The sequence below is a fragment of the Puccinia triticina genome, chromosome 4A (assembly GCF_026914185.1).
Source record: "Puccinia triticina chromosome 4A, complete sequence".
Taxonomy (NCBI): domain Eukaryota; kingdom Fungi; phylum Basidiomycota; class Pucciniomycetes; order Pucciniales; family Pucciniaceae; genus Puccinia; species Puccinia triticina.
Window position 1 is genome coordinate 7,938,574 of NC_070561.1, and position 141,612 is coordinate 8,080,185.

Sequence of the window (141,612 nt, forward strand, 5' to 3'; positions counted from 1 at the left end):
GGGGACAGTCACCCGCAGAGCGGGGTGTACTATGAAGGAAAGGGGGGCCGGAGGGGCAAGCGTAAGAAGAACATGAAGCAGGCAGTAGAAATGGGGCAGTGGGGCTCACAACACTGCCAGTATATTTGGCTGGGATGAAGTCATCCCAGTTTAACTGGGATGCACTCAACTGATTTAAAATGGGTTGATCTCATCCAATAAAATATAAACCCAAGGGGGGTACCTTGGATTTATATTTCATCAGTTGAGATCAACCAAGTTTAAATTGGTTGATTTCATCCCAGTCTAACTGGGATAAGCTCAACCCAGCCAATTACACTGGCAGTGCAAGTACATGCACGGTACTCAGGGATCAGCATTGAGGTGGCACATGGGTAGGTTGAGAGCTCTGAAGGACTTACGTGGGGGTTGCATTGCCGCCAGCAGGAGCCAACGAAGGGTTTTGTTGGCGGGGAAATGCACACTTTGGGGGTGGGAGTCGTGCGGAATCAATTGAGTTGCAGCAGCCAACTCACCAATTAGTAACAGGTCAACAGGTGCTTGCTGACAGGCTCTAAGCCAAGATCAGCGTACAGCCGCTGGGTCGGGGTGAAGACGACTGGATCATCATCAAGCCTCAACGCGTTGTTGTTGGGCGGGGCAATCAAGGCCAACTGGGTGGCAGGAGTGTTAGGTATGTATACCGGAGGGTAGCATACAAAGGGAATCTGAGGACTTACAATTTCCCTCTGGGGTCCCGGGCTGGCTGGTCCGGCAATGAGCTGGCCGCTGAAGGGGTGGTGAAGGTTGAACTTGAGTGCTGTCACCAGCGGGGGAGCGTGGGAGAGATGCTGGATGAAGTTGGGTCCTGGGGAGCATTGCCCTAATTGTATGGATGATCAAGCCGCGTAGTTAGCCCTAATGCTGTGGTGGGATTAGGGCTAACTCCTTGTCTCCTCGCGCAGCCCGGACATCCCGCTGGGGATCCTGCAGGCCAAGAGGGCCCGTGAAGACGCCTGGCCTGCCCTCTGGCGGGGAGTGCACTCCTGCTCTTCGCCAAGTTGCCAAGTCACCCCAATAGGGATAATGTTCCTTATGTACATTCATACCCATCAGTTTTTTTTTGTCTTGTGGTATCTGTTCAATGTCCAATTCAATTAATGTGTCCACATTAAATAGATGAATGCAGAGAGAGCAACAAAAACTTATCAGGTTGATAATTTTAATGTTGTTGGACCTGTGTGAACTGAAAAATTTAGAGCAACTAAAATAGATTTCTTTGTCTTAATAACTCTTCTGTATATACATGTATTTTCTGGATAAGAAAAGTAAGGTTATTGAGAGAGGAAGTTTACCTAAAAGCAGCACTAGGTTATGCTGGATTCTGGATAAAGCTTCCTGGATGCTTGCGCTGATGCTTCGCTTGTGTGTGACGAGTATAACGGGTCTGGAGCAATAGGATGCGCATCTGTCAGAGACATCTCCAGACTGTTTTTGTAGCGCTTTTTATGTTTCTTTTAACTCACCAATGCAGGGACTAGTTATATGAATAACTTAGTCTTTTCCTGTCTGTACGGGTGGTCTTGGTCTGAGTCTGTAGCAACAAGCGTGATTGGCTTTGCTTTAGTTCTAGTGCTTTGTTTGCTGAATCTCCAGAATGGGATCTGCTCACCTTGGTCGGTGCTGGCCGTGATCCTGGCTAGGAGTGAGTTCTGCGCCTTGTTCCGAATACGCCGCGCAAGAGTTCTGTCGAGTATAAAGTTGGTCAGCTTGGTCTGCATATCAACTTTATCTCTTCTCGGCTACGTACACGGAGGCGTGTTCTATTTTACCTTTTTCCTCTGCGGTTGCCGTTGCGAGTGCCGTGTCTGCAAAGGACCGTGCGACTCGCGTCAGCTAAAGCTTTGGTTTAGGGTTTGGCTTGACTGCTAGAGGGGCTTACCTCTTTGCGCAGCTGGGTTGTGGTTTGGGTCTGTCCGCGCGAGCTCTCTGAAAGATTGCTGCGGGTGGTCTGGGTTCTGGTCTAACCGCGCCAACTTCCGCGGGGGTTGTTGCTGGTCTGGGGCTATAATCTCACATGAACAACCATCTTCTCCTTCGTGATCGTGAGGGGCGCAGTCAATCTTTTCAATCCCATAGTGGTACTGGAAGTATTTGCAGAGAGGGACGTGTTATCAGTGTTCCTTCTGTCAATCGCAGGCAGATGAGCGGGGTGTTGCTCAGTCTCCATCACATTGGAAAAAATTTGCTTGTTCTGCTTGCCTCCCGAGTTTGATAGCAGGTTGTGGTCATTCTTCTCAGCGGTGTCGCAAGTCTGAGCTGTTCGGGGACGAGGGCTTAGCTACGTTTGGGTGGCAGAGGCATCTGAGGTGAGCACCCCTGTCAGGCGCGGTGATGCCAAGAGTACAAGTACTCTTCTAGCTACACCGGTGACTGTGCACGGTGCGATGGAGCGCGCAGCAAAAGCGCGGTGAAAGTGCGAAGTAACTGCGGACAGTTACTTCTTATGAACCCAAAAAGGGGGTTAAACGGAGGGGCCAGGGGCGCCTGGGGTGGTTTAGTGCCCTCCGCGGTTCTTACAGGGCCTGCGCACGAAATGCGCAGGGGTTTTTGTGGCCTGTGACTTCTGGGGCCCTGTGAAAGGGGGTAGTTGTACGCAGAAACGCGCCCAGGATGGGGTTTGGGATAAAATCCCGGTAGAAAAGGAAAAAAACGCAGACTTACTCTCAGCGAGGGTCTGCGGTAAAAAAGACTACCGATTCAAGAAAACCGAGGTCGAGGCAAGGTCAGGCTAGCGCACAGGTCGATTAGACAAGGGCTAGACTGACAAGGCTTCGAGGTGGTTATAAATGTATCTGGGGGACCTTGAATGGCCCAAAGGCCCCCATTTATATATTCGAGCTACAACCGGTAGGGTTGTAGCTCTGTTTAGTTATTCTTCCTTTGGCTCTTCGGCCGGAGGAGTAGAGCGTGGACAGGAGCGTTCGAGAATTCTAGTATCCACATCGCTCCTGTCATTCATCTTTTGGAGATGACGGGTTCTCTCTCTCGATCCGAGGGAGGGTATTTGATTTTCTAGTCATTCTCGGACTGTTCATCTGCGGCCAAGGAGATTCAGTAGTTCATTTTACTGCTACACTCCTCTGGCCGTTTCACATCGGTCCTTCTGTTGTTGTTTCTCCTAGTTCTATCGAACTGGAGAATTTCTCGCAACCCGTTCTCTTGCCTTGAGAGCGGGTTTCAACCAATTCATAACTGGTTCTCCAGCCGTTTTCGGCTGGAGTTCTACTATTCACCCCTCAACTTGGTTTAAGGTTTGAGGGGATATGTATTGCATAGTTTCTGGTGCACTGCAATTAATATTCATTAATGAATACCCTTTCTATCCTTGTGCGCAGCGCTCTGCGCCGCTACTATTAGTGAAAGAATGTATTTTCTATCTTATCTTTAGCGGCCCTTTGCGCCGCTACTACATATGCTAGAATTGTTAGCCGGGCTCTAACTTATTATAGTAGCCCGGCTGACAACCCCGATGCCTCTTCATGTCGCGCCTTGGCCGGCCAGATGGCGCAAACAGTGGAGCACACCGGCCTCACGCCACTGTGAGTCACAGAATTGGCGACCTAGTCAGGCGAGCACCCAGGGGACGCCCACGTGATGTGGACCTCAGCGGGCGGCTGCATGACCGGTGCGATCCGGTGCCGCCAACCGCTGGCGGCACGGGAGGACGCCGCCCTAACCTTAACGTCACAGTGGCAATCCGCTGAGGCGTCCGGCTGATGCCATGCCCGGGACCCGCCACCGTGGTGCACATGCTGACACCTCCTAGGCTCGGGCGGACAGCCGTGTATCACGGGGGCGCCAGTGTGACTCCTGGTCACGCTGGCGTCCTGTAACGCCCACCTGGCGCATGTATGACTCCTGCGTCAGACGGGCGCAGGGGCTTGTCCCGATTCGCCCGGGTGGGTAGACTATGCTAGGCCAACCAGCCACAAGGTAGTGGTCGGGTTTCCAAGATAGCCCGACGGCTACACAGGGCGGCCGACCGGACGCCAGCAGGGCTCTGCAGTGGCCGTACGCCCCGCTGGCGCGGTTCTGCCACACCCCGCCAGGACGCCATGTAGCCACGCCCTGCGCCCGTATCTGGTGGCGCCCCTAGGTCGGCCCAGGGTGGCGCCAACCTGACCGCGAACTTAGTCAGTCCTCCCTTCTGAGTTGGCAGGCTGGGGCCCCTCGCGCGAAGCACGAGCCTCCGAAGGAGGGACTTGGGAGTAAGCGGGGAAATTTGGCGTGAGCGCTGAGGACCACCTCCAACCATTTGGCTGGTGTCAAACTTCAACACCACACTAAATTTGCCTCCTGCGGGCCAATCAGGCCGCCCTGGTGCCAGATTGAAGGCCTGCATCTCGCCTTCAATCCTACATAGATCACATGTCATTAACTCAAACGGTCTTGAAGTTACAAAGCTTGTAACTTCATCTTACCAAGATTCTTGGATTGTCCGTACCTTTGTACATGCAAGGCAAGTACATAAGAGCTAAATATACATGCCAAAGTGTACAGCTATGGTGGCTTCTGTACTATGTTTTTGTCACAGTACAGGTAGGATACAGCAAGTTTATTGGATAGTGGAGTGTACAGGAGTAAAAAAAAACAAGAGTTTGACTTTTGGAAAACAGCTCATTGTGTTTTTTGAAAGGATGTCTAGCACTGCTCTGGGGAGATGGATAGATGATGGATGGATGGCTGGCTGCGCAAGCAGCCACGCTACAAGGCCGTGCTACTCATGACCCCGTATGTTGCGTAAAAAATGTGCAGGCATTGATTTAGTGGAATTTGGGTGCTGGCCAGGACTACGGTCTGTCAGCTCTCACGCCAGAATTCACCGCTTGGGGGCAAGCCTCTCTGTGAGACAGAGACCCTGCGGGGCTCTCCTCCAGAAAGGCTTGGTTAAGCTCGACCTGACCGGGGTGCAGGGATGGCAAGCTCATGACACCCGGGCTGGATCTCCCGCGGCCGTCCATACTGACCTCCTCTGGAGATTGTTCTGGAGGGTAGCATCTTGGCGCCTACTGCGACGCGAGGGAGACGGGCTCGAAGAAGGCAGGCTCCCGCCTCTGGAGTCACCGGTATGACATGCCTTGAGAGGCCTCGGGGGCCGCTGTGAGCTAACAATTGGTCGCACACGTGAGGTGTCTATTGATGCCAGGAAGAGCGGCCAGGGGGCGAGGTGGGGGTGGGGGTGGGACCGCCACTGGCTGACGCTAGGTCATCAGGTAGTATGCAAGGCACAGCTCTCTAACTTAACACAAGACCCCCCTGGTGGGAGCGCTGTGGCTGGCCGCGAAGCCGCCCCTCCCGCAGGGAGGGACTTGCGCATTATCCCAAATTTTATGCCGGAGCAGAAATTTCATTTGGCTGAGAGGTTTTTAAAAATTTTATAGCTCCTCCCCCAGCCTCTCCACCAATATGCCCTACCCATACCCTATGCTACTTTTCTTTCTCTACAATTTGGTCTACTCAGATTTTTTCTATCACAATCTGTTGACCTTTTCAAAAGATCAAAAATGCACAAGTCTTCCAAATGAGGCTCCACCTGCTTGGGACTCCAGGAGTTGTTTTTCTGGCTACAAGATAGATGAGTGGCTCAAATTCCTTGCAAGAACAGAACCTACAACTCTGTGTATTCAGTTTTTCTATATTGGTTGGGATTTTTAGTGTAGCAGATCTTTTCTGCTCCTGCTTAAATCAAGACATAACTCATAAGCCTCTCCTGCGGAGAGCCCTCCGGGCGGGGTCCCCCGGACCCTCCGCCTGAGAGGCTTTGTTAAGCTAGCGCAGCTCTGGTGGCAGGGTGGGCCCCGGGGTGTTGTCTTGGGATGATCCCAACAGCGCTCATAGCAACGGTGGGCCAATACACTAACGTTATTTGTTAGTGTAGATGACGCGTCTGCAGTATGCTGCTTCCCCTGAGTCTAATTTCTGTCCAAACTTAGAGGATGGGGCGGCATAGGACTTTTCCTGATCCAAAAAGCCAGCCTATGAAATTTCATTGATCATCAGTTTAGATTCCAAGTCATTCCCAATATCCAGAGTCCAACAGTTGAGAAATTTAACTCAAAGCTTCCAGATTCCCGCTTCTTCCAACAATCACTAGGCCACTTGCCAACTTAGTTCATTGAATTCCTGAGCTTGGAACTTCCGCCCTCTTCCAAATCTCTCACTTCCCTTCCCTCATTCCCTTCCTCCAATGGTGGGCTGATACACTAACTGTATTGTTAGTTTCTTCCACTGCACTATGCAAATAATACTTTTATGCATGATTTTCTGTCAGTAACAATACATCTTTTTGATGTTATTGTATTTTGAGTGTAGCTGAAATATGTCAGGTTAACAATAACCAAGTGCTATTTTTATGATTGTTATCTGTTTTTATTCCTGATAACACATACAATAACTGTCAGTTTATCTCTGCAATTAATGATAAAATTACTTTCAGTGTATTATTATTTCTGGTAGTAAAGTTGGTTTTGAGTTGCAAAAAAATAAATCTAGGACATTATAATGTTTTGAGAATCATTTTCTGGAGGCCAAAAACCATGAAATAACAGATACTGTAGTGCAGAAAATTGTTATCCTAACTCTCATACACTAAATTTCAGTGAAATCTTGGTTATCCAAAAGAAATACACTACCTGTTAGTGTATCTTGAGTCTATCCTGGATAACACAACCCAAGATATTCAATGGGAAACTTTGGATACACTAACTGTTAGTTTATTGGGCTATAATGGGGATAACAATAACCCATTTGTCTTTCCAAATAACCATGGATACACTAACAGATATTGGCCCGTAGTGTAGCGTAGCGTAGTGGCCCATTGTTTCCAACACCTATAAAAGGCCTATATGTTTTATTTCTTTGGTTAAAAGCAATTCTTATCTTCCCTTGCACGTGACCCCCAGTGAATCTTCATCCTCCATGTGAATGGTAATCACTGGGTTTTGATTAGCTTCAACAATAGCAATGGATTCAAACCAATCCCGCCTCCGATTTTGGCGACCAAGTTTACTTCAAATGATTCTAACGGTGTAAAGCTCAAAAGTGTTCCTGAGAACCTTTTGCTGAGTGCGGAAAGGGATGTATGAGGAAACCTCTGCCTTTCCTGGCTCACAAGACACTAAAACAAGCCCACCAATCTCAGATTGGCAGTTTTAATGTAGTGATAGCGGAGTGTTATCAAAAGATAACTGTTGTTATGAAGTGGGTGCGATGAAGTTGCTAAAATGTGTTAAGAATGAGGAGTCTGGACTTCAACCAGGTAATATTTGGCCAAAGAGGACCCCTCAGAGAGTTGTGTTATGTAATGTAAGTGTTGTGTAGAGTTGTTATTTCGTGTGTAAGTGTTTGTAAGGTGTGTAAAATCAAAATATAGAGTGACTGATATATTTTTGAGTGAGCAGTTGTGTACTTTGTTATAGGGGAAACTGAGTGCAGGTAGTCTGCTGGGGGAAAGTTACAACAGGGGAGGAGAGCCTCCTTTTATAGACAACAGTGAGGGATTTTAGCTCCAGAGGAGCTCCAAATGAGAGATTTTAGCTAGATACATGAGGGTTTTTGGCTAGTACATATGCTGAATGGGTGAATGTGATTGGTCAGGACTGTACATATGATTATAATGGGTTATGATCTGCAGGCTGAATCAGGGGGTGTGATTGGTCAGGACAGGATGTTAGTGTAGTCATGCTGTAACCAGGTCACCTGCTGCCGTCATGCAACAAAAATGCGCTAGTGCATGCAGCTATCACATGCAGCTAGCACCTGCAGGAGTGCCTGCATGTGTGTACTATATGTATGTAAGTGATGATGTAGCTATATGTAGTGTGCTGTGTGTGTAACTATGTATGTAGCTATGTATTTAAATGTGGTTTGTGTAACTAATTGAGGTTGTAAGGGGTGTTGTGAGTGTGTAAGAGTATGTAACTTCTGAAATGAGTGCCCTTATGAGTGTTCTGTAAGGCAAGACTAGGGGCAAATTCGTCCCTAGAATCTGGATCTTGGTGATTTATAAGAGGAAAAGGGACATTAAGAGTGAAACTAATACAAATAAGAAAGAAAAGCAGAAAATTTTGATTTTGGTATATGGGATACCATAAAGCATACCACAACGGTTGGATAGTTCAAATATAGAAGGGCCTGGCAATATATACCCAAGGGTTGGTGGCTCAAATGAACCAAGCCATGAATAAATGGTTTTTTCTTTCTTTCTTTCTATCCTTCTTTCCGAGTAATACATGATCAAACTCATTGATTTCTCATTTTGTACTAAGCAATAGTATACACAGAGCTCTTCTTGGAGTATAATGAAGTGCACTCCAAAAAATATTGGATTGAACCAGCATGCACTCCAATTCCTCTTGAGAAATGTAGTGCATAGAAATATTTTGGAGTGCACCACTCAACGGTGAAACCACTGCGCTGCAAAAAGCGCAGCAAAGCGGTCAGCGCAGCTATTTTTGGGAGCGCTGCGCTGCGCTGAAAATCAGCGGGACAAGCGCTGCGCTAACCGCTGATTATTTTCACCACAAAAACCTGCAGATTTCAGCGCCGCTGAATCAGCGGTCAATCAGCAGTCAACCGCTGCGCTGATGCTGTTTTCAGCGGAAAACCGCTGAAAATCAGCGCAGCACAGCGGAATGACTGCTGAATGACTGCTGACAACCGCTGACCGCTTTTTCAGCGTCAGCGCACTAATTTTGTGGTGCCCCAACATGGTCATAAGGACCAGGTGAGGCCCAATGGGGGGTAAACAGGTGGTGGGGAGGTTGATTGAGTGAATGAAACTATGTAGGTAACACACTGGCAGCGCCGCTGTCACTGCTGCCATGTTCAGCGCCTAGTTGGTCGCAGCAAAATCAGCGCGCTGACGCTGAAAACGCAGTCAGCGGTCATTCAGCGGCCATTCAGCGGTCATTCCGCTGCGCTGCGCTGATTTTCAGTGTTAGCGCCCTACAGCGGCGCTGCGCTAACGCTGATCAACAGCAGGCGTCCGCGGAATTCAGCGTTATGCAGCTCTAACCGCTGCGCTAACGCTGATTGGGCTGGAGGATCAGCGGTAGACCGCTGCGCTGCGCTAAAAGTGCCGCTGATGTCAGCGCAGCGCAGCGGTTTCACCATTGCATCACTGTGCACTTGAAGATTTATCTCAACTTATCTTTTCTTGGTTTGTATCAATTTGCACTCCAAAGTTCTTGGAGTGCACATCAATGCACACCAAAAAAGGTGTGCATGTGGAAATCCTTTGGCGTGCATATAGGCTGACCCTAATTACGCTAAGCAGAGTTAAGCTAGCGCTAACTGCCAGCAAACAAAAACTAAGCCCGCTACACTATGTTATTTTGCTTTTTAGCAGGGTTTTCCACTAAAAACGGCATAATGTAGCGTAGTGTTAGCGTAGTGCCGCTAACGCTATGGCTGCAGCGGCCAAATCTAAAAGGTGCTACGCTATCACATGGGGGCCCCACAGGTGATGAGAATCTCTCTTGGAGATTGGATTTTGTAGGCATCCCATAACCAGTGGTTTCCCTTCTACTATGGGTTGTGCAGATTGACCTTGTTCAGTTTGTACAGTTTATGTATGTGTTGGGACTGGAAAGCTTGGTTTTTCATTGATCCCCCCGACCTCCTCTTAACTACCACACACTCCAAATGTGGAGTTTGTCCACCCCACACTACAACAGTATGAAATAAGTAGTAAAGGGCAGTATGTGTATGTCTTTAGCTAGATGGTTGACACCTATACATGATTTATATTGGAATAAGGCATAGAGGGGAAAGGTTGTAGAAGAAGTAAGAAGAACACCAGGGTCCTCTCTTGGAAAAATAGAAATTTCAACAATTTATGGACAGTGAAGTACCCAACCACCTGGGAGCAGGGGACATGATGTGGTCCGGGCAGAGTGGTTGTGGAACGATGAAGAGAAGATCCTTCCACATCTGCTGATCCCAGGTGTACAAGATGGAGTGTGACAGGTATGTGAAACATAAGAAAAGATGAAGTGAAGTGTATGTAGCACACAGAGCAAAAAGAAAAACAAAGTGACTAGCTCAACAGCCAGCTGTTTAGTGCAGAAAGATGGAGAAAAATAAGGCCTTTTGGCCGGTTCATTTGGCTGAAAGAATGTCCTCCAGGAAGGTGGGACAATCTTGAGGGCAAGTTTTTCCCTGCCAAAGCGCCTCAAGCTCTCAGGCCAAATTTTTTGAAACAGTCACAATTCCCTCCTTTGGAGACTCGTACTTTGTGCAAGGGGTGCTTCGCCCCAGCCCAGGCTGTACCAGGTCCCTCCCAATTGTGGGAATTGTGTTAAGTTAGAGCCTTATGTCTGTTCCGCGGCCTGGCTAATTGCATCCATTCACTGTGGCTTCTTGGAATTTCTCACCTCTCACTGTGTTCCTGGTAAGCAATGTGGTGATTTATATTGGCAAGTGTCACCAAATGTCCACACAGCAACAGTGGGGAGAAATGATGGTGCGGAGTGCAGACAATGTGGATTGATGTGGAGTGGAACAGAGCGCACAACTGAAAGCAGTGAGGCAGCGGCGCGCTGTGGTGATCAAACTGGTGGAGGCCGTGAAAAGGCGCAAAATCAAGAAATCACCCCCTCTCAGGATCATGATACACGGTTTCATCAAGCCCCGGCGTTTCAGGATCAAGACTCAGTCTGTCTCTCTTGGTTCCCCCTTCTATCCCCTTGTCTTTGTTGTTTCTCTCCTATTCTTTTTTTTCCAGTTTTCAGTTTCCTTGTTTTTGTTTCCTGTTTTTTTTTTTTTTCTTTTCTTTTTTTTCTTTTTCTTCTTTGTTTTCTTTCTCTCTTTTGTTTCTCATTGGCGCGCGTTGGATGGGAGTGTAGGTGGTGGGTTGGATGTGTTTTGTTTCTTTCCTTTTGTGTTGTGGTTTCTGCTCTTCTCCGTCTTTCCCGGTTGTAGCGCGCGCGCGGTGGGCACGAGGGCCTGTCGCAAGGTCTTTCACCGACCCTAAGCTTAAGTTCAGCAGAACTTGGAGGAGGGGTCGGCATGGTACCTCTTTTGGATCCAAGAAAAGTATCATCACGATTTTGGAGCTTATTTTTCTGTCTGAGTTTTTGAGATCCCAATACCCCTGAGTTTATCAATCCTGTCCGAGTTTCTTTTCCCGACGCACTTCGCGCATACTTCCAAACCTTTTCCCGCATATTTTCACAAAAGAACTCCCTAACCCCTTTCCTTCTCTTAAAACCTCAAACCGCCAAGGGGTATTCCATTCCCCTCGTCCTCTCAAAATCCCTACCTCCTAGCGCTATCTTTCTGATTCTACGACGCACATCCGGATCAACCACGAGGGCAGCTTTTTTTTTCTGCACCATCCCCTCAGCCCGCTGTCTACCGCGCACAGGTAGAAGCGCCATATTTGGTCCCCCGAGCCGGGATCGAACCAGCGACCTCAAGATTTACAGTCTCGCCTCAGGATTTTGAGACGACTGGTTCTTGGGGCTCTCTCCTTTAGCTTCGTTTCAGGAACAAGAACTCAAATTTCCTTTGTTTTTTTTTCTGTTTTATTGTGTTACCAGCGGGGCACAGGAGTATTCAAGTAAGTCCCCTCCAGAGTAGCACCTCTGGGCTTTTCTACACTAGTCGTTAGCATTACCCGCCACGCTGTGAGCCGCAAATCCGTCGTCTGCCTTTCTCTTATCTTAGGACGTTACACTATGGTCAAGATCAAGGCTCCAAACAAAAGGCTCTGTTTCGACGGTACCAAAGTCGAGAGGTTCATTGAGACCTACGAAATGGTAGCAAGTCTGGATGAAGCGACTGAGCTCGATATGGCGAAGCAAATTCGTCTCTTTCTAGCGAACGATGATCTTCTGGACGTTCTAGAGACTTTGGACGGCTTCAATCCTCCGGACTGGCCTAAGCTGAAGGCGGCAATGGTCGCCTACTGGGGAAAAGTGGATACCGCGAGGTTCACGACGCGTGATTTAAGCTCTCTCGTCCAGAATTGGTCGGCGAAAGGCGGAGTTGCCTCGGCGGCCGACTATCAGGTCTTCCGGCAGAGCTGGGAACCCATTCAGTCCTATCTGTTGTCTAAAGCGCATATTGATTCAGTCGAGGAGATTCGTAACTCGTATTATCAATCATTTGCCACTTCGGTTCAAGACGAGATTCGAAGAAAGTTGATCAGGGACGGGACCAACGGTGGGCCGCTACGCTACACTACGCTACAGGGCCACTTAGCGTTAGCGTAGCGGCAAAAAGCGCCCGCTCATTTTGAGTAGCGTTAGCGCGCTGTTAGCGCCGCTACGCTGCGCTACGTTTCAGCGGCGCTAACAGCGCGCCAATTGTATGTTAGTGTTAGCGCGCCGCTACAGTCACTACGCTACGCTACGCTACAGCGCTTTTAGCGGAAAAAAGGCCTTTTTTCAGCTAAAAGCACTGTGGCGCACCGTAGCGCGCGCTCTTTTGCGCCCTGCGTGTGTAGCGTTAGCGCAATTGCGCGCATCTGCGCCAACGCTACGCTAACAGCTAAATTAGCTGCGCACCCTTTGCGCGTAGCGTTAGCGCAGAAAGGCGCAATTCCGCTAACGCTACGCTAAAAGTTAGCGGAATTCCGCTACGCTACGCCACGCTAACGCTACGGTTAGCGTAGCTGGCCCACCGTTGACGGGACGATGGTTACCACTCTTGACAATCGGTTTAAGTTACCCACTTTCAAAATTCTCAAGGAGGCAGCGGATGCTGTGATGAAGGAACAGACCGCGCTCACCTTCGAGGAGTCTAAGACCAGTCAACCGGTCATTTCGTCTCCGTTTCAAGAAGGGAACTCCGTGATGAAAAAGATGGGAGAAGCTCAGCGTCCCCAGGAAGTTGTTTCTGCGAACAAGCTCGCCCCAAGCATGGACGAGTTGTCCAGGTTGTTTGAGGCCTTCGAGCAAAAGATAGATCAGAAGCTCGCCGCGGTTCCGGGAAAAACGTCACAGAATCCGGGAGGACGCCCACCAATGGTCTGTTTCTACTGTCACCGTGAAGGACACGGCACCGCCAGATGTTTCGAGCTTCAAAAAGATAAGGACGACCATCTGGTCGAGCAGAAAGGTACAAATTTCTTTCTCCCGAATGGGGCGCTTATTCCCTGGGATTCTAGTCGACCGATTCGCCATGTAGTGGCGTCTTTTCAACCCGCTCGGACCCAACAGGCGACAGTGGAACCTGCAGCTGATTTTAAAGTCGGGTGCGGATCCCTTCATCCGTGGTATCCGCCCGCCGTCTCGTCTCAGTCCTTTTCAGGAGCTTATCAAGCAGATCCGGCGGGAAGAAAAAGGCACGAGGACCCTAAGCTCTATAAGGCCCCTTCGGTTCCCAGTAGCGCCGCAAAAAGGCCTATTCGTCGTGCCCCGTCCCCTAAGCCGCAAGAGGCACAGTCCATGGAGGAGGAACCGGAGCTCTTTGAACGAGGTGTTGGTGCGGAGGGCACTGCCGAACCGTCGGTGGGACGCCCAGAAGTTTCGCCTCAAGCGGCCAATAAGCCGCCAGGTCCTAAGGTGCGCTTTGAACGCGACGTGGCGCGTGATTACCCGAATGCGGTCGATGGCGCTCTCAAGAAGATCTTCGACTTACCTGTACCTCACATGACGGTAGCCGAATTGCTTGCTCTCGCTCCTACTGTTGCTGAAGGCGTCAAGAAATGGGTGTCGCGCCGGCGCGTGGAGGTCGGGTCTGAAGAAATCAAAGTCAATTCAGGCATATTGGCGGAAGGAGACGAGAGACGAGAGTTGGCAGGGGACCCTAACCTGTACTCCTGTCCTTTGGGGTACTTGTCTTGTCTCGTGGGCGAGGACGAAACGCCTGCGACTCCTCTCATAGATTCGGGATCTCAGCTTAATTTGATTTCGGACTCGATGGCGAACAAGTTCAACCTGAGCCCACGAGTTAACTTTCTATCAGCAGTCTACGGCATCAACAATCAAGCGTGTGAACTGATAGGTGTGGCGGAGGATGTCCCAATCCGCGTAGGGAAGACTGTTGATTGTGAGAATACTGGATCCGACCCCGACCCGCAGCAACCGCACAGGAAGCTCGCGCGGCAAAACAAAACCCAAACCCCAGCTGCTAAGAAAGGTAAGCTTCAAGCCCCTTTCGCAGTCCCAGACCTAACCCAGAACCCAGACCAAAAAGCTAACTGTATCGCTCCGCCGATAGCAGAACCCAAACCATCAGCACCAGCCGCCCCGGCACAAGCCAAGACAAAGCCATCAACAAGCCTTAGAACCCTGTTCGTCCCCGAGCTTAGATTACAGCAGACTTATAGCAAGGCTGACTGAATCTTGTTCTTCTAACAGAACGCTCGCGGAACGACTCGGCAGAAAAGCGAAAGCAACCCTCCTAGACAGGATCACGAACGGTCTGACGACAAGTAAGTGATCCTATGTCCCCAGACCTAAGACAGAAAACAGAAAAGAACCCCAGCTGACTCGAACAAACATTGTTTGTCGAGCAGAAGACCAAAGCGGCACGGCAAAGCTCTACCGCAAGGATAAAACGAAAGTCTTCAGTTGACGTTGTTGAATATCCGTGAGTTAGACACCAGACAGAGAGAGACGAGACGCTTGATCACCTGATCCAAACGCTGACCTATACGGTCGGCAGGACACTTGACAGCCCTAAACCAAAAACCCCAGCGAACCCGCACGGAGCTCGCCCAGTCATATTCCCTTCTTCTCTCTAGCCCATCCCAGACAATACCTCGAGTGTGCATTGAGTTGCTTTCAGGTACAGATAGCGCTTAGACTAGCCTTATATTCATTTGCTGTTTGCTGTTATGTACTAGCTTCTGATAAGCAATAAACCTTTCAGTTGCTCCTATTTTTTCAGATTTACAGTCTCAACCTGCTCGTCACGACTACCCCAACAAGCAGCTGAAAGCAACTCTGAATGGCAAACACAAGGAATCAAGGTCCTAGCGCCGCCAGCGACAAGAATCCCGGAGCTCCAAAGAATGACGCCTATAGTCCTGACAAGGACCACGTCAACGTCCCCAAATTTGACGGGTCAAATTTTCCTCTCTGGGAGCGCAAAATCAAGATGCGCCTCGAGACTTACATAGAGGAGCCAATGTCGAAGGAACCAGACGAAGATGAGCTCCAGGGCGCTCTCCGCACCTGTAGCATTCTGAGCGAAGCAATCTCAAATGCTATCTTCACGAGTGTCATCAACGATTCTAACGAGAAAGATCCCTTCGCGATTTGGACCAACATCAAAACCATCTACGCCTCGGATTCCTTGCTCTCAGTATTCCAGGTCTGGAATAAATGGCTTGATATTCAGTATAACAAGGACCTCAACACTTACGTCATCGAGATGGAAGAGAGCTTGGCCGAATTCAGCTCTCTAGGCCTTAAGGTTCCGGACGAGCTCATCGGATGCGGCATTGTTGGAAAAATTACCAAGAAGCGGCCCATGCTAATGCAAGCGCTCTTCGCTGATCTCAAAGCCCTGGCAAAGCCGAAAGAAATCATCGCTAAGTTAAGAGACATCGGCCGCCACGAGACAGCAACGAAGAGAAAATTTGTGGAAGATCCTGAACCCTCAGCCACCGCTCTTGCCACAGGTCCACATCGTAAACCAAAGAAACCTGGCCAACCAATTATTCGCTGTAGCGGCGGCAAACACAATCCAAAAGCCACGTCGCACACCGAAGAAAATTGCTGGACCATTCACCCCTCCACCAGACCGCCTGAGCGACCGCTTGTAGATCAGGGCCGCCCGGAGAAGAAGCAGCGCACGGCCTACCATACTGCCCCTGACGAGGAAGAAGAAGAGGCGCATCACGCCATAGTGAGACCGTCCTTCACATATAACGCCACCACTCCCTCCAAACCCCTGTCGACCATCCTCAACTCGGGTGCGAGCAATCATATGCTCAATTCCCTACGATACTTTGAAGAAACGACGGCAGTCAACATCAGTATTATGACGGGGAGCGGCAAGTCAGAGCTTGTGGCAGTGGCTCGAGGAACGGCAAGGCTTCGCCTCCCAACTGGCGATACCCTCACCCTGCATGACGCTCTATTCGTACCTTATCTTACGCGCAATTTAGTTTCAATGATGCAACTCCTGAATCAACAAGCGACTATACGCGAGCGAGACGGAGCCTTTGAGGTGAAAATCGACGACGACACACCTTTTTGTGTTGATGTCTCCAATGATTTGTTGGAGATTGTAGACGCCACACCTCCCCAAACGTCAGCAATCAGCCTTTCAACCACGGCTGCGCCAGAGCTGTCCACCTTTCAGAAATGGCACAATTGCCTTGGACACGCTAGCTCAGGGCGCATAGCACACGCAGTGGACGGGGCACTAGGCCTACAGAAAACTCATGCATGCACGGCTTGCATGCAAGGGAAGCTTACTTGCGTCCCATGCAACGGGACATTCAAGGCAGCCGACGCTCCACTCAGCGTTGTACACGCTGATTTGGTCGGACCAATCTCTCCTCCGACGAACGGCGGAGCAAGATACTTCATCACACTTGTTGATCAATTCACAGGACTCATTCATACGGCCATTCTGAAAGAAAAAAATCAGGCCGCGCGAGCCATCCTCGAGTTCAAGACGTTCTTCGAGAAGCAGACGGGCCACCAGATGAAGAAGCTGATCTCAGATGGCGGCGGGGAATTCGTCAACGGCACGCTTGGTGATCACCTTAAATCTGAGGGAATCCAACATAATGTAGCACCAGCATACACACCTCAGAACAACGGACTGGTGGAAAGGGCTAATCACACTGTCATCGACATGACGCGCTGTCTGATGATGCAGGCTAACCTAGCTCCGGAGTGGTGGGCAGAGGCAGTCCAAATGGCGACGTCCACCACAAATTGTCTTCCCTCACTCGGAAAAAGCAAGACCTGCCCGCTGGAGCTAATGTTCAAAGTAAAACCAAACGTACATTTCTTGCGACCGTTTGGCTGCCGGGTATGGATTCTCAAGCCCAAGCAAAAACAGGACACAAAATTCTCGGCGATCTCCTGGGAAGGGATCCTTCTTGGGTATGATAATGACTACTCATCGTACAAGGTCCTCAGGCTTGAAGACAAGGCGATCGTAACATTGAAGCATGTACATTTTGATGAGGGATCCTTCCCTGAATGCCCGCCTCTCGCCAAAAGCTATACGCCACTTGGGACAAACAAGCTCCCATCATTCAAATCCGATGATCCAATGCCTTTCGCAGAGGAAGACTGCGTCCCCGGTGAGCACCAAGGGGAGACCGGCACGGAAATAGAAGACGAGGAGCAAGAGTTCACCAGAATTACCCAAGACCTCCGCGCACGCAGCCCCGCAAGCTCGCCAGATAACACCAACAGTTGCACCCCAGCGCAACCATCAGACCAAGAACCAGACCGAGCTCAATCAGCTGGGCGGCGATACGCGTGGACTTCAGCACCTCCCTCAAAAGAAATCTCCAGTAACATCGACTCCAACAACATCCTTTCCAGCAAACGCTCTCGCCAGATGTACCTGATCGAAATCGAAGTTGACCCGAAGAACCACCGGCAAGCCATGAGTGGAAAGGACCGGGACAACTGGACTAAGGCTGAGCAAAAGGAAATTGCGAACATGATCAAGCATGAAGTGTGGGTGGTTCGAGCACGTCTCGATGCTGACAAGCCAATCCCAGCAACGTGGGCTTACAGAAGGAAGCTCGGGCCGGCCAATGAAGTCATCGAGTTCAAGGCTCGAATTTGCGCGCAAGGTTTCCGGCAAGTACACGGACGAAATTTTAATATCATCTAAGCCCCGACGGGCAAAGCAGCGTCGCTTCGACTGCTCATCTCCTTTGCGGTAAACCACGGTCTAAAAATCCATCAGCTGGACGTCAGGAGCGCGTTTCTGACTTGTCCATTGGAAGACACTGTGACGCTACTCCCGCTGCAGGGGTACAAATGCCCACCAAACTCTGTCTTACACCTCAAGAAGGCCATCTATGGCCTGCGGCAAGCGCCTCTCGTGTGGTATAAAAGACTCACAGCATACCTGACAACTCTTGGTTTTCAGATCTCTATCTCAGACCCGTGCGTGTTTTGGAGGCGCAAAGAGGGCAGTAGGCCAGCTACTTGGTTATTTGCTCACGTAGACGATATTGTAATCATCAGCCACGCCCCAGAAGTATTCAAAGCCGAGATGGAGAAGGAATTTGAGATTAAATACCCAGGGGAAGCGGAGTTCCTACTTGGGATGAACATCGATCGGTTCGAAGATGGTCTGCAAATCAATCAAACTCAGTACATAGAACGGAAGCTGGCCGAGTTCAACCTTGACAAGGAGTATCCGGCCTCATGCCCGCTTAACCCGAGGGACCGTCTCTCCAAGGCCACCAAGCATGAAATTGACTCATTCAACAAGCTCAACGTCAACTACCGCGCATTGATTGGCTCTCTGAATTACCTAAGCATTCTAACAAGGCCCGACATCTCATTCGCCGTAAGTCAGCTATCCCAATACCTGGAGAACCCAGGCATTCGCCAGTACCAAGCCGCTGTGCAAGTCTTTTGGTACCTATCCGGGACTCGGCATGTCGACCTAACCTTCAATCGCTCCGACAATCTCCTTTTAAAAGCCTTCTTGGACGCTGACTGGGGCAACTGCCCCGACACCAGGCGCTCAACCACCGGGTTTGTCGTGACCAGCGGCAATCACCTCCTCAATTGGAAATCGTCCAAGCAACCCACGGTCTCGCTATCAACCGCAGAGGCGGAATACAAGGCCCTGTCTGAGCTCTGCAGGGACTTGGCTTGGTTTGCGAGCCTTATCCAGGAGGTTGAGCTACAAGCAAAAGTCGAAGACATTGAAGTTGCCGTCAACAACAAAGGCGCAATCGACTTAGCAAACAGTGAAACGTCTCAGAATAGCTTCAGGACGAAACACATGAATATCAGACTTCATTTTGTTCGCGAACTCATCCTATTCCGGCTAATAAAACTCATATACGTCAAGACATCCTCAAATGCCACGGATTTTCTCACCAAACCTCTTGGGCGATCAGTCATTCGCCGATCTCTCGCGCAGATAGGAGTAGCACAAATCTCTGATGTTGCTTCGAATCTCACGACTCGTCGCATGCGAGGCTGTGAGAATACTGGATCAGACCCCGACCCGCAGCAACCGCACAGGAAGCTCGCGCGGCAAAACAAAACCCAAAACCCAGCTGCTAAGAAAGGTAAGCTTCAAGCCCCTTTCGCAGTCCCAGACCTAACCCAGAACCCAGACCAAAAAGCTAACTGTATCGCTCCGCCGATAGCAGAACCCAAACCATCAGCACCAGCCACCCCGGCACAAGCCAAGACAAAGCCATCAACAAGCCTTAGAACCCTGTTCGTCCCCGAGCTTAGATTACAGCAGACTTATAGCAAGGCTGACTGAATCTTGTTCTTCTAACAGAACGCTCGCGGAACGACTCGGCAGAAAAGCGAAAGCAACCCTCCTAGACAGGATCACGAACGGTCTGACGACAAGTAAGTGATCCTATGTCCCCAGACCTAAGACAGAAAACAGAAAAGAACCCCAGCTGACTCGAACAAACATTGTTTGTCGAGCAGAAGACCAAAGCGGCACGGCAAAGCTCTACCGCAAGGATAAAACGAAAGTCTTCAGTTGACGTCGTTGAATATCCGTGAGTTAGACACCAGACAGAGAGAGACGAGACGCTTGATCACCTGATCCAAACGCTGACCTATACGGTCGGCAGGACACTTGACAGCCCTAAACCAAAAACCCCAGCGAACCCGCACGGAGCTCGCCCAGTCATATTCCCTTCTTCTCTCTAGCCCATCCCAGACAATACCTCGAGTGTGCATTGAGTTGCTTTCAGGTACAGATAGCGCTTAGACTAGCCTTATATTCATTTGCTGTTCGCTGTTATGTACTAGCTTCTGATAAGCAATAAAACTTTCAGTTGCTCCTATTTTTTCATTGATAAGACTTGTAATTTTTGGATTACTCGCAATGACGAACCGCTGATTCTGGGGCACCCTTTCTTGATGGATGTCGCCGCTACTCTCTCCTTCAACCCGCAATCCGGCGAGAAGATCATCATTCCCGATGCAAACGGTCGGGATATTGAGCTGTCCCTATGTTCCACTGGATCTGGACGATGGGAGCGAGAATTCCCAGGTCAGGGGCGCAAGGCCGTGCTGACGCATGTGGCGCAACTCCCTGGCGAATCTGAGGACGACCGTCCTTTTTTATGATCTCAGTTGGTTCGGCTTACGGCGGTGTTAATCTAGATCCTCGTGCTCGCGTCGTCGAATCAACTCAAAACCCAGAGGATTACTGGCCCGTTTTTCCTATTCCATTTTATTCTATCAATCAGCAAAACAGAAAACCCAAAAAACATCTCAAGATAATCAAAAGTCTCAAAAATAAGATTTTGGCTCAGTTTCATTTCAGTTTTAAATCTCAAGTGTACAACAGAAGAGGCGCAGTGGAGGAGGAAACTGGAGTTCCGTGGAGGCAGCTAGAACTGAAAGTAAGTCCTCCCAGTTTATGCACCTCCAGGGTATCTACTGCCGTTGTAAAAGCCCTACCTCGCGCCACTCTTGTGAGCCTCCATCCTTCGCCGGTCTTTATCGACAGATACCGGCAACTCTCAGCGACGAATCTTTGTCTCCGTAACGAGAATAAACTTCACGAGCTCCACGATGAGGGTAAACTCGTGCCACTCCGCAATGAGCCTAAACTAGTGTCACTCCGCAATGAGTATAAACTTCCGTTACCCCGTAGGGAGTCCGAATCAAAAGGCCTCCGCAAAGAGGTTAAACTATCTAATGATGAAGGCATGGCGTTCGGCGCGGAGCTCCGCAATGAGCTTGAACTATGTTCCCATCAAGTACGCGGCGAAGGGGGAATGGTATTCTTTGGGCCATCGTGGAGGGCATTTGGGGTAAAAGTAAGTTCCCACCAATATGCACCTCCGAGGCGTGATGCTCCCATCTTGTCAAAAACCCTGCCGTGTGCCACATAGGTGAGCAAAGAACCCTCTTTTGGATTTTCCCTGGCAGACAAGTCGGCGTTTGAGGATCGCGCGGAGCATCGGACGAGCCTTTTGTTGGAAAGCGGACTCGGAACCCGGGCGCAGAATGCACTGTTGGAAGCTTGGCGGTCAGGCGACTTTCTCGCTTTTGCTGCAAAGTATAAGCCGGTTGCCAAGAAGATAAAGCCGGTAAACCAGCCGATGCCTCAAGGATTGAACCCCCCGCTGCGTAGGCCGCCGCTGTCCCGGGACCCGTACCAAGGACTTTCACACAAATTAGCCAGGGTTTTCGTGCCCAAGGGGCGCGTCACTGCTGAGCGTTTGGAAGTGGTGAATTTTGGGCCACCCAACTGGTTACTCCCGGATGAGCTGGATCTGATTAAGAATGTGCTGTCCGAAAGGAATATGGCAATTGCTTTTGATGGGAGCAAGCGTGGGCTTCTGAAGGATTCGTACGGCCTGCCGTACATCATTCCGGTTGTGGAGCACGAACCCTGGCAAAAGAAGAAAATTTCGATCCCCACCGCTAAACTTGATGAGTATACGCGCCTGATTAGAGATCGTGTCCGAGACGGGCTCTATGAGCAATCTACGTCCTCCTATTCAAGCCCTGTTTTCTGCGTTCTTAAAGGGAATGGGAAGCTAAGAGTAGTCCACGATCTCCAGCCACTAAACAAGATCACTATCAGGGATGCGGGAGTTCCGCCAGCCACTGAGGAATTCGTCGAATCCTTTTCTGGACGCGCATGCTACGGACTTGGGGACATCATGGGCGGCTACAATGAGCGCGCTTTGGACCCTATTTCCTGGCCGCTTACTACGTTCAAGACGCCCCTGGGAAGATTTCAATTAACTAGACTTCCTCAAGGAGCCACAAACTCTGTCGCCGTGTACCAGGCGCAGATGATGTGGATCCTTCAGGATGAAATCCCGGATCACGCTGGCATATTCATTGACAACGGTGGAATTAAGGGCCCCAAATCCAATTACGACAACAAGAGGTTGCCCTGGCATTCTGGCATTCGCAGGTTTATTTGGGAGTACGCCGAAACCCTAGAGCGCATTCTTTTCCGGATCGAGGAGTCAGGCCTGACAGTTTCAGCCTCCAAGCTTGCGGCTTGCGTGCCCGCGCTCGAGATCGTCGGCCACGTAGTCTGCAAGGAGGGCCGGAAGATGGCTCCCAGCAAAGTGAACAAAATTGTATCCTGGCCAACTCCAATTAACGCGACGGAGGTGCGAGGTTTCCTGGGCGTTGTGGTTTACGTCCGGATTTTCATTCCGGCTCTCTCTCAGATCTGTTTGCCCCTCCGTCGACTGACTAGAAAGGATTCGGACTGGGAATGGACTGGCGAGTGCGAGAGAGCGTTTCAGGAGCTTAAGCAGATTGTCGGGAAAGATATTGTCTTAGTTAAGATTGACTACGGACCTGACACGGGAAAAATCAAGCTTGCAGTAGACTCCAGCTTTCACGCGGCCGGTGCGGTTCTTACTCAGGTAGATGGTAACGTATTCGATCGACCCGCCCTTTATGAGTCTCTTTTGTTCTCCGACATTGAATCCCGATACTCTCAATCAAAACTCGAGTTATGTGGGGTTGCACGAATTCTAAAAAAGCTTCAGACGGTGTTGTGGGGGCAACATTTCGAGCTGCAGGTGGATGCGCAGTCTTTGATTCAAATGATCAATGTGCCGAGTTTGCCTAACGCGCCCATGACGCGCTGGGTGGCGTTCATTCAGTTATTCTCTTTCGACATTGTGCACCGGCCTGTCAAGTCTTTTACTATGCCCGACGGTTTGTCCCGGCGTCCTCAAGGTGACAATGAGTCAGACCCCCCTTCAGAGTTTGATGAAGAAACGCCCCATATACGTCCCGTGCGAGTTTTTTCGGCGCGTTCAGAGGACTACTCGGGCTATCAGGAAGGTTACTGGCGCGAGGTGGAGCAGTTCCTGGAGACTCTGGAGAGGCCGAAGGACATGAATGCAAAAGACTTCAACGCTTTGAAGCGCCGATTGGTCGAATTCTTTCTGCAAGAAGGAAGGCTGATGAAGCGCGGTAGCCCTTTGCCCCGCATTGTTGTCACCATTCCCGAAAAACAGGATTCGATTCTCCAGCAGCTACATGAAGACCTAGGCTACCTGGGCGTTGCAGAGACTTATAGACGCATTGCAGAGCGATTCTGGTGGCCGTCTTTGAAGCAGGTGGTCACACAATGGTGTCAAAGCTGCGACGTGTGTCAACGACGCGACCTACGGAGACCTCAGGAGTTGCGATACCCTACGGGAGAATCAACAGTGTTTGGACGCGTCGCGATGGATGTGGTACACCTGAAGGCTAGCGGAGCCAAGTATCTCATTGTCGCAAGGGACGACTTTTCTGGTTGGGTGGAAGCAAAAATTCTCAACAATCTCACGTCGGAAGCGGTGGCCGCGTTCTTGCAGGAGAATTGGACGATGCGGTATGGCCTGGCTCAAGCTTACTCCACGGATGGAGGATCCGAGTTTGGTGGCGCTCTAGCCAACATGCTGAGGAAACTTCCCGGACAGCATCGCGTCTCTACTCCCTACTACCCTGAAGGTCAAGGCATGGTTGAACGGGGGCACGGCCCATTGAAGGCAGCTTTAGTTAAGCTGGCAGGGGAGAGTGGCAAGAATTGCCGTAAATTTCTCCCTCTAGTTCTGTTCGCGGATCGGATCTCGACGAAGCAAACCACGGGCTACTCCCCCTATGAGTTAGTGTTTGGTCAACGCGCAGTTTTGCCTTTGGACCTGGAAATAGAGTCCTATTTAGGTGTCAACTGGGACTTGGTCAAGACAAAGACGGATTTGATAGCGGCACGGTCTATTCAGCTAGAGCGCAGCGAGGAGTCTCGTGGGATTGTGTATTGTAAGATGGTGGAATCTCGCGGTGATTCAGTCCGCTACTGGGAAGAAGAGCGCGCAGCACGTCTACGCGACTCACTCGAGCCTGGAGATATGGTTTTGGCGTATAACCGGTCCCTCGAGACCCAGTGGGGCCAACTTTTTGCTCATAAATGGAACGGCCCCTACCGCGTGGTCAAGCAGGTAGAAGGCGGGTCCTACGTGTTGGCCGAGCTGGACGGGACCGAACTCAAGAGGCGTTTCGCGGCCGATCAGGTGAAGAGATATCATTCCCGCGGAGGCATAGGAGAACAGAAGTAAGTCCTCCCATGTGTATGCACCTCCGGGTACTTGCTACCGCGTTTTCGAAAACATTACATTCGCCACATATGTGAGCCACGTGGAGGACCTTCCTTTCTTTCTTTTGCTTTAAACAGAGGATGGTGCGCGGAAATGCGCAGACTAGGGACAGTCTGCAAATGGTGGGCGGATGTGGTGATCAAACTGGTGGAGGCCGTGAAAAGGTGCAAAATCAAGAAATCACCCCCTCTCAGGATCATGATACACGGTTTCATCAAGCCCCGGCGTTTCAGGATCAAGACTCAGTCTGGCTCTCTTGGTTCCCCCTTCTATCCCCTTGTCTTTGTTGTTTCTCTCCTATTCTTTTTTTTCCAGTTTTTAGTTTCCTTGTTTTTGTTTCCTGTTTTTTCTTTTCTTTTCTTTTGTTTCTTTTTCTTCTTTGTTTTCTTTCTCTCTTTTGTTTCTCATTGGTGCGCGTTGGATGGGAGTGTAGGTGGTGGGTTGGATGTGTTTTGTTTCTTTCCTTTTGTTTGTTGTTTGGTGTTTCTGTTGTGTTGTGGTTTCTGCTCTTCTCCGTCTTTCCCGGTTGTAGCGCGCGCGCGGTGGGCACGAGGGCCTGTCGCGCAGCCTGTCGCAAGGTCTGTCACCGACCCTAAGCTTAAGTTCAGCAGAACTTGGAGGAGGGGTCGGCATGGTACCTCTTTCGGATCCAAGAAAAGTATCATCACGATTTTGGAGCTTATTTTTCTGTCTGAGTTTTTGAGATCCCGATACCCCTGAGTTTATCAATCCTGTCCGAGTTTCTTTTCCCGACGCACTTTGCGCATACTTCCAAACCTTTTCCCGCATATTTTCACAAAAGAACTCCCTAACCCCTTTCCTTCTCTTAAAACCTCAAACCGCCAAGGGGTATTCCATTCCCCTCGTCCTCTCAAAATCCCTACCTCCTAGCGCTATCTTTCTGATTCTACGACTCACATCCGGATCAACCACGAGGGCAGCTTTTTTTTTCTGCACCATCCCCTCAGCCCGCTGTCTACCGCGCACAGGTAGAAGCGCCATAGCGCGGAGCTGGACTCAAACTGAGCAGGCCAGAGCAGATTGGCTAGCAGGGGTGGTGATTGGGCAAAGCCATGGCAGCCAAAGCAGGCTACGTCAGTGTAAGTAGCTGGTGCAGAGGCAGCATGTGGGATCCTGAAATCATAGACTAGAAAGGGGTGTGGAAGCTAGGGAGAGAGGATTTCAACGGCGGGAAAAAGCAAGCGGCAGAGACGGCAGGAGTTAGCGTGAGAGCAGAGCTTGGCGGATGATGTGCGTGCGTGTGTATAGTGCTTGGCAGATGGCAAGTGTGCGTGTGTGAACGGAGTTGGTGGATGGCGGGCAGAGGATATCTTTAATTCTCATTTCTCTATAAAACTAGGGTGGGGGAGGGAGAATTCTGCCTCATACTCCCCACAGACTCTCCTTTGCGGTTTTACTTTACTTTGCAGACTTTCTTCCTTTTCTTACTTTGTGTGCGTTGCAGGGCGGAGGTTACTTTGCGGACTTGCTTTACCTGTGTTACGGGTGTGCTTTGCGGAAGCCTTGTGCTTGCTTTATGGCTTTTTTTCTTACGTTTTCACGGAGATTTGTGGCGGAGTTATTTTCTCTTATGCAACGGAGCTTTATTTTATGGTTTATGCTTTACTTGATTTACCTTGCTCTGTGGCCTACAACGCTTGTGGAGCTGTGTAGCGTATTTCTCCGGATCACCCGACTTTCTCCGGGATAACCTTGTGAAGGAGTGGTTGGGTCACTTTTGTGATGGTACCACTTTCTTCCACTACAGCAGCAATAATCTGGTATAGACTATGTACAAGGCTAAGATTCCCGTTGTTTTGGTTGAAGCATACTACACCTTATATATAAGCATACAGCTATCTCAACATGAGGGTAGCTCCATCCAAATCTTTTATACCAATGTTGCCGGGTCAACGACCTCCGTCGCCGCTCTTCTCTGCTAAAACCGCAGCAGTTTTATACACATTGTAGTGGAAACCCGCACTCAATTCAGCTCTTTGGGAAGAGGGAATTTTTTTGTTTGTAGCCTTGAGCGCACAAGATTCAGTAGTGATAAGCGCGCTTCCCGCTCAAAAAAAGTGAGAATTGTAGCTGGAACTTGTGCTTCAAGATATTACGTTGTAACGGGTGCGCGTGCTTTTATCTTTGATATCCAGATGAAAAAGAGGGAAAAAAACAAATCATAGAGTAGAGGGGGGGCTGCTTAGGGAAGGACTCCATTTTTTGGGGGTGGCATGGCAGGAAACTCACGAAGATTAGTGGGGATTGAACAAATGTTTTTGTTTTTTGCAAGAGAAGGAGCATAGGATGGGATGTATATCTCTATCAACAATTCTTTGCCGGACACAATCAACAATTCTTTGCCGGACACATGTTTAGATAAGAGATATCTTGTCTTGATAGAACCGAGGATTTGGATGAGGGCACATTGATCCAGCTCATTGTTTCTTTAAATCTTCGATTTTTTGGGCTCGCTCTGCCCACATGTGCAGTAAAATGTTCATGAGGTCTCGGACTCTCTCGTCTTTAATTTTTTCCATTCCGTGTTTATCCCACCATTTGATAATTAGCTGCTGGATTTCATCGCTAAATGGCTGTTCTTTTGGGGCGACATTTGCGGTCTTTGTAACATCGGCAAGTGCTTTGGCACAGAATGCAACCTTGAGTAGATCGGGTTCGCCTAAGTATGGGTCGTTCTTCGAAGCAATCTGTTCCATCACTTTCCCTATGTGTTTAACAATCTTCGACCGGCTCTGTCCGTAGTTGAACGCTTCACGCAGGGCGAGACTACGATTCACGGATTGAGAATTCTTAATGGATTCGGGCATGGCTATTTCCCCCCCCAAGTCGTCTGTCACTGATTATCGAATTCACGTCAGTCAAAGAGCAAAGCGAGATAGTTTTATCTTCAACAAACGTACCACCCTGTAGGTACGCTTGGGTGGAGACGGTATCAGTATCATCTGAGTTGGCCAAAGTACGTCGTGAGTTTTTTTTTTCAAACATTATGTCAGCTGTGCTCATGATTTCTTTTGACAATAAAATCTATTAGCGATTAATGGAGAGTGAGTGGGTGACTTGCAGACCATGCTCAGGAAACCTTGCACTGGGTCCACTTTGGCTTTCAGTTTCAGGCTTTTCACTCCTGTCGAGCTCGATGCACCTGTAAAACCATTTATCCATGAGATGGAAACCCCTCCAATTCATCGATCATGTTGAGCACTTTTTGGCTCACCTTTGTTGTTCCGTGGATTTCTTCTGGACGGTGAACCCGGTGTGTTGTCTGGGAAGATTGAAAAACGTGAGTCACAGTCAGTGCAGTCCAAGGGCTAATGAAGTGCACGGTTTGGGGGCTTGTTTGCAATTCTTCTTTGCTATGAAGTGGGGAACAGAAACACACCGCTCCGCTTAAAGGACCTCGCTAGAAAACTCTTGCTTGAAGCACAAGATAGATCTTCCGCCGAGCGTAGCTGGTAAGCCCGAACGTGAAAGAGATGGGCAAGTAGAAGGACGCAGGGCAGGAAATAAATCGAGTTCATCGGGTGCTTGATTCACTCGGCTTGGGTTTTGAAAAGAGGGGGTACGTGTCTGGAGGATGGGTTGCGCCCTGGCGGTCGTCAGGTATCTTTTATAGAAAACCCCCAGACCACCTACCCCAGCGCTGTCTGACATCGAGTTCGCCCTTGGACTGTATCCGAAGATGCCTCTGAAACTGTCGAAACATCGCGGTATGTATACGGGTGGACTTGGTGTTCCAGCCTTCGTATCCGTTAAGGTGCCCCAGTTTCACCTGCCAACCTGGAAGGAAGACGGCCCCTCATGAAAGCATTAGCCCAGCTCCGTCGCCGAAAACAGCCGACGAGATCCTTGTCAGCCGCCTCGATTGGACGTGGGCCTCTTCAACTAGTGAGGCCTAAATATGTATGAAGCCGAGACGAAAGATGATTAGATCAAGACCCTAGATTTCCTCTTTGGATTTCCTCTTCTGACATGCCATTCTCCCACTGGACATTGCTTTTCAGCTCTCCAAACCTGGCAGGATTGCAGACTAATGATTTAGGCCTCCTGAAAAAGTGGATACGACTGCCCAACACGTTAGGAAGTCGGGCGGGGCTGGTCGTAGCCTGACGAGGGGCTCTCCCCAGCCCGGCGAGGCCAGCTATAGCCCAGACGACACGTGCACGGCATCATGACACGTGCAGGCGATTATGGAGATGAGGGAAACGAATCTGGGCTTCCTCGGTGGATTGCCTCGAGCCTTGACTCGACTACACGGCGGGCGCGTTTCGCCGTCAAGAGGACAGAGATTTCCCGTACTCGGGACTCTGTTTGACCCACCAGTGGTTGACGACATCATGGCGGGGCGCACGATGTCTGCCAAAGAGCTGGCAGGCACACCGGTCGGATGGCCGGTGTAATAGCAGTGCCAATGCCAGCAAGCAGATTGTCCATCCGACCTGGGCCGTGTTGAAGACGACAACATGTGTGGCATTGCGACCAGCCCACCACGCCATAACTTTGTACACCGAACCAACCAGGTCGGCCCTTGAGGCGGCAGAATGCTGGCTTTCAGACCCGGGTGGGCCGCCGGCCCGATTGGCAATATTATTGATAGACAGCAACAATATTTACATTAGCAGAATGGTTTTGTTTCAAGAATTAAACAAGGAACAAGATATATGTACACCGAGCTGATACAACCACAAACATGTCACACAGACTACTATTACAATGATTTGAGCTGATTATCCGCACAAGGGAGGAGCGATGGAGAGAGGAGCGAGGGAGAGAGGAGCAATGGAGAGAGGAGAGAGGAGCGAGGGAGAGAGGAGCAATGGAGAGAGGAGCGAGGGAGAGAGGGGGAAGGAGCGAGGGAGGGAGGGGGGGAGGAGTAAGGAAGGGAGGATGGAGGAGCGAAGGAAGGAGGAGGAGCAAGGAAGGGAGCTGGATGGAGGAGCGAGGAAGGGAGGCGGATGGGGTAGATGATGAGGGGGGACTTGAGACTGGCTCTCAAAGTCAAGAATTTCTGAAGCAGGTGACGTCACCCCCGCTGTTCAAAGTTGCCCCAAGGACTTGTGCACAGGACCGACCGCCATCTGCCCGGGAAACTGACCGAGTTGAGCAGCTCCCAACAGAGGTCTGGAATCATGTCCGATAATATCTGGTCATGATGCCGGTCCCTAGCGAAGCGGACGTGGTTTTGCCGGGGTCGGGTCCGACCTCACGTCCTGGCCGTCAGAGATGGGGCAGCGCGTCGTCTGCAGGGCCCTGATCAGGCAATTTGCCGTCATCTGGGGACATTTCGGCGTCAATCCGGCCCGCCCGTCGGCTGGACGAGCTGGATCATCCTCGATCGCTCCCGCCGTGTAGGAGAGAGAAATGAGTTCGATTTATTTCCTGTACAGCATCCGGGAAGGTGTGGGGGTTCAGGCGTAAACCCATGAACTCAGGGTTTTCGCAGGAGCCTGAGCCGCGCGTGAACACCCACTACTCCGGAGAAAAAACTGCTGCAGGCGCGAACGCCACAAAAATCGTTACTCACTCTCTGCCCCCTCTTCCGCGACGGTGTGAAGGACTGCCCGTGAGCAGGATAGCTCGCCCCCCGTCTAAATGCCTGATGTACAGTTTCTAGCACCTGGACAACCAAGTGTGCAGATGTCTGGTACCGTCCTTTCCAGGGTGTGGCGCAGTGACACCCCGCCGACCCAAGAGCTATGCCCAAGAATGCGAGGTCGGCCGATGTCCGCGGGGGACGACGACAGCGCTGCCAAAACCGCGCAAGGTGCCCGCCTTCTACCCGCCCAGAATCACCAGGTCGGCCGGGGAAGGAGTGCGCTGGCAAGACCGTTGAGGAAAAACACTGCCATCTAGTCGGCAGTATGGTTTACGGACATGTCGGCAAGACCCGAGGCAACAGAGGGAAAGCAAAAGCGGTCATAGATTGCGCGTGAGATGGATAAACTAGGAGTGGGGTCCGGCAATGTACGGGCGGCGCGGAAAAAGTATGAAAACGGAGACAAAGGACCGTGGCCCCGGGAGCCTGTTCCCGGCCACGTGAGGTTTCTGTATCCCCCTGGATAGCCCGTCCGCGACGTTATCCTTGGAAACGACCCTCTTGGGTGTCACATCTAGTTGTACCTGCACAAGGAGATCTTGTATGATCTTCCATTCCTCGTTGACATTCACGTCCCGCGATTTCCTGGATGTTAGCACGTTTTTGGTGATAGTGTTATCGGTCCAAACTACGTAATTCGTTCCCTTCACAACCCAGCCCATTTCCTGGAGCATGAGGATCCCAACGCGGATGGCGACCGTCTCCGCCCACACGATGTTTTGGCGGGGCTTTGGACCCTCCCAGTCTTCCTTGAAGCGTATAAGTTGGCTCCAGCGGTGACCAACCAGAACCCCAACGCCAAAACTGGTTGAGGCGTTGCCTACCCAGTTAATTTCGATTTCCTCTGGAATAGGGATCAGACGGGTTCGCGAGAAATTGCTCAGGGTGGTCAGCCAGAACCGCAAATCTGTGTCGACGTCCGATGGGAGGGTGCGGGCGGCCCAAAACCGCTTCCATTGGGTCAGCCACCTGTACAGACCTCAAAGGTAGCAGCAAAGTTGGGGGAGTACGTATGACACGTGATTCAGCCTGCCTGCCAAAACCTCAACTTCATTGTACCTGAAGACGGCCTCTGGTGCTAGAAAAGATTTGAGTTGGCTGATCTGTTCGGCTAGCCTCTTCTCTGGTAAACGGACCGTCCCGTTGGCCCCGTTCCAGATGAAGCCGATATACTTCTGCTCGTCTGCGAACTCCGCACACTTGTACTTGTTCGTTGCCACTCCTAGAGCTAAAGACCGACCTACCACCTCCATGATGGTACAGGTCGAGACCGGGCTTTTGACAAATAGATTGTCGTCGACCCACCTGTTGAGTTGTCTGTTAGTCTGCTACCATGATGTATCACCACAGTATGGAGGGCTGTTGGATTGACCCATGAGCACTACCAACCAACCACCCAGCTGCAACGGTGGGCCGCTACGCTAAACTATCCGTAGCGTGCGCTATCCGCTAGTTTAGCGTTGCGTAGTTCCTGACACATTGCCGTTAGTTGTAGCGCCCGCTACGGGCCGCTACGCTACGCTAACGGGCGCTAACAGCGCTATCAGCTTTTTTAGCGGTTGAATAGCACTGCTAGCGCTGATAGCGGCGATAGAGGCCCTGTAGTTTCAAGGGGTGCCTGTTAGCGGTAGCGGGCAATCACTGCCCGCTAACGGAAAACCCTGTCATTTGTAGTTTAGATCCGCTACGCTGCGCTGAACTACGGACTAAATGTAGCGTAGCGGCCCACCGTTGCCAGCTGGCAGCCACAAGCGTCTGTAGCCTACACTACAGGCAGACAGCTGTCGCTCCCGCGCGCAGCGTCACCTAATTTTGGTGGCCGCAGTCACTGCAAAGGTGACGCTGCGTGCGGGAACGTCACCTGTTTGCCTGTAGTGCTAGTTGGTAAAGGCAGCACTCTAGTATGTGTCTCAGCATAGCTGAGGTCGTGAGTTTGACTCTCACCAGACACATCTTCATTTTACAGTCTCTACACCACCGAAAAATCTTGGTGATGTCAAGCTCAAATTCCATCAGCCTCTTCCATGCGTCTGCCGGTTTCCCAAACTAACCACAGCCTGCAACCCCGCCGAACGCTATGCGCGGTCCAAATACAAGTCCCCTTCTAGGTCCTTCACCATCAGGAAAGGCCATTGGTTCGGGTTTGTCGGGATCTGCCGGTACCCTTTTTCCCAGTCAAAAATGGCGAGTTTAAACGGGCCCGGATTCCCTTTAAAAAAGCTGGCGACCACCCTGAAGTTGTCCCATGTTGTTTTGAAATCTAGTTTGTTGACAAAAGAATTCACTGAAGGTGTTCCGTCGACGTCCCTTGGAAAGGAAAGGTCGTTGATAGGTCACATTTTGCCGTCTGCGTTCACAACCGAGCCAAGCGGGCTTGTCCTGAAAAAGGGGAAAATCCTCGCCACCTCTTCATGGCGAAAAGGACCAAACATCCGCCTGGCAGCAACCTCCTCCGCAATCGACTTCTGGATCTTGTCTTTCACCTCCACTGCAGAAGTGTGATTATCTGGGGTGAACCACTTCAGAGAACCCATGGAATGAGGGGGGATCCCTTGATCAAAACCAGATTTAAAACCACTGATGATGTCGCTTAACTCAGGCAAAATTCCGGCCCTGTCTAGAGCGCGCTCCCACTCTGACGCGTCCATCTTGCATGACACCGTCAAAGGCCAGCTTGTGTCTTGCACGATTCCCGTGTTTTTTGGGGCCGTTGACGGCACGCTTGCTTGATTTTCAACGGGATAGCGTGTGTGTTGCTTCTCAACAAAACCGGGAACAAAGTTGGAACCGTTGTATCCCCTGTTGCGCTTCTTCTGCTCAAAGGTGCTGTACGGAGTGAACTGGTTTAATCGTATTTGGTAACTGGTCTGCCTGTTGCCATCACCAAAGAAACCTTTGTTTCTACCCAGAGGGTTCGGACGCCTGAAATCCGGATGCGGCTGAGCGTCGTAATACGGAGTCTGATTGTGATGACCTGTACATTGGAGTATGATGGGGGTAGAATTGATTGTAGTGATTGGAGGTCTGACTATTCACTTGCCGGTTGAAAGAAGGCTGGTACTGATAAATCGGAGTGTTGTTGGGCGCCCCGACACTGGTATCCAGGTCCACACCCGCGAACTCTTGTCCCGGAGCGTACTTATTTTCTTTCCAACCTGACTCACCAAAGCTCCTCACAGTGGTGTAGCATTCTACCACCACCATTGTCTGTCGTACCGTAATATCCTGCACTGCTGATCCTGCGTTGGAGGCAATCCTATGCGTGAATGGTGACATGCAAATGGCCATGTCGTAACGGAAAGCAGTCATGAAACCATAACTGCTATCAGCTATGGCGTCACAGTTCTCCTTATGTGTGAGAAGCTTGGCCGCAAACAAGCCCATGTCGTACACTTCTCGCAGAGTTTGCTAGAAGTTCCTGTGATTGATGTTCCACTCCGTCCTGGTTAGCATCCATTCTGATGTTTATGCCAATCCCTTATATGCTCTTTCCGAATCTCCAGTTTTGACATGCTTCATCGCTATGTGGGCTTGGATAGCTCTCCTCTTCCATTCATTATTAAAAATGGTCAAAGTTAACGGTGACCTCAACGCCTCTATATTCTCATCAAAAAAGGGTGTAAATCTTACATCGTGATGTGACGAGACTGCCTCGACGGCGTAGACTAGTGCTCTGATTCCATCTTCACATCTTTCGCGAACATCCTTGGTTCGACGGTCAATAAAACTGGAGTTGCTGAGACTTTTCTCACAAGAGCTGGCTTCTGCACCGGTTCGCCAGTTGTTCCTAAAGCGTTTGCCAGGAGCTTGGCCATTATGGTGTCGCCTGACGCCTGAGCTTCTTTGAGTTTTGTCCACATATGCATCCTCTTGTCTTCCGAGTCATCAACAATCTCAATCGTGGGTGGAATGTTAGTTGCCTTGAGCACCTCCAACACAACCTTTTGAAGTCGTCCCAGGTCGTTTTGAAAAGGTCCTTGTTGACAAAGGAATTTACCGACGGTGTCTCTTTATTGTTCCGCGGGAAAGACAAATCGTTGATTGGTCTCATTTTCCCATCGGCATTCACGACTGATCCAAGCGGGCTCGTCCTGAAGAAGGGAAAATTTTTTGATATGTCTTTGTGAGAAACTGGACCGAACATTTGTTTCGCTTTTCCTTCTTCTGCAATTGAATTCTGAATTTTCGTCTTGGCGTCAATAGTGGAGCTGTGGTTTTCTGGGGTGAACCATCTTAGATTCCCTATCTTGTGTAATGGAATTCCTTGGTCAAACCCGCCTTCAAAACCGGAGATTATTTCATTTAATTCTGGCAACAGACCTGCAGCATTCAGCGCGCGTCTCCATTCCGGCACATTCATCTCACATGAAACAGCCAATGGCCGATGAATTTCTCCTCTATAACAAACCCGTTCAGGAAGTAAAATTGCAGAGAAAGTACGAACACAAAGATGACAACGTAAGCGTCAATTCACAAAGACGAGTAAAGGATCCACTCAAAGAGTAAAATAGACAAAAGGATACATGAAGATGCATGGGACCAAGCCTGATATTCCTGAAATGGAAAGCATCATGCTACGGTAAAGTACAGAGCAAGAAGCAACCTACTTCTTCTTGTTGCCAGAACCACTTTGATGGTTGTAGTCGGCGACTTGGCCTCTTGTTTGAGGATAGCCACCCGCTTTTGATTGCCGTTTATCAACATATCCGTCTACGAAGTTTGCTCCTTGGTATCCTCTGACCCGTTTCTTTGGCTCGCCTTGATACGGCATTGCTGGGCCGTTTGGATTGTAGTTCGGTCCAAAACGAATGTAGTCAGAAGCAAAACCCCTTTGCCGTCCTTCAGGCCCCAGTTGTTTAAAACCTTGATGTTGAGCGTCCAATGGATAACCTGAGTTATGTTGATAGTGTTGAGGTGCCCCGTATACCGGGGTGTGATAACAATCAAAACGATCAAAATTGTTGAAAACGACGGGTCGTCCTTGATTACGCTCCAAGGTTGCAAACACACCGATTTCGGGATCGGCATGAGCATACTTTTGTCCTGGTGCGTAATAGTTCTCCTTCCAGCCAGCTTCCCCAAAGGTCCTCACAGTAACATAACATTCTTCCACCAGGGTCTGCTGCCTGACCGAGATATCTTGGATGGCGGAACCTTCTTCAGAAGCGATCCGATGCGCGAACACGGTCATGTGAATTGCCATGTCGTAGCGCAACGCGGTCATGAAACCGTGACCACCAGCCACAATCGCATCACAGTGCTCTTTATGCACTAACAACCTGGCAGCAAATAGCTCCATGCCGTAAATGTCTCGCAACGTCAGATAAAAATTTTGATGATTGTTTGTCCAATCGGAGTGTGTTTGCATCCATTCGGAAGGGTAGGCTAAACCCTTATAAGCTTTTTCCAAATCAATCGATCTATTTGACTTCATGTTTATATGAGCATAAATCGCTCTCTTCTTCCATTCTGAAAAACCACAGTGAATAAGTAATATGCCTCCCCTCGGGATTTGACAATAAGGAATCTCACCATTATACAATATAGTTAGGGGCAAAGGTGCCCTTAAAGCTTTTATATTTTCATTGAAAAACGGGGTAAACCCCACATCGTGATGGCCTGAAACTGCGCCTATTGCGTGGACAAGTCCTAACTCTTTCTCGGCTTTGACCGTCTTTGCGAACATCCTTGGTTCCGCTGTTAAGAGCACCGGGGTGGCTGATACAGTTCTAGCAATACCTGGCTTGCCTGAGGCTCCGTCGTGTTGACCGGAGGCATTCATGAGATATTTTACCAAGATGTCGTCCCCAGCGTTCTGAGCCTCTTTTATTTTCGTCCAAATGTGGGCCCTCTCTCAATCAATCTTGTCAGATAACACAATGGCTGGAGGTGGGATGTTCGTCGTATTGATGATTGCTTCAACTCTAGATTTAGGCAATTTTGGGAACGAGGTAACCGCATCTAAATCTACTATATCTCCACCGCCTGGATATTGATAAAATCATGCGTGGCAAATGAGAATCAATATCTATGACTAATGTCCTCTGTAAACAGACTGCTCACTATTTGCCGGATCATCATCTTTGTCTGGAGACCCAGAATCTTCTTCCGCAGTCGCTGGTGCGGCTTGTTGAGTGATCGCTTTGACTACTGGAATACTTGGTGTTAACGACTCGGCTACCACTGCTTCTTCTCGGCGTGACCCCGCATCGACTCTTTTCGCCGCCACTGCTCTAGTCACGTTTTTCTCCACCATGATTATTGAATAAAGGTACCTGTCGACATATCATAAAGATGTTAGAGGTTTGTATATTTAAAACCCCACATCAAACAAGAAGGTATTCTTCCAAAGCTCACGAGTTGAAAAACTAGGTGAAATTGTTCAAGCAGCGATTGATCAAATATCCAAAGAATTGAATGAATGTCGACTTTGTACAACGTGAACACGTGCAGGTAGCAATGACTTAAACGACTTCCTGAATAAATTAATCAAGGAATAATCATAAAGATGGATGATTTTGTTTATCGTAAAGCTCAAAATTCATTTCTTAGACCTTACAAATGTTAACTCTCTTCTGGCCAAAATTAGCTTCTAGAGGATTGATTTTCACTTTATTAAAAAGGATTAAATTATGCGCAGCGCCTATAACGGGAGATAGACCGCTGAAGTTAACACCAGTCGATCTGGAGCTGATGATGATGAAAATCGTCTTTACGACTCGTGCTTACAATATGCAATCCTCAGGGCTGACACGCCTTGTGGAAGCTACTAAACTTTACTCGTTAGATGTCTTGGGGCGAATTGCCTGGAGACCGAGTAAGAAATCGAAACTAACCGATATGCTTGCCTTGGGGCGAATTGCCTGTAGACTAATTCAGAATTGACAGCGGATTGACTGATAACTTAAAGGAGGTTTTGCCGTGTGAATGATGAAAAATACGGGAAATGTTTATGAAAACGTGCAAAAATATTGCGGATATGGGGATGAAAGCCCTTTGACTCGCAAAGATGATTCCGGAATGCAAACCAATTGCAAAATAAAGCTAAATAACCCAAAGTTTGATAATGTTCTAAGTCGAAAGGTACTTGTTGCGTGAGAGATGTTGAGAGGTGTCGAAGAAGGGGATTACGGTGAGGATGGTAAAGGGATGGCAAAAAATAGAGTAAAGGATGTTGAACTTTAATAAGAGATGAACATTCTACCAAGGGTGGGCAGTTACGTTACGGTACGTTACGGAGGGCTAATTGGATACCGTAACTTTTTTTTAGTTATCCAAATTAGCCAATTGGGTAACGTAACATTTTTTTTGAGTAACGTAACGTAAAGTAACTTTTTTTATTTTTGAGTTTTGGAGGTTTTGGATAACGTAACTTTTTTGGGGTGGACCTTTTTTGTTCAATATTCTCAAAAAATGGGTCATTTGAATAATGAATTTAGCATAATGGTTAGTGCTTGCCACTTGTATGTTTTGCAACATGCAGGTTGCGGGTTCAATCCTCACTGTGTACCTTTTTTTTTCACCTGACACCCTGGGCAGAAACTGGCATCAGTGGCTGTTTTACATCAACTTGAGCCCAATACGTACTCATATTGAACAAAAAAACCCACAAATAGTTATTTCTCTTGGAAAGTTGCAGCAAAGTTACCCAAATTTGGGCAAAAACTGTAATGTAACCCATTTTGTTGAAAGCTTCTGGGTAACGTAACTAGAAAATAAACAGCCCTTTTTCTGCGGCAGATATCGTAACTAAAATCAAGGTATCTGTGACTACTGGGTAACGTAACTTTAAAAGTTACGTTACAGTTACGTTCCCAATTACGGGTAACGTAACGGCCCACCCTTGGTTCTACCGGTTGATGATGAAAGCTGTAGTATGATCTAAAATATGAGAAATTGTCAAGAATCTTAATCGGAGATGATAATGAAATGTCTGAAAAGGTGCTTGCAACTCTGCGGCGAGTGGCACTTGTGATCTATGGTGGAGGGGAGGAGACTGTAGCGGAGTGTTCTACGGCTCCTCTCCTCTCGGGGTTCATATATGGACCTCTGCCTCATGCGCATGGTGCAAAAGCTTTGGCCCGATCACACAGGTGCCACACGCTTAGCCGCCTTCATGGACAGGGGGGAACTCGTCGGTTCCCTCCTTGATCCCCTGCAACAAAAGACAGGAAAGGAACAACAATAGCGTGAAACCCTAGCGCAACAAAGTCCCACAGGGACTACTTGTTTAGCTACGTTGGCGTGAAACAAACTTAACATAAGCCCTTGTCCCTGCTGCGGCCGGGGGGGGGGGGGGGGCGCCCCCATTTGGCCTGGGAGAGATGCATAGCATCGAGATCTCTCCCGCAGGGAGAGGACTTACGACTAAAAAGCACATGTTGGCCTGAGAGAATCTGAAACTTTGGGTGGTGGCCAATGTCATCACCACCTACAGACCGGACTTTTTGACCAGTTCTTTTTTGGTCTTCATGATTTGAAGCTTGTATTTCTCTTAACTAAACTGTCTACTCAAATTCTTGGCAATCCATCCCCCTCATGCCCAAAAAAGAATAGACAAACTTTCAGATCCTTGGCCGCTTACTCACAAGGCCATGGCTTTTTCCCGTGTTTCTTTTTTTTCAAAGTCGCCCTCTTTTTTCCAACCCTTCGGACTTTTCTCTCAACCGCTCTTCTTTTTTTTCAACCATCCTCTCGAGGATCACAGCCTTCTTTGATTTGGCAAAGAGGTTGTAGTACATCTCCGAGATGCGAGACTTCCCGCAACCTGTCCCGGCCATCACAAATGTGTGCCGTCCTTCGACTAGATTCACCACTGCATCAATTTGGACCGGCTTTGGTGGCTCGTTTTCAGGGTAGCGGGGTAAGCAGTAGGCAACTGACTGAACTTGGAGATTAGATTTCTTCTATGTACCGGTGATAATGGTCGGGTCGGAGTTCTTGATTTTTACTGTCTACCTCCGGATTTCTTTTTTGCTGGTCGATCTTTTTGTTTCTGTTATCGATCTCTTTTTCTTTTTTTGCCTGCCACCTCTAATACCTCTCTCAGTCGCCTAATTAATTCTTTCACATGCATTCCCTTCAATTAGAGGGGTATGGCATTATTCTCCGATCAGTTAAGGTCAAATTAAAATTTAATTGACCGAAAGAGAAAGTAGTAAAGGACCAACAAGATTCTCAAAGGAGGGTGTTTTCAAAAAAAAGATAGAAAAAAGAAAAAAAAAAAAAAAATGAGAAAAGGCTGCCTATGTAGGATTGTACGCAAGATGCCAGCGCTCAGCTGGGATAGAATAAGAGTGGTGGGACAGTGATTACTGATTTTATAATTGACAATAAAGAAATGCTACGCCAAAATGCAAGATTCTCTCACGCAAGAATCTCGTTGTTAGGCATAAGCCCCGCTTGCACCTTTGGCTTGGCGGTGCCGCGGGCTTTGTTACGCTCGGGCGTGAAACGCCTGGAAGCTCAAGCTGGGACCAATCTATGTTGAGCCGCTTTACAAGTCTGGTTTGGTAATGAATCCAGCTTCCAGCTCCTTCCATCGACCTGAGACGCACGGAGTCGCGAGCGGGCGCCAGGCCCTGCGCCAGGCCGGCGGGGTGAGCATGGACAGAGGCCGGACGGTCGCGCTCTGTGAATCCTTGCTCTCATGAGGCAGAAGCCACGGATCTCGAGGGCACGACAGGTGCGGGTGTCGACGCGTCGGGCACATAGTCGACCACGCGTCGGACACCGCAGATCGACTGACCCCATCTGGCTTACAACATCCACCTCTAGACAAACAAACAAGCAAACCAAACCAAGCCAAAAAAACAAAAACAAGGAGACAAATAAACAAACAAACAAGCACAGAATGCGAGAGCAGCACAAGAGAGGAAGATGCGGGCCCGGCGACGGCCGGGATGAGACACGACCGATACGGATATAAGAGAGAGCGGGCGTCGGGGCGTGATGAGAGCAGCGGCCGCCGGGCCGAGAGGATGCGCAAGAAGGGGCCGTCGGAGGGGCGAGTGCAGCGGAGGGTGGGCGGTATCCGGCAGGACGGCAAGAAGAACGAGCGGAGGAAGAGGGGGGATATAGACAAGGCGAAGACGGGTCACTGGGCGCGAGTTCCTCAGGAGTTTCTGGGGAACAGTTCCTGGTGCTGGTGGCTCCCAGGCAGATGAGGATGGGTGAAGTCGGGCAGCGAGTCGAGGTTGTCGGAGGTCTCGGAGGCGTCGGAGGCGGCGCGGGGGCGACGGTCGTCGGGGCGATGGTGGTAGCCGAGGGAGTCGACGGGCGGGGGCGGGATGGCGTGGCCGTGGTGGCCGTCGTGGGGGGAGTCGACGAAGGGCGAGGTGTAGGGCGAGTCGACGAGGCCGAGCTTGATCTGTCGCCGCCGGTGTCAGTGTGAGAGCCTGTGCAGAGAGGGGAGGATGGACGCTCACGGATTCGTAGGCCGGGTCGGCCGGCGGCTGGGCCTTGGCGTCCCAGACGTCGGTCTCGCCCGACGGGCGCCCGAAGGCCGCCCACGTCTTCCGGCCGGCGTCCGGCGGCGTGGCGGGGCTATGCGTCTGGCCCCACTCGCGGTCGCGGACGCGTGCGTGGCCGGGGTCCAGGCCGAACTACACACACACACACCCTAAGTCTTGTGTCGCGGAAGAGAGAGAGAGAGAGAGGAGACGGGGCGGGCGCTCACCGCGGCTTGGAAGTCGAGCCCGTTGGCGCCCTGCGGGGTCGCGTGGCGCGACTTCGTGTACTCCGCCCCGCGCAGCCGGTCCACGAGGAACTGGATGCCCATCCAGATATCCCGCCCGAAGTCCCGGTAACTGCCGCGGTCCAAACACGGGGTCAGAAGGGGGGGGAGTAGGCGTGTGCAGACAGACAGACACACTCTTGGGAATGCAGGAAGTTCCTGAAGACCGATTTCTGTCTGTCGATTTCTGAGCCTTTGATGAGTGCGCGATACTCGGTATACGGGCTGCGAAGAGAAAAATGAGTATGGGCACACACAAGGGAGAAGAAGGGGGGATTGACAAAGCGTAGAGCTGGAAGAGGCCGACGATGGCCATCTCGATAGTCGTGGCGAGGGCGTTGACGCCGTCGGCGATGTTGGAGCGGGACCAGTATTCGGTGGGGGTGAAGAGGCCGAGATGGTCGAAGAAGGAGAGCAGGAAGCTCTGGTAGAAGACGAGGAAGACGGCGATCTTGATGGACATGAACTTGCAGGTCGGCCGATGGCCCTGCAGATCTTCGGCGGCCAGATGCTTGGTGATCAGCAGCCCGTACAGCGCCAGCGTGGCCGAGATGAAGATGAGGATCGTCAGCCATAGCTACGCGGAACAACAGCAAGCCGTCAGCGTTGGGCGGTCTGCACTCGCAGCAGAGAGGCGGGCCGTACGTTGGCGAAGTGGGGGCTGTATGAGGAGGCGCAGAAGGCCTTTTGGGTGTCGGTGATGAGGGCGGTGGCGGAGATAAGCGGGCGCAGGATGACGTACTACTCGTCCCCGTCCTCCGGATCAGCCTTCTTGTTTTTTTTTTTTTTTTAGACGAGGGGGGAGAGACGGACCTGGAGGACGCTCCATTTGGTGGCGACGAGGAAGTAGGGCTTGGAGGGGCGGTATCGGAAGCAGCAGAAGGGGAAGACGAGCGGGCTCTTCTCCTTCTGCTTCATGACTTCGTGCTGCTCGAGGGGCGAGCGGCCGACGTAGAGCAGACAGAGGATGAGGAAGGAGGCCAGGACGAAGGCCTCGTCTGGGGGAGAGCTCCGTCAGCCGCGGGGTTGCATGGGGGCAGGAGAGGGGAGGTGGGACTGACATGTGTCCCTGGCAGTGGAGAGACAGACGGTGTTAGCAGTTGTTTGCTTGCTTGTTTGTTTCGGGAAAGAAAGAGAGAGAGACGGACCTGATGATGGCAAAGTAGACGTAGTGGCGGTAGTAGCGGTAGGCGAAGAAGGAGCTGATCGAGTAGATGGCGGGCATGAGGAGGATGCGGACGATCTGGCGCTGCTCGAGGGGCTTGTTGTAGTTCCTGCAATGGAGGCTGTCGCGGCTGGTGTGAGTTGCGTGCGACTCCGGAGGGGGGGGGGGGGGCATGGGGGATGGGGACGGACTATATGTTAGCCAGGCTGGCAAGGGATGCGATGGCGGCCATGACGCCCGCAACGGCCTGCAGAAGCGAGTCTCTCAGCGTCAGCGTCAGCGGGTGTGTGTGTGTGAGGCATGAGGGAGATGAGCTTGCCCAGCCGATGTGGTGCATGTCCCATCCGACGTGGAAGCCCTGCCCAGAGAGTGAATGGTCAGCACACGCGCAGATGGTGGAACGGGGGAGGAGAGTGGCGGACCTGGTGGAAGAAGCCGTTCCGGTCGACCTCCTCCTGGTTCTCCTCGGGGCATTCGTAGGCGCGGGCGGTCCCCAGGAGGGCTGCTAGGAGGATGAGGGTGGTGGGCATGGTGTGGTTGTGGCTGGGGTTGTGGTATCCTGGCGTGGCTGGGGCTGCTGGTTATATGGGGGTGGGGTGTCGGGATGGCTGGTCATGTTGACTTCCCTGCGAACACTCGTCGCTGCTCTTCGACGGCCAGCCAAACACACCCACACACCACAACCACACCAACCACACCAAGCAGCCTCGAAACATCTCCACTTGCATGTTTCAGAAACCTCAGACGGGCGGCACTCAGGGACAGACCTTCATCCAGCCATGAACAACCACGACGCGTGGTCAGGAACTGGCGCAAGGATGAAGATTACGGAGGATCAAAAAACAAAGAGCAAATGGTACTGGCACAGGTGCGACGAGGAAAGACTAGGGAGAGCTGATAGGAACCACCAGATTGGAAAGAGAGCTCATCTGCAGAGCGTGAGCCGGGATCTGCTTGTGGCCGGGCTGGCGGGCGGGCCGGCGTGGAGCCGATTCCAGCCCGAGCCGTGGAGGCGCGAGGAGGCGCTGGCGTCGGAGGAGGGCGAGCCGGATAGCGGAGTCCCGGGCGGGGTCCGGCGCTCGAAGGGGTGCGGGATCCGGCGCAGGAAGGCGACGGTGGCGCGGGCCGAGTCCACGCCTCGCTCGTCCTCCCCCTCCTCCTCCTCATCGCTGTCGTCGAGGTACCCGCCGTTGTTCTTGAGGAACACGGAGAGGATCGGGTTGGCGGGGCGGGTGTGCTTGCGTGCGGCGCGGTGGATGCTGGGCGAGCACCAGGAGGGCGAGAGGGTGTACGCCTTGCCGTGCGACAGGCTCGCAGGGCCGGGGGGCTGGGCAGGCGCCGGCCGGCTGAGCCTCTGGAGCAGCTGTTTGCAGCCGCCGGGCTCCCGGGTCGAGAGCGAGCAGCGGATCGTGGAGGGCGCCGAGAGGCAGGGCGAGAGGGCATGGCGGGCGCGGCTGACGGGGAGGAACAGTGTGCGCTGGTGGGGCTCGGAGACGAGGGTGCGCTCGAGCGGGCAGCTGGAGAGCCGGAGCCGCGGACCCTCGGCGCGACGGGCAGCCGCAGGGCTCCGGGGCCGGGCCCGCGCGAGCCCTCCAGAGTGGACCCGGCACGGGATCCGGCTCGGGCGTGCCGGCCACTGAGGAGCCCGGCGGGGTGCGGGGCCGTTCCTGCTCTGGCAGCCTTCGAAGCGCACCCGGTGTGCGCTCGGTCGGCGGGCGTGGGCGGCGGGCACGGGCAGGGACAGGGTGCGGGTCGGCTGGACGGCGGGGCTTCTGAGCGAGGAGCGGCGGTGGGCGGAGGGCATCTTCTGCTGATGGCTCGTGGTTCCGCTGGGTGTTCACTGCGGGGGAGTGATCTGGCCCAGAAGGAAAAGTCAGGACTGCTGAGCATATGGAGGGGGCACGGCGGGACTGACAAGGTGTGTTCTGAAGCCAACCGGGTCTGGCTACGAGCAGGGCGGGAAGCAGAATTACAAGATTAGGGGATATGAAGCAGGTTGATCAAGGGGAGAGTGAGGGAGGAGGAGGGATGCAGGGTGGCCCATGATCTATAGAGGCGGCCGCTGGATGGGCCACAGCTCGGCCAGCCATCCCCAGTCTGACCGGCCTTGCCGCCCGCCGCGTCCCAGCCATGGCTCGGGCGGCGGCCCATTCCAGAATCCACATGCCATCTGGCCCACCCCAACGGCTCACATAGTAGCTTCCAGCCCCCCCAGGCAGTTGGACAGTCCTCCACGACATCTCAGCAACCCTTGCCTGGCCTTCTTGGGCTGAGACCCAGCCAAGGGCCGACGACCGGCCTCCGAGTCGATCCGTGCAGGGAAGAGAAGACTTGTCAGCGCACCAGGGCCGGCCAGCAAGCTCACATCTAAACCTCCTTTGCTGAAGTTCTCCCCTAACAGCAAAATGTGCCCCAGCTGCTTTGATGGAAATGGCATCCTGGCATTGGTCTTTCTTCTGCGTCTGAGTCCAAGCGTCAAGATAAGACCCTGCACCACCAGAATTCGCAGTCCTCAATGCCCCGGTTCCACCCCGCTCGAAACTCAACTGCGAACAAAACATCCAAAGTCTGCGCACAATCCTTCCACCTATTAGAGCATCGGACACAGAATTGGTCTGCGTTTATCTACCCAAACTTGGGACTTGCATTCATCCCCATCTCCCATAGCTTAGTTGGTAGAGCGCAATGCTTATATTGAGGCATTCCTCGGAAGCCCATATGCTTTGGAAGCACAATCTCGAAAGAGACGTTGATGTCAGGGGTTCGAGCCCCCTTGGGAGAATACCTTTTTGCCCCCGGCTGCGGCTGCCATTCGGCTCCTTGACAGGTTAGAGGGAGGCAAGTCCACTGTTTCTTTTGATCCTCAGAGTCAGAGGGATCAATGTGTGCCACTTCTGACTGCGGACGCATCAGGGTTATTTTTTTCCATTTGACATAACTGTTGAGTCCAGAGGCACTGCCGGAGAGGGCCAGGTGCCCCAAAAGCAAACCCCACTTCAAGAGTTTCCTCACACATATTAGGCGGTTTTGCCTGGTGGGACTGGCATGCACTTTTGCAAGTCTCACATCTTGCATAGTTGCAGAAGGACATGCAAGTCACACTTTAGATCACCCCACAGGCCTTCTGAGAAGTGTTTTTGAAAGCTGGTGGTCAAGAAAAGCCTTGCACATCAACTTGCAAGAGTATATGCAAGTTTCAACTGGCCAACATTGAATCCCCCTATGTATTCCCGGGGGTCTACCGTCTGAGAGCGCCGCAGACAGCTCGCAACCCCAAACAAGAAAAAGAGACATGCAACTTGAATACGTTGGTGCGTCTAAGAAACAGAACAAACAAACGAGCGCATGTTGGGTTCATCTATATAATCGGATCGACGAGGAACAGCCGGCTCCAGAAGAAGGAGCGGAACAAGTCTCCGGCCCCCAACTCGCGCGTCCCACCACCAGACCAGAGAAAGATAAATGAGATACCAGAAAGAAGGACATATATATTGATATAAATCTAAAGATAAATGCATATGTGGTGTGTGTATATATGAGGTGACACTTTTAAGAGAGAAGCGGTCATGAAAGGTCGGCGAGTGTTCAGAAAGAGGGGGGGAGGATCGCAGACTACCATCTCGAGCTGCCACGGCCACTAGGGGTCCTCGAGTTGGCCCCGCTCCCAGGGGCACCAGGCTCGCGACTCATGGGCGGCTTGTACGCGTTCCCGCCCGCGGCTCCAGGAGGACCAGCCGGAGGGAGGAGGGAGCCGTCGCGCCGGGATCCGGCGCCGGAGGCGGGCCGGCTGAGGCCACCACCAGAGCTGGCCCCGCTGTCCGCCTCCTCGCCGCCCTTCGCCGCCATCCGTTCTCGCCAACCGCCCGCCTTCGCTGCGCCGGGCAAGATCGTCGGTCGCTGCTTGATCTCCGCCGGCGCTGGAACCATCGGAGACCGGACCTCGCCCGTCGCCGTCGCCGCAGTCACTCCACTCACGGGCGCGGCCCCCGAGTCGCCCATCCCTGGACGGCGCCATGGCTCGCTAGCCTTCACAGCTGGCACTCTGCTCGCACAAAAGTTCATCCCGCTTTTCACATCAGTATCTTCTGCCCATCTGCACTCTCCCCCGAGTCGAGGCGTTGTTGACTTACGTGGAAGATAGAGGCGCAGCAGCTCGTTCGGCGAGTTTCCTGTTCTCTCGCTTCGCCATAGCTTCGGCTTCTCTCTGGGCTTGTCTAGCAGCACTCTACAAAAAGGATGGTAAATCAGCCTCTCAAGAGACTGGTCTGGGCACAGCAATGGGAGGGGGGACTTACTTCAGCAGCAGCAGCTCTCTCCTTCTCACGCTCTTCGCGCATAGCCTTGGCTTTGGCTTCGGCCTCGGCCCTGAAGATGCGATCCTGCTCCTCGATCTCGGCCTGCTTCTTCTTTCGTTCCTCCTCGAGCCGCTCGGCCTCTTCCTTCATCCTGAGCTCCTCAGCCTCTTTCTCCTTGGCCAGTCGCTCCTCCTCAAGCTTCTTGGCCTTCGCAAGCTTGCGCTCCCGCACCACTTGCGCTCGTCGCTCGATCTTCGCTTGCTCAATCTTGATCAACGACTCTTCCTTGGCTTTTTTGTAATCATGGCCTCGCTGGTTGGCCACCCGCTCTTTGAACTTGAGGAAATCGGGCATCATCTTCTTCAGTTTGTGTTTGATCGTCACTTCATTGGCGTGCTTGGTTTGTAAGCCTTCGATGAACTCCTGTTGCAACTTCTTCATGTTCGCCTCATCTCTAGTTTGCTGCAGTTTATAATCTTCCTCCAGCAGTGGAATTTCTTCTCGTCGCAAGGCTCGTTCGGTGTGATCTAGTCGTTTGTTGACCGTCTTCATCTTCGCAGCTAATTCTTTCTTTTCTTTTTCGATCTGTTCGACTCCCATCTGGATGATCATGTTGGTATCTACGCCCTTCAAGTTCTATGCACACAAGTCGAGCTTCAGTGATTGAATCTATATCACATGCCAAAGTTCGGGATAAAATGACATACCTTAATATCAACATTGAGACCGGCTTGCGCGGCCAGGGCGATGGCGACTTTCTCGGCTTCAGCAGCCCGGATCTTGTCGGCTTCATCCTTGAGCTTCTTGATCTCTCTCTCCTTATTCTGCTTCTGCAGTCGGATCTGCTGTTCTTCCTGGATCTGGATGATTCTCAGCGCTTTGGCTTTAGCCTCCTCGATGTCCTGCTTCTGTTTGAGCTCTTCCACCTTTCGTTTTCGTTCTTCGATCGTTACCTTTCGTTTCTGTAGCATCTTTCTCTGCTTGGGCCCGTCAATCTGCAAGGCTTGGAGGGCGACCGATTTCACCAGATCAAGGTCAGGGGCGGTAGTCTGATTGATCGTCGAAAGAACGGGCATGATGTGGTTGAGGGATACGGTGAGGGCGCTAGCCAAGCGGGTCAGATGAGTGCGAAGTAAGCTGGCCGAGTTGGGTTGAAGGACGCCGCTCTTGGTGAGACTCTGCGTGGGGACCAAGTCTTGGTCCCTGTTGAAGCTCAACAAAGATGGGATGTTCGACATCGGAAGTTGGGTTGAGCTGATTTGATTGTTAGTGTCGTTCTCGAACAATCGGTCAGTGAATTTGATCAGCTGGCTCGAATGGTCCAACGTGACCTCCAATTCCCCGCGTTTACAAGCTTCCATCAAAAACTTTTCGACTCTGATCCGAGTGACTCTCAAGTTCTCAGGGTCCGAGTCCCCGAAGGACGCTAATTTGATCACTCGATTTAGCTTGAGAGAATCATAGACTTGGGAGAGTTGCTGGAACAGACGGGTCAGGACGACCTCTTTGAGCGGTTCGAGGTATCGCTTGGTTTCTTCATCCTCAGAAAGTTGCTGTAGGATGGGCTGGATCTTGGAAGTGATCGAGAGGGGATGGAAATCGACTTCAAGGATTTCGTATAACGAGCGCAACTCTGGCGATGACTTCTTCAAGACTCCTCTCATCAGAGCATCTTTCAGCAGGTTGGCACGAGTGGGCAAGGAAGTCAAGCCCAGCAAGCTAGCGAGACGACCCAGTTTGGTCTTGGCCAAGCTGTTGGCATCCTCCTCGTTTTCCCTCACCTTCCGATGAGATTCGTGGGTAGACGTGTTCGGGCCCACGACGGGTACGGCGAGGGCAGATAGTAAGACGAGACCGGACAACTTTTTGAGTTTCTCCGGTTGATCGGCGACAATGTTGGCTTGGATGGTGAAATACTTGTTGTAGGCAGCCGCGTGGAACAAATGGTTTTCGCCGACACCAAAGACCTTGATCATCTTTTCGTAGAAGGCACTCATGACATGGCTCTTGGGCACCTTTTTGCTCAAGCCGATGAGACCGTGGATATCTTCGGCGGTCCGGAAAGATTCCTGCCATAATTCGAGCTTGACGGATGTGTTGAGCTGTTGGAAACGGGTCTCGAGGTGACGCTGGAGCACATCCGGATCGGATAGGTTGATAGAGTGGGCCTGGTTGGTGTACTTTTGGGATGAAGCGAGGTTCGATCGCAACGTCTCAGCCAGTCTCCTGAACTCGGTCTTGCGGGTGTGAGTGAGACAGAACTCGAAAGCCTCGGTGGCGATTTGCTAGAAAAGAGTGTGATGATGAGTTTTTTTTTTTTTTCCATACATATGGGGATGTGAGTCAGGCCAGAAAAGTTACCTGGTAGAAGTTTTCCAGACGAGAGTTGTTCCGGAGGATATCAAGAGCAGTTCGGTAGGCCTCCCAGAGCGATCTTAACCAGGGGGTGACCAATTCACGGTAGGTACGGTCTCTGGATTTTTCTTCGCTGACGGTGGACATCAGCAGGCTCTCTGGGGTTTCGGTGGCCTCGAGATCGTCGACGAGGGCGGCAGCGATCTCCTGCTCGGCTCCCTCGGTGACGAGCGGGCCTTCGATCTCGTCGACCTTGGCCAGGGCTTCGACCAGCTTCTCCTTGGACTTTGTGATGAAGTGCTGGATGACCATCTCGACGCTGCTGACGCTGGTGTTCTGGGCTACGTTCTTGTACATGTGTAGCCCCTCCTTGACGTTCCTGGTCTTTCGGAGGAGGACACAGAGATCGATGAATCGGAGCATGATCGGTTCGAGGGATGAGAGCGGTGTCTGCCTGAATCGCTTGGAGGAGAAGATTTCAGAGATCGATGCCAAGGCGGACATGGGCTGGTTGACGGAGAGTAGCTCCTCGGAGCGCTGCAGAACCCAGAGGACGAATGATCAGCTTGGAGTGGAGGTCTTGTTTGCTGATGAGCACTCACCCGAAGCACGGTCTCAGGCTTCGTATAGGGCCTGCCATGGGGAGAGCAAGATGAGCACCCAGGAAGAAAGCGATGAGTGGTTCGAGAGGAGAGACTTACGCCATGATGGTGGTGGTGGTGGCTGCAGTTGTTGGTGTATGAGTCCTGCGCTAAAACTTTCGAGTTTGTGTTGGGTTCGAGGTGGAAAACTGCTGGGGGACGGTCAACAGGGGGAGGGGGATGACGAGCAGCTTCAGCCGGCTCGGGTTTCTGCCCGTCCGATCGACTATCTGCCCGCCTGCGACCCCAGGCAGAAACAGCCTAAACCCGCCCACCCAACCACAACTTGCCCAATTCGCCAGCAGCTGCCGCAGAGGGCCACTGCGCACGCAGCACATCCATCAGAAACATCTTGACTCCACTTTGGAGGATTGTGAGCCCCATACTAGCTATTTTCACCCATGGAACCAATATTTGAACATGCCCCTTCAACAGGACGGTCACATTAGAAGACGACCGCTGCTGGTTTGCTTACGCGGCTCTGCTCGCTGGTTTTGGAAATTACTTCTCCCAGCCAAGTATTTAAGTGAAAAGCTGAATTGCTCTGCTGATTTGAAATTTTTGCGTTGCTGAGACATTTCAAATGTGGGCCCCACTGGATGACTTCCCACCGTGATCTAGAGCCCACAAAGCTAGATTTCCCTGCAAAGATCTAGACTTTTGGGGTCTAAACCACCATCTGGGGGGTCCCAGATTGCACGGGAAGTCAACTGATGTCCACGGTTGATATAACCAGCCATTTCAATGATTGCTCACGATGACCCGCGGTTTGCACGGCCATCAGCGCCAACACTTCCACTGCATGAATAATTGGTAGCCAGCTGTTACGGGTGTCTTTTTGGATTGTTTCCAGAGCTGGAGTGTCCTCCAGAGGTCGCGCGTATCTCACGTTTTCCAGGCGAGAATCAGCCCGCCAAGGTGCCTCTTTCTGATCATCCGGGCAAAAGAGATCCCCAAAGCAGTGACAACTTGCGGCCTTGAGGTTGTCAGGGAGACCAGAAGGCCAGGTACGATGCTCAGATATCTATCAAGATGGACGCACCGCTGCCGGACAGCCAGTCCGAAATCCTACGATGTAGTCGGCGCCTTGGGGCAACTGTTCTGGCCTGGCGGCTTATTGGACGCGCCAATGGCATCGCTGCGTTTTCATGGCTGTCTGGCTGCCGTGGCACGCCAGGCTTCCAGGGAGTGTGGCCAGGCAGCTTGCACTTCGTTCTGGGTGGTCCACAGCCCAGTCGGTAGCTGGCTGGACAGATATAAAAACCTGCGCTTGGGTGGTGGAGGAGACATCCATCCCATCCTCACTCCCCATCATCCAGCTCTTACAACCAACTTACTTATAATAATCCAATCCCCTTTCCTCTCGCCTGGTGCCTGAGTTTAATCCTTAATTTATTCTTACAACCACCCGGTAGTATTAGTATTAGTTTATCTATCTATTTCTTTATTCGAGATCCAATTGCAACCTCGGTCGTTCAGCTCTAGGACTCATCCCGCTTAATTCAGCTTAACCCTTTCCCGAATTCCTTATCGAACATGTTGGTCACCGTTCCCTTCACCAGCTTAGTTGCCCTCGTCAGCTGTGCCTCGGTTCTCAGTGCACCGGGAGCAGTTCAGGAGTCTACCCCTTACACGTAAGTCGAGAGGCTTCCATCTTCCTGCACTCATATTCAGACACGTATTAATCCGTCCACACTTCTCCCAGTCTTTTCCGAAGACAAGTCAATCCAGCCAGCCAGAATGGAATGAAGAACATGACGATGCAGGCCGCTGGAAACGGCGCGCCCAAGATGGCCATGGGATCCCAAATGACATCGAATGGCTCGCCGGTCCAGATGACTGATCTAGAGAAGGAGAACATGGAAGCAGCGGAGGAGAACAAGCCGGGACTGAACACGATTGCCAACGCGATGAACGAGCTCTACTTCCACGACAAGTACGGATCGCAGCGAAACGACCCGGCCTTATTGTTGAAGATGGCCGGCCAAGCGGCGGGCAGTGCGGGGAAGAGCGGCGATCCGGAGATCGTCGGGAAGGCGGTTCTTGCCACCTTCGGGCCTTACAACCAAGGCAAGCCGTCCGCCATAAGCGCCTCGCCCATCGCCGCGCTCAACAAGAACACTGCCGGAATGGAGGAAACCCCTTCCCTCAAGACCGTCGCACATTCCCTCCACGAGGCTTGGGAGAAGGTTATGCTCATGAACCCCAAGCCGGACAACGCCCAGATCATCCCCGTCTTCTGTCAGGCGATTGCCACTAGCTCCGTCTCTGGTGATCCAGTCGCGGTATCAAAAGCTATCGATGCTGCCTACGCTAAGATGGCTGGAATCCAGTAATCGCTCTCCAGAACCATCTTCTGATGTATTTCTTTGACACTTCCCCTCATGATCGTAGGATTTACTTCTGCCTTTGTTTTCTGTCTCGTCATTTTCTTACACACTCTTCATTTTTTGTACCTTCTCCTCTAATGCCAACTCGAAACGCAACTCATGAGCTCAATATATCACGTAATCAGATTAATCATTATGTTCCCCCGAGTATACTACATTCGCATTGGATGAATTATCATCCTTTGTGACAGAGTGGGATTGCTATTTTGACAGCAGGCGATGAGTCAGTGCATGTGCCTCCCCTATCCGTGTCATCATTTGTGACGCTGTGGATGCAAAGAGAGACGAATTTCTTGCCGTATAAGTCTAGATCATCAGTGGAGGACTTGCCGTTCATGTCATGATTTAGAAGGACTCCTAAGGTTTCCTTATCTAGGCCACCGGAAGTCCTCCATTTTTTCATATTCCAGTCTTCTGTCGGAAAAGACCAGGGGCTCCTAGAAATGACATCACCATGAACATCATTGCCGTTTCATCCTGTCCACGCCGACTCTGCTGCCTTTGCTCGTCAGAGGAAAAAGAGATAGCAATTCCAGACCTTTGATCTTATTCTTGGTGCTGGCGTCCTGTGATCGCTTGGGGGTATCCGGCAAGCTCCTCTTGTTCGAGTATTGAGTAGATTCGTGTTGAAGGTATGGTTGGATGATGAATGGTGGATGGAGGTGTATAGGGACGTTGCGACGGAAGCAACAAGCTTGGCTTTCCAACTTTAGCGGCCCTACAATCTAAAATCGAGATCTGCAGGGGTCTCCAGATCGACGGGCCACCATCCCCGCCAGCAGAAGGAAAAGCCACCACCAACCAGCGAGAACACCAACCTCCTGGAATCGTATTCGCCCTCCAATTGAATCCGTTTACCCCAGACCACATCCCAGATGAACCGATCTGTCCCCGGCACCCGAGTCGCATCCGGTTCGCGCCCGAAGGCGATCCACATCCAGAAGCAGGCCCCAACCTCAACCTTGGCATCGATCACCCGTCGGACACTGTTTCTGACCATCTTCAGCGCTCTCTTTGTGGGTGTCTACCGCTGGGCGGACGCAGTCAAGGTCTGTCTGAAGCTCTCTTCTCGTGCTAGCCGAGCTTGCACATACTTAGTTTTTTTGACCGCTGATGCATCTCAGTTCGCGTTGGTTTGGGCCGCTCATCACTGGTTCGACTTCCCAAGTCGCGATGGTACATATTCGATCCCGCCGAGGTCCATCAAATCGCCCTGGAAGCCATCGACCGATACCCCAATTCGACCGCGGGCGTCGTGCACCATATCATCAAGACCTTCGAGGCCCAACCCAAACTGAAGGCGCACATCACCGTGAACCCGTTTCCAGATCCCAGCCAGAGCGCGTCGCCCTACCCGTCAGAATGGGTCTTCAACAATGCCGGCGGCGCGATGGGCGCGATGTACATCATCCACGCCTCGATCACCGAGTACCTGATCATCTTCGGAACACCCGTCGGAACCGAAGGTCATTCTGGCCGCCATACCGCCGACGATTACTTCCATATCCTTGATGGCCAACAGACTGCTTTTGCCGCGGGTAGCTTGCAGGCTGAAGTCTACAAAAAGGGCTCGGTCCATCATCTCAGAAGAGGTGAAGTCAAACAGTACAAGATGCCCGATGATGGGTGCTGGGCTCTGGAATTAGCTCAGGGTACGCTTCGGTCTTTATCGCTCCCACCTACCTGTAAAAAAATCACTCAAACACTAAATCTGATTCAACTTATCTCCTGTCAATGTATAACAGGTTGGATTCCTCCGATGTTACCCTTTGGGTTGGCCGATTCAGTGCTGTCTACTTTTGACTTGATCACGGTCTATCACACCATCAGAATCACCGCTCGTGAAATAATCAGGAACCTGTTGGCTGGAAAGATCTGATTACGCACTGAGACTCAACCCTACTCCACCTCGATCTCACCTGGCTTGTAACTCTTGGCCACAAGCCTCTTAGCTCTACTTGCCTTTTCGAAAAGAAGAAACAAATGTCCTTCCCCATAGGCCCACCGCTTTCTTTCTTTCTTGTTTATATTGATCGTTGAGTAGTTACCATGATAGGGAAAAAATACATTTGAACAAAAATGAAAATCATAAAATCTTAATCCGTGGCAATCATAATGATGTTGCCAATACACATTTTCATTCCAACCAACATATTCACAGACATACTAGCAGCAACTGTGAAAAAAAAGAGTAACATGCCCCAATCACGTGATGTCAATGGCCTTGGTACTTAGGCTCTATGAATCTGAAGTCAAGTTAATCTGACAGAAAGAAATGGTGCTGAGACCTCACAACCTCGACATTCAATGTGTGTTCACATATTTTTCTGGGATGATTAACAAATGATTAAACAAAAACATAAGTCAAGATGCATTCCATGGATACACAAAATCCAACACTGGTCAAAAATCTATGGTTTGACAGCACTCTTAGTGGAGGTTGATGATGACGATGAGGAGGACGACGAAGACGAAGAGTGTTTGAGTTTGTAATCTTTTGGCGATTCGAACTCGGACGCGCTCAACGACCATATCCCTAGCTTTTTCCTTCTGTTTAATGCGACATTCCAATTTATTATCAATGTCAGTTTCTTGTCGCTCTCCTTTGCGGATAAGTTTAATAATGTTTGAAACACTCAACTTGGCTATTACTTCCGCTCGTTCCAGTTGGGAAGCATACCGCCCATACTCAGCCCCTGCCGATCTGTAAACTGTGGCTACTTTTAGAGCAAAATCCATGAAATCGCAAATCAAATTCAGGTGTCCCATTGCTACTGTATCGATTTTGAATGACTATAAATACGTACGACCTTTCTGAACCATCGCCAAACTGACGTTCTGAGTAAACGGGAAAAATCGCCATCGCCGGACAGAAGCCATGCCTACCTGATCCGAGCATCATTTTTCGCCAAAGAGAGAATCAGTTAAGATTAGTTAGTATGATTAAGTGGGGCATGAAAAGTCCAGGTTAAAAAAATATCAACAAACAATGCGATTATAGCGATCTTTACTGAGCAGGTCGACAGTCACTTTCCTTTGGTTGACAAGACTCGTCAGAAAGTCGAACGCTTCTTTCGAGAATGGTTGCGCCGGGTTACCAAAGTGGGCAAGCTGAAAAACAATACATAAATGAATCAAAGGTATGATAGATTGACATGAAGCAAGCATATGTAGATCTAGTCGCCGCTCACTTCGGGCGCATCAACTCCCGCTAGACGAATATGAATGGTCATGTCCTTCAGATCTGCCAAATCAACCAATCCGATTCAGTTCGACAAGCAAACCAACTAGCAGTTTCGGCAGGCCCTCGTTCTAATCTCTTGATTGATAATTTGATCCCTGGAACTCTACCTGTTTTCTTCTTTGGAACATTTCGTAGCCAATTCCATCCAAAGCCGGGTGTGTGATATAAGCGGAAGTTATCTGCATCTCCTACGCTAACCAAACCGAATTACATTGGATTAGACAAGGATTTCTCAGCACGAATTGGTGAGAGTGAGTAAGCGGCCGGTGTAAGAAGAATGGCGTTGAGTCTCGACCTGCCTGGTCACGAATCCCTTTATCCGTAAGCCTGGGCGCGTAATGGAACGAGACGAAGATTTGAGCATGTCGGGGGTAACATAGTCCGCGTTACGGATCCGATGAAAGTATTTCTTGTAGCTTGATTTGATACCCCAGATCGAGAGTCCCGTTAGTATTGAGCCGCCGATGAATGAAAGCTTTAGCCGATGATCTGGATCGAGTGCCGGTTGTTGAACCATTTGAGAATGGACTAAGTTACATATGGCCGGTACGGCCTTCTCGAGTATGTAGATTGCAGTGAGGAGTTGTGGCCGCCGCGGTGGAGTCACTCCAAACGCGAGCAAGCGCACAGCCTGTGACAGGAGCATGTGACAGGCCTGAGCCAGGAATGTAACAGGGCTGTGGGACAGGGCTCTGCAGCAACCAGGATTTTTTTTTTTGAGCGAGGACGAGATTCGACAGGCTTCACGATGGACTCAAACCGAACGGATGCCGAGAGCAAGAAGAAGAACAAAGGACAAATGGATACCAAAGAACCAACGACCAAGCCTAAGGAGGGTGCTGACATCGAACCAGACTCAGGTGACCCGAAGACCACTACGACTCTCTTCATCTCCAATCTCGGCGATTCAGTCGATTCTGCCAAGCTTCTCGAGCGCGCTTCTTCCATCGGCCCTGTTCGTGATGCATTCGTAGTATCCGATCCAGTCAAAGCCAAGTCGAGGGGCTTCGGCTACGTTCGATTCGTCCTACGAGAGGATGCCGAGACAGCACTGAAAGACGGCTTGGGCGAATTCGAAGGCCACACCAAACCACCTCTTGTCACATGGGCTAAACCCAAGCTGAACCCAGAAGAGAGAGCTCAGAAGAAACTGCAAAAGGCTAAGCCCCAGGCCCAGAAGCGGGGTCGATCGAACCCAGATGATTTAGAACAAGATCCTGCCGAGTCCGAAGCAAAGAAGCGGAAGAGCAACCCTTTTGCTCATGTGAAGAAGGACCCCTTCTCGAACCGTATCGTCGTCGTGCAAGGGCTTCCGATTCCCCCAGTCGTCAGTGATGAAAACGATCTTTCAAAAGCTCATGAGAAGACAAACGCAGAAGACGGCGACGAAGAACCCGCGGAGGAAGCACAATCCGAGGCTGACGAAGACTCCCAAGCTCATTCTGGGAAGTCCATCACGAGCAAGGCTTTGTACAAGAAAGCCAGGAAATTGGGAAAGCTCGAAATAGTCAAATATCCAGTCCCCTTCCCCCCAAGCCCTTCATCAACCTGTGCCCACTTGGTCTTCAATGACGCCACTTCAGCAGCGATCGCACAGAAAAAACTTCACGGGCACATCTTCAAAGGTCACTTTCTAACCTCCGCCCTCAAATCTCGTCTAGATGCCACCACTCGATTGGGACATGCCTTTGGTGGACGACTGATCATCAGAAACTTGCAATTTGATATCACTGAGCAAGATCTACGATACCTATTTGCCCCATTCGGAGCTCTTCATTCGATCGACATCCCTACCACCGTCGTCGAGGGCAAACCGAAACCAAGAGGGCGAGGCTTTGCATTTGTCTGGATGTTGAATGAGGCAGATGCAGGTAGAGCTATCGAAGGCTTGAATGGCAAAAAGGTTTATACAGGCATCGCTCTTGACGCCATTCAAAAAGAGACGGATAACGAGAAAAAGAGCGCAAAACGAAAGCGAGAGAAAGCGAATGACTCGGCTGAGCGGGGTCGAGTGATAGCCGTTGATTGGGTGCTCAGTAAACAAAAATACGAAGAGGCTGAGGGTGCAGGCGACAATAAAAATAGTGATGATCAAGAGTCAAACGATGATGATGAGGACGACGAGGACCAGGAGGACGATGAGGACGACGAGGATGATCCGAGTGGATCGGAGGACGAAGATGGTGAAGACGAGAGTGGCTCTGACATCTCCGATGTTCAAATAGGATCAAGCGAGGATGAAGCTAATCACCCAGGCGACAACTTCAAGGCAAAAAAAGAGCAAGGCACGACGCTGTTTGTTCGTAACTTATCTTTCGAAGCGACCGAGCAAGAGCTGCATACTCTTTTCCGTCCATTCGGGCCGCTCAGATACGCGCGGATAGTCATGGATCCTAAGCTTGGACGATCCCGGGGGACTGGATTTGTGTGTCTGTGGAACAACGAAGATGCCGAGAAAGTACTAGATTTGGCTCGGAAGTTGGAAAGTGAAGGTTTTGGGCATGGCGTAAGTCTTCCAGATTGCCGACTGAATATTGCCACATCTAATTTCCTGATTTCTCTCTACACATCCTTAGCCTCCAGCGGCGAATGGACTTCCCTCGCTACTCCAACCTGATCCCTCGTCAAGCCTGGCATCCCGACTTAGCCTACACGGTCGAGTCCTCGGAATATCGGAAGCAGTTTCGAGGGACCAGGCTGAAAAACTCAGGATCGACCGAGACAAGAGTGGGGCATGTAAGGATAAGCGACGTCTATATTTGATGCGCGAAGGAGGTAAGGCAACTTTACATGTTCCGACATGACTCCGTTTTGACACGATTTGTTTCCCCGCCCTTGTAGTGATCTTTCCCAACTCCGATGAAGCCAAAAATCTCCATCCAGCCGATCTGGCTGCTCGTCAACAATCGTTCGATCAAAGGAAAGCTCTTCTGAGGTCAAATCTGTCACTCTACATCTCGTTCACCCGATTATCCATACGTCAAGTACCACTGTATGTGTCGGAACGTTGCCTCAAACGTTTGGCTCGACATGCCTTGGATCAGTGGCGCAAGGAAGTCAAAGCTGGAAAGCGAGCGGAGTTGACTGAGGAAGAACTCGAGCGGGAAATTACGCTCGAGCAGATCAAGATACCCGAAAAGAAATCAGATTCCAAGAAGAAAAAAGAAATCAAAAGCAAAGTCAAACAAGTCAAGATCCTACGAACAACCGAAAAAACCGACGGAACAACCGGGTTGGGTAAAAGTAAAGGATACGGTTTCCTGGAAATGGAAACCCATGCGGATGCGTTGAGGGTGCTGAGATGGGCCAATGCTAACCCATCGGTGGATAGGCTCTTGCGAGAGTGGACATGCGAAGAAATCGAGAGATCTATCCAACAAAACACGACTGGCGAAGGCGAGGAAGAAGATGAAAGTCCCAAGAAGAAGAAAGTGAAGAACAACGATGGCGAGGGGGATGATGTGAGCTCTAAGAAGCACAAAAGCAAGAAGAACGGCAAAGAAACGGACAATGGTCCTAAAAACAAGACTTCTTCTAAATCGGCCGAACCCAAAATGGACGACAAGAGGATCGAAAAACTCCAGATAAAGCTGGACGAACTGCGTTCTGAATTGGCAACTTTGGATAAACGTGGCCAAAAGAACGCGGCCAAAGCCTCCTCCGACCGCCCCAATGGCAAGGTTGACACGGAACATGGGCATATTAAGCCGCATCGAATGCTAATCATCGAGTTTGGTTTGTTCATTCCCCTACGTTCTTTTGAAATATGCAGGCTATTTTTTGTACCTGAAGTCAAGTTATTGATAGACTTTCTTCTGTTCCTGTTATTACTCTCTTAGCGATCGAAAATGCTCAAACGGTTAAAAAACGGCTGGAAAGGAAAGAGAAGATGCGTGAAAAGGACATGAAAAAGGACGAAACCAGTCGAAAAGGTAAGTCAAACATATCCCACTGGATGCGATTATTCTCAATAAACTGATGGCTTCCAGATGGTCGTTCAGCAGAAGACGATGGGGATGGCAAGAACGAAGATGGTGATCCGAAAAGCCGCGCAAAACACTCGGGCAAGACCCGGTCGAAATCCGCCGACCAGAAGAACAACAGTCGCCAACGAAAGCTGCGCGTATCTTCCTCCGTCCCCGAGAAAGATCCTATCGAGGCGGCCGAGAAGAGCAGCCAAAGTAAACTGGGTCGGATCATCAGTCAGAAGCGAAAGTCTCAGAAAATCAAACGCGGCTCGAAATAAAAATAAAAAATCATGCTGGTCTTTCGATCGTCTTGATACCCTCTACTTTTCTGTGTCGCCCGCTTTCCGATCTCTTGACTTCTCACTTGCTTGACGCATCGGGGCTATCAAGCAAAAGTCGCAGAAAATTAACCACGGCTCGAAATAAACAATAAACTCGGGCTGATCTTTCTGTCCTCTTACAAAGCTCTACTCTTCTGTTGCCTTTTTTCCACTTCACTTGCCTGACTTATCTGCGCCATAGCTTCATTTGTCCTTGCAAACCAGAAAGCAGAATCACAACCAATCACCAAAAATCAAAAAACTGACACACAAGAATTCCTGATAGGGCATAAGTCCCTCCGGCGAAGCCTCAGGCGGGACTTAGTTAAGTTTGTTAACTAATGACTCCCAAATCTGAAAATTCCAACTCCCAAAAGTACCAGAAGTTGCGAGGACCGGATTTTGGTGTCCGCCACCACTCCCCAGGACCAGAAATTGGTCCTAGGATTTTTTGGGTGTCAGAAATGGAATACTAAGGCCCCGTTTGGAGCCGATATTATTGCGCGATATAATCTGGAAACTTGTGACATCTGATCAAGTTTTGGCGGACCTGATCAGATGTCACATAGGATGTCATGCAAAAAAAAATCATATATCGCCTGGATTATATCGGCTCCAAACGGGGCCTAACTTTGCAAAAGATGATTAAAATAGGGGCTTGATTAACCGACTCCCAATTTTTCGACTTCCGACTCCCAAAATGAGTTTACGTCCTGGGGACCCCAAAATGACGTCCTGCCCGGGTCCCCAGAACCAAAAATTGACACCGGGACTTTTTGGGAGTCGGAAGTCAAAAATAAAAATATGAAAAGGGAGTCGGAAATTCAATTTCCCAAAAATCCCAGAAAATATGGAAATATTCATGTCTCCCCACTGGAGCACCCAAACACCCCCATATTTTTACAGCCATATAGATACATTGTCTAGACATTATGATGAGATTTACGTGAGTCTAAACCCTCAGAAAGGCCTTGAATAGCCAGGGGGCTAATTTGGCGGATTTCCTACTAAGGAAATCCGCCAAAGCCTTGGCTACAGTACTACAAAAGCCACCAAATTTTTTCTGCCATAAAAATAAACTTTTTTTAAACATATACTCAGCTTCACAGCATTGGCACACCTCAGGGAGACCATGTGTAGCCGGGGGGCGGATTTGGCGGATTTCCTACTAACACAATCCGCCAACTCCTGAGCTACGGTGCTCCAAACACCCCCAGATTTTTTCTGCAACATAAATACACTCTCTAGATGATATGATAATCTTCACAGCATGGGCAAAACTCAGGGACACCCTGTGTATCCGGGGGCGGATTTGGCGAATTTCCTACTAACACAATCCGCCAACTCCTGAGCTACAGTGCTCCAAACGCCCCCAGATTTTTTTCTGCCATATTAATGGATGACTTCCCGTCGCTGTTTAGAGAGCTCTAGATGCCCCTCTAAATCCTAAATTAAGACAGCTATCAAAAACTCAACCAGTGCACATGAAGTTGATGAACTGTAGGGTTAGGAAAACATTTTTCTTTTTGTCAAAAATTAATAATTTGGGTTTGTAAATTGAGATCTGGGAGGCTCCCAGACTCGACAGGAAGTCCTCCAATACACTCTCTAGAAGCTAATTTTAGCTGCACAGAGGTATTACACATCAGGAACACCTTATATGAGCGGGGGGCTAATTTGATTTCCTACTAAGGAATTATAGAAGGTGTTCCTGATGTGTAATAACTCCTTGGAGCTCAACATATTTTATAGAGAGTGTATTCATATGGAAGAAAATACCTGGGGGTGTTTGGAGCACTGTAGCTAAGGCTTTGGCAGATTGTGTTAGTAGGAAATCCGCCAAATCCGCCCCCTCAGCTACACATGGTCTCCCTGAGGTGTGCCAATGCCGTGAAGCTGAATATATGTTTGAAAAAATTTATTTTTATGGCAGAAAAAATTTGGTGGCTTTTGTAGTACTGTAGCCAAGGCTTTGGCGGATTTCCTTAGTAGGAAATCCGCCAAATTAGCCCCCTGGCTATTCAAGGCCTTTCTGAGGGTTTAGACTCACGTAAATCTCATCATAATGTCTAGAAAATGTATTTATATGGCTGTAAAAATATGGGGGTGTTTGGGTGCTCCAGTGGGGAGATATGAATATTTCTATATTTTCTGGGATTTTTGAGAAGTTGAATTTCCGACTCCCTTTTCATGTTTTTATTATTGACTTCCGACTCCCAAAAAGTCCCAGTGTAAATTTTTTGTCCCGGGGACCCGGGCAGGACGTCATTTTGGGGTCCCCAGGACGTAAACTCATTTTGGGAGTCGGAAGTCAAAAATTGGGAGTTGATTAATCAAGCCCCTTAAAATAAATAAAAAAATCATAGCTCCATACTGGGGGCTCTATCACAGGGTCCCAAAATTTGACAGTGGGCCTCTGCAGAGAACATGTTCATCTGTGTGTCATTAGCACACCACAGGAAAGTTAAAACTCCATCATGGGAGCTTTCTGCGGTGCTAAAAGTTTGCCATCTTTAGCTCCCAAGCTGATGCTGCCTGCTGTGGCATCCACTCCACAGGAGGTATGAGAGCTAAATTTGGCTTTCACCAAGCCCCAAGTACTCAAGGTAGTGGTGGCTGGGTTTCCAGGGGTGTGTGTTTGGGGTGGTGAGATGTCACCAAAAAGTGAGGTGTCACATTAGGGTTGCTAATTGGGCCAGCCCAAACTGGCCCACACGGATTTTGCTTTGACCCAACAAGGGTTTGGGGCACATGGAGTGGGCTAGGACCAGGGGATTCTTTGGAATGCCCCAATCATGAGCAGATGGGCTGGGTTGGGCCACAGTTCAGTTTGGGTTGGACTTGGGTCAGGCCCAAGACCCGCATGGATCATAGGACACCGGGATGGTGACCAATACCATCCCACTTCGACTGACAACACCACATCCACTGCCAGATTGAACGGCGTGGGGCACAGTGTTGTTGGCTTCAGGCCAACTGGTCGCTTCTCCCATAGTGGATCTCACTCGGGTGCTTGCATCAATCACAATAACTTTTATTTCAGATAGATAAGTGAAACAAAATGGTAGCTGTAATAGTATGAGTAATTATAAAACTTCAATGTCATCTATGTGATTGTTGTGAATGTTTGTTGGATATCTCAACCAATCTTGGGCACAGATCAATGCCTAAACAATTGGTATACTAAGTTGACTTCTGAATTCATCGAGAATCCAACCACCTGTTGAGAAAGCAGATTCCGAAGCTACAGAGGTCATCGGTGCCATCAGTACTGTCCTGGCCAGTTTGGAGAAACGGTGACCGATGCCCACACAGTACACTGTGGGCTACAATGGGCTGCACGAGGCCCAGAATAAAACCTCAGGTGCCCATTGGCTGGCCCATTTCAGCGTGGGATACAAAAAAAATCATATCCAGACCAGCCCAAGATCTGCGGCGCGGGTTGCCCATGGGCCAGCCCAGCCCAATTAGCAACCCTATGTCACATGAGGAGCTATGGAGAAGCTCAGATGTTGCTATGTTTGGTACTACCTGAGCTCCCAAGGCTCCTAACGCCCCAGGTGGCCATCAATTTTTTCTTTTGGGAGTTAAATGTCAGATAGCACCTGTGGTGGAGTTGCTCTGAATATCCAGACAGCTTCCTCAACCTGCAATCTACCCTCCTGGGATCCAGAACCCCAGACTTGAAGGCCACACCCTTTCTTCCCCTCCATAGATCAGACCATAAGAATCCAAGATCCACAAGGCATGATGGTTGTAGATCCTTAGTTTACATTTCTTCATGTTTTTTTTTTTCTAAGAGATTAGTACAAGGGAAATGGGAGGGATTGGGGAGATGAGACCAGCACCATTTGAAAGCTGAGGTCCAGAAGTATATGTTGGCTCTGGGGAAGGTCCACAAGAGCTGAGGGGGAGGCTGGGTGAGGCCAAGATCCTCTTTCAAATCTCCTCAAATGAGGACAACAGGTCTCATAATGCAAACTCTTCAAACCTTGAATTTCTAATCTCCAAACAAGAGACTCTGAAACCCCTCCAAACCCAAAACATTGCACATGTTAAATGGATGCACCCAAAGCCTCAGATATCTGTCAGCAGCTGGCAAACCTGACAACGGTGGAAAGGGACAAACAAGCCAAAGCCAAGGTAGCAGAAGCAACAGTGGCTACAAACCCAATAGGGGGTTTCACAATGAGCATTTTTGCTTCCCGTGGCACTAATTTTCTTTACTTGCAGGTGACATACCCACTTAAAAATTTGGTGTGAAGTCCCGCAAGAAATTGCCCCGAGCATCCTCATAACAATACTCGCAAGCGCTTGTACACTTTCCCGGGTTTACTTATTGTGAAACTCCCTAATACCACAGGCAAGGGAACAAAAGATTCACATTCCCAACAATGCTGACAGAGCTCAAGACACAAAGTGGGAGACATATGTCATACAGCACTCAAGTAGTGCTTTACATCCCCACCAACCCTGCCATGTTCCCAGATGACCAGTCTAATATCATCATTTCCATCTCCTAGCTGAACAGAGAGTAGCTGTGCCACCCAATGGATGACTTCCTGTCAGGACCTTCAGGCCTCCCAGAAGTGATCTAGAGTCCAAAAAGCTAGATTCCCCTGCAAACAATATAGAATTTTTGAGTCCAAACCAACATCTGCAGGGGTCCCAGATTGCACCAATATTTAGGTCTGTTTGGGCAACCTTGTTATATGCCATGAATTTTATAGTTTGGTGGGGATCATGTTAAATTAGGGTGTCCAAAGTTGACTTGCATAAAATCATGACACCATAAAATCTAAGCTGAAAAAAATATGTACCACCCAAACACTAAGGCTCCGTTTGGCAGCAGTGATGTTACGTAATAACCACTGCTTTTCTATAGCCGGGCCTCACCAAGGCCCATATCATATCACTTGCATGTTTGGCAGATTTGAGAAGTTATGAGGGTCATCACTCCTCATCATCCCCGCCATTTCCAATATAGTATCCCTGGGGGTGTATTTGGGGTGATATTGGCACCCTTACACAACACACCCCAACTCTACCTCTGTTACTCCCCTTGATGGCCGGTACAGACTTTGTACCGGTCACCAAGCGGGTTACACACTCCAATTGATGGGCCAACACAACCAGTCATTGAGATTGATGACCAATCCAACACAATCGGCCATTGATGACCAGTGGTCATCAAAGGGACATTCCCCTCAATGACCATTGGTCATCAAAGGGCCCATGTATTCCCCCAATGACCATTGGTCATCAAAGGGACTATGTATGTATTCCCCTTGATGACCATTGGTCATCAAAGGGCCCATGTATTCCCCCAATGACCATTGGTCATCAAAGGGACTATGTATGTATTCCCCTTGATGACCATTGGTCATCAAAGGGACTTTGTATTCTCCCCAATGACCATTGGTCATTGAAGGGACCATGTATTCCCTTCAATGACCAATGGTCATTGATGGGACTATGTGTTCCCAAAAAGGGACTCTGTATTCCCTTTGATGACCGTGCATCGGCCATCCTCAAGAGGAGTTAAACACTTGATTGGCCTTGCCGGTATGTATGCTTGATGGCCGGTATTTACCGGCCATGGAGCTTGTTATGTAGGCAAGCTGTATGACGCAAGTGGCAGCCAAACTGAAAGATATGAAATTCAAGAGTGATGTGCATCACATTAGGTAAGTGCACAACATCACATAACATTATTGCTGCCAAACAGGGCCTAAAATTAGAGCACCATTTCTAAAATGGTACATATAAAATCATCATTTGAAAATTTTATGATTTTATGATTTTATGTATTGAAAACTTTATGATTTCAACTTTGAACACCTTAAATATAGTTAGACCCTGTTCAGATGCTTGTTATGTGTCATAAATGTGTTACAAGTGGGCAGATTTCTAATGTGCCCAGGGGCTTTAGAAATTTGGTGAAAATTGAATGAGGGCCAAACTTGGGTTGCACATCATCAAGTTGCCCACGCGTGTTTCCAAATGGGGCCTATTGATATATAAATCTTGCCCGATCCAGCACTAAATGTTGCAATTTATACACTTTTATAATGTATGACAAGGCATCCAAACGGGGCCTTAGGTGTACATACAACACATTACAAGGAGTATCATGATAATTTGGTCCAAATCCTTCTAGATTATTGGACCACTAAAACATACATAGTGGTAGGAAATACAAAAAACAAAACATCCAGCTGGTTGGTTGAGGATCATTCGTCTCGAAAACGACTCCGGTCTTTACATTCGTAAATGTGTATGACACCGGCTAAACCAAAAAACGCGTTAGAGATGTGAGTGTTAAGCCAGCGGGGTGTAACTTTGAGAGACGAGCTTGGCTGGACTGACTTTTATCAGCACTAACGATGCACCGAAAAGGGAGATCGATGACGGCAATAGCAGTGATCGCATCGCTATGGTTTCTGAGCAGCGTTTGCTGGTAATTGGCCACGACGGTTGATCGATGAGGGGTAGGATTCGCATCCGCTCTTGACGGATTGTTATTGCGTCTGTGGGGATGGCTGCTTTGATAAGATTTAGCGATATATTCGAGATGAATTGTCGGGTTATCGGATGCATCAGATCTTTTTGAGGGAAAGGATACATGACATCAGACTCGAAAGACGAATTCAGAGCAAGGTTTTTGGATACTTAGCAGATGGGTCACTCAACCTGAACTGCGGTCGATCATCGTCTATCTCCAAACCGCTGACTGTATTGGAGCGCTCCGGGACTGAAAGATCCCAAAATCGAATCCTGCGGTCGTCCCCAGCACTGATCAAGTACCCGGCCGGTCTCGAAGAGACCTGAGCAATGTTCAGCTCATCTGCCATCATAATCAGTTCTCCGGAACTAGACATGTTATCGTGGTAACGCGAGCCAATTATAAATGAGGAAACTGTTGGCGGTTGGCGGAGCAGCTCGTGCGGATTTGGCCTGATGCTGTTCTGCCTGGTTGATGGTTCCAACCGTTGATTTTCTTGTAGGAGCAGCTCTATTGCACTTGATGCATCCAATTGTGAGGGCAAAGGTGCGACAGACTTGGCATTTGAGTAGTGATAATTCTCGCCGTCTAGTCCCTCGTGTTTGGCTCGAAATCTATCGACGGCTACATCTGATGTATTCCGAGATACTAAGAAGGTTTGCACCAATTTACCCATTTCTAGATCCCATACCTGTAGGGTTTGATAAGTCGGACGCTCGGAGTTGTCGTCGATCGTTGTCAGGGCAGCAATGACTACCCAACGCCCTCTACCTTGAGTGGGGTGGACGTTCAGCTGATGGATTGGTCCATCGGCCATTTTCCAAGTCTTCAATAACAATCCAAACCTCATGTCCCAAAGAGACAAATAGCCCATCGTAGTTCCGACAACCAGCCATATCTTCTTCTGATCAATGCACAATTGGGAAAGAGGACCAAAATGCTTAGGATTTCGGAAGATTCGGGTGGTCCGCATGGTTCTCAGATCGAGAGTGACGATTGAACATTTATTGGTAATGTAAATCAGATCGGATGATGTGAGAGTGTTGTAATGGATCATAGATGTAATGTATTCCCCGGAGTTCAGCGTATGTTGTCGGATTGCTTCGGGTTTGGAGTAACTGGGCAAAGTGCTATCGAAATTGACGTCAATTCGATGGACCAAGAGTGTGCCATTGGTAGAGGCACTTGCTACACAGTGGCTGTGCTCCAACAAACAAACGTGGGTGATCCGTCCTCCTTGATTGAACGTATGGCGTGACTTGCTAGTCACATTCTTTTCCAGTCGTACGGTGTCCCACACTTTAACGGTTCCATCGTGAGATCCACTGGCGAAGAAGACGAAATCTGGAGAAACGCAAAGGCTCGAGACTGCTGCAGTGTGTTCGATCAAATGGCCGATCAAATTTCCGCTCGACGACCTCGAGCTTTTCTCCTTGACGGCCAAAAATGACCGAAAGGCTTTCCGCCGGGGTATCCCTTCAGCCACCACGGGACCGAATTCGGGCAAAGGCTCTCGATAGCTGTCTAGAAAGACGCGCTCGAGTAGATAACGAATATTTGCATCATGTCCCTCGTATGTGCTACTAAATCGCTGGGGCGGCGGTGCGCTAAGTCGGGTGCGAGGATTGGGACAAACACTTGACATTTGTTCTGTTGCTTGAGAGCCGAGACCACTAAAATTTACGTGAGCCTGACGCGTCCGAGCCTCCGTATCTAATACACCAAACACGGAGGTGGTATCCCGAGCGGTGGCAGGATTAGTTTTGGAAACATCAAAGCCTTTTGAGCTGGATACAGGAGTTCGAGAATCAAGAATAGGTTTGGCAGTAATCTCGCTCGAACGTTCTAGCAGTCCGCCAAGCAGGTGAGCGTCCGTCGAACTGGCGCTACTTTGAGGTCGGGAGGTTTGTATTTCAGGATTGGGTGTGCCCGGAATTGTCGGACTCATGACATTACGGGTTACCAAGTGTCTTCGAAGATCTGTGACTGTGGGAGAGTCAATCCTGGTGCTCGGCCGCTCCAGATCGCTTGAAGACGGCGGGATGTCCACAGAGACCTTGCGTTGCAAACTGCCGGGCAGACGAGGATTACGGACCGTCAAGTTGCTAGGATTAGTGATTTTGTTGTGATTATTATTATCCGAGGCCGATAGATTCTTCAAAAGGATGTTGTGCAGTGGGATTCCGAAGTCCTGGAGCGAAACGTTGCTGTCGTCCAGAAGGTTTGAAGCTTCCAGGGTGGTATTAGGTGTAGGAAGTCTATAAAGTGAAGCGTGTAAGAAATCAAACTACTGTAAGTAACTGAGGGAATGGGAGCATTTGGATAGCCTTACCTAGCACGGGAATCTGCCACTTTGACAATGTGCTGCCTCATATTTTTGAGCCTGACCTCATCCACCGAGGTCATACCAAGTTTTCGCAGATGATTGAGTTGTGCCGTGTCGCTTTGTATTGCAGGAAAAAACGAGACTTTGAGGGTCAGTGAAATGGTTCATCTATCCGACATCGTACAGCGTGTGTCGGAGAAAAGGACTCACTCTTCGGACAACAGAGCATGATTATCAGGAAAACTTGCTTGGAATTGACGAGAGGTAGACGCAGGCTGGGAAGACGGTGATGCAGAGGAAGACTGTGGTTTTTTAGCAGCCGCACTTGGCAATTGCCAAAAAGATGAGCGCTGTCTCCTGCCAGCCCAAACTACTGCAGCTTCATACACAATTCGTGGGATCTGGACGATGATAGGGGTTGAGAGAAATGAGGGAAATGTGCAAGGGTTTATTTAATTGGCATTATAGCTTACCGGGGCTTCTAAGTTGGTCAAGATGGATTGTTTGGTCAAATCTTCAATGTCACAGCGGAGGAACTTCCGTAGGGCTGGGTACAATACACACCATACGTCTGTTGTCGGCAATACGTGGGACACTGTGACGATTAGTTCTGTAGACGCTGCAGTAAGAGAAACAATGTTTTTTGGGAGCAATTAGTTAAACGTTTTTCCATCCAGTGCAAGTCAGCCTCAGTCTTCAGATCACTAACCCCGCCTGATCCATGAATTCGGGTGGCTTAATAAAACGATGACAGCAGCGATTAGTTCCCAAAGCTTATGCTCGCTCAACAGCTTTTTCTTGATAACTTCGGTTAATGCGGTGATGACCCGTGTAGAAACAAATTCTTCTGAGTCTGAAGGAAACAATTTGGTAAATCAGGTCGGGTCGGAAAACCAGTAAATTAGTAACTCAAGCATGTGTCATCTCGAAGTGAGCTGTTCTGACCTGCCAAAGCTTGCATCATCATCGGCAACAAATACTCTTCAACGCTCACGGGTCCAATTTCAGTGTATATGTCAGCCATGTGCTCGAAAAATGATGTTCGGAGGATGTAGTCGTTTTCGTTCAAGTAGGTTAAGATGTGAGCCAAGAGAATGTCGCTGCAAGCATGATTCAACCAGAGTCAAAAAAAGCTATTCTCCAGTCACTGAAAACTTGAACAGTTAGTGTGCGCACTTGGTTTTTACTCGGCCGAAAAATTTCGACAAGTCTGGAAGGCTGGTCAGAAGCGACCTCTTGGTGACAGTGGAACTATCGGTAAGCAGTGATACAACGATTTCTTGGAATTGTCGGTGAAGCTCGTTGATATTGTAATCGTACGATGACTGGGGAAAGGGCCCACTCAGCCAGCTGAAATCATCCCCGGAAGAGCAAAGCGATTGAAAGTATAAAAAAAAAACTCAACCTCGATCGTATCAATTGGATCTCCCGATGTCATTTCCGTTGTTTCGCGCTCCATTCGCTTCCTCTGATTGATAACTTGGGTCAAGTTTAAAAATCTCTTGCTCGCTAAAGCAAGTGGGCCGATGCACTTCCCAAGAGTCGCGCGAACAAACTCCGAAGGGTCGTTGATCAAATGCTTGAGATTAGGAATGAGGTACTCGGGAAACAAAGATGAATTTGAGGGAGTAATCATGTCGACCAGTAGCAGCTAAAACAAAACACAAAGAACACAAATAATCACGGGTGAGCAAAGGCGTCACACTTGATTGGGTTATGGAGGGGAAAGTCCCACTTACAACCTGCGTCAAACATAACAACGTGCTAGTCTTGATCGAATCACAACTTTCCGCAGTGTTGAGGAGGCTGACAAGGTATGGCAATACCCGATCCAACATGGTCTCATCCGTCAGATGATCCAGTAATGCAAGGTACAAATCCAAGGCTTTCAAGACCGAGTTGGGATACAAGCAGCTACGGATATTAGAGTTCAGGACCGATAGGAGGATCAAGGCGACGTCATCTGATAATCAAAACAGAAATAAGCCATTGCACAAGGCGATAGATTGATTGTTAAAATTGTACTGACCATCAACAGAACTTTTCGAGAGCTCAGGTGTGGACCGCAAGCAAACATTGCGACCAGGGACGTTGATCCTCAGGGGGAAATCGGCCTAGAAGCCAGCGGAAAACATGATTGTATTCAGACATTAAATTACTGATGATTCTGCGTGAGACGGGATTACCCAAGCATGGCGTGATGTTTGGGGCCCTGTTCCTTCGGATTGTTCAGCACCCGCATCGGAGTGTGGATGATCTGCCTCCCCACTTCCTTCAGCCGCCTTGGGGTGAACTTTGCGCCTGTGAGTGCCGCCCATGAAGCCGGAAATGTATTCGAAATCCGACCACAATTTTTCGATGATGCCGTCTGCGTCGTTTCTGAGTTTAGAATGGGATGAAAAATCACCCAGCCTTGATCCTCCTCCGACGGAATGGCCAGCTCCTAGGCCGTCACCATGGCCTTTGCGAGGTGTGATAGGTGGATTGAAAGGGCCAGAGAGATCTTGAATGCTCAATAGGAATGGGTGCAGAAACATGTAAAAGGAGTTCGGGAAGGTTTTGTTGCTTTGGCAGTTGTTGAGATACTCTTCGAATGTTAAGCGATCGCTTGGATTGAGCTGAATCATATTTCGCACCAGATCCTTCAGGTGAAAATGGACTTCAGTTAGCTAGCTGTCGATCTATCTTCAACAGCGGGACGAGACCGACCCGAATTTTCTCATCTTCGATCCCACGAAGGTACGGCTCCACGGAATATTCCCCCAACTTGTATTTGAACATCTGACTGAGAGTGAACGGGCTAGTTCCTTCGGTGAATAATTCTCCAATGACACAGCCCAAGCCAAAAACATCCATACTTTCTACAACTTTAGGTTTTGAAGTCACTTCGATCTCAGTCTCAGCAGAATAAAACCGCTCCGGGGCCAGATAACAAGATCTGCGTGAAGAGGTGTCGAAGTAGTACGAAAAGTCGGCTGGGTCATCTTCGGGTAGGTAAGTTGGTTTGAAGGTAGAGGAGAAGTCGGTGATATAGACCCAATTCCAGGAGGTCACAATAACGTTTTCTGATTTCAGATCGCCGTGTGGGACCTGTTCGTAGCATCCAAAACCTAGCAAGTTTAGCTATCGTCCAAATCAATGATTGTAGTGGAAAGGATTAAGAAACTCGCCCCTCTATTCCAAGAGTTACGCATGGCGGTCAACAATTGAAAAGCGATCCATTTCTTCTCGGTAAGGCTTAGAAAGGGACGCGTACTATAGCAGAAAATGGTGAATATCTCTGTTAAAAAGGAAGATCTGAACGAGATAAATGGAGCCCAAGAGGGAAAATAGAAACAAACCTGATGCGATCGTACAAATTGTTAGTTAACCATTGTCTGATCAGATAACCCGCCTTCTCAGTTTCGACAGCCCTCTGGTAAGTGAGCACGTTAGGGACATCCTGAAGCAATCCGCGTTCTGCTGGGTATTTCGGAATAATGTGAAGGGAAATAAGATGTTGGACAAGGATTTGTAAGATGTGGCGAAAGGGGAAGTTTACATTTGAGCCTCCTGACGAAGCCTTTGAGACTGAAGGAAGGGTCGGTCTTGACGAATACCTTGACGACTATCCGGCCATACTTGTGGCGCGCCCTGATGGTCTTGAGGAATCGGGTGGTCCCAAGACTAAAGAAAACAAATAGTAGGGTGTCAGTGATCGAATCAAATTGGGAGTTTGGAGAGCAACTCTTTCAGATTGACGCACGATTTTTCGTAGAATATGTCAGTTCCCAGTTCGGATACAAAGCTATCGAGCGTCAGTCCAGTAGGTCGGTTGAGATTGTTGGAGGGCGCGTTTCCCATTATGTTTTGGGATAAATTTGTGAGGAAAGCTGGATAATGGAGCAGGCCTTGGGGTGATAGAACGGTGGCCCCGTCGAGCGCTTCGGGGGTCGACAAAGACTCGATGTAAATCCTGGCCAACAGCGGCCAACCTCTTGAAAAAAGACCCTCAAGGCCCATCTTCAGTTCAACTTGCAAGTCAAAGAAGAGTTGGGATCCATAATGCAAATTTTGAGGCTTGAAAACACTCGGATACATCTCTGAATATTTCCAGACGTGTTCATTCATTCATCTGACATTCATTTTCGTGAATAAAAAGTGAAGAAAATAAATTATATCTATTGATGTATTTGATCTATATGAATGTTTTGATTACTGTAAGGGGAAAAAAAATGTATGCAGAAGGATGAGCATTCCGATCGTGAAAACTCAACTGGCGTCTAAGCAAAAAAGCAAACCATAATAAACAACAATGCGAACGAACACGAAAGGGGGGGAGGGATGGGAGAGAAGAGGAAGTGGTACAAGACAAGTAAAGGGGGATGATTACAAACAGGCGGGCAAGCAAAGCCTCAACGGTCTAAGAGGTTTAGTTTCCTCCAAGCTGAGGGAGAAGAGCAAGGACTCTTTGCCGCGTTTGAGGCGGCCAGTAGCGAGACAGATCTCTGAGAGCAGGTACCAGGCCTCGGGGACATCCCAGGCGACGGTCTGGGTGAGCTGGTCTAGGAGGCCCTCGGCGAGCTCGACGGAGCCCTGCTCCTTGAGGATCCGGGCCATATGGACGACCGCGGACACGTGGTGGTCGCAGAAGGCAAGCGCCTTCGTCAGACAATCGATCGCTTGGCTCAACTCGCTCATCGACAGACTGTACAACCCGTACTGCACCCAGAGCTCCGCACTCTCCCCATTCAACGTCTCCGCTTCTTGGATCGCCCCTCGACATTCACTGTTCTTGCCCCATCGTCGGAACGTCGCCGCTGACATTAGCCATAAATCTTGCAGGATCTTCAACGACTTTAGATTCGCAACGTTTTCTTTCTTCTCCTCTTCTTTGATCACGATGTCAGCCATCTCTTGCGTAAGAGCTGCCAGATCATTAGCTCCTGAGGTGGATCGTTGTTTCTGCATGTGAGTTGAGGACGAAGTGTGGGTTCGGCGTCGGACTATCGGAGGAGATCAGTCGACATGAGTGGTTTTTTATTTATTTATTGATAAAGGACAGCGCGAAACCGGCTCACTTGAATTAGATACCTTGAGATCAAATGTTGGCTTTCTGACTTTCAACCGAGATGTGCGGATGACTGACCGGGCTGTTGATGGAGAGGCGGACAAGTTTCTTTCATGGACAAAGGAGGATGAAGCGCCAGTCGACCTGGATTGAGATAGTGGCTGAGATTGGGAGGTAGCTTGCGAATGTGATTGGGAATGTGAATTCGACTGTAAATGAGTCATTTGAAGGAGATCTAAGGATAATGAAGAAAAAAAGAGATAACTTCGGTTCAGCTGACAAGACAACACCCGGTATGAAAAGTGTGACAAATGTCTGACCTTGGGTGTGAATTTGCGAGTAAATCTGAGCAAAGAATGCAAAGAGGCTTTGTTGATCAGATAGTGCAACTTCGGGACCCTGGAGGGCCTCGATGAGCATATTTTTCGTCATCCTTAACTGGATATTAGCCTCGAGATTATCAGCTTTAGGCACCGGAAATTCGAGTTTGTTTTGGCTGTAGTGGGAGGCACTTGGAGTGAGTGATGTGTCTCGGCTAGAACGATTTAATACGGCCGGTACTGCCAAATGTCCTTCGACAGCCTGCGTGATTTGTGGAGGTGGCCCAGACTCTCGCTCGGCGATTAGTCCCACCGCGGGTGGCTTGGCATTGCTGGTGGCCGATATCTCGGTTGAGCTCACTGGGCTCTCATCGGTCAATTGTGTTCCAGGAAAGCTCGAGTCTCGGCTGACACTCGAAGAGCCAGCCCTTGGTGTTCTCGTCCCAGATTCACCTTCATCAAGATCTTCTGTATTTACCAGGCCAACTTCGGCGATATCGAGTGCCAGTTTGAATTCCTTTGAGGCAGAGGTTAGTAAGCATAACAGATGCCATGCACTGGTATGAGTAGGATTAATTTCAACTGCGGTGCGCGCAGATACCAAAGCGGAATCGATATCGCGTAATTCAGCCTGGGCGTAAGCCAAATGATACATATTCTCGAACGAGCTGGGATCGTTTTCAGCCGCCCGGGTCAGCAGCTCTAGGTAAGATGCGTGTAAGGCAGGGCGTGTCTCCTGATCGGCTGGAGAAAAATAAAGTAGCATTGGTCAAACTACTCCTAGATCATGTAAAACTTGAGCTTCGGATTGACTCACCTTTCAGAGCACAGGCACCAGCAGCAATGCCCCTCATCCTGGCCAGACGAGATTTCAAGCAGGCATTGTTTCGTACTGCCTCCGATTTTGTGCTTTCCATAATCTGGTTGGCACGATCCAAAATCTTAGTGGCTTTCTCGGGGTTATTGAGAAATTTGATCAACATCCGGCTTCCATAGACCATAGTTGTGATGAATTCTTCGTCCGTATCTCTGTTGGGCACAATAGCCCTTGTATTTGGTTGATTTTGCGAAGTCTGGGCACCATTAAGCATGGCTTCACCCGATACTAACGGGCGAGGATTTTCGAGTTCTGAAGATTCGTAGTTGCCGTTGGCGCTAGCCGTGAGGTGTAATTGACAATAGAGATCCAAAGCCGCTTCGGCCTCCTCCCAGTCGTGTTTGACATCCAACAATCGAACGAGGTACCGGAGAATCTTTTGAGAGTGAAACGTCTTGCGTGTCGCGTCGTGTAACATGTCGATGACGTGTGAAGCGTTTTCAGGGTCGGAGCCACCAAGTTGCCAGCCCTCATAGAGCAGATCACAAAACTCGAGCATTAGATGATTAGTGCAGCCCGCTTTCGGAAACGTGGTGATGACTCGAAGAACTGCATTATACGACTTGGCAACGGTTATGAGTTCGGATCTCCAAGCCACGCTAGGCGATCGGATGGTGATCAACTCTCCGTCGTGTAGAGTAGAAATCGAAACTTCGGAGTATTCCTTGGTGGGTTGGGTTGCCAATGGCTTCCACGAATCAGATCTGGCGGTTATGAACAAAAGTTTGATGTACGACTTATGAATCGCGCTCCGCTTATTCAATCGAAATGATAAGGGCCAGTATCTGGAACGGCTGTGGTAGCATCGGTGTAATTCCAGAGAATCTATACCTGGTCTGATGCAATTTCGAGTCAGTCTAATGCGAAATAGGATAACACCCAAAAAAGTACGAATTTCTGACATTACAACTCTAGACAGTACGCAAGCACGATACATCGCCAGTTCAGCCCATCCATGTAGTTCATGGTGCAGCTCATCCATAGCAGCAAGGGACAGAGAGCCCAAACAAATGTCGTAGACTTCGATAACTCGGCTGTAAGCTTCTAGTGTGACCGATGATTCTACGCCGTTGCGCTGTTGAGCCAAGGCTGTGAGAGCAGGAGAAAGGCGTCAATGCATTAGAACCACTCGAAAAGGCTGTCTTGGAAAGGCAGTGACTTGCCTTTGACAGTCAGACCAATCACCAACAGGATCACGTCATATTTCTCAAAGTTGAGATCGACAGTCTCGGGCACTACAAACGTACATTTCTGGATCGTTTCCAAGCAATGCTCATAGTCTCCTGCAACATACGAACCAAACGAAATGACGATGTTTGCAGCCTGGTGAAAGCAGTCTAAATGAGCAACAGAAACTTGATGAAAGAGAGAGGTGGGATATTCAGTAGCTTGCATTTTGTTCACTTTGTAACTTCGGATCAGCTTCGTTTGTGTTATGCTTGGCGAGGGTTGCCGTTAGTTTTGCAACATGTTGTTGAGCGATCTCTCTGTCTTCGGCTCTTACGAGGGGCGGTAGTAACGAATGGCCATTCTAAGGCTCATAAAACGGATGAGGGATGGTCAAGAGTTGTTTGAGGGTGGTGGATACATGGTGGAATTGGGACTGAGACTCAGGGCCTACTTCTAGATCGTCGTTAAGATGAACTTTGTCGTGGTCGTACGCCGCCTCTTGATCGGCAGAAGCAAGCAGCAATCTCAGAGCCAGCTCGGTGGCCGCAATCTCAGCCGTCACTGACATCGTTTCCCTCCGCCCAAAAAAGTAGAGGATGCACGATTAACTTTCCAGCCAACCTCTATCCGGTTTCTTGAGTGAATTATTACTTACGAGCTCGATCAGGATTGTGTTTGAGATACTTGCGAATGATTTCTGTCCAGGATAGGCCAGGGCCGACTGCGCTCGAAAAAGACGAAGAGTCCATGGTCTTGATCAGAAATGAACTTTGGACTACCAGCCCGATCGGTAGACAAACGACATACCTTCGGCAGGGTTAGTGGCTGGGGTGATCAGGGTTCCCTTGGCGGTGATGGGTGTGGATTGAGTCCATGATCCTGCCGATCTGACCAAGTCGAGGAAGCGAGCGTATGTTTGACCTTTTGGCTGCGTTCATGTAAAATATCAAGCGTCGGAGAAGGTCAGACTTGAGAGTTTGTTTATGGCCGATAATAGACTGTAGAAGATACTCACCTGATGACGAGAGATGATAGACATCCCGTTCCGAGGAGGGCGTGCAGTCGATGAGGTTGTGGTGGTCAACAGCTCTTGGTGGTTCTCTCGGCCTGAGCCAGGAGATCACCCTCTGCGGTGATTACGTCATTCGTCCATCGCACCACTCCCCCGCACCAGAAACGGGCCCAACAAACTGCGTGAAGTTTTATGCCGTTCTCTTAGGGAGAACTCCACACGAAACTGGAAAGTATGAATGGTCTGACGAGGATAAGAAGGCGAATTATCAAAGGAATGTCTTTTGCCCAGCCTAAAGAAAATCTCGGAATAGATTGAGACATAAAGAGCTGGCCATTCTGGTAGATAGCTTTGAGCTAACCAGACCCTAATTTAACACAAGTCCCCCCTGGTGGGAGCGCTGTGGCTGGCGGCGAAGCCGCCCCTCCCGCAGGGAGGGACTTGTGCATTATCCCAAATTTTACGCGGGAGCAGAAAGTTCATTTGGCTGAGAGGTTTTTAAAATTTTTATAGCTCCTGCCCCAGCCTCTCCACCAATATGCCCTATCTGTACCCTATGCTACTTTTCTTTCTCTACATTTTGGTCTACTCAGATTTTTTCTATCTCAATCTGTTGACCTTTTCAAAAGATCAAAAATGCACAAGTCTTCCAAATGAGGCTCCACTTGTTTGGGACTCCAGGAGTTGTTTTTCTGGCTACAAGATAGATAAGTGGCTCAAATTCCTTGCAAGAACAGAACCTACAGCTCTGTGTATTCAGTTTTTCTATATTGGTTGGGATTTTTAGTGTAGCAGATCCTTTCTGCTCCTGCTTAAATCAAGACATAACTCATAAGCCTCTCCTGCGGAGAGCCCTCCGGGCGGGGTCCCCCGGACCCTCCGCCCAAGAGGCTTTGTTAAGCTAGAACCAGACCCTGATGGTACTTGGGGAAGAGGTTTGCTAACACCAGGATAGCAAGCCAAAATTGTGCACTAATCTTCAATCTTAGTGATTTCCACCAGGGGAGATATGTTCCCACTCCCCAGGGAGTGCCTTACCGTAACTTTTTTCCATAACTGTGCTGGAGGCCTTTGGTAAAGCAATGTTGAATAGGTATGAACAAGACTGGAAGTCAGCGTGGAAATCAGTTGGAAATCATCCTGAAATAAACCATAACTTGCCAAAAAATCATCCAGAACTCATCTATAATTCATCCAGAACTCATCCAGAATATAGTCCTTTCTTGGCTCCATGACCAGTGTGTCCTTTCCATGGAGATGTGAAAGGCCCAGCCTGTGATTTTTTCCCCCTCATGTACTCGCGTACATCAGGGGGACAATTGGTGTCTCAAAACAATTTTTTTACTTTTCATGTGGCTGTGAAAGGCCCATCCTGTGATATTTCCACCTCAATGTACGCGCGTACATCAGGGTGACTATTAGCAAAGTGCAAAAAGGTTAACTTGCATGTGCACATGTGAATTTTGAAAAGCAAAAAAATACAAAATTCACTAGATCATTTTTGTGAGGAGGACAGGATATATGGCCAAAGTGAATTGGCACCGCAATCCAACCTTGACTTAACTCAGACTTTCACCCTATTAAAACAGTTTTTTGTCATTTTTATCAGCCAAATTCAAATTAATTCCCGCATTTCCAAGAAAATGGGTTTCAATTTCAATGACTGCAACATTACCACATTCCAAAAATCTAAACCCAATAATACCAAGTCAACTTTTAGTTTAATTTTGTACATCAGGGCATATAATATTTAATGTGAATTACAAGAAACCCATTTTTTTGGAGGAATTACTTTTGAGAATGGGAATTTTGCTTTTCTATCCTTAAAAATCAGTAAACAGGAGCAATTGATGAGTTGGACTTTGGTGAAATATCATTTCATCATATTTCTTCCTACAGTTGTACAGAGAAAACAAAAGAATTCTACACAACATTGTGTTGACTTCCAAATCAATTGTGACTGACTTTTCACTAACTTCTCCATCCAATTTACTATTTTGGGGATGAGTTACTAATCCACATCAGGCTCACATCCGACCAAAACTCACATAAAATTCAGCTCTGGCACTCCCTGGGGAGTGGGAACAAATCTCCCCTGGTGTTCTAACCGCCCATCCTCAGGCATGTTGGGTGATTTGTTTTTGAAATACTTTGTTTTTTCAACTCAAGCCTGTAGGATTTCTTCATCAAGATCTGATTCTACTCAACACACATCATGGTAAGTATTGGTAATTGGCACCACAAGAACAGAGGTGAAGCACCAAGAAGATTTCACATGCCACATAGGAGAATGCTTTTTCTGCTTGTAAAGTTGAGAGACCAACCCTCATAACAAGACTTGAGAACTTCCTTCTGGGTTAGAAAGCTGGAAACTTTATTATTTTAATATTTTTTAGCATACATGCTGCTATTGCTGCCCTTTGAAAATAGAAGATAGAAATACAAAATGGCATTTAGACTGTCTTCAAAGCTGAAGGGAAGTCCTCCACTCTATGATTCCTTTTGGGTGTTGTAATCCAATTTTTTTTTGTAGATTGGACTCAAGGACTTCCTGTCTGTCTGAATTGCTTAATTAAATTGACTCAAGTAATACAAACTGATTTTAGAGGGGTTGAGTGCAACCCATTTTAACTGGCATACCCCCTACCCATCAAGTTATTCGTTAAAAAGGACACACTTTTGATCTATTTTGGTGGTGTTCACTTCATTCCTATCCTGGACCCTGCAGCTCAAGGTTCCTGATGTACAAATTGAATTCCAATAAATCTCCTCAAGTGGAAGATGATGATGATTTGACAAGAGAAATCCCTGGATGTTGCATATATGTGACTTGATTTAGAAGGAAGTGACCTGATTGGCTGGTGAAAGCTTGATCTCAAACCATTTTCACCAGCAAGTAAGGTATAGGCTATAGCCCCTCCTAGACTCCTTCTAAGTTAAACATTTGAGACATTGGAAATTCCTCCAGTGATGAAACAAGCTGGTTTCAAACTGCACTATGTAGGCAGTTTAAATCTGTTAGAATTGTCCAGCACTCTGTGCAGGTTTGTCCCTGGACAGAGTCATGAACAAACTGACTCACTTTTCCTAAAAATTAGCCAGCAAAAAATCAACTTAACTGGGTGACTTCCTGTCAAAATTTGAGGGCCTCCCAGAAGTGATCTTGAACCCCAAAGGCTAGATTTCCCTGCGAAAATATAAGCTTTTTGGGTCTATATCCACAGCTGTGAGGATCTCAGATGTGAAGGGAAGTCATCCACTGTTTGTAACCTGATTAGAAATCTAAGGCAGGATGAAAGCAGCTCTACTGGATGAATTCCCATTGAGTCTGGGACTGGAGCCTCCCAGATCTCACTTGAAAAACCCAAAGGTTTAATTTTTGGTAAAAATGAAAATGTTTTCCTAAGCCTGTGGTTCATTGCTTTCATGTGCACTGTTTGTGGTTTGGGTAGGTGTCTTAATTTTGGATTTAGACAGACATATAGAGCTTTCCAGCTGCCAATGGGAAATCATCCAATAACTGGAGGACTCCCCGCCAATTTGGAGATTCATAAAGCAGGCCATTTTCTATTTTCCATTTCTTAGCATAGAAACCACTTTTGCTCCCCTTTGAAAATAGAAAATAGAAATAGGAAATAGCATTTAGCTGGTATTCTAAACCAAAGGGAAGTCCTCCCTTCACAGTCCAGGCTCACATAGACTACAGTAGATAATCCTACAAAATTTGGGCCAAATTTCCCATTTCAAGAAGGTAGTTTTGACAAAAGTCTAAATCTGGATTTCTGGAGCGTAAGAAGTCAAAAAATCAATCCTCAAATTTTGGTTACGGTACACGCTTGATGTAAGCTCATGACAGTCTGCATGGTGATGTATATCTCGAGAAATGCATCAGGTAAGGTGTCCAAAGTTTTCGTGTTATGAGCCAAAGACTATCCAAATTCTTTGTCATCACGAAATGGGGCGAGAAATGAAACACTCGAGAATAATGATGCACTTCGGCCCCCGCGGCCTTCGCACGCGGTGATGAATTGTATGATCTTGCCCGCGGCGCCAGTGGAAGCGCCATTTTAATAAGGGGCCGGCCCCATCCAAGCAGCGAGCCGAAGTTCGTCCTCCTCGGCGGCGTCCACAGTGCACACTGCACACCGATGGTCAGATGGCCAAGGAGTCAGTGCGCATCGTTCTGTTGTCGTGACACTCACAGCTTGGCAAACTCCGCCCTACATGCTCCGCAAGGCTCCGCCCTCTGCGCCCTATACAAGCTTGCTGATCGAAACATGACTACATATCGACAACGCTCAGCAACGCTCTTTACCCCACAGATTTGTGGGGTACAGATGGCTTGGTGGTGTACACACAGCAATTCAAACCATGTTGGTGGCCGGGATACAACATAAACCAACTTCTCACGGTCGATTCGATGGTTGCGAGTTCACACTGAACAGTTTCCACGGCGCCAGCTGTGGAAGATCAGTTCGAATTTTCACCTGATCGTGACAAGCTATACATTTGAAGTTTGGGGGACGGATCGAGTTGTGGTTGAGATGCCCGATGGCCAGAATCAGATGGACACCAATTCAATCCAACTGGGCACCGCTTGAATTTGAAACCAAGCCCCCTGTTTTCCCGAGCGAGCTGCCAAGCCTGGAGGCTAGTCAGCAAGCCGACTGGCGCACTTTATTTAAGCCGGCACTTGGAGTCGTCCTTTCCGCCCAACCATCCCCCACCTCCAGATTCCTTTCACCTCCAGTTGTTTCTGTGTCCCCCTAATACTCCACCACACACCCACCCTGTTCCCTCCCTGTAACTCTTCACACCCTATCTACCTCTTTACCCCTACGCACTCGCATCCCCCTCCCTCACTTCCAAAGTAGAAAGCCGTAAAGAGCTATGTGCGGAACATCCTCGGCGATGGACCCAGTCTTCCAATCAATCAACCCATCCTTGTATGATCCGCAGCGCGTTTTAGACTCGGAGGAGTTTGAGATTCTCACGGACATGAATAAAGTCAAGGCTTATTCGGATGACAACAAGAACATTGCCTGTTGTTACAATGATAAGCAACAGGTCGGTCTTCCTTGTTTTCGTTGTCGTCTTGCAAGCCAAGTTCTTCCATCTAACTACTTGGACTTTTTATCTGGGCATCTGTTGCAGCTCAACATGGTCAAAAAGCCGATGCCTGAAGTCCATCCAGGCCAAGTTTTAGTCCGTGTCCGGGCCACTGGTATCTGCGGCAGTGACATCCATTTCTGGAAACACTCACGAGTAAGTTGGAGTTCGCCACTTTCGACGTCTGCAGAATCGTGAATGTTTCCACCTAACCGATCGCTTGGCACATATCGTCCTCCTTAGGTTGGCGAGAAGATGGTCGTGAAACATGAGGTGAGCAAAACGTAACTCATACTTGTGATCAACACTCTCTGATATGTTGGCTGTTGTTTCCTACAGTGTGGCGCCGGGCACGAATCAGCTGGGGAAGTGATTGCGCTTGGGGAAGGAGTAACCGATCTTGAAGTCGGTAAGTTCAGTCACTAAGAAATATCGGAGCAACGCGCCCTTGAGAGACATCCACCTGAACCATTTTTGCAACACAAAGGCGATCGAGTTGCAATTGAAGCCGGGATCCCGTGCTCCAAGCCAACCTGCGAGATGTGCCGAACAGGTAAGCCATTTTCGAATCTGACGAGGCATGGCTATTATAGACGAGCTCATATCCGATGCGTTGTTTGACAGGCCAATACAATGCATGCCCGGAGATCATCTTCTGCTCCACTCCACCCTACCATGGCCTCATGACCCGCTATCACGCGCACCCAAGCTGCTGGCTCCACAAACTCCCACCGAACGTCTCCTACGAAGAGGGTTCATTGCTCGAGCCGCTGGCCGTTGCTCTGGCAGGCATCGAGCGTGCCGGAGTCCGACTCGGCGACCCAGTGTTGATCTGTGGAGCCGGACCCATCGGGCTGGTCACTCTTCTCGCATGCCACGCCGCTGGCGCCTGTCCAATCGCCATCACCGATCTTTCCGAAGGCCGCTTGGATTGTGCCAAACGTCTCGTGCCTAGTGTCTCGACCTTTAAGATCTCCTTAGGAGAGTCTGAGACGGACGTCGCTGGACAAATTCAAGCTGCCATGGGATGCAAGCCCCGCGTAGCAATGGAATGTACCGGGTTTGAGTCATCCATCGCCACCGCAATCTTCGTGAGTCTCACAGCCCTGTCTCATATTTGTTGCGTCTGATCATGTTCCTCAACACCCATCACTTCGAATGTTTTTTCCAGAGTGTCAAGTTCGGAGGCAAGGTGTTCGTCATCGGAGTCGGAAAGGACAAGCAAACCCTTCCATTCATGCACATGGCTGAGAACGAAATCGACCTACAATTCCAGTAAGCTCTCTTTTCATGATCGGCGCTAGATCAGCATTGCGGAAACATTCCTGAAACCGTACAACTGACGTCGATGGTATTCTGTGTTAAACCCTTAGATTCCGATACGCCAACCAATACCCCAAGGCCATCCGATTGGTTTCTACCGGACTGATCGATGTCAAACCTCTTATCACTCACCGATTCGTCCTCGAAAAGGCCATCGAAGCATTCAACACAGCTGCTGATCCGAAATCCGGCTCGATGAAAGTTCAAGTTGTAGATTACTAATCCAACGTAGGATTCTTGATTCCTTTTGTCATCCGATGTAGTAAACCTTTTTTGTTCCTGTGGATTTTTAGATTTTCGTAGATATATATAGATTTAATGATATAGCAATTTTAGATGGGTCCATGTTACCAACAAGGACGACATCCCGTGTGTAGGATCCTCGCTTTTAGTTCAATGTTGAACCGTTTTCCATGCTAACCAAATCAACAAAGAAAATGAAGCACTTCTTTACTGCAACGCGCATTCAGTGAAAGAAAACCGTATAACTGAGTGGGTTACAACATATCGCCTCCAATAAAAGATCCAGTAGGAAAATTGCATCTATTTGCGTGACAAAAGCTACGGCTAATCAATCAACTCTAGTAGGATTCCAACTGATTGCACCCGCATCACCTTGGTCAAGACTATCTAACTGGGCCATGGATTCGGAGTCCAATTCGAACGAAAACACATCAAAGTTCTCTTGGATGCGCTCAGCCTTGTCTGATTTCGGCAACGGGACAAATCCGTGTTGAAGGGACCATCGAATCAGAACTTGAGCACCTGTTTTGCCAACCTGTTCAGGTTGATCGGATCACAATAGCTTGTAAATAAGCCACGAAAGAAACGTCATGGGAATAGAAAAAGGTGAATCATGGCTTGCCTTGTTGCAAATACTAACAACAGTTGGATGATCCATGTATTTGCCTCTTACAATCGGGCAATAAGCTTCGATCAAAATGCCTTTGGCTTTGCAGTAGTCAACTATCCATCTTTGTTGGCACCAAGGGTGTAATTCAACCTATGAATGACCCTTGATCAGCTGGGGAAAGATCATTGATTGCGCGAGTGAGTCCATTCTGATGAATAAAGGGTGTGACTTACTTGGTTAACCGCCGGTAATGGTCCAACGTTTGCAGCTTCTAATTCTTGCAAATGATGCACGCCAAAATTAGACACCCCGATTGATTTGGTTTTTCCTTCCTTGAGAGCTTCGGCTACGCAAACGAAGTAAAGTAGGATGAGATCAAATTCGACAAATTTGGACTTTTGTTCCTAATGCGTACCCAGTGCCTTGTATGACTCGATTCGCTTTTGAGAGCCCGCGGTAGGATCATGCAAGAGAATCAAGTCCCAACGATCGGGTTTGGGGTAGGTTACTGAGTCGATCACCGCGTTTTTACAGGTCTCATAGCCATGCTCTGGTGCTTTCACCTTGGTAGTCAGAAAGACTGCGTCGCGATCTTTCCCGCTGCAGCAGCCCACCAAGCCAGCAAAAGTTAATTGCGATTGAAGCAGGAGATGAAAAAAATAGACGGAGAGCAACGTACCAATCGCGCAGTACTTCCCCTACCGCTGACTCGTTCTCGTAATGACGAGCAGAATCGATGTGCGTATATCCAACCTTGAGCGCTTCTTTACACGAATTAGCAGCATCGGTTGCTTTGTACAAACCGAAACCAACGACTGGCATCCGATGACCTAGAAATAGAAGTAAGAAGATTGCCCGGTTAACGAAATCCGCTGCCATTGAAAGGCAAACTTTTCGAACCAACCCGAATTCAGCGTGACATAGCTGTTGGGCGACAAAGTCTCTGGGAAAGACATGCTTGCACGAGGAGCTTATTGACTACAATAGTAAAGTAATACTGAGCAAGTACTAGAGTATGTAAATATGTAAGTGCGATCTGATGATGCGGGATGGAGCTGGAAAATTGGGGCGGGATCGGTATTTATGCTTCTTGCTATCCGACTTCCAGATAAGTGTCAGAACTCCCGGAACGATGCCTTGGACCACGAAGTTTTATCCATCGATCTTTAAGTTGAACCAACCTTCAGATGTCGCACAAGTTGATGACATCGTTACCTTACATCTCAATTGCGCCCCAACTTTGACTTGCGCCTTGGGCCATCCTCGATAATTGATTGGCTCAACTCTTCCGCCAAGTTCGTGTTCGGATCAACCTCTAATATTGGCATCGTCACCTCTCGAGGCCCTGCGTCATATGGGTGTGACTACGGGCCATATGCTTGGATTGAATTTAAATGATGCCATCATATTGGTTCATGTCAACCTAATGTAGAGCCTCTAGTCCCCCGAATTCGCATAAATATTTAACTCCTGCTTGTGTCACTTTCTATGATCCCTGATTGCGATGGCCGACCAGAAAACTCATCGGCATGCCACACATTGAGCTCGGCATGACTTCAGCTAGGGGATGTTCGGTGCATCGGAGGCGCTCAACAAGCTTGTTCCAGGTACTTCCTTTTGGGGTTGTCCGTTTATATCAATTGGGGGACCCATCTGTGCCATTTTCATCATTCAAATTTTTGATTCATCGGTTAAAGGGCTAAATCGACGGCATGCGCCTCAAGGCTTCATGATATGTATCACGCTTCGAATTTGAAGTTCCAAGCGGTCAAGGAGAAGCATTTCCATCTGATTCTTATCGCCTTACACCTATGCATACGGTATACGTCCTGCTCAACGCCGATTGACACAACTTTGATGTCTAAAAAGAGGGGCCGGGGTCCCTTCAGGTGTGAATGCGCCATTAACGAAGCGCATGCTGAGACAGAGCTTGAGCAAGCAGTTCTGTTAAGGGTTGAACCTGATCAAGAATCAAGACGTAGAGCAGCACAATATGGAATCTCATATCCAACATCCAAAATCAGAATGGAATTCCTTTGTCATAGGGGGGTTCACAATTGGATAAAAATGCTTCTTGCGGAGCCTTAAAAAATTTCTTGCTGGTCCTCCTTTAGGCCATAAAATCACCACCAAAAACGGTAAACCATTGGAGGACTTCCCGTCAATCTGGGAACTCAGATTTTTTCAGATTTTGCGGGGAAATGGAGGACTTCCCATCAATCTGGAAATCCAGATCTGAGGCAACAGATTTCAGCTTTTGCAGTGAAATCTTGGTCCCCGATTTTAGACGAATGAGATGGGTGTGAGCCAACCGTGGAACACACTGAATGAGACACTGAAAGATCCAACCTTTTAGACAAATGAGATGGGTGTGAGCCAACCGTGGAACACACTGAATGAGACACTGAAAGATCCAACCTGAGACACGATGATACGTGGATCAGTAAAGAGGTTTGAGACCGAGTTGAGTGAATCATATTTCAAGCACACCTTTTAGACGAATGAGATGGGTGTGAGCCAACCGTGGAACACACTGAATGAGACACTGAAAGATCCAACCTAATACAACCTATGTGAGTGAAAAGCGAGCATAGAGAAAGTTGGTGAAAGACAAGACAGACCTGAGACACAATGATACGTGGATCAGTAAAGAGGTTTGAGACCAAGTTGAGTGAATGAAGAGAAGAAAAGGGAACCGGTACAAGGTTGCCCGCAGGCTCTTAAATCTAACTACAACTGGGTCTAAACTGCGGCGGAGCTACTTGAGACTATAACTAGCAGATGACTACATGAGGCCCTAGAATAGCTCAATACCCGAAGCTCCCTGAAGGGATCCAGAGTTCCAGATTCTAGATTCCCCTGCGAAATCTGGAATTCCAGATTTATTCAAAGTCGACGGGAAGTCCTCCAATCCAGGCTCAATTGTCCAGATCTGCCTAGATTTCCCTGCAAAATCTGGGTTTCCAGATTGGCGGGAAGTCCTCTATTCTAGAAAAATCTGAGCCCACAGAATGACGGGAAGTCCTCCATTTCTGGCCATCCAACATGGAACCTAAAAATTTAGACTCCATTAAGCATACACCACGGGGTGCCTTTTTGGAAAAGGCTGACATCCCGCAGATGCTTTGGGCTGAAAAGCGTCTGCATGATGTCCGGGGAGCATCCAGCAGATGCCAGGTGCACTGAGCATCACTTGGACGCTTTTGGATGCGTCCAAGTGATGTTCAGCCCTCAAAGACATCATCTGGACATCCTGAGGGTCACATCCATTGGACACTCTGGCTGGAGTGTCTGCTGGACATCCTGAGAGTCATCATCCATTGGACACTCTGGCTGGAGTGTCCAATGGATGTCAACCCAGTGCGCACTTGATATGAACCGCTTGTGCTCCTGGCAAGTACACATGCCCCCTGCCGTAGTGGGGAAGGGCTGCCTTCACCGGGACCTCTGATGCTGCAGGTTGGGTGTTCAACTCCTAGTCTCAGTGACCACGAGGCACCTGGGCCTGATCACCCAGTGCACCCAATTGCACTGCCCTCTGCCCCCCTGCTTCTTGGCTCACGCGTCACGGAGCCTGGTGCGCACTACAGGAGTGCACTGGCCAGCGCACCTGGACAAATATTTTTCCCATCTGAGGATGGTTTGTGATATCCGGCGGATGATTGGGTTACATCCAGTGGATGCTGCAAGACCATCTGGTGGATACTCAGCTGGGATACATCTGTATCTGTCATGAAGAGTAACATCCTGCGGATGTTTCCTGCCCTGCAAGAGCCGGATGTCCAGGGACATCTCCAAAGAGGTGTCCCATGGACATCCGGCATGACCCGTGGTGTACACACCGGTACCCCTTCCAATGGCCGGTCAACACGGGTAATTGGGTGGAGTAGATAATCAACTCAGTGACCTCAACACCGGCAATCAGACACTCATACCACTCCTGATGATGAGCATGCGCGAGACGCTCTACAACGTGATGATCCTTGGCTGGAGCAGCCTGATGGATGCCTCGGCCCTGACATATGATCAACAAGATGTACTGAAAAGACTAGCTCAAACTTACCCATACTATGTGAGTTGTGACAACAAGAAGAAAACCTCCACCAATGTAGTCCAGCTCCATGCCAGGTCCATCAATGGTGAAAAACTGATGTCAATATCCCACCGTCCTCTGTCTAGCCCCCGCCAGTCGCTCTATTGCCACCACCTCCACCCTGGTTCCACAACCCGCTTCGGCTGTGGTGGCTCACCCGCTGACACGCCCCTGCTACCAGTCCACGTGTGTAGTCCGCCACAGTCCAGCCCTCTCTTTTCCGCTCCACAAATACCCAATCCAAAATCCGCAATCCGTGCATTCTGGTCCGCACGTGACTTTCCGTGAGCTTTCCTAGCGTGCTTTTCAGACATCATCCTCAGTGCTTATCACTACCAACATGGATGAATTTGAGATGTTGTATATTGATCAATATAGCGTATATTGATCAATTTATATTGATCAATTTTTTTTATTATTCCTCTTGATACCTTTGTCTGTGTTCTATGTCTCCTTAATACTCTTCTACTTCCCCCTGTGATAGCTTGAAGCCACAGGAATCTTTCCTTTTTTTGCCTGATAACATTCATAAATTTCTACATACACCATTCAATTCTTCCTGAAAAAAAGACATTGCAAGTTTTAGGATTAATCCAGGGTGGCTGAGGGTTCTCATTTTTTTTTTTACTTCAACAATTGATGTTATCAGAAGTCTCCAAATCTACTTTTTTTCCAAAAAGGAAAGACATTGACCCCTGATCTCTCTCATGATACCATCCTGCATGCATTGCTAATTTGGTTGGTTGAACTACCTGAAGATATTGCATATCATACTTGAAGTGCTACATGCATAGAAGGCCTTTTTGAAATAAGTTTACCATGGTTAAGCATATTTTTGTCAGGTTCTTTTTTGGATCTACTTTTGTTATCAACCACAGATTAATGAGGAATGTTTCCACATAAAATTTCATTGGAAAATTGTTCTGCATATAAAACCCAGAAATATTGTATTTGGGGTCATATCCATTATGCAGCAGCTCCAATCTGATCAGTTGCCAATATCACTACTTTGGTAGTTTCTTGGTGTTTCTGCCACTATATCTCATCCCAGCGTGGGAATTCTCCTGCCATATGGTTACCAAAATGTTTACAAGCGCCCAAAGGTTCATTATGTACCTTTACTGACCACAAAACCCCCAAATGTAGCAGTTACAGTCTGATCAGTTCCCAAATATCACTAAGTTGGAAGTTTCTTGGTGTTTCTGCCACTATACACCAGGGGAGATATGTTCCCACTCCCCAGGGAGTGCCTCACCGTAACTTTTTTCCATAACTGTGTTGGAGGCCTTTGGTAAAAAATATTGAATAGGTATGAAAAAGACTGGAAGTCAGCTTGAAATCAGTTGGAAATCATCCTGAAATAAACCATAACTTGCCAAGGAATAATCCAGAACTCATCTGGAATTCATCCAGAATTCATCCAAAATATAGGCCTTTCTTGGCTCCATGACCAGTGTGTCCTTTTCATGGGAATGTGAAAGGTGCAATATGTCATATTGTCCCCCTCATGTACTTGCGTACATCAGGGGGACAATTGGTGTCTCAACACAAAGTTTTTACTTTTCATGTGGCTGTGAAAGGCCCATCCTGTGCTATTTCCACCTCAATGTATGCGCGTACATTAGGGTGACTATTAGCAAACTGCAAAAAAGTTCACTTGCATGTGCACATGTGGATTTTGAAAAAAAAAAAAAAACAATCATTTTTGTGAAGAGGCCAGGATACGTGGCCAAACTGGGGTGGCACTGCAATTCAACATTGACTTACCTCAGACTTTCACCCCAATACAATAGTTTATCGCCATTTTTTTAGCCAAATTCAAATTAATTACAGCATTTCCAAGAAAATGGGTTTCACTAATTTTACTGCAACATTACCACATTCCAAAATTCTAAACCCAATAATACCAAGTTGACTTTTACTTTAATTTTTACATGAGGGCATATAATGTGAATTACAAGAAACTCATTTTTTCTACAGGCATGATGGCAATTTTGCTTTCCTATTCTTTGACATCATCAAACAGGAGCAATTGATGAGTTGGACTTGGGTGAAATATCATTTCATCATATTTATTCCTCTAGTTGCACCTAGAAAACAAAAGAATTCTACACAACATTGTGTTGACTCCCAAATCAATTCTGACTGACTTTTGACTCACTTCTGCATCCACTTCAATTCATTTAGGGATGAGTTACTGATGCACATCAGGCTCACATCCAACCAAAACTCACATCAAATTCAGCTCTGGCACTCCCTGGGGGGTGATATCTCATTGCAGCATGGGAATTCTTCTGCAATATTAGTACCAAAATGTTCACAAGCCCCCAAAGCTTCAGTATGTACCTTTCCTGACCACAAAACCCCTAATTATAGCAGCTACAGTCTGATCAGTTTCCAAATATCACTCTTTTGGTAGTTTCTTGGTGTTTCTGCCACTATATCTCATCCCAGCGTGGGTATTCTTCTGCCATATGGTTACCAGAATGTTGGAAATCCCCCAAAGATTCATTACACTATGAAAAAAACTCGAGAAACTGGTGTCAGTTGACATGCAGTATACTGGAGTTCAGTCCCCCTTGAAACAAGCCTGATACAAAGCAAATCCCAGGGTGGTGCAACCTGGAATATTTGGAAGTTGCTCAACAGCCCAGGCTAAGCAGTATTTTAAGACTCTACTTAGTCACACCAGCTGCACCTTAACTTAGTGCACTCACTTTTGAGTTGCTCAGCTGGCATGGCAGTAGCACCTAGGTACATGTCAGCACCTTTGTCAAGCAGGAGGAATCCCCCCAGCCAACCGACTAGGCAAAATCCACCAGGGATCCCTCCTGGTCAACTGATACTCCCGGTTGACTGATACATAGAATAGTTGTCCGGGAGGGATCCTGATACCTCCCGGACAACTGCTTCATACAATTTTTGACTGGGAAGAATCCCTCCTGGTCGACAAATATGTACATAGAACAGTTAACCAAGAGGGACCTCTCCCGGTCGACTGCTTCATACAGTACTTGACTCGGAGGGATCCCTCCCGTCCAACAAAAACATAGGATAGTCGACGGGAGGGATCCCTCCCAGTCAACTAATACATGAAAAAGCTGTCCGGGAGGCATCCCTCCCGGTTGACTGATAAATAGAATAGTCGACCGAAAGATATCCCTCCCGGTCGACTGCTTCATACAATAGTTGACTGGGAGGGATCCCTCCCAGTCGTCCGGGAGGGATCCCTCCCGGATGACAGGTTCATACAATAGTTGACCGGGAGGGATGCCTCCCAGACGACAGATACACATATCAGTCCTCCGGGAAGCATCCCTCCCGGTTGACTGATACATAGAACAGCCGTCCGGGAGGGATCCCTTCTGGACAACTATCGTATGAACCTGTCGTCCGGGAGGGATCCCTTCCGGACGACTGTTGTATGGAGCAGTCGACCGGGAGGGATCCCTCCCGGTCGACTGGTACATTTATCAGTTGACGGGGAGGGATCCCTCCCGGAAGACAGGTTCATAAAATAGTCGTCCGGAAGGGATCCCTCCCAGACGGCTGTTCTATGTATCAGTCAACCGGGAGGGATGCTTCCCGGAGGACTGATATATGTATCAGTCGTCCGGGAGGCATCCCTGCCGGTCAACTATTGTATGAACCTCTCGACCGGGAGGGATGCCTCCCGGGCGAATATTCCCTATATCAGTCAAACGGGAGGGATCCCTCCCGCAGGACTGATAAATGTATCAGTCGACCAGGAGGGATCCCTCCCGGTCGACTGCTCCGTACAACAGTTGTCTGGAAGGAATCCCTCCCGGACGACAGGTTCATACAATAGTTGTCCGGAAGGGATCCCTCCCGGACGGCTGTTCTATGTATCAGTCAACCGGGAGGAGGACTGATATATGTATCTGTCGTCCGGGAGGCATCCCTCCCGGTCAACTATTGTATGAACCTGTTGTCCGGGAGGGATCCCTCCCGGACGACTGATACATAGAACAGCTGTCCGGGAGGCATCCCTTCCGGGCAACTGTTGTATGGAGCAGTCAACCGGGAGGGATCCCTCCTGGCCGACTGATACATTAGTCCTCCGGGAGGGATCCCTTCTGGACAACTATTGTATGAACCTGTTGTCCGGGAGGGATCCCTTCCGGACGACTGTTGTATGGAGCAGTCGTCCGGGAGGTATCCCTCCCGGAGGACAGGTTCATATAATAGTCGACCGGGAGGAATCCCTCCCGGACAACTGATACATACAATAGTTGACCGGGAGGGATCCCTCCCAGTCGACTGATAGGTCAACATGGGCTGGTCAACATGAGTGCCCTTTCATCTAGCCTTGTTGACCCCGCCTAGGATGGAAGGGTTTACTACTAGTTGACATGGGCGCATATTCTGGTCGACCTGGTGGAATTCCCTCCAAGGGCTAGTCAACAAGGGCTTGTATTATGTGTATGGAAATACGTCCCCTTGTTGATGCCCAATGAGCACCAGTACAGCTCAGGAGCTTGGCGCATGCAAATACTGAGCTACAATGCTGAGCTGCCCTGTGATTAATCAAGGAATGAACGTGGATGTCCTGGAAGTCTCACCCTGGATTGCGCATGTCAACTGATGGCGCTTTCTCGAGTTTTTTTCACAGTGATTATGTACCTTTACTGACCACAAAGCCCCCAAATGTAGCCGCTACAGTCTGATCAGTTTCCAGAAACACCAAGAAACTACCAAAGTAGTGATATTTGGAAACTGATCAGACTGTAGCCGCTACATTTGGGGGTTTTGTGGTCAGTAAAGGTACATAATGAAGCTTTGGGGGGTTGTAAACATTTCGGCAACCACATGGCAGAAGAACTCCCACGCTGGGATGAGATATAGTGGCAGAAACACCAAGAAACTACCAAAAGAGTGATATTTGGAAACTGATCAGACTGTAGCTGCTACATAATGGATGTGAACCCAAACACAATATTTCTGGGTTTTATATACAGAACAATTGTCTGATGAAATTTTATGTGGAAATACTTCTCATTAATCTGTGGTTGATAACAAAAATAGATAAAAAAAAGAACCTGACAAAAATATGCTAAACCATGGTAAACTAATTTCAAAAAGGCCTTCTATGCATGTAGCACTTGAAGTATGATGTGCAATATCTTCAGGAAGTTCAACCAACCAAATTAACAATGTGTGCAGGATGGTATCAAGAGAGAGGTCAGGGGTCAATGATTTTCCTTTTTTAGAAAAAAAGTAGATTTGGAGACTTCTGACACTACAAACATTTAATATTTTGCCCAAAAAAAAAATAAAAGTCAACATGAAAAAAATAAAACCAAAATTTCACTCAGGGGAACAAACTGAGCATGCTGAGCCAAAAAAATAAAATGTCCCAAACTGAGCAAAAAACATTGGACAATGTTTTGGGATGGTTTTTTTTCACGGGCCTGGCGGGCCTGGAGCGGGCTTGAGCGGGCCTTGAGCGGGCCTGAGATGGGCCTGCCCCAAAAGCACATTGGCTCAGTATTGAAGAAGTTTTGCCTTGCCCTGGGAGCTTCTTGGGCTTTTGATGGGCCCAAAATCTCAACATGGGCTTTTGGTGGTCTAGAAGTATCAACCTGGGCCAATGAATAGCCCATGGGCCTTTGAATTCCCAGAAAGCCCACCATGAGCCCCCACATAGCTAATGGGCTCTTGGTGGCCCATGAAGATCCCTATGGGCCAACAGATACTTCCAATGGAAAAGTTCCATCATGAGATCCCATGGGCTTTTTATTTCCTTTCTGGGCCACAAAAAGCCCATGGGGAGCTTTTTGGACCACCAAAAGCCCATGAGGATATCTGTTGGCCCATGGAGATCTTCATGGGCCACCAAAAGCCCATGAGGGTATCTGTTGGCCCATGGAGATCTTCATGGGCTACCAACAACCCATTAGCTATGTGGGGGCTCATGGTGGGCTTTCTGGGAATTCAAAGGCCCATGGGCTATTCATTGGCCCAGGTTGATACTTCTAGACCACCAAAAGCCCATGTTGAGATTTTGGGCCCATCAAAAGCCCAAGAAGCTCCCAGGGCAAGGCAAAACTTCTTCAATACTGAGCCAATGTGCTTTTGGGGCAGGCCCATCTCAGGCCCGCTCAAGGCCCGCTCAAGCCCGCTCCAGGCCCGCCAGGCCCGTGAAAAAAAACCATCCCAAGACATTGTCCAATGTTTTTTGCTCAGTTTGGGACATTTTATTTTTTTGGCTCAGCATGCTCAGTTTGTTCCCCTGAGTGAAATTTTGGTTTTATTTTTTTCATGTTGACTTTTATTTTTTTTTTGGGCAAAATATTAAATGTTTGTAGTGTGATAACATCAATCTTTGAAGTAAAAAAAAAAAGAAAACCCATTTTGAGATCCCTCAGCCACCCTGGATTAATCCTAAAACTTGCAATCTCTTCTTTTCAGGAAGAATTGAATGGTGTATGTAGAAATTTCTGAATGTTATCAGGCAAAAAAAAAATCCTGTGGCTTTGAGCAAACACAGGGGGAAGGAGAGAGATGATAGAAGAGTATTAAGGAGACATGGAACACAGCCAAAGGTATCAAGAGGAATAATAAAAAATAAAAATTGATCAATATAAATTGATCAATATACGCTATATTCATCAATATACAACTCGCAAATTCATCCATCTTGGTAGTGTATGTCACCAGAAAGCACTCTGCCTGCGCCACTCTGTGCATTCCCACCCGCGCTATCCCCAAGTGGACATTCTACCACACTCACCTATATAAATCACCACAGCGGGGACCCGCTACTTTCAGAGGTAGCCCAGTGGTGGTCCCACTGCGCCATTGCTTTTTGGCCTGGCTGCCCAGCAGTCCTCTACTGCACGCCAAAAAAGCACAGCAAAGCGCAAAGAACCATGGCTTTGGTTGCCGCTGTGCTGCACTGAAAGTAGTGGCCCTGCCTGCTGCGCCACCACTTTTTGGGTTGGGTAAAAATTGGGGAACCACTGCTTTCAGCAGTAGCGCACACCAGCAAAAAAAAATAGTCACTTGATGGCAAGTGACATGATGCAGCTTTGGTTTCTGCTCCAGAGCTACTCCAGCGCTGCTCCAAGTCTGCTCCACCAGCACTTGTAGAGCTTGCAGGACTGCACCAGAGCACTCAATGTGGCACAGTCAGCTGATCCTAATTTTTTCCCAGGAACAGCTGAGCAGTAGGCATTGACTGAGCCTGGGCCAAAGCTGAGCATTGGCTGAGCCTGGGCCACAGCTGAGCATTGGATATTCCAAGCCTGAAACAAATCCAAGTGTCAGCTGGACCAAGAATATTCCAAATCTGAGCATCAGCTTAGCCAACAATGGTCCAAAGCTGAGCATCATCTTGGAAAAGGCTTGTGCAGAGCTTAGGATCAGCTGGGACAATACTGTTCCAAAGATTAACACCAGCCGGGCCAAAACTTTTCAAAAACTGAGCATCAGGTGAGCCAATGCTGGTACAAAGCTGAGCATTGGCTGAGCCAAGGCTGTTCTAAAGCTTAGTATCAGATGTTTTGAGACTATCCAAAAGATTAATATCACCTGAGCCAAGGCTGGTCCACAGCTGAGCATCAGCTGAGCCAAGGCTGGTCCATAGCTGAGCATCAGCTGAGCCAAGGCTGGTCCACAGCTGAGCATTAGCTGAGCCAAGGCTGGTCCACAGCTGAGCATCAGCTGAGCCAAGGCTGGTCCACAGCTGAGCATCAGCTGAGCCAAGGCTGGTCCACAGCTGAGCATCAGCTGAGCATCAGCTGAGCCAAGGCTGGTCCACAGCTGAGCATCAGCTGAGCATCAGCTGAGCCAAGGCTGGTCCACAGCTGAGCATCAGCTGAGCATCAGCTGAGCCAAGGCTGGTCCACAGCTGAGCATCAGCTGAGCATCAGCTGAGCCAAGGCTGGTCCACAGCTGAGCATTGTCTTAGCCAAGGTTGGTCCACAGCTGAGCATCAGCTGAGCCAAGGCTGGTCCACAGATGAGCATAAGCTGTTACAGGAGTGGTCAGACTCAGAATCTGAGCATTGGCTGGGCCGAGATTTATCCAAAGCTGAGATTTATCCAAAGCTGAAAATGAGCTGAGCCAATACTGGTCCAAAGCTGAGCATTGGCTGGGCCAATGATAGTCCTAATCTGAGTCTAAGCTGAGCCATGACTGGAATAAAGCTGAAAATAAGCTGGGCCAGGACTGGTTCTGATCTGGGCAACAAAGCTGAGCATGAGCTGGGCACCAAAGCTGAGCATAAGCTGGGAGCTAAAGCTGAGTATCAGCTGACCAGAAATGGGGATCAGTGGTGCCCAGCAAAAACTGAGGATCTCCTGTGGAAATTCTTAAACTGGTTAGATGGTGGGTAGATGGTGGGTAGATGATGGGTAGATGGTGGGTAGATGATGGGTAGATGGTGGGTAGATGGTGGGTAGCCCGCTGGAGCTCGCATGATGTCACTTGTCATCGAGTGACTATTTTTTTTTCCTGGTGGCAGTGATGATCCCGCTGTGCTACGGCTTTTTGGGCTGGGGAGTTAGCGGCAGCCGCTACGCTGTGCTAAAATTCCTGCTTTCTGCAGCGTAGCACAGCTTTCAAGTCTTGTCTGGAACTTCATCTTGTGCTGTGATGTGCTTCTAACTTCACTCAGTCCCTCTATTGGAGAGGGCAGTGTGTCCCCCCCCCTGAGTTTTGGGACAGGGTTAAGTTAGAAAAAACTTTTGTTTTCAATCTTGTACTAGCCCCAACTTCAAGAAACAGTTAGGGCCTGTACCATACAAAAATTCTTTTTTCCGTGCAAGAAAAAAAGCTTTCTTTTTTCAATAATTGGTTTATCAAGAGATAAAAACAGCTATGCGTAAACATGTATCATATAATCATAAACACAAGTCCATTGCGCTAGCTGGGCATTCCTGTTATTATGTGATGCACGGCTTGGCCGCCTGAGTTGTCACATCCACCATGGGCTCATAGATTGATTTCATATTGTGTGTCTTTGAGTAAACCCAGGAGCTAATGTGGTAGCTCCCCAAGTTTACCCGGTGTGGGCTGAGGGAAGTTGGCTTCTTCTTTCTCTCCTTACTCTGGAGTTCTCCAGTTTTCTTTTAGATAAAGTAGAGATGATCTGTGAAAGAGTTTTGTTATTCTCTCCTGGGAAGCTCAACTCATTAATAGTTTCTACTCTCTTTGTCAGAGACCTCTGAAAGGTTGGAGAGCCCACTCCCGCAACTCAGGTAGTGCCTGAGGCTGAGCCAGGCTCCAGGCCAGCCTATTCCCTCAGTAGATGTCCTTCTGTGTTATAATTCAATTGTGCAGAATTTGAATGATTTTCAAGATTCTATTTGTACAATCAGCTCTTCCAAGTCTCTTGGTACCAGTATGATCACCTGATCCCAGCCTCTCTGTCCATCTTGTATCCCTCTTGATAAGGCATCCACTCTGTTCTCCGCTGAGGTAACATGTTTGGCCACAAGGTCTATCTGATGTTCTATTAAAATCTTCTGTATTATTTTCCACCCCGTGTTAACAAACGTGTCACTTGATTTCCTCTTCTGAATTACTGACTTGGTTGTGGAGTTGTCCATCCATACAATGAAGGATTTGCTCTTTTTTGCTCCAATCTTGATCAGCACCAGCAGGCCAAGCCATACCGTGATCACCTCTAAGCAATATATTCTTTCTTTTTCCGTCTTCTCTGTTAATCCTTCTTCTAGTTTCTCTACTGACCGGAGGCGGAGTTGGGCCCACTTGCGGCCTATCAGCACAACTATGCCAAAGCTAGTAGACACATCCCCCACTGTAAGCCCCCTCCTTTTGTGTCTCACAAAGCTGTCACAATTATCACAGGGCTGTCACAATTATCACAAAGCTGTCACAATTATCATTGTTAGATTACATAATCCACCGGTACTTAGTCTCAGCCTGTTCCTTCCCTAGCTCAGCAGAGATCCCTGTAGACTGACACATCTCTCTGAGCTAGGTAAGCCATTCACCGCTTTCACTTTATCCACTATTTCTCTCTTCTCACCAGTTGTATAAAAGAGAGATCCCTGTAGACTGACACATCTCTCTGAGCTAGCTCCCGCTCATCTTGAAATAAAGTCCTTGGTCATAGAATTTGTGCCTTTGTGCCCCTCTTGAGCCACTTCATCAGTGAAGGAGATTCCACTCCTTACACCCACCCACCCAATTTCTGTTGGGTTTGGGTTTGCTATCAATCTAGTTGAGTTGAAGTTGAGCAGGGTGGATAGCCATTTGTGTAGATCTTCATTAAAATTTTCCGGGACCAGGCGGCTTTTTCTTGGGGCATGCTAAATGCACCCCAAGTTTTTACTTCATGTACACCAATAAAAAGGGGTACACTACTGGGTACACCAACAAAATTGGGGTATTCTTGATTAAACCCCAATCTTCAAGGGGTACCCACCTAGCCACCCCAAAAACATTGGGGTACTTGCATCAAAACTCCAAAAGAGCTTAGATATTGGGGTGCAATCCAATTTACCCCAACAGAGATGGTGTACATGAGGGGCGAACCCCAAACACACTTCTGGAGGCGGTCATTGAGGGCAGGTGGACTTGGATTGATGCCTGGCGCAGACCAATTGTTGGGGAGTTGCTACTCCCACCTCCCCTTGGTGACCGACACATACCGGGCATTGAGAGGTGGACTCTCCTTGGTCGCCGGTCCCTACCAGTCATCGAGGGGAGTAGCAACTCCTCTCAATGACCGACCCAGACCGGTCATCAAGGGGAGTAGCAACTCCTCTCAATGACCGACCCAGAACGGTCATTGAGGGGAGTATCAACTCCTCTCAATGGCCAACCCAGACCAGTCAGCGAGGGGAGTTGCTACTCCCTTCAAAACGGTCATCAGGGGTAGTAGCAACTCCCCTCAATGACCAACGCCAACCAATCATCAAGGGGAGTTGATACTCCCCTCAATGACTGGTCTCATCGAGGGGAGTAGCAACTCGTCTTGGTAACCAACCCAGACGGATCATGAAGGGGAGTTGCTACTCCCTTTGATGACTGACAGAGACCAGAAATCAAGGGGAGTTTCAACTCCCCTCAATGATTGATTGGTGTTGGTCATTGAGGGGAGTAGCAGTCATCAAGGCAAGTTGCTACTCCCCTCAATGATTGGTCGGTGCTGGTCATTGAGGGGAGTTGCTACTCCCACTCCCCTCAATGGTCTGTCCTCTTGGTGGCAAGCCGCAACCGGTGTGACAAGTTGGGCTGGGTGCCGGATATGTACATCTGGGGTGTGAAGGGGCTCACCCCTATCACAGAGTATCAGATTGGAGTGCAGGGGGTTTGCACCCCATTATGATGGGGTGTCATGGCCATGTACACCATAGATTTCACTTGTTTTGGGGTACCCTGTGGCTCACCCCAACTTCTATGGGGTATGAGGTGCTGTACCCCATCTTCACAGGGGTGTGTAAGTGTACACCCCAAGTGGTTTGGGGTACACATCAGCTGTACCCCTTTTTGGTGTCCATGAAGTAAAAACTTGGGGTGCATTTAGCATGCCCCCTTTTTCTTTGGTCATACCACTCTATGAGCCACTTATATAGGCTGAATAGGTAGAAATGGAGCTGCGGTAGGGTGTATGAGAGGTGAGTGAGTTGGCCAACCAATATCTCAACCCCGCCGTGTTTGAATTGTGCACCAAGTTTGAAGGAGGTTCTGATCTGTTTGATGCACTTCTTGAGCTTTTCTTCCAGAAGGCACACTGTCTTGTCAAAACTGTTCCACACAAAGCCCACATATTTCTATTCTGATAGGAGCAGGGCAAACGGTTTACTGTATAATGAGGAAGAAAGTAGTAAAGAAGGGGATTTTTGGTGAGAGTAAGAGAGAAAGAGACAAAGTTTTAACAAGAGGCTGAAGAACCACTCCTTATCCTGCAATCTACCATCTTAGGATCCAGAACCCCAGAACCCCCAGACCCCAGACTCTCTCTTTCTCGCCACAGACTAGACCATAACAGATAACAAAACCATCTCCATTGTAAACTGTGCCGTGCTCCAAAATCTTGACACTGAAGTAGCCAGTGGAAAAATCACAATATTACCTGAGAGGAATGATGATATAAAAATGACAGAGAAGCTCAACAGTAAAGGTGTTGAGGAAGCTGTCCAGAAAAGAGAAAGAGTGGTTGGTCACATGAAGAATTCCAACCAGCAACAGCATCATTAATAGTATGGATGATTTTTTCACTGAAAAATTATGGTGTTCAAAGTTGGTTTGCATAATTTTATGCATGCATAAATCATAAAATCATAAAATCTTTTTTTGCAGGGGATATGACTGTCTGATTATGTAATACAAAATTTCCTCATCAAAATATTTTTATGATTTTATGATTTAGGCCGCGTTTGGCAGCGCAATAAATAATTGTGACATCTGCCATTACGACGCTTGGTGTTTGGCATAAACGTCATGATACCGATATATATCTAATGACCAACTGTATCATTACGCTGCCCTTACTACGCTGCAGAATTTCACTACGCTGCACTCCAATCAACAATGGACGAAGAACTTGTCGACCCAATTCTGTCAGCTCAACAAATGGACTCTGATTTTTTGAGGACTTTCAGCCAGCCAGGATCCAACACCCGTGGACAAGGAAATACACGAGGAGGTCGAGGAGGTCGCTTGCCTGGACCCATCCGATCACGTGAGACCAAATCTGTGGATCCAGACAACGAGACGAGGCCGTCTGGCGCGAACCGCAAAAAGCTTCTCTGGACGGGTCCAATGGAGCTCTTAATGCTTGATCTTTACGTCGAGGAGGTCCACCGAGGAAAGCGATCGGACTCCGGTTTTCAAAGCGCTTCTCATCGGCATGTTGCGCAAGCTATCAGAAACGCCTTTCCGGAAGTTGGAAACCTCCTGGATTACACCAAAGTAAAATCTAAGCTCAGCCAGTCCTTCAAAAAGGACTATGATGCCTTTACAGCATGTAAAAATGCGAGCGGGTTTGGTTGGGATGAAACTAATTGCGAAGTGATAGCCTCGGACGATGTCTGGGAGAAGTTTTTGGAGGTGAGTTATTTCTTATGGTCATGGGCATGTAACAATGAGGCTGACTCTGTTTTAAAGTCGCACCCACGTGCGCAAAAGTTTCAAGGCAGCCCCTTTCCTGAATATCGCAAGCTGGAGATCATATTTGGGACCTCGGCGGCAACAGGAGATAATTCTCGCTTGGTCAGCAATTGTGTTGCGCAACTTCAGGCTCGAGCGGCAGGCATCCTTCCTTCCCCGGATTCTTCTCAGAACCCAAATGACGAGGCACCAATCATTGATAACTCACCAAACCCTGCCAAAACTACGAATCGACAGACACCTAGTCCATCGGCATATCTTTATCGCTCTCATACGAAAAAGGATTCAGTAGCAGTCGCAATCGAGGGTCTTGTTTCCTATCTGGAGGCATCCCGTAAACGAGTTGATTGTATTGAAGAAGTAAGATCATCATCCACAAGTCAACCTCGCCAGTCACCTACCAATCTCCAACAAGCAATTGCTCTCTATCAGTTGGAGCATGCATCGGAAGCCAGCCAGAACAAATCCTTACAAGCATTCAAAATATTTTGGGACGACTTAAGCGCCCAGACCTTCATCAGTATTCACAACAAGGAACTCCGCTCAAGATGGCTCGACCAACAGATGGACGAGATTATCAATTGATTTCAGCAATTGTTGTATTTGTGCACACCCATAGCAATCAATACATATGTTTTTTTTTTTTCATTCTAAAAATAAGCAAAAAAAAAAACCAAAAAAGGGATAGCGAAGTGAGAACACCCAATCAACCAAAACAAGTCTTGAGAGTAGCCTCATACTGTTCCCAGAGCCCTTGAGCAATGGAATCTCTCCAATTTTCACACTCCTCTCGGTCTTGGAGGTCGCTAAGTTCCTCCTCAGGGATCGCAGATTCAGGTGCTTGATTCCTCATCGCCGAGTTAGATACCTCAAAGACCTCATCCATGTCGCCATTTTGGTTGATATTGATGTTATGTATACATGCACAAGCCATCACAATGTTGTATTGTTGCTCCAGTCGATACTTGCTAGCGGTGGTGAGAATCTTGAATCGCTGCTTCAAGACCCCGAAACTTCGCTCAATGATGTTTCGAAGGCTTGAATGCCGCAGATTAAACAACTCTTCGTGGTTTGCCGGCCTGCACATACAATCATCAGCTATGTTTCAAGGCAGGCTCAAATAAAGGAAGAAAAATACCTTTGATTAGCCATTCCTTGCTCTTGCAGATGGTATTGTGTCCCTCGGTATGGTACCAAAATTCCCCAATCCAGAGCATACCCTGCATCACCTAGGTAGAAACTACCAGATGGTATTGAGAAATCCTTCAATCGAGCATCCTCCAGTACACGCAAATCATGAGCAGTTCCTTCCCATCCCACTTGCAAATATGTGAACTTCATGCTGAAGTCACATACTCCTAATACGTTCTGGGAAAGAAATCCCTTTCGATTTTGATGAGCCGCAGCTTGCATTGCCGGTACGGAAGCCGGAATGTGCACTCCATCAAGAGCCCCCAAGCATTGATCAAAAAAAGGTGAAAATTTTGGATTTGACTTGATGTGACCGTGAGTCTGATTGACCGGAGGACTGCTTATGAATTTTTCAGAAATCACCACAAACAACTCCACAATATGCCTAAAAACTCTTCCATCCAAAAGAAATAGTATCAGAAAAATGACCAGAAGAACATAATCAACTTCAGGGAAATGGCACTTACCTTGAAATTGTTTCCCCAGAGTGCTGGAAGCAGTCCTGTGCTTGCCAATTGCTATTATTATGCCCAACAATGTATAAAAAAATGGCTAGTTGCTCCTCAATCATCAGATTCAAGACTGGCTCAACCTCAGACTCCAACAACTGTTCACTGATGAACAGGAAAGTCGACGCAGGTATTCTAAAGACGGAGACACATCGCCGTGGATTCCCTCCCAGAATTGCAGCTGTATAATCGGCGCCGGAAAACGGAAGGTCGTTGTACGGAATGGCCCTTTGACGTAACCTCTTCATGGTGGCCAGGATGATCACAAAGATGGTGATAAGTACCATTTCTTCTGGGTCTTCAAGCGTGTCGAGCTCATCGTAGTTGTCCAAGTTACTCGTTGTTTGGTGACTGGAGGGTTAGATTATGACGCTGGTAGACAAACACCAGCGTCATGAAGGTGTAGTAATATTTGCAGTGTAATAATTGCGCCTTTGCATACACTTTGCATAGGTTATTACGCGCGTCATATAACACTGCCAAACGCGGCCTTAAGCATGCATAAAATTATGCAAACCAACTTTGAACACCATTATAAATGTCACCCCCCGCCAGCCCCCGCCCCTCTCTGCTCCTCAGACAACACAATTTTGGAGATGATGTAAAAAAATGTGTGAATGTGTTTCAATTTTGGGAGTTGAACATGTGGGGGGAAGGGTTTCAGTTGTGATGCCAGACTGCCCAGGAAGCGAGGTACATAGCATTTCTAGTGGCGAGCAGGAAAAGAAACAGGAGCAGTTCTCTACTGTGCTCCGGTGGGACTGGTTTGTCCGCCGTTGAGGCGCATCGTGATATTAGTAACCCTACAGCTGGCCATACCTGTGTTGATTATTGTGTCGCTTGACAGCAGAAGGTGGGGGGCTGACAGGCTGTGGCCTCGTCCAGCTCAAACTTGTGGTGAGGGTGTTTCGCTCGAGGGGTGTAGTGGAATAAACCGACGTTTTGATTTGGATATCCAACCCACGCCCATCCCCGCCAGGAACAACCCACAACAGCACCATGTTGTCCTCGGGCACCGTAAGCACCTTCGCCAGTCATCCTCATCAGCCGCTCGCTGACATCCCACCCTACTAAAAACAGCTGAACCTGAAGTTTATGCAAAGGAAGCAAAACCCTGCAAGCACGACGACCCCGAAGCCAGACGAAAGAAGCCGACAGACTGCTGGCACTAAGCACGGGCTGAAGAACGAGGGCCCAGGCTTGCGAGAGCAGACGACGGTTGCAGTCACCCCATCATCGTCGGCGGCGGCGGCGGCAAAGCACGCCCATCACCAGCCTCACCAATCCTCCACCCCTCCTACCCTCACGATCATCTTCGAAGACTCGCTGATCGGCTTCCCCTGGCTGTCCTGTCGTCGCGCAACATGCGTCCCTTCCGGGTCTACCGATAGTCACACCCTGCCTGCTCACATCGGCCGCAAGAGCTATGGCGAATCCAACAAAGCAGTCCAAGTTTTGTCTTCTCACTGTCACTTCATCCTAATCTTCTTTCGTATGGGCTAACATCTTGGTTTCCCTCCTCCTTGGCCCGCTTCCACGCCGACCGGATACAGAAACTAGACCAAGAGCCTTCAGCGGACTCCCACAAACGGCCGCTGTCGGACAACTCGCCGGCGCCCGACCGGTCGCGTCCGGAGGCCAAGAAGCCGCGAGCGGATCCGCGGGGCGCGAGCGATTCGCAGCCGCCCGTCGAGGCCGCGACGGCCAGGGCTCGTGGGAAGCCCACGCATGGATACGAGAGCGACCAGGAAGACAAGAAGCAGGGGCCGAAGAAGAAGAAGAAGAAACAGCAGCAGCAGCAGCCGCCGCAGGACGGGCCGGAGGAAAGCGCGCCGCGAGGCTTCAAGAAGCCGTTCACCTCGACGACCATCAAGACCAAGCGGAAGACGACCATCGACCTTACCGCGGCCTCCAACGAGGGCTCATCCACAACAACGACAACAACAACGACGACGACAACGACAACCAAGCCTCACTCCTCCGCTAAACGGACTAAGAACCTCGCCTCGGATTCCGCGTCGCGCCCGCCCCAAGCACCGGAATGCATCGTCATCGATGACGACCAGGATGGCTCCCCTAAGGACTCGCTCGATAACGAGGCCGTCAATCGGCAGATCGAGGACATGTTCATGGAAGCCCGGAAAGCTCGGGGCACTTAGCCTCGCCGTCTCCTTCCTGCTCTCCATGCTCTTCTGAACTCCTTCGTTTTTTGTTTTTTTTTGTTATCACTTCATCTTTGGCTACATTTTTTTTTGATATCCACTAGAAATCCTATCTGCATCCTTTCGTCTATAGCTATATATCCAATCAAGCACAAACAAAAAATAAGTCGATTGACTTTCTATCTATCGCAAGAGACGAAAATGCACAACAAGGTGTTGACACTCCCAAATCCAATGTTCCCATGAATGTATAGTAGCAACACAGACATATTAAAATAGGAGCCTTTGAGAAACCAAGTACATATGATTGAAGAAAGTCCTTTGCCTGGGGACTCCTTCGGATTGGCTGTGTTACGTAATCGTGATTAGGTCAGCAGGCTGGGTTTCGCCCGATCAGTCTGGCGAAGACCAGCGCCGACCGACGACGACGACGACGACACAGACCGACGATGGGCTGGAAACACATCTCACTGGCGACGATCGGCCTATCCGCACGATGGCTGACCAGCCTGTGCGCGACCGACCAGCAGCTGGTGCTCGACCTGCCCCAATTCACGCTGCCGGCCGAGCCGCCCGCCCGGGTGACGAGCTTCCAGCGGACGGTCGATGTCGCGGGCACGATCACGCGCGAACAGCTCATCCTGCGTCTCACCCGGACCCAGAAGGTGACCGCGAAGTGGTACCTGCCCGTCGAGGCCCATCGGGCGGCCAATCTGAGCTCGATGGAGGTCTACGAGGGCGAGCCTAAGAAGACCGGCGGGCCTGGGAACCGGGGGCTGAAGATCGAGCCTCTGGGCTACGATTCCGAGAAGTGGGTCGGGTCTCGAGTCGGTAGATATGAAGGAGAGCACTGACTGGCGCTTTTTGTCACTTCCAGAGACATCCACCTCATCGAAGTCGAATGGCCTCACCCAGACAACGACGAGGCTGTCATCACCATCAACTCCCACTTCCTCGGCATGACCTCTCCTCGACCAAGAAGCTTGGCCCAAGACGAAGGCGCCAAGCAGGGACTGTACTGGGAAGCCGATCTCCTGGCCGGCTTCGGCGCTCTCCCCGGAGCGCTGACCGAAGATGCCCAGGTGAAGATCAAGGTCAAGTACGCCGATTTCTACTCATCAAGATGCCACCCCAAATAATGATTGATCAAACCACTTTCCGATTGTAGAACACCCACCCCGAGAGTCTTCACAAAACATTCGCCGGCTGGCTTCGACATCCAACAACCCAGCGGCTCGAATCTGCTCACGTTTACCAACAAGATCAGCGCCCCGAAGCTCGCTGAGGAGCCCCAAGTCGCCCATCTGCATTACTTCCAGCCGTTCCCCTTGGTCGTCATTGGCAATCTGACCAGGCTGGTCGAGGTCAGTCATTGGGGAAACAACGTGGCCATCGAAGACCAGATCCATCTCGAAAACCGGGGGCCCACGTAGGTGTTTTACATATCCCTCTCTATAAACACTTGGATTGGCGTCCTCTCACAGTCCGCGATTTTGCTTAGGCTGAAAGGATCGTTCTCAAGAGTGGTACATCACAATGCTGTCTATGCACGGGCACCGGGAGGAACAGCGCACATCCTGACCGGGCTGACGCTCGAGCTGCCGCAAGGGGCCTCGAGCCCGTACTACATCGACACGATCGGGAACGTGTCGACGTCCAGGTTCCGGCCATCGATGCCCTCGACGACCAAGCTGCCGGGCCAGGGCCAGCCCAAGTTCAAGAAGCCCAAGGAGGCCAAGTCCTCCAAGCTCGAGCTCACACCCCGCTACCCGATCGCCGGCGGCTGGAACTACTCCTTCACCGTCGGATACAACCTCGAGGCCGGCAGACTGCTCAAACAAAACGACCCCGGCCAATATATCTTGAAAGTGCCCTTCTTCACTAACGCCCTCGACGTCCCTATCGACCTGGCTACCCTGAGAGTCAGGCTCCCCGAGGGCGCCTTGTAAGATCCCCATAGCCTCCCTTTCCTTGGTCGTTCTTCACTGAGAATCTGCTGGTTACTTTTGGTGGGTAGTAATATCCAGGTCTACACGCCTTTCGCGGTGACTGAGTTGGTCGACGACTTGATCGATAAGACGTACCTAGATACCTCAGGCCGGCCAACGATTCTGATCAAGAAACTGAGATGCACGGAGAAACACAGCGAAGACATATACGTGAGTTTTCCTCTTCTTCTTTTATATATTGATAGAAGTGGATTGATTGATGGGAAATCGTGCATCTCTATGGTTTACAGATTACGTACTTCAGGGCGCCGATGATCAGCTTGCAGAAGCCGTTGGCGATCGCCGGATGGATGATGACTTTGTTCGTAATCGCGGCTGGCGTCCGGAGATTCGAATGGAAGATCGGCTCCCACTAGCTAGCTTTTCTCTCCAATATCCGCACCCTTCTTGTCTCTCCTATCTTTTTCTGTTTATCTTTTGTTTGTTTATTTCCCCTTTTTTTTCTTTAGATGGTCATGATTATGCAAAAAGTGAAACAAGATAAGAAAACAACAGCACCTGCAGCCAAAAAAAATAATCATACGCCGCTGTCTTTTTCTGGGCTCGATATGGACTGTCCTGGACTGTTGCCGTCCAGACTTTGATAAAGGAAGGCCAGGATGGATATGCGTCAAGCAGCTCGATCTACGGTAACAAATCACGACTAGCTACTACTACCTTGATGACAGCGAGACTTGGCGGAATTATTTACCCCGTAGTCCTGCTTGCTGATTAAATATCTGCCTAGCGGACAACCGGACATTTGCGCGATGACAAGGGCAAAACAACTGATTGAGCTCTGCGGAACAAAACTCTGCAATTGGTACTCTGTCTGGCGGACCAAGAAAAACATCAGGGCTATATTCACCATGGAGCCCAACCAAAGAGACCACGTGTTCAAGAACCAATGCTGTTCCCTCAGTGTCAAGAAGGTTATTTTCGAGTATTAAGAACATAAGCCCTAAACCATTGCATGAGTTGATCATGATTCATGTTCAATTAGCCACGAACCCTCGACTCTGTAGGATTTGGCAAACCAATACACATGTGACCACTGAATCAACTTTGAACACCATAAATGCATCAGCGATGTTGGCTTGACACTTGGGTTGGATGGGTCAGACCTATGTTGGTCTGTTGGCCTATCTGATCTGCACTGTCCAATACAGGGAAGGCAGTTCAGTGCACACCTGGCTTGGACCCCACAGCCAAAGTCAAGTTTTGAAAAATCAAGCGGCGGTGAATGAGGACCTGGTTCCTCTTGCACCTTGGCTCAGGTTCGCCTCGGCATCCCTTGACTTCACCGCAAGTACATCTCTTGCTTGGATGTTTTCACTGCCCCTATACATACATATGACATCTTGACTTGCAAGTGGCAAGCTCTTGAATCCGGCCACACTGCGCAAAAGTTTTTACTAGATCTTGATGAACCAATCTTGGAGTTCAGGCACGTAGAGCACATCTTCTACGACGTCTCTTTGTCGGGCCGACTTACAGTACCAGGGCTCAAGTTGAGGCGGAAAACCGCTCTATCGCATCGCCATTCGCTGGTAATGTTGTTCCTTGACCGAGAGTGTAACGGTAGGTGGGATTGGTCCACGGGCCGGTATGATCTCTACGAGCAGGCGAAACAGGGATCCGTCGCTGTGCTATGGGTGCAGCCGACACACACCCCTGTGTGCTGCCCGGGTCACTCCGACCTCTCTTCTCCTCCCCCTCTGCTGCGTCGAGGGGCTAGACTTCTCTACCTCAGAAGTTCGAGCCCTCTCGAAACAACTGAGGTGGCGGCGGAGGCGAGGCGGAACCCATCTGCAACTCCAGTTTGCTTTCCTTTCCCGCAATCCGTACACGGGAATCTCGGGAAGTCGATCCCTGACTTCCAAGATTCCCTATAGATGCCATAAGACATTGAAAGTCTGGGCAGTACACCAACAATGAGAGAGCACACACGCGCAGCGCAACTAGAAAGCGTGCAGAGCTAAAAAGCATCACAGACCCTCCCGGCCAGCCAGGCTAGAGTGGACGTATCTGTACTGCAGGAATACACCTAATCCTAGAAGCCTTGATCAGACTGCACCTCAGCAAAAGCAGAAGTTTGACATACATGTTGCAAGCTTTTAGGAATACTGAGCAAGGACTAGGGCGGTGAAGAGCGGTGAAGTGAATAATGATTCAGGAGTTGGATACAGATTGGTACAAGTTTTGTTGGCTGTTGAGACAATTGTACGACAGTCTGATAGACAGTATACTCACTTCTTTGCAATGTGGCAAGCTCGTGTGCAGGGCAATGTACTTTGACTGAGCCATTTCACCAAGCTTAGGTTATAAATAGTCCTCTTATTTTGTGGTTGTACTTTGAGAAATCAAAGTTCCCCCATCTGTCAATCATCTAAAAATAAAATCATTCTGTTCTTTCAGTCATCAGTTTATCCAGCCAAGCAGAAGGTAGTCATGCTCTTAACCAAGATATTAGTTGCCTTGCAACTCTTCCATTACCATAATGCCTCAGCAAAACCACTTCCACTTTCGCCAGCTCTGGCAAAGAGGGCTTTTGCTGGAAACCATGTGATCAACAGCCCCTTAACAGAGGGTGGAGTAGAAACTGGCAGGCTGGAGTGTATGTCAATGTTTTTATTGGACTTTTGTTTCAAATGGGAAATTTGGGATCCTGTTTTTAACTACTTTGCAAAACTGATAATTGACAATCCTTAATTTTGATTTAGTAACTAGGCCAATTGAAATATCAAGGGGTATGTCATTCATTTTAGGCTTAGGTCCACTATTACCAAATTTTGATCACTTTATGGTTCTTTCTGTGATGATCCTCATTTTGTAGTGGAAACATCTGAACATGCAGAATGTGAGGGGTACAATGTCTGATTGAATACCTTTTTTTCACCCAAGGAGACCACTGACATTTGATTCATTCAACATTTACCGGCTGTTAACTCAGGCCCACCTGCCACATTGACTGATCAGATGGCACAAGCCCAATTGAAATCTGGGCAAAAAGTTGTAAATGATTATGATGCCTCACATGCTCTTGAGAGCACAAGCAGTGAGTACTTACCAATATCATTTGTTTTATAATAACCAAAAAGGATACTGAATTGCATATCTCTTAAATTCAAAAAATTCACTTGAAAAATGAAGTAAAAAGGGTGGGAGGTAAGATACCACTTGAGCAACCTTCACAATCTAGTGAATCAGATGATTTCATGAAACAAGTTGAAGTTTTGGTGTCACATTTTGAGGATAATCAGAAGCAAAAATTAAGGGACATTATAAGGAAAAGTTTTGATAAGGCACCCAATCACACTCCACAACCACTTGAAGATACCATCAAGGAAATTACTGAATTTGTGGAAACATTAGATAATCAAAGGAAGGAGATATTTTGGAACTTTTTGGATAATCAGAAGGATATCTTTGGAGCCAAAGCTGTTTATGAAATGGAGACTGATGAAATTTACAGAAAAATATGTTCCAAGTTATCATTGGAAGAGTTAAGCAAAGAGGTGTTTTCTTTTATGATATATCTGGGTGCTTTTTATGATTCTGCTCCAACACATAAGAGAACACCATCTATGCAAGAATGCCATAAAATCCTTCAAGAAATTCCTGATATTCCTGAACCTCAAAGGGGAATGCTCTATCAAATGCTGACCATCCTTAAGAATACTCAAAATGATTAGCTATACAACCACCCAAAACCTTCCAGTCCATTGGTCAATAAAATGCCATCATTTCTTTTGCACATTCCCTGTTCTGAATTTCACAGCATATTCCTGGAACAATTTCATTCTTGATTGAATATATGGCTATTGTGGCAGAATCAATTCAGCCTTTTCTTGTGTTCCTTTATTTCAAATGTGTTGGATATTAAGTAGCCTGCAGCTTCCTCTGCCAACTTTTGTTTCCACTCATTTTTTTCACCTGTTTCATAGCTGTCTTACATGTGGCTTGTTACATAGCTATAGTAGGTATTCATAAGAAATCTATATATTTTCACTGAAAGAAAAACTAGGTCAACTTCTTGCAGTTGAAACTAGAGATGGTCACTTCAAACCCGCTGCAGGTATCCCCTATCCGCTGGCGGGTACCCGCCAGAGTGCACGGATACCCGCCAGCGGATGCGGATGTCTGATATTCCGGCAGAATCCAGCGGGTACCCGTGTATTCAGACGGGTATTTGCTGACCCTAGGGTATGGGAACTGTGGCGGTCAGCAGCCATATAAAGCCGTTCTATGTTGCTGTCAATCGGGGGGAGTCCCTCCCAGTCGACAGCAACATACAACAGTTGACCGGGATGAGTCCCTCCCGGTCAACAGTCATATCAAGCAGTCAACCGGGAGCAGTCCCTCCCGGTCAACAGCAAAGAAGTCAACCGGGAGGAGCGGGTTGTTGGTACATGTAGGTGACATGTACAATGTCCTCGACTACGTGACATGTCACATGCTGTTAATGTTGTTGTATATAGTTCATTCCTCTCTGTAGTAATGAACTCTATTGATTCTCTGAGCTCCCCATCCAACAGGTTATGAGCCTCTCGCCGGAGTAGCCCGGAAAAAACTATAAATAAACAAATTCCTATCAACAAACACCCGTAACCGGCTTCAGGACAAGATATCATCAGTAGTTCCATTGTAGGAATGAGCACCATAAACCACCCCTTGTCGTAGTCACACCTGACGAGTCGCCGTAGTCCGCCGGCGAGCACATCCTTTTCCGCTTTTCCGCACATCAACCAACTGTTCCTCTTTTCTTTGCCTCTCCCCCTTTTCTTTAATCTCTTCCTCAACACCATCTAAAAATCCCAACATAAAAATAGTATTAAAAAAAAAAAGTACACATATATAAACTTCTTTTCTCTCTCTCCTGATTGATTATCCAACCAAACCCGGCCTTGGGAGTTTGAGTTTCCTTCTAATCCCTAGTCTTGTGTGGTGACGCTCACGGGGAGATTCACAGTTTGCTACTCTTTAAACAAGCCCGTGGTGAATATCCTGCAGACATTTGGCTGCCGCGAATAAACCCAAAGTAATTCTTGATTTGGAGAACCCCCATAGCAATGGGGACTGAAAAAAAAGAAGCTTTAACATTAATCTCAAAGCTTAATTAATGGGGATTTCCTGTTTGGCGTTGTTATGCTGAGCATCCCAACTAATTCCCCAGCCGCGCATGTCCACCTGTGCTGCCAAGTTTGCAAAAAGTTTGAAGTAACGTCTCTCAATGGAGAGCCCCACAAGTGAGAGCCCCATATCAGGGACCACATCCTTGACAGGCAGGCCCTGCCCCACCAGATATTTCCATTGCTCATGGCCCGGTGCCATCCTGAAACGTTTCTCAATTCTTGTTATTCATACTTGGCCGCACTTTCAAATCACTATTTATTTAAATTGCAAGCTCAAAGCATCACAGTTTTACTCCTGTTATCGTAGCATCAGGAGATCATCATTCACCAAATATTTTTGAATTTACACCAATCAAACCTTGCCACTCAAATCTTATCTGAGATAAAGACTCAGTTATTTGTTCACAGCTTCAGACTGCACTCACTCTGAACCTAGTATTCTCATTGAACCCCCCCTCTGCTGCCTCAACTCTCTATTCCCACCTCACTTCAGAACGCCTACTCAACAACCCCACTCAGCTTAATCTCAAGCAGCATTATCCACAAAATCTCACCCAAACCGCCTACCCAAGAAGACCAGTAAGCCCAACCTCCAACAACTTCCTCCCCCAAAACTATGCCAGTCCGTGTACTAATTAGTAACCCCATCTATCTGCTTCCTCCCCTAAAGTCATACCAATGCAGAACTCTCATGTCAAATCCAAACAATGTCTCTTACGTTTGCGGAACCATTGGAGTCCAACACGTATCCTATGATCCCTGACCTTGAAGATGTTGTCCCGGAGCCAACCACCCAAGAGGTTCCAATCCCCCATGGAACCAAATTACCACCCAGCACCCTCCAAATGGACCGATGGCTTGGTGGGGCCTCCCCAACATTTGATACAAATCCACACTGCTTTACAATACCTGGCCACACCATGGCGGACGCCTTTGATTTTGCCGCTGCTATGCAAGACACCGTCCGATGGACGTTGGAGAATCTTGTACCTCCAAAAATCCCTGGAGAAAAAAAGTCAAACGCCGGCCGGCCACCAACGTACAAGTGGAAGATGTATTACATTTGTCCCCGGAAAGGCCACCATGTACTTAGCTCCACTCAACTCTTGCAAAGCCAAATCTGGACAAAAATGCGGCTGCCAGGCCAGATTCAATATCTTGCTGCACCTTGCCACCAATTCACTGCGGGTTGATTGGTTTTGGAAGCATTCTCACAAGCTCAACACACTCAAAGACATGGAGAACACCCGCATTTCAAAGGCCACTCACGACTGGGTTTGTGCTTGTGTTGACTCGGGACTTGGGTGGGACAGTATCCAAGACCTACTGTCATCCCAAGATCTTGATGTGGTAAGTAGCCCCCTTCATTTTGTTGTTTTATCTCCCTCCTGCTGTGGATGAGCCGTACTGACCCTGTTTTAACATTCAAACATCAACTTCTAGCTTTGCGAGACTACTGCGCCTGTCCCAGAAGCCAATGGTGTAACTTGAGACCTTGTGTCAGCTGGCAAGCAAAACCAAGTTGCCCCTTAACTTGCCAACTTTCTGTTTTGCTACACCATCTGCAATTATTACTAGTTTCACACATTTCACATGTTTCTTCACATTTCACACTCTTTGATTTTATTATTGACATAGTTTATGTATGCTTGTATCTAGTAAAACTCAAGAAGCCTGATACATAAGTTGTACTTCTCAATATCTATTGTTCCCTAGACTTTTCAGAAGAGAAGAAAATAATAAACATCTTTTATTCATTCCTCTTTATTTGAAGATACATCAACACATCACTACTTCAAATAGCCAGTTTCCCTCATATCAACAAATCACTGTCCGGAAACTCAAGCCTGACTGTCTCAAATACTTATCACCGGCTGGGCGTAAACTCTTTGGATCAGATTCAACCCCATCTACAACTCAGAGCCACTGGATTATCCCAGTAAACTTCCATCAAGTGGATTCACATCTTCCCCGGAGTAACCCACCGCTGACACCTTGTCCGCAACTTGGTTCTAACTTGCATGGGAACTAACACTCAAAAGGACCAGAACGTCTTCAAATCCCTGACACTCTGGCAAACTCACTTGAACAATCTTGGCTGGCACACTTTTGTCCCGGCGCTCATTGATTCGGATGAATTTCTATTTTGCTTCCAATCACCGTGGCAACAACAGATGATGATGGTGCACGGAACAACAATGATAATGGTCAATGCTACCCACAACACGGTCAACAACTGCTTCCTGACACAAGGTTGGAAGGCCAGCTTGTAAACAGTTATGATACAAAACCCGGTCACATGTAACAGGCTTCCTGTATGCTGGGCTTTTACTGGTTCTCTGGCGATGTAAGTTATTTTTCAGCCACTGATTTGATCCTCAATTCCGTGGCTGATTGTACTCATCACTTGACCCTTAGCAAGCCAGTTGAACAGATCCTGACATGGCTGCATCGCTCCTCTGGGCTGGTCCTACATTCAGTGATGAGCGACTGTGCGCTGTGAGAACTCCTTTGGGATGGGTTGGCAGTCCTTTGAGGGGGAAAGAACAATATGATATTCCAGCTAAGTAATACTACTGTTACGGGTGGTTTGAAAGACCTGCCCCTCTATTATACTACAGAATTCTGACAACAAATTTATTTATTGTTGTGGCGTGACTTTATGACGGAGAAAACTTGTATGTAGTAGTCTCTATCAGACCTAGATCAGTTTTAACAAGTACAAGGTGCGTATACAACCTCTATATGGCGAGATGGGCAAAGAATATAATCAAGTGAGAATATGTTTTTTTTTGTTGGGCTTTAATGGTTTCAGCAGAGGGAAGTGATGATGGAGTATGATATGAGATTTCCATGTTAATGTATGATGACTGTGTCTTCCGTGATGATGGCAAAAATGATGACTGGTGACCACTGAGTTGGGGTGCCTGGGTGATGATGGAAAAAATGGTGGGAGGAGGGCCTCCTTATATATTTTTTTCTGAGTTATTTTTGCTGGTGAGGGCTGCACTCAAGGCATTTCTGCTGGTGGTGACCCTGTGGATTGCACTGCCTTCTGTAAGGGGTGCATAACTTAAACTGATCTTCCGCATGAAAATGTGTGATTTGTACTTTTTAAGGCAAAGGCCGCCTAGGTTGGTTGCACTGCCACAGTGGAGGCTTTCTGACCGCATGCATTGATGTAAGGTCTGCACAACTCTTTTGAGTTGTTGAGTGGAGCCCTAGTTGATGCAGTTTCCAATGTGCAGGTCGCGTGAGGTGATCTGTAGCTAATAGTGGAGGCCTGCCTAACTATTAAATCTAACTATGCTCTTATATATAGGCATACCTTTCATTATTCATATGACTTTCCACCTAGGTATGGCCTGTACTAAACCTATATTTGTAAATAACTTCTAAACTAAAAGAGCTAGTTGGGTAGTTGAAGTGAGTGACTAGGGTTAAATTTGTATGTAGAATCTATTTCTCTAATAACATTCTATCATATGCAAGTATTTTAGGCTGTGAGTTGAGGTTTTGGCAGTTTTGTTGCGCGCAACAGATCTGGATCACCACAGCGCAGGCAATTAAGGCAGCGGTCTCTTTGGCATTCCAACACCTTGGGGAACACGCACCAAGACATTATTGGTGTGTGTTCCATGTCATGAAGGCCTTTGCGGCAAAAGCGCTTGCCTACTTGGGCAATCAATTGTTGGAGGCCATGAAAGACTTTCAAGAACTCCTGTACTCCAGTACTTATCCGGATAGCCAAATGATGGTCTTCCTCAGCAAGTGGAGGGAAGTTGACCCCGTTTCTGCAGAATACGTCGACTTGCAATGGTATTCCAACATCAAGCACTGGTCCCGATTTCACTGAACTGTAAGCACTTCTTGCTCCTGCAAGCAGTCCCTCAAACTGAGTTTTTTCTTGTTGAAAGACTGCATACCAGGGTATTGATACCAACAACTATGTCGAAGCTTGGCACCGCGTACTGAAGACTTGGTACCTCAAGCCATCAACCCAAAACCAAATTGATGAAGTTGTACATATTTTGTGTGAGGTGGTTGAGCCTAGGTACAGCCGACAAAACTCGCAGGCAGCTACCGGTTTTGTCAAACAAACCGCCAACCGATTTCAACAGTTGGCCAAGCGTCGCGCAGACCAGATTACCGGTGCCTACTTGGAGCTAATAGGCGCTCAGGTGCAAAAGCACTCTAATTATGTAAGGAAGTTTTTTTCATTCCTTGGGCAATGTGTACAAAGCAGGATCAAGCTAACATGTTTACTCAGTTCCACATTGGAAGCTTCTAGAACCCATCAGTGCAAACTTACCAAGTCAAGTACCAGCAACCAAGGCAAGTTACAAAAGGTTGACTGATCACTTGCAACTGTGGCTATCTCACCAGACACGGTAGCGCATGCAAACATATGTATTACCTGGCGCGCGAGTACAAACTGCTTGTTGTGGAGAAGGCCCAAGAGATACAACATCAACAAACCCCGGTCTTTGTCGACAGCGACTCGGAAATAGAAGTCATCAGCAGCGTGATCTCGTTCAAGGTAGCAACCTTGAAGCGTTCTCCCCCCACAGCACTGGTTTCCCCAACAGAGCTTGCATTGATCAGGTAGCGTATGATGATTTCGCCATGGCCCACCCAGCATTCCTCCCTGATGCCCTGAGAACTCCAGGCAACAGGCCTAGCACAAGTAAATCAGCACCAGTAGCTGTTGTAAACCCACTGACTTCTGTGGGGAGAATCCACAACTCACTCAAGTCTGCAATGTCGGCATTTGACCAAGTGAAGGATGCCATGAAGAAAAAGACACAGCAAAAAGACTTGGCCAAACAATCACCGTCATCCCGGATGCATCAGTTTCAAGTCATGTCCCATACTCTCTTGTGTATGGTCAAGGAGCGCATGCCAGGCATTGGTCAAACAACGGCACCTTTATTCTCAAACATTGGGGATACCTCTGGGATGACTGGTGCCGAGATAGCCGTCTTGACCGGTGAGCTGACGGAGGTCGGCTGGGCAACGCTGAAACGGATGGATGCTTTGATGAAGAACAAGACACACATGAAGGCATTTATCAAAAATTTAGACAAGTTATCAATGTTACTACTCAAGGAACAATCCTTCAAGCTTGTTGGAATGCTTGAGAATGCAAATATTCTGGCTGTTTGAAAACAGATACAATAAAGCTTCTACAAAGATGACATGGTGGCATGTTAAGATTTTAGTGGGCGACGCGTGGGGCCAGGGAAGAAAGTCAGCACAAAAGATTCTACTAGGGTGCAGGGAGAACAACACAGGGGTGTGGTGGTGCGGTTCATGAAGGACCACACCAACTTCTTCAATTTGTTGACTTCCATTTCATTTTGCTTGAGATCTGCCCTTCCTTTGGCAAACTTGTGTTGTCCCTGTCACTCTTTGCATCATAGCTACTTGTCTCCACTGCTGATCTCTCCCAATAGTTACAATATCCTAAACAAATGATTGTCTCCACAGCTGATCACGTGTCCTGGTTACTATTTTTGACATCATTAACCAGCATAGTTATTACGTACTTTCAAATTCTTTTCTTGCTTTTTTTTACTTGTACATTTTTTTTGTCTGGTTGTCAGATCAACGATGAATTTAATTTTGAATTCCTTTGGCTACATTTGCGCAAGCAGATATTTGCGTTGGACTGATCACCCATAGCCACGGTGCCATTGGAAGAGCAGTAATCTGGGTTTCAACTTAGTGTGTAGCCCAGCAAGTTGGGTTTTGGTTCTACTTGACCTTGGAACACCTACGCCAACCATGGACGACTTTCCCTTTTCCTCTTCTTCTCTGATCCATATCCCTATTGTCAAAACTTGGCTCTTTCCGCTGCACACTCCAACTGTCATGTCCAAAAGCAAACTCCCAACTGGAAGACTGTACCCTAAACCATGACTAGGGGCAATCCCGGGTCTACAAACAATCAACCGGACAAAACCCAAGAACCCAAAATTGCGGAGCGTACTCGGTCCCCAAGTCTTGTCAAATGATTTCTTCATTGGAAGACTTGGCCGTATCCCATCTTCAAACTCACAAGGCGAAGGCCCATCTTCCCACGCCGACGTTAAAGGCAAAGGACCGGATTTCTTGGACGACATTCCCGAGGAGACCACCTTCCAGCCACGGTTGACACAAAGAGTCATTGGGTCGTCATCCAATGACTGGCGACGCACTGAGCCAGCCCCGCACACCATCACAGCTCCTCAAACCCGACCGCCAGCACCAACGTCCCCGACAAAACAGACAGACATCACCAGTCTCATTGCTGAGATGCAATACAAACACAAGTTAGATGCTGCCAGATTGGCTGAAGATTGAGCCAGTCGGGAAGAAAACCGTGCCCGTTGTGAAGCCAAAGAAATCCGCTCACAAAGACGCCGTGAACTTGACGAAGAAGCTAAGATTTCAGCAATTGTGAATGCCGCAATCAACAAGCTGGACCCAGACAATCTTCTGAAACCAGATGGATCAAATATTTGCCACTGGGAAGACGCCCTACGCCTGACAGCTTTTGAACGCTTCCATGACCAGCATTTCTTCAACCCCGCGGAGAACACTATTGTTGACCCCTACTATGAAGCCTTAGCACGTGGGATAATCCAATCCTCTGCGCATACCAATCTATCCTACAACCTGATCAATTTCAAGTCCTTGGCTGATGTCTACGACCACCTGGTGTCAAAGTTCCAAATCATCAATCGTGCAAAGCAACTCCACACCTAGGAAATCTTGAAGAAGATTTCACTTTGCGACTACAACAGCTCAGCTGAGGCCATCACGGCAGTTGACCAATGCGCCAGAACATTCTGGGAGCAAGGAGTTGAACTGACATGGGACAAAATCATTGGTTTCCTTTTCCAAGGAAACCTACATGATCACCTTGGACCTGTAGTTGATCGCAAAGTAGACCTCTTCATGGAAACCCATGACTATGAGATCCCAACATTGGGCAACATACTTTGATTCTGGGAGGCGGTGTGGACCAAACATTGGCTAGCAACAGAATCTGGACAAACAGAGACTAGCACATTTTCTGTTGATCTAGCTAGCCGTCATGAGTCTAGAGTCTCAGGAGTGACTTCAGGAACACGTCAAGAGGAAGATGTCTCAGCGATGGCCATTACCAAATCAAAACACTGCTATATTTGCAAGAAAGAAGGTCATTATGCCCCCAAATGCCCTACTAATCGAAAGAACAACACAAATAACCGGTGTGGTAACCCTGTTCCTGTTCACACTATCACCCTCATATCACCTAAACCCTTCATAAATACTTCATTATTACTTCATGTTCAGATTCTACACCCCATTTCACCCCTAGTAACCCACTCATTTCACCTAGGATTTCCAAATGGATCAGAAGTTATTGGCATGTATAGTTTTGGCAGGTATTTTCTTCATACATATCCTTAGCATTATTACATACATCATTCATTAGTATCATAGCTTCATAGGACTGCAGATCTTACATAACTTCATTACTTATTTTCCCCTTCATATGAATCAGCAGTCCATTCCTTCATAGCTCTTGTAATTATTACCAAATGCTCATCATTATTTCATCTTCCACATAGTTACCTTTCATGTACACTCCTTGGTCATTGCACCTTCATCATTACTGCTCATCTTCAGATATTGTTACTATGTGCTCATCATGTATCACCCTCCTGTAGTACTTTTCACATATATAAACACCCCTCTAGATCTTGTATCCCCATCATGCACTTTCTACTTCATCCCCTCTGTAGCACCTTTTACACTACCCTTATATGCACTTTCACCCACTACAATTTGTATGCACCTCTCCCCCATACTCTCTGTAGCACCTTTTACACACCTCACTTAGATAACATTTCACCCCTCAGAAATATATCCCCCAGCATATATCTCATTACCCATCTCAGAGTGACTCCCCAAGAGCTTCTGCTTTTCTCCCCATCTCACTTCTCCTCTCTCCCTCAGTAGGATTGATACACCTCAAACTCATAAAGTGTTAAAGTCATCCAAGTCAAAGAGAATCATCAGCCACACCCTTTTCTTTTTCTGGATGCTTTCAGGAGCGCAGTGGATGGGGGCTTGGTCCATGAAGCGGCGCGCCCAACAACTCCCATACCGCCGCCCTGAGGCGGGGTGATGCCGGGACAGCGCGCAACGCGCAGCGAGACGCAGCCGCAGTAAACCCGCCCACAAGGGAGGGATGAACCAGCGAGGAAATCAGGCAGCTCTCCCAATCGCCGTGCATCAAACTCGATACCGGAAACCATTGCCATTTGACTGCCGCAAGGGAAAAATTTTTTGCCCCACCCGCCCACCCAGTTGTGGATCCCGCCCACCCGCGGGCTCCAGCTTTTTGGGATACTGTGAGAACAGAGGACCTAACACTATCTAGGAGTGATGTTGTCTGAAGGGGGAACAGACAATTCCCCCTCCTCAGATATCCCCCTACTCTCCTTTGAGGAAAAGTCCTTGAAGAGCTCCAGGCCCTATTCTAGGGAAAGAGCAAAGAGAGATAAAGGGAACTAGCTCCCCTCAGCCCGCACCGGGAAGACTTGAGGGCTACAAGAGTAGCGCCTGGGTCAGCCCAAGTGGGGATCAACCCCACAAAATAGAAGGAGCCTGAGAACTAATCAGGCGGCACGTTACTGCCCACGTAGGCAGTTACGTTGAGGGACTCCTGTCTGTGCTAAGCGGCAGCAGTCGTGTGAGGGGATTGGGTGCTGTTTAGGCTGCCCTCAAGGTTGGTGGTCCGTGGAGATGAGCTCTGAAAAAAAAAGGGGGGGGGGGATCTGGGATAGCTGGTGGTGGTTTTGAGATGTTTGCCGGGGTGTTGGATCCTTGGCGGCGGTTGTTTGTTTTGAGGAAAGGGATGAGGTGTGATCTTAAGAAAAGAAGAAAAAGGATCTGAGAACTTTAGATGAAGGATGATTGGCAAGCCGTGCTCAAAGGTTCTGAACTCTGAGGATATGATCAATAAACTCCGTGATGGTACGTATTCTGGGGATCAGAATGCCATGCCTCTCCCATCATCCAAGTTCAGCAAACTTGGACTCCGGGAGGCAACCTGTCACATGTATTTCATCACATCCTCCCGCGCGCTACACGCGCGCACCCACACAACAACAATAGAAGCAGGAAAAGAGAAACACAGCACAAAGAAATAATGGAAGCAGAGTGAGATGAGACAGAGAGAAGAAAGAAAGGAAAGAAAAGAAAATAGGAGAAAGGACACACTCAAGACAGAAAAACAAACAGAAAGGGAAAGAAACCAGAAACAACAGGAAAATAAATCCACAGCAGGCGCTGTGTTAGGACCAAGAAAGCTGACAGGGGATAGGGACTGAGAAGAAGGGGAGATGGAAAGATGGAGAGAAGGAAAAGGAGGAGGGGTTCAAAAATGAGAAGGTGATGGAAAGGAATCTTGAGGTTTGGGTTTTTGATGCCTTGATGATGAGGTCTTGAGGATCCTGACGGCGGTGATTCTCCTGACGGCCACAAGAGGGGCCACCACAACATATACAGCACTAGGAATGCCCAGCACAGTGGAATGGATTAGTGTAACCCTCTCTCCATCAGCATTAGTCAAGAGGGCAGCCTCACCAGCACCTGTAGCCTCTTCTACATTATCAGTAGTGTAGTTGACTATTTCCCCTCACAGCTCTTTCCTGATCTTTTAGGAGTTCCACACTGGTCAAACTATTCTTGCCAAGCAAGCTCTCAGGCCTTTCCCACATGTTTGACAAAGCGCCCTATATCCGCCCAATACAGCCCAAAACATCAAAAACCTCATCCCTGCCCAAAACCGCAGGCAGGCCCTTAAACAATTGTCCCTCAGCAACAAAAAACCGCTGATACAATCAACAGGTCAATGACACCAAACAAGTTGACACGCGCATGATCAACCCAGATCTCTTTGCCAAGGATAATGATGAAACATACGTCTTTGAAGGAGAGAACCTGTCCGCTGAACCAAATATTGACCACTTCCACCTCCGGGAAATACAAGTCCAAGGTGAAGGCCAAGAAGCTATCTCGGACTCTGGGGCATCTGACAATGTGACCGGCAATAGGTACGCCTTACACGATTTTGAAGAACTAGCAAACCTAATAGCTGTCAGAGTTGCAACTGATGGACCTTGTAACTACATTACAGGTACGGGTATGCTGAAATTTTGCCGGATGAACTCAATGATTATCGCTGTTAAAAAGGTGTTTTTCTGTGAGCAAGCTAGATCTACACTTATGTCCGTGGCAGCTTTCAAGAAGTCTAATGCGCAATTTCAGGTCTATGACAACTTCGGCACCATCGATTTGCTTAGCCCATCTGGGAAGTTACTCCTTTGGAGCGTCTTTGATCCACACACAAAGACATGGCCCCTTCCGTGCCCACTCCGCAACCCATCTTACACCAGCTCATTTTCCCATCATAGTTGTATTGGCCTCTGCCAAAATAATGTTGAAATCAATTCAGTATTCAAATCGCCAAACTTCATTGAAAGTAGCCAGTTCACTTGGCATCCTGAGGACCTAAGCGCAGATGAAAAAACTTTGCTGTTTTGGCATTGTCTTTTTGGCCACGCAAGCCTGCGTAAAATCAGGCGTTTGGTCAAACTAAAGCTAGGATATGGACTACCTGCCACTATGCCTGCAGGTTTGATCAAGTGCCCTGTCTGCTCAATCTGCAAAGGCACAAGGACATCTATCCTTGGTCCCACCAACCGTTGCTCAGAAAATCTTTCAGTTGTATGCGTTGATCTGATGGGACCATTTGATCCACCAACAATGAGTGGAGGTAAGTACGCTTTGACAATAAGAGAAATTTACACATCTTACAGTGAGGTGAAAATATTGAAAGCAAAATCTGATGCGGCAAAAGTGCTGATGCAAACTCTGATCAGATGGGAGACACAGACTAACCAAAAAGTGAAGATCCTGCGTTCCGACAACGGCGGAGAGTTTGATTCAAAAGCTTTTGCAGACTCCTTAGCCACAAAAGGAATCATCGCGGAGAGGTCCCTGCCATACCATCACTTCCAAAATGGCGCAGCAGAACGTTACAACCGGACAGTTGCAGATATGGGGCAGAGCATACTCTACGACAGCAGTCTAGGAAAAGAATTCTGGGGGTATGCGTTCTTGTGGTCAGCATGGATGCTAAATTGTATCCCAAACAAGACAACGAAAGACTTTACGCCGTACAAATGCTTTTTTGGAGACAAGCCGCAGCTTGACTGCACACGTGTCTTTGGCTCCACAGCTTATGCTTTAGTAGCCCCAGAGAAACATAAAAAACTGGACAATCAAGCGGTTGAAGGCATTGTAGTTGGCCATCTCAAGGAGTCCAAAGGTTGGACATTTTGGATCCCGTTGACAAAGAAGCTTGTATCATCTGCATGGGCGGACTTCGGTCACAACTGTCTACCCACAGCTCAAAATACTACAGAAGCGAAGACACTTGAACTGGGCAACTTTACTAAAGAAGAGGCAGTATTGGAACAAGAAGCAAACGTGGATCACAAAATGTCTAAAACGGCAACTGAAGAAAATGATGTCCCCTCCATGTTGTGGAACTTCTACGCAAGGTGTGATCTGAGCTTGGAAGGGAAATAGCAAAAACCAGGAAAGTTTAGGCTGAAGGTGCTTGAAGGGCTGCCTTCCTATAATGAACTCTGGGAGAAAGTACACTAGAATTTTATAGTGTGGCTTAATCAACTGAAATATTCTTAATTTAGACTGCTTCAGACCCTAAGAACCAGGACTCTGTGCGTGGGATGAGAGGTGTTATAATTCAATGTGAGTGACTTAAGAATGTTCAATTTATAAGTTTTTTATGTTATTAATTTCTCGAGCTTCAATTTATATTATAACTATTACTATGATGATCTTACTATTTAGATGGGTGATGGAAGCAGAAGTAATTTCTTAATATTACTATCTATGCTGGCATGGGGAAGAAAGGGAACAAGAAGTGTCAGCCACAGAGTACATGTCACAGTACCTTACACGTACCAAGTACCTGCAATTGTTCACATTACTTATAGTACATTCCTTTTACACCTTTATTACATATGTATATCATTAGATACAAGCTTAAGAATTACTCTTGTTATAAATTAAATTACAGATAACCATAGTTAAATACAGTTACCATAATGTACTGTTGTTATGAGAGTTAAGTTACGTGCAAACAGTAAGATTACAATACATTGTAATATTACTGTACATGTGAAATACCCCAAGACAGGTATCACTCAAGTATCCCCTGTTACGCCTCAGTACCTATTTAAATAACATATTGGTTATGATATAAATACATAGGCCCCGTTTGGCTGCCGCGTTATACGTCATAAACGGTTAAATTTATGATGCTGCAACCCAAAGTTCGCCCCCCGTTTCCACCAAAACTTTGAAACCCCCGGGGGTTGCGCGTCATAAATTCGACCATTTATGTTGTATAACGCGGAAGCCAAACAGGGCCATAAACAATACATGATGTAATTTAATTCAAAGAGCACTAAATGGAATCACTGATTGGTTATGATCAGCTAGTGTGCACTGCTACTGATCTAGGATCAGTACTGATCATTACACTGCCCTGATCATTTCCAATGTTGATCCTCATGAGGATCTGCTTCCCTTGAGCGCTTCCAGTTCCCCCCTGGTCCTGAAGCGTCTCCAAGCGCCTCATATTCCCTCCTGCTCTTTTCCCCTCTATATAAACACGCCCCCCAGGACTGTTTATCCCTCAGAATATTATTATAGCAAGGTTTAACACATACATAGTTAAACAGTGCCTTCATTCTCACCCATCTTTCAATTCAGGAATAACATCAACTCTTGATTACCCTTACCTTTCTGTAGGTAAAACCACGAACCCAAGTTGAGTTATTCCTTGGATGCCTATTAACACTCTGTGTTGATCTGGATGCGCCTTAATTGAGCAAGCCTCTCAGTCAAGATTACTGATAGAGTGAAACCTTTTACAGGTCTTACCACGAACCCATTAGCCCATGCTTGGCATCTTACACTATCATCTTGCTAGTAACAACCCTCTCAGACATGGTTAGTTACCTACAGGCTGACAAGAAGGGGCAGAAGAGGCCTCCTTATATAGTAAATAATCTAGTCTGAGAGTGGATTTTACAAGTGTGAAATAGAATACTACTTTGGGATGCTGTACAGTTGTAGTGTTGAAATACTAATCTATATTGGGAAGCTGTACATGATATTTGTGAAATATTATACTACTTTGGGTTAAGATCACTTGGCTTGTTCCTCTTTGGGGTGAAAACTTTGTCTAAGAGTAGATTTTCTAACATGTGATAATAGAATCTTTCAGAAGTATCCCCTTGAGTCCTAGAGTAGATTTGTACTATGTAATGTATGTGATTTGTATGTGAAACTAGGATTCTACTATGTATTTGATTATGTAATTAAATAGACTGTCACTGATTTTCAGGGTGATGATATAATTAACAATTCTATGTGATCTGTAGATTGTATGTTAATTTGTACTAGAAGGGTTTTGTTTGTACTTTATAATATACTATCATATTAATTTTTCCCTGTTTTTTATATGTTTGTAAGTGGATTAGTCTTACCACAACGTTAAGATCACATAATATCTGGACAAGGAGAACTCTGCCAAATTGGAAGTACCAATCTATAATCTTGACAACACCCTACCATATATTCAGCCCCCACTGCTGCAAGTCCCAGTCCACCGCTCACTTGACTACATTGAAGGAGATGGTAATTGCTTGTTCTGGGCCCTTTCAATGTGGATGAATTGATCACAAGATGGGTGCTATGAAGTCCACCATACTATTTTGGAATACACCAAGGCCAACAAGGCCTCACCCTTATCACCAAACTAGGAGACAAAAATTTTGAGGATTGGATTAGGAAAATGCAAAAGGACCATACCTGGGGAGACTCAACTGTTCTAGACTTGGCGGCCAAATGCTACAATGTAATTATTTTAGTAGTCAGTTATTCTGTGATTAAAGACTCCGTAGAACACGTTAAATATTTTCCAGATCATAGGATACAAAATGCAGTGGAAGCCCTTACTCTTGTGTATTTCTTTATCAACATAAATTTCCATTTTGAGTTGCTTATACCCTCCTAAATACATCCGCTTTTTATTTCATATTTGTTTGGACAAGCCGTATCAATCTTTGAATAGAAGATGTCTACAATTCAGGGTACTGCGGAATATTTTCCAGATCATTAAAAAACATTGACAAGCGCAACAAGGACCTGCAAACCACAACACCCACTTACAGTCACCTAGCCAAAAGTCACACAATTGTGACAAAGGCCGTGATAGGAGTATGCTTTGGCACAATCCTATGACGGAGTGTGCTTTGGCACACTCCAATGACAGAGTGTGCTTTGGCACACTCCAATGACGGAGTGTGCTTTGGCACACTCCAATGTCAGAGTGTGCTTTGGCAAACTCCCATGACAGAGTGTGCTTTGGCACACTCCCATGACAGAGTACTTTGGCACACTCCTATGAAGGGGTGTGCTTTGGCACACTCCTATGAAGGGGTGTGCTTTGGCACACTCCTATGAGGGGCCGTGCTTTGGCACACTCCTATGACAGGGTGTGCTTTTGCAAACTCCTATGACGGAGTGTGCTTTGGCACACTCCTATGACGGAGTGTGCTTTGGCACACTCCTATGACGGAGTGTGCTTTGGCACACTCCTATGACGGAGTGTGCTTTGGCACACTCCTATGACGGAGTGTGCTTTGGCACACTCCTATGACGGAGTGTGCTTTGGCACACTCCTATGACGGAGTGTGCTTTGGCACACTCCTATGACGGAGTGTGCTTTGGCACACTCCTATGACGGAGTGTGCTTTGGCACACTCCTATGACGGAGTGTGCTTTGGCACACTCCTATGACGGAGTGTGCTTTGGCACACTCCTATGACGGAGTGTGCTTTGGCACACTCCTATGACGGAGTGTGCTTTGGCACACTCCTATGACGGAGTGTGCTTTGGCACACTCCTATGACGGAGTGTGCTTTGGCACACTCCTATGACGGAGTGTGCTTTGGCACACTCCTATGACGGAGTGTGCTTTGGCACACTCCTATGACGGAGTGTGCTTTGGCACACTCCTACAACGGAGTGTGCTTTGGCACACTCCTACAACGGAGTGTGCTTTGGCACACTCCTACAACGGAGTGTGCTTTGGCACACTCCTACAACGGAGTGTGCTTTGGCACACTCCTACAACGGAGTGTGCTTTGGCACACTCCTACAACGGAGTGTGCTTTGGCACACTCCTACAACGGAGTGTGCTTTGGCACACTCCTACAACGGAGTGTGCTTTGGCACACTCCTACAACGGAGTGTGCTTTGGCACACTCCTACAACGGAGTGTGCTTTGGCACACTCCTACAACGGAGTGTGCTTTGGCACACTCCTACAACGGAGTGTGCTTTGGCACACTCCTACAACGGAGTGTGCTTTGGCACACTCCTACAACGGAGTGTGCTTTGGCACACTCCTATGACGGAGTGTGCCAAAGCACACTCCTATGACGGAGTCTGCTTTGGCACACTCCTATTACGGAGTGTGCTTCTCCAATCATCATTTCCCCCCAGAATAACTCAGATCCACACCCACACCAACCATCACTATGCAAAGGCCAACTTCTCCCATAATGGCCCTAGTAGAATACTTGGATCACTATTTTCAAACCTTGGCACAGATCAAACATGCTGTAATTCTTGCTGCTTTATAAAACGGTTTTGATTTAGTTTCCCACCAAAGCAAAGTAGATTGCCCTAGATATTTGTGTTGCAAGATTAAAAAGGAATGTAAATATGCAATCCAAGCCACAAACAAGCAGGGAAAAATTTGTATCACCAAAGGACACAACCACTCCCTTGTTTCTTCCCTGCCACCTCCTCCACCTACAACCCCACCTTCTTATCATTCTGCTCCTCCACCTTCAACCCTGCCTTCTCAGACCCCACCTTTTGCTCCTTCCCTTACCGACTACTCTTGCCAAATCTAGCTACAAACTTTTTCACCATTTTATTCCAATGCCCCAAACCAAGCACAAGCCAAATACCAACACCCTCCTCCTTGCGTTCAGATCTATCCTTTCTACCACAACTATCGTCTTGATGGTACTCCGGGTGGTTTCGATAATCCGAGTGTCTTCTCTTCTTTCCGAAACAATCTCCTCGACCCTTGAAGCCGCCGTGTCTCCTAACAGCGCCTCAATTATTGTATCTCCCGGTCAAATCTTCATAGGCCTTAGATCTTGATTCTCTTGGTTTACCCGTCTTCGGATCCCAACCATATTTCTTTCCACCATAAGCATAGGGCCTATTGGTAAATTCAAGTTCATCTAAAGATTTTGTTATGTTGTACGCCCAAACTCGCACATCTTCTCTAAATATTGATATGTCAACAGCTGAAACCACCCCTCCATTCACCGGTACTTGATAAGAAAAGGTGTTTTGTTGTATGATCAAATCATATCTGAAACCCGTCAAGAACTTGTATTCTTCTATAATTGCGTCAACATTGGCCTTGTGCTGAAGAATCCAATCTGCAAAGTCCGGTGGTACATTCATCATTGGCAAGATCAGAACTTTGGAAGCATGCACAACCTCTTCACTTCCTCCCTTGGATGAGCCCCTTGATCCCACCAATGCCACCGCTGCTCCCATCAAACATGCACGCAAATCAAACAAAACAAACCGTCTGGTCTTCTTGCAGAAACGTGTTTGGGAGACATTTCTTTGCTGCCTGATGATCAAAACCAATGGTCTGGTCTTCTTGCAGAAACACGTTTGGGAGACAGTTCTTTGCTGCCTGATGATGATGCGCTCAAAGTGTAAATGTCCTTTTTTTCTTTTTCTTTGTATCCTGGTGGTATTGCCCTGTTTTTTCCTCTTTTTATGTTTTGGCGGTAATCCTATGCACTTGTGCAATACTAGGTGCTGGAGATGAATTCCAGATGGAAGCCTGTAGGCAGGTAGGAAGACTGCCCGCTTGTAGGTGTATTTTGTACATGCACCATCCATCTATTGGTTGGGTTTTATCAGTTCCATGCTGTGGTGGCAATGTTGCCTGAAGCCAAAGAGTGGAAAGCCGCCATTGACACCAAGCTGGAAAAACTACGCCGCAAATCTGTCTTGAAAGTTTGCCAACTCCCAGGCAAGGGCCGTCCCCTGGGAGCACAATGGGTATTTGCCAAGAAGGAAAATCCTGACGGTTCAGTCAAGTATAAAGCTAGATATGTGGAAAAAGGGTTCAACCAGAAGGAGGGAACCAACTATGCTCACACCTTTGCTCCCACGGCGACATTCACGTCAATGAGAATTCTAGTGACAGTTGCGGCGAGGCACAATTGGCTGGTTTACAACTTTGACTTCGTCGCAGCGTACCTCAACGCACCAATTGACAAAGAAGTATGGGTACAAGCACCAGAAGGCCTGGCCGTAGGAGACGGAGAGGCTTGCCTCCTCAAGAAAGCACTTTACAGGACCAAACAAGCGGCACAATGCTGGTGGAAACACCTCAGCACAACACTTGCTTCACCAGGCTATGAATCCAGCTACTACGACTCAAGCGTCTACACCCTCAGGAACAAGACGGACCAATCAATCATCTGGGTCCATGTTGATGATGGCATAGTTACTGGATTGTCTGACATAGCCCTTAAAAAAAATGAAGCACAACTTAAAGGAAGCCATGAGATCAAGTGGGGCAAGGGTCTAACTAGCATGGTGGGTGTCAAGATCAACAGGACTGCTGATGGTTTTGAGCTATCTCAACCAAACCTGATCAATAAAGTTCTAAGGGAACGTTGGGATGGAAAAACTACACATCACACCCCCCTTCTGGAAGGATTCAGCAGCAACTTTGTTGACAACAAGCCAGGAGTCAACCCAACTGACTACATCTCAGTCATTGGCAGTCTCAATTACGTTTCAATAGGGACACGTCCAGACATAACATGTGGGGTAAATTGCCTTGCAAGGCTCTCGTCCCAACCATCAGCTGAACACTGGAAAGCACTCCGTCACTTGATTGGATACCTAGCCGGAACCAAAGAACGTTGCCTGAAGATATGTCCGAGACGTACAAATGAAAAGCCAGTTGAATGCTACACAGACGCTAACTGGGGCGTCCCAGACTCTTGATCCACTTATGGTGTGCTAATACGCTTGTACGGATGCCCAATCATGTGGGTTTCAAGGAGACTTGTCATAGTGGCCAGCTTGACTTGTCAAGCTGAATATATGGCACTCGGCCATGCGACTCAACATTCCCTTTGGATAAGAAACTTCTTAGCGGATATTCTTGGCGTAGACTTCACAGTTTGAATCTTCTGCAACAACCAATCGGCAGTAAAGATTGGATGCGAAGAGACCTCCAACAGAAGAACACACCACGTGGAGCGTGAATCCTATGTGACAAATCAGGCGATACACCAAAAGAAGACAATCCTCAAATGGATCCCTGGAAAAGATCAACTTGCCAATGTTCTGACAAAAGCACTAGGCAAATTGGCACACACAGCGGCCGGACTGACCATTCAGGGATACATTAATTAATTTTATTCATTCAAGTTTTGTTGTTTCCCTTTTTCTCTGGCCACTCTCATTTCGGTTTGCGTTTTTTATTTTTATTTTTTAATACTTCTTGTTCATCATGTGCCAGTTTCTTGTCAAGGGGGGGGGGGGGGGGGGGGGGGGGGGGGGGGTTGGTACATGTAGGTGACATGTACAATGTCCTCGACTACGTGGCATGTCACATGCTGTTATAGTTGTTGTATATAGTTCATTCCTCTCTGTAGTAATGAGCTCTATTGATTCTCTGAGCTCCCCATCCAACACAGGTTTCCACCCAGGAGAGAGGGTACCCACTGTTGGATGTGGATACAGATGTTGGGATATGGGTTAAAAACGCCACGGGTATCCAAACACGCCCGGTTACCCGGATGCAAAGTGACCATCTCTAGTTGACATGCAGGGTTCCACAACCAAGCTGACATTAGGGGGTTTCACAACTGAATTTTACTAAACTTTGGAGCTAAATTTAAAGCCTTAATTATGAACAAAATTTTAAAATTTGGTAAAACACACAGCAGCAAGTAATACTGATCAATCAGTCCAATTGATCAATTTTTTCTAAACAAATGTTCATAAGTACCTTGAAATGTGTCCCACAGTTTTGTAAATTTCAATTGTGAACCCCCCTATTGCAAACCCACTTTTAATCAAGGCCACATTTGGATGCAGCATTACATATCATAAATGAGCAAATTTATGACACACAACCCCTGGGGGTTTTAATAATTTGGTGGCAACAGCCTCAGGGGGCAAACTTTGGGCTGTGCATCATAAATTTGCCCAGTTTATTATAATGGTGCGTCCAAACAGAGACTAAATAATTGTCTTTTAGGCACAGTCACTTTGCATTGTGCACAATCACTAGGAATTGAAGCCCGGTTGTAAACCCTTTGAGGAAAGTTGGAGTAAACCCACAAGCCTCCCTCAAGTTCCCTCATTCCAACTGCTCACAGTTGACAAATTTATTTTTGAAGTGTTTGTCTCTTAGAAAAACAAACAGAGTCTTGAGACACTCAGAACAGAGCAAGCAAATTGGAGGATTGTATTAGAGAATCAGAAAAGGAAACAAGGATTAAGAATTGATAGGAATCATATATTCAGGATCAAAAGAAGTGATGGTTGCTACATATCTGGTTCAGAGCAGATCCCATGCCACCTCATTGTTGGAGTCTGTGCCAAACTTCAAACTCTGTGGCGTGACATCTTGCAGAACATGTCATCATACCCTGCACACAACACAACTGAGAGAAATGCAGGAGAGAAAACAAAACTAACACTGCACAACAGGAAACCACAACAAAGACAACAAAAGGAACCATTGGAGCAGAGAACTGCAAAAGAAACTTGGCACCAGGGGAGATTTGTTCCCACTCCCCAGGGAGTGCCAGAGCTGAATTTTATGTGAGTTTTGGTCGGATGTGAGCCTGATGTGGATTAGTAACTCATCCCCAAAATAGTAAATTGGATGGAGAAGTTAGTGAAAAGTCAGTCACAATTGATTTGGAAGTCAACACAATGTTGTGTAGAATTCTTTTGTTTTCTCTGTACAACTGTAGGAAGAAATATGATGAAATGATATTTCACCAAAGTCCAACTCATCAATTGCTCCTGTTTACTGATTTTTAAGGATAGAAAAGAAAAATTCCCATTCTCAAAAGTAATTCCTCCAAAAAAATGGGTTTCTTGTAATTCACATTATATGCCCTGATGTACAAAATTAAACTAAAAGTTGACTTGGTATTATTGGGTTTAGATTTTTGGAATGTGGTAATGTTGCAGTCATTGAAATTGAAACCCATTTTCTTGGAAATGCGGGAATTAATTTGAATTTGGCTGATAAAAATGACAAAAAACTGTTTTAATAGGGTGAAAGTCTGAGTTAAGTCAAGGTTGGATTGCAGTGCCAATTCACTTTGGCCATATATCCTGTCCTCCTCACAAAAATTATCTGGTGAATTTTGTATTTTTTTGCTTTTCAAAATTCACATGTGCACATGCAAGTTAACCTTTTTGCACTTTGCTAATAGTCACCCTGATGTACGTGCGTACATTGAGGTGGAAATATCACAGGACGGGCCTTTCACAGCCACATGAAAAGTAAAAAATTTGTTTTGAGACGCCAATTGTCCCCCTGATGTACGCGAGTACATGAGGGGGAAAAAATCACAGGCTGGGCCTTTCACATCTCCATGGAAAGGACACACTGGTCATGGAGCCAAGAAAGGACTATATTCTGGATGAGTTCTGGATGAATTATAGATGAGTTCTGGATGATTTTTTGGCAAGTTACGGTTTATTTCAGGATGATTTCCACGCTGACTTCCAGTCTTGTTCATACCTATTCAACATTGCTTTACCAAAGGCCTCCAGCACAGTCATGGAAAAAAGTTACGGTAAGGCACTCCCTGGGGAGTGGGAACATATCTCCCCTGGTGTGGTCAACTGCTTGCAGTTGACATGCAGGATACTCAAGCACAAGCTGCCATTCTAACTCCACCTGAATGCAAAAGTGCCTTTGTTGGCACATTCATTGTGTAAGGTGCACAGTGACTGTGCATTGGAGCTTGGGTTGAGTCAAATCTTGATTAAGGCTGGTGTAACACCACAGGCTTTCTCAGAGTTACCACATGTCAATGGATCACAGTTGACACAGGTTTTTTTGCAGTGTAGAAAAACACTGAATCTTGATCATCATTGGTCTGTCATTTTGAGGTTGAAAACCACAAAGTGTCTTGAGGTCTGACACGCACACTATGAATGTTTTGGCAGAGGAGGCAGAGCTAAACTTTGAAATCTTGCAGAATTGTGGTAAACTGAGGCCCCAATTATAAACACTTTAATTTTGAGATATTTTTGAAAAGTTTTTGAACTTGCCCAAAAAAGAAATTGAACTTTTTTTTGAAATCTTTTTAATTTCAAAAATAATGCAGATGCACTCAAATACACCCAGGAGGTGTGTTTGAACCATTTTTGGAAAAAAAAATGTTTTCATTTTGTTTTCAAATACTTTTCAGTTCATTTTCAAAAACTTTTCAAAAATATCTCAAAAAAGTGTTTATAATTGGGGCCTGAATCTTGACACTGTGAGTCAAGTGTAACATGGTGCAGCACACCACCCAACTCCTGGTGAGGGTTTTGGGTAGCCCCATATAATGGCCCTCTTGGGAGCCAATATGGATATGTAGAGATCTGATGGGTCCCTCATCAGTCCAACTGTCCACTCAACCTTGCCCCAGCCATTGAGAGGGTAGTTTTCATTCCCCTCCATGGCCAGATGTACCAGTTTGCTGATCCAGATCTGTTGAATGCAACAAAACTGCCCAAAACCTCAGCTCACACCCTGAAATAGTTGCTGATGTTATTACATGAATAAACTCTAGATACAAATTTAACCCTAGTCACCATTCAACTACCCAGCTATGTAGCTCTGTTAGTTTAGAAGATGAGCACACTAAATTTAAGGTGTTCAAAGTTGAAATCATAAAATTTTCTTGACATAAAATCATAAAATCATAAAACTTTCAAATGATGATTTTATGCGTACCATTTTAGAAATGTTGCTTCAATTTGAGTGTTTGGGTGTACATATTTTTTTCAGCTTAGAATTTTATGATTTTATGGTGTTATGATTTTATGCAAGTCAACTTTGAACACCCTAATTGTTTTAGCACAGGCCACAAATGGGCAGAAAAATCATACCAAAATAGTAAAATCCTGTGTATATATAATTAAAGAGGAGATTTATTATATAGGTGGGCCTCCATCAGTAGCTACAGATCACCTCACACCTGCACATTAGTGGGCAATGTCGAATCAAAACTGCGCTTAAAAAAACCTACGGAACCGCAACTAATTTGATAGCCACTTTCAGGTCTCCAGGGGGGTATAAGAGTACCTTGTGTGGGAGTTTCAGGACCCTTTGGAAACAGTACAGGCCAACAAACACGACCATAAATGAAAAGTCAACCAATCGGTAGCACATTTGTACTGAGGAGGAGAAAAAAGGAGATTACACATGCATGTATGGACACATCAACACCCAAAGAAACCACGAAAGTCGTCCCCAAAACCCCAAGAATTCATATATTTATGCACATATACATGCAGATCTAAAAAAAACCGACGGAAGCTGTTGTTGTGTGTTCCATAGTCATGGCGACTTGACAGTAGCGACCAGCTCTCAGCAGGAAAGAAAAGAAAAAGTGTATGCTGATCGTATGAGCATTTTTGGCGGATAGAGGGTGGGGAGTGAGTGTGTGAGAGAGAGAGGAAAGGGGGACGGGCTTGGAATACAGGGGGAAAGAGTACAGAAGTGGGCGTAGATCACAAGTCGTCGAGTTCGCCCCAGCCGCCGAAGTCCTCCTCGACGAGCTCGCCCTCGTCCTCGTCCTCGTCGCCCTCGACATCGAGCACGGCACGGCGGGCGGGGTCGGCGTCGGCTTTCTTCGCCTTGTCGGCGGCGGGGTGGGCCTGGGCGAACTCGAGCCGCTCCTTCTCGCGCCACTTGTCCATCGGGTCGAGCGGGATCGGGCCGGAACAGTCGATGCCGACGATCCTGGCGTACTCGGAGAACCCGGTCAGCTGGGTGGGGATCACCAGGTCGTCCACGCCCTCCACCTCCTCGCCCATCCCCGATCCCCCCTCCTCTCTCTCCGCCTCGGGCCCCTCCGAGTGCTCCGAGATCCGCGAAAGCTCGTCGTCCTCCGCGCCCGTCGAGCTCCGCTTCTTCCCAAGTAAGGCCGCCGTGATCTCCGCCCCGTTGATCTTCTCCTCCTTGTTCCATTTCAGCCGGATCTGACGCCGGGTTCGGCCCGGAAACAGCTGGCTGATCATCTCGAAATCGCTCCCAAACAGCCGCACAGCCTGCTCCACACACCATCAATCTTCCTTCAAAAACAAAACCTTGGCTGATGATGGGGGAAAGAGAGAGAGACTGACGTCGTAGAACAGACTCGTCTCGTCCGCCGACCACCGTTCCCCGCGCACAGCCTTACTCCACGTGTTCGAGTTAACCAACCTGGTGGCGTCGCTTTCCTCGACGACCTCCATGTCGTCCAGCGGAGGAGTCTGTCCCCCCCAAAGCCAAAAAAGCATCAGTGAAGCAGTGGTAGAAAAGAGAGAGGGAGGGAGAGGAGGAGACGGACATGGTCTCGCCGGTCGACGGCCAGCGAGTCTTGGTCCAGGACCATCTGTCCATCGACGACTCTGAGTTGAGGCGCGTACTGAGACGCCTGGGGCACGTAGTCGTCCACATTAAACTCCTCCACCACCATATTCTCATCATCATCATCATCCTCTTCCTCATCCGCAGCCGCGGGGGTCGCAGCAGTTTTCTTTGCGGGAGGAGCAGTAGCGGGGTTTTTCTTGGACCCTTTGGCGAATTCGTCGTAGTCCACTTCCTCGAAGTCCGCCAGATCGTCATCCGAGTCGAGGTCTTCCAAGCCGTACTCTTCCATGATCTTCCGTTTGCGGCTCTCGGCCTGAGTCTCAGTGTCGTCGGCCTGCTGCTGCTCGAGAGCGCCGTCTGGAGCCTGAGACGGCTGGCCGTCGTCCTGCGGCTGGGCCGGACTGAGCTGCTGCTGAGAGAAGTCCTCCTCCTCCTGCTCGTCGCCGTCTAGCTGCCCGTCTTCTCTCTGTTTCCGTCGGGCCTTGACGGATTGGGCCCGGTTAAAGAGGCGCAGTCGGGCCTCTTGTTTAGCCTCCTGGCGGGCGACCGCCCGTTCGTTTTTCTCGCGCTCCCGGCGCTCGACGATCAGCTCGAGATGCTTTGCAAGCACCTCGCTCGACTGGCCCTTGAGCCTTTCGGGCCTTGTCAGCTCGGCCATCGACACCTTCGTCGGGTCCAACGGGCCATCTGAGCTCAGCTCCCCTTCCTCCACTCCTTCTTCCCCCTCTGGCCCCGCATTCTCGTCTACGCCCTCCCCCACCTGCTTCTTCTTTTTCTGTTTCTGCTGGCTCCCTCTCGGCTTCTTCACTTGCGATCCTGCGGCTTTCTTCTCTTGACGTTTCTTGAAGCGTGCCGACACTTTTTGGTTGATCTTATCCATCTGATCGTCGTTTTCTTGATTCTGACTTGGAGTCAGACTGTCATTCTTTTTGTTCTTCTTGCTTTTCCTGAGCTGTTCTAGATGGCGTTTCCGCTTGAGTCGTGGTGATATATCTTCTTCTTCTTCTTCTTCTTCCTCAGCAGCAGCAGCAGCAGACTGATCCGGAATGAAGTTGGCGGGTTTTTTCTTAGGGGGCGGCTTAGCGGATTTGCTTGGACCAGCTCGTCTGGCGGGCTCTTGGGTTTTCTCTTGGGTGCCGGTGGCTTGAGATTGGTGATCGGGGAGAGTGGGGCTTGGGCCGGTGAGAGTTGGAGAGGGAAGAGCGGCTGGGACGGGGATATCCTGTCTGCTGGGCGGATGATCGAGCAGGGGGGGCACAGTATCATCGATGAAAGTGGCGATGTCGAGTAAGGGATCGATGGGTGGAGACCAAGCCTTTTGGGTTGGTCTTGCTGGGCTGGTTGAGTCCAGATCGGGTACTGAGATGTCCTGGGAGGTGGTTGGTGGTGGTAGTTTGGGTGGAGGACTGGTGGCTGGGATGGAGGGGTTCCTGTTGATGGAGATGGATGAGGTGTCGGTGAGCACTGAGGTTGAGCGGCGGAATGCTGAGGGGTTCCTGAGTTTCTCGGCTGCCCGGGCGGCCTTTGCAGCCTTGGCCTTCAGTCGCATCTTCTCGGCTGCCGAGGGCTGCTTGGATACTGCTACTGCTACTTCTGCGGATGCTGCTGCTGTTGCTAGGGAGGTAGTCGGCTGCGTGTGCGCATCTTGTTGCTGGGCAGGGGGGCTTGGTTCTGGGTTGAAGAGCGGCCGGGCAGCATGAGCTGTTGGTGGTGGCTGGCTGTGGGTGAAGTCGGCTGCTTTCGAGGTGGCTGGTGGGGTGGGCAGCTGGCCTGTTGCGGGGGTGGTTTTCTGTGTTGCGGGTGGTTTTGCGACTGGCTTGAACAGTCTTCCGCCCTTGACTGTGTGTGATCGGAGTCAGTCAGTCAGTCAGTGAGTGTGTGAGTGTGTTGTGGTTAGGAGAGAGAGACGAGCGACTGACCCACTCGAGACATTTTCTGCTGCGAAGTCCTCCTCGGCAGTGTCTGGGCGAGGCGGGCGAGCTTGGCCAGGTCCCTCGAGACCTCGGGGGTGGACCCACGGGGCGAGCCTCTCCCCGAACTCGCGCACCAAGAACACACAACATGCTGAAGAAAATACATAGTGCAAATTTTGATATCTCCCATGATCCCCTCTACGTCATGGCAGACAGAGCAAAGATCCTCATTTGGAGTAGGTTTTTTTGGACCGGAAGGAATGTCACAAATTTACCCAAATCTTGTATGTTGGACAGGAACAAGCTATTTGGGGGTTTCAAAGTTGGCCAAGTGTGACTTGCATGAAGTCAGTGTTCATGTTTATTCTTGAACACCAAGTTGCAAAGTTGCATGCAGGTCACATTGCACTAAGCCCCCTAAGCCTTCTTGAACATCCTTTTGCAAGTTGGTCATCAAGAACAGCCTTGAACACCAACTTGCCAACCTGCATGCAAGTCGCAATTGGCCAGCTTAGAATCCCCTTATTATTATTATCCAAAATAAGCAGTTTTATTCCAAATAAGTTATAGAAGCAAGCAATTACAGAACTTAGAGAATTCCTGCCACTGTGGAGCCTACGCTAGTACGCTTCTGCCTTCCCCTAAAGGTAATGGCTCCTACCCTATCTTTCTCTTTGTACACCGCTCTTGGCCTCTCACCTCTGTGACCGCTCTCAGTATCTACTATATTCATACCTCCTGAGTCCTTTGTTTAGTCACTCTCAGTCAATCCTTGATATCCTGCCATTTGCGGCCTACTTACATCAGAGTGTCTTCTTTACTGATATCCTAAATCATGTACATTAGTCTATCTATCTTGACCGGACTTCTCCAAGTCCGGCCACCCCTTTTATATCCTCTCAGATCCCTACAAGCTCATCCAATAAGAATCCTCTGTTCTTCTCTTGCATCTATATCTTCTATTGTTGAGCTGCTTCCTCCCTTGGTCTATAAACAGACCGTCTTCTCCCTGCAATGGATCAACAACTAAGTTTGCTCACACATTTCCTGCTCTTGAAACCAGCAAGCATCACAGAAATACTTCTGTGAGTCAACCCCTTTTCTCTCTTATTATCCTCCACACCCAAAGACCTCAGTAGACTAGAGAAAGCTCTGAAGACTCGCACCAAAAACACTTATAAAACTCCTTAGAACCCACTTAACCCTACAAATCTCCAACCAACGTTGTAACCGCTGCGCTGCGCTAGAAAAAGCGGTCATTTAGCGCAGCGCAGCGCTTATGTACACCGCCACGTCCCATGGGCATTTAGCGGAAGCGGTTGAAAAACCGCTTCCGCTAGCGCTAAATTTAGCGGGGTATGTACTGCTTCATCCTGAGGGGTGGCAGCGTTAGCGCAGCGGAAGCGCAAATCCGCTACGCTATCCGCTAATTTAGCGGATAGCGCAATTTTATTGTGTTTTGAATGGCTTTTAACATGATTTAAAACTGTTTTTGAAAACCGCTGCACTACCGCTGAAGCGCAGCGGTTCAGCGCTACGTGGGCGCTTTTTTTAGCGCGCTACAAATCACCATTTTTTCCTGGGAAAACAAAAAGCGGTTAGCGCAGCGGTCTGACCGCTGCGCGTAGCGGTTAGCGCAGCGGCACAAAACCGCTGCGCTAACCGCTTCGCCACGCTAAACGCAGCGCAGCGGTTACAACGTTGCTCCAACCCACCCCAACTTAAACCTTTTATCTCCTCTCCTGCCGGTTTTGCAAACCGGTAAGTACTCTCTCAAACCCCCCCCTCTAAAAAAAACTTTTGAAAGAAATTTATAAAAATCCAAATAGCTATCTGTGGTCCAATATGAAAATTAAACATATATACATTGAATCATACTCATATCTCTTTCTACTGATGCTAGAACCAGTCCAATTAGGTACTGTACAGTATAACAAACAGTTGAAATGGAAGCACAAATGATCAATGGTCAAATCCACAAGGCACAGATTGCCGCCCAAGAAGAAGTCATCAATAATCAACAAATGCAAATCCAACAACTACCAGCTACAAATACAAGAAACCACCACCGAGCTGACCGGACCCTGTCTCTGTCAAACTCCCCAATTTTAACAGAAAGGATGATGTTGACGCCTGGATCAAGAAAATAGAGTTTATCCTCACAGGTCAAGGACAACCTGAGCCTCTGAGGACAAGTGGACACCCATGATTGTACCACATATGAAAGACAGTGCCAAAGACTTTTGGTATAACCTGGTCAGCAAATTAAACGTGAACAAGATGTTGTGGTCAACCTTCACCCGTAAGCTATTTCAATTACTCTCATAGTCAATATGATACTTGCATTGAACTCCAGTTTCTTAGATATACTACTGCTGAAGACTATATCAACTGGTTCACTAGACTGAGTATCAAGTTACCCGCCAACACAATGACTGAAAATGATAAGAAATTCTTATTCACCTTCAACTTACCAGGTCATTTACGTGTCAAGGTCTTTGGCAACAAATGTGAAATGTTGGATGATTTATTGCACTCACTCCGTGAACATGATAGGTTGGCCAAAAGCAACTATCACCGTGGAAGTTCCTGCAACTTTGCTAACCAAAGAACTTTCATACCAAGAAGCTTCACCCCTAGCCACCATCAAAGTCCCACTGGTAGCAGCTTCTCCTTTCTGTTACAAACCTTGATGGCCCCATGTAATCCTATGGACTTGGATGCAGTGGATGTAAGTAAAGCTTGTTGACACAACTGCAATAAAATTGGCCACTTATCCAAAGACTGCCCTTCGCCAATGAAAATAAAGTTTAAGAGCAATAACAGGAAGTCCAGGCCAATGCTGAATTTAATCAATCTCAATGAACCAGACTCCAGAAAAGAATCTCCACAAAACAACCTGTTATTCATGAAACCTACCATGGAAGAACCCAGGAATCATATTAAAGAAGGCTTGGACCAGATTGCTAGAAACATCAAGATGAAGTTTGAAGCTTCTATTGTGCATATTAATTGAATCCTGTGGGATTCAATGACTGGAGCTCTTGATGACTGGCTGTACCGGCATTGAGAGCCCTCTTGATGACTGGCTGTAGTAATTGAGAGCTATCTAAATGACTGGCTGTATTGGTCATTGAGAGCTCTCTCAATGACTGGCTGTACTGGTCATCAAGAGCTCTCTCAATGACTGGCTGTACTGGTCATCAAGAGCTCTCTCAATGACTGGCTGCACCGGTCATTGAGAGCTCTTGATGACCGTCTATGTTGGTCTAAGGGAGGTTTGCAAGGTATTGAAGACCAGCTACACTGTCAACAGTGGGCCAATGCGATGTGTTACGATATATGGGCCAATTTGTGTCACACATCGGCCATTCTTTTTAAGGAAAAACTGTTAATTTTCACGAGCAAATATAAAATTTTCAATACTTTACAATAGATTACAATACATTTTTGGCTGTATCAATGGAAAATGGCCTGTATTGGCTGTTATAGAGGGTATTTTATGTCATTTTTTAAGCCCTCAAGGTTATAGTTAACTTTTGTTGGCAAAATCAATAACCATATTTCTGGTATTGTAACTTATTTTTTGATACTTTATGATACTTCAAGTTAACAGGTAACTGTAAAGGCCCACCATTGACACTGTTCATCAAGAGCTTTATTCATAAGCTATTGTGTTATATGAGTCATTGATGACCGGCTGTATGTTCATGGAGCCCTGCAGCTCCATTTGATGACTTGTTCATTGAGAGGGTGCTTCTGGTGTGTATGTATTATAGCACCAATATTGGGTGTGTTCCAGAGCCTTGCGGGTTGCTATATGCAAAATTTGACTTGCCATCCCGGGTTTTTAGCAACCTGGTTTTACCTCCCTGGGTAGAGATGCTCTAATATACTTGAATTTTCATATCTTCCAAATTTCACTAGGAATTTATGAATCAATTTATAAGTTTTGAGGCTGTGTTGGTTGAGACATGTTTGAGGCAATATATTGCCACATTGAGGCCTCAGAAACTGATTTGTACATAACAGGGCCAAAACCTATGCTGACACAAGTCTTTGTGCTTTGGAGGAATTTTTTTTAATTTTTTTTTCCAAGCAAACCTTTTCTTATGCCCCAAAATTCTCCACTTACTTTCTACAAACATCTGAAAGTTACCGGCTCATCTCAATAG

General features: G+C 48.2%; 16 protein-coding genes across 16 annotated transcripts; 5 read left to right on the forward strand and 11 right to left on the reverse strand.

Moving 5' to 3' along the window:
- Nucleotides 1–518: 518 nt before the first annotated feature.
- Nucleotides 519–3,662, reverse strand: PtA15_4A837 (uncharacterized protein; the record flags this gene model as incomplete). The annotated part of the gene is made up of 3 exons (XM_053168762.1): nt 519–653; nt 720–768; nt 3,634–3,662. 3 exons carry the CDS (start codon nt 3,660–3,662, stop codon nt 519–521), a joined length of 213 nt encoding a protein of 70 aa, XP_053019939.1.
- A 23,038-nt stretch (nt 3,663–26,700) lies between these two features.
- PtA15_4A838 (uncharacterized protein) lies at nt 26,701–27,801 on the reverse strand (the record flags this gene model as incomplete). The annotated part of the gene is made up of 5 exons (XM_053168763.1): nt 26,701–27,119; nt 27,184–27,225; nt 27,349–27,425; nt 27,498–27,545; nt 27,680–27,801. The coding sequence occupies 5 exons, from the start codon at nt 27,799–27,801 to the stop codon at nt 26,701–26,703; spliced, it is 708 nt and encodes a 235-aa protein (XP_053019940.1).
- A 6,678-nt stretch (nt 27,802–34,479) lies between these two features.
- On the reverse strand, nt 34,480–36,132 carry PtA15_4A839 (uncharacterized protein; the record flags this gene model as incomplete). Its single annotated transcript, XM_053168764.1, has 2 exons — nt 34,480–34,649; nt 35,940–36,132. The coding sequence occupies 2 exons, from the start codon at nt 36,130–36,132 to the stop codon at nt 34,480–34,482; spliced, it is 363 nt and encodes a 120-aa protein (XP_053019941.1).
- Nucleotides 36,133–39,990: 3,858 nt separating this feature from the next.
- On the reverse strand, nt 39,991–41,836 carry PtA15_4A840 (uncharacterized protein; the record flags this gene model as incomplete). Its single annotated transcript, XM_053168766.1, has 9 exons — nt 39,991–40,245; nt 40,304–40,480; nt 40,555–40,684; nt 40,750–40,836; nt 40,893–41,188; nt 41,257–41,352; nt 41,425–41,609; nt 41,673–41,680; nt 41,760–41,836. 9 exons carry the CDS (start codon nt 41,834–41,836, stop codon nt 39,991–39,993), a joined length of 1,311 nt encoding a protein of 436 aa, XP_053019942.1.
- A 130-nt stretch (nt 41,837–41,966) lies between these two features.
- Nucleotides 41,967–49,418, reverse strand: PtA15_4A841 (uncharacterized protein; the record flags this gene model as incomplete). Its single annotated transcript, XM_053168767.1, has 14 exons — nt 41,967–42,023; nt 42,096–42,134; nt 42,199–42,281; nt 42,766–42,854; nt 42,961–43,456; nt 43,539–43,631; nt 45,571–45,818; nt 45,907–46,001; nt 46,072–46,707; nt 46,779–48,356; nt 48,433–48,963; nt 49,029–49,059; nt 49,185–49,305; nt 49,397–49,418. 14 exons carry the CDS (start codon nt 49,416–49,418, stop codon nt 41,967–41,969), a joined length of 4,119 nt encoding a protein of 1,372 aa, XP_053019943.1.
- Nucleotides 49,419–50,603: 1,185 nt separating this feature from the next.
- Nucleotides 50,604–51,403, forward strand: PtA15_4A842 (uncharacterized protein; the record flags this gene model as incomplete). Its single annotated transcript, XM_053168768.1, has 2 exons — nt 50,604–50,701; nt 50,773–51,403. 2 exons carry the CDS (start codon nt 50,604–50,606, stop codon nt 51,401–51,403), a joined length of 729 nt encoding a protein of 242 aa, XP_053019944.1.
- A 929-nt stretch (nt 51,404–52,332) lies between these two features.
- PtA15_4A843 (uncharacterized protein) lies at nt 52,333–53,336 on the forward strand (the record flags this gene model as incomplete). The annotated part of the gene is made up of 3 exons (XM_053168769.1): nt 52,333–52,506; nt 52,626–53,109; nt 53,203–53,336. 3 exons carry the CDS (start codon nt 52,333–52,335, stop codon nt 53,334–53,336), a joined length of 792 nt encoding a protein of 263 aa, XP_053019945.1.
- Nucleotides 53,337–53,868: 532 nt separating this feature from the next.
- PtA15_4A844 (uncharacterized protein) lies at nt 53,869–55,218 on the reverse strand (the record flags this gene model as incomplete). Its single annotated transcript, XM_053168770.1, has 7 exons — nt 53,869–54,007; nt 54,099–54,177; nt 54,265–54,343; nt 54,446–54,568; nt 54,649–54,701; nt 54,809–54,894; nt 55,001–55,218. 7 exons carry the CDS (start codon nt 55,216–55,218, stop codon nt 53,869–53,871), a joined length of 777 nt encoding a protein of 258 aa, XP_053019946.1.
- A 231-nt stretch (nt 55,219–55,449) lies between these two features.
- On the forward strand, nt 55,450–58,947 carry PtA15_4A845 (uncharacterized protein; the record flags this gene model as incomplete). The annotated part of the gene is made up of 5 exons (XM_053168771.1): nt 55,450–57,207; nt 57,278–57,476; nt 57,543–58,436; nt 58,541–58,633; nt 58,703–58,947. The coding sequence occupies 5 exons, from the start codon at nt 55,450–55,452 to the stop codon at nt 58,945–58,947; spliced, it is 3,189 nt and encodes a 1,062-aa protein (XP_053019947.1).
- A 6,275-nt stretch (nt 58,948–65,222) lies between these two features.
- Nucleotides 65,223–71,930, reverse strand: PtA15_4A846 (uncharacterized protein; the record flags this gene model as incomplete). Its single annotated transcript, XM_053168772.1, has 18 exons — nt 65,223–65,278; nt 65,359–65,594; nt 65,683–67,752; nt 67,827–67,937; nt 68,031–68,221; nt 68,294–68,439; nt 68,530–68,673; nt 68,766–68,920; nt 68,997–69,145; nt 69,226–69,471; nt 69,560–69,783; nt 69,850–69,934; nt 70,007–70,462; nt 70,530–70,910; nt 70,991–71,075; nt 71,162–71,282; nt 71,362–71,486; nt 71,566–71,930. 18 exons carry the CDS (start codon nt 71,928–71,930, stop codon nt 65,223–65,225), a joined length of 5,346 nt encoding a protein of 1,781 aa, XP_053019948.1.
- Nucleotides 71,931–72,188: 258 nt separating this feature from the next.
- PtA15_4A847 (uncharacterized protein) lies at nt 72,189–76,276 on the reverse strand (the record flags this gene model as incomplete). Its single annotated transcript, XM_053168773.1, has 11 exons — nt 72,189–72,805; nt 72,881–73,105; nt 73,191–73,934; nt 74,008–74,903; nt 74,970–75,156; nt 75,231–75,390; nt 75,461–75,598; nt 75,689–75,798; nt 75,893–75,958; nt 76,045–76,165; nt 76,253–76,276. 11 exons carry the CDS (start codon nt 76,274–76,276, stop codon nt 72,189–72,191), a joined length of 3,288 nt encoding a protein of 1,095 aa, XP_053019949.1.
- A 4,884-nt stretch (nt 76,277–81,160) lies between these two features.
- On the forward strand, nt 81,161–82,903 carry PtA15_4A848 (uncharacterized protein; the record flags this gene model as incomplete). Its single annotated transcript, XM_053168774.1, has 8 exons — nt 81,161–81,316; nt 81,404–81,514; nt 81,602–81,631; nt 81,698–81,767; nt 81,846–81,911; nt 81,983–82,449; nt 82,530–82,633; nt 82,732–82,903. 8 exons carry the CDS (start codon nt 81,161–81,163, stop codon nt 82,901–82,903), a joined length of 1,176 nt encoding a protein of 391 aa, XP_053019950.1.
- Nucleotides 82,904–83,252: 349 nt separating this feature from the next.
- Nucleotides 83,253–84,490, reverse strand: PtA15_4A849 (uncharacterized protein; the record flags this gene model as incomplete). The annotated part of the gene is made up of 6 exons (XM_053168775.1): nt 83,253–83,459; nt 83,547–83,684; nt 83,768–83,880; nt 83,950–84,134; nt 84,214–84,364; nt 84,439–84,490. The coding sequence occupies 6 exons, from the start codon at nt 84,488–84,490 to the stop codon at nt 83,253–83,255; spliced, it is 846 nt and encodes a 281-aa protein (XP_053019951.1).
- An 18,943-nt stretch (nt 84,491–103,433) lies between these two features.
- On the forward strand, nt 103,434–106,961 carry PtA15_4A850 (uncharacterized protein; the record flags this gene model as incomplete). The annotated part of the gene is made up of 10 exons (XM_053168777.1): nt 103,434–103,451; nt 103,515–103,886; nt 103,988–104,122; nt 104,405–104,559; nt 105,105–105,407; nt 105,474–105,695; nt 105,765–106,025; nt 106,098–106,541; nt 106,614–106,755; nt 106,836–106,961. 10 exons carry the CDS (start codon nt 103,434–103,436, stop codon nt 106,959–106,961), a joined length of 2,178 nt encoding a protein of 725 aa, XP_053019952.1.
- A 9,228-nt stretch (nt 106,962–116,189) lies between these two features.
- Nucleotides 116,190–116,779, reverse strand: PtA15_4A851 (uncharacterized protein; the record flags this gene model as incomplete). The annotated part of the gene is made up of 2 exons (XM_053168778.1): nt 116,190–116,375; nt 116,672–116,779. 2 exons carry the CDS (start codon nt 116,777–116,779, stop codon nt 116,190–116,192), a joined length of 294 nt encoding a protein of 97 aa, XP_053019953.1.
- A 17,413-nt stretch (nt 116,780–134,192) lies between these two features.
- On the reverse strand, nt 134,193–137,073 carry PtA15_4A852 (uncharacterized protein; the record flags this gene model as incomplete). The annotated part of the gene is made up of 6 exons (XM_053168779.1): nt 134,193–134,252; nt 134,771–135,220; nt 135,296–135,424; nt 135,502–135,588; nt 135,673–136,471; nt 136,562–137,073. 6 exons carry the CDS (start codon nt 137,071–137,073, stop codon nt 134,193–134,195), a joined length of 2,037 nt encoding a protein of 678 aa, XP_053019954.1.
- Between the last annotated feature and the right edge of the window lie 4,539 nt (nt 137,074–141,612).